Source organism: Lampetra fluviatilis, chromosome 50 (assembly GCF_964198595.1).
Source record: "Lampetra fluviatilis chromosome 50, kcLamFluv1.1, whole genome shotgun sequence".
Classification (NCBI taxonomy): Eukaryota; Metazoa; Chordata; class Hyperoartia; order Petromyzontiformes; family Petromyzontidae; genus Lampetra; species Lampetra fluviatilis.
Genome location: NC_136324.1, coordinates 7732177 through 7833969, shown reverse-complemented (window position 1 = coordinate 7833969; position 101793 = coordinate 7732177). Strand labels below are relative to the sequence as shown.

Here is a 101793-nt window from a genome sequence, read left to right as displayed (position 1 = left end):
TGCAGGGACATTGAGTTTTGAGGTCCATAGGGCGTACAGCCGTTTCAATACGGGCAGAAAAAATAATCATATTTTTGTCTATTTGTTTGTGTTTTTCACCTTGTGATGGGACTTTGTCGGATGAAGGTTGAGATTTATAAGGGCACGGGGTGACCAATAAGGTCTGCATTGGTCTGTAATAAGGTAGGGCGCTGATAGGGGTTGACAGGTTTGGTGAAGTGTCGACAGTTCGCTGACAGGTCACGGGACAGACCCAGCAGGTGCCGTGGGCTGGCTGAGATGGCCGGTAGATGCACCACCACCTGTACCCCCTACTGTGCCAGGCTAGGTGCAGGAGGTCTCGGGACAGAACCAGCAGGTGCCATGGATGACTGAGATGACCGGGAGATGCACCACCACCTGTGCCCCCCTACTGTGCCAACTCGCTATATTTTATCCGCCCGGCGCCCCGCTCGTTGTTGTGAGTGTCGCTTCTCTTACCCTCAGTTGTTGTTGGAATATACAAAGACAAAGATCTCCGTGTAGCCTTAACAGACTGTTGGGGCAAGTGCTGTTTAACGAGCACATATGAAGGCCGTCACGGCACACGAAGGGGTGGGTGGCCAACACCACGCCCGGCCGCCTTTGTCTCCCTAATGGCGATGGTTACACACCGTACCAGGTACTCACTTCAGGCTGAGTCAACCTAGGGGAGGCCCAGAACCGGCTTATATAATCGTCACTGGTGTTGGCCCACCCAATAACAACAATAACCGCCATTCGCCACTAAGTGGCGGCGATGTCACCACGGCGCTTGTGCCAGGCTATGTCCACGTTGAGGCCACGTGAAGTGTCGAACGCCCGCCGGCAGGAGGTCACGGGACAAACCCAGGTGCCATGGGTCGACTGACTGGCCGATGCACCACCTGTGCCCCTACTGTGCCAACTTGCTGTGCTTTAGCCACTCGGCGCTCCGCTCGTTGTTGTGAGCGTCACTCCTCTGCCCTCCGTTGTTGCTGGAGAGAGACTGCCTCCAACTGCCCAGTAGCGTCCTTCACGAGCCTCCTCCACAGAGGCCGATCTTGACACCGCTGGTACCAGTCATCAGCAAGTCCACTCTGCTCCACATCCTCCTGTACCACATCACTCCATCTCTACTCTATCCCGTGCAACGCCTGTTTAGCCCCCTCTATTCGGCCGAACAAAAGCTGCTTAGGCCTGCGGTGGCTGGGCATGCGGGCTACATGACCCAGCCAACGCAGCCTTGCTTGCCGGAGGAGTTCCCCAATGGGACTTTGCCCAGATATTTCAAGAATTTGTGAGCGCCTTACACAATCCAGCCGGTTAAATCCAGGAAAGATCGTAGGCAGGTCAGCCAAAATGTTTCTAACTGGCGAAGATGTTCCATTATGGGGGTCTATGATTCGCAAGCGCAGAGAAGGGAGGGCATGACCATGGCCGAGAAGACCTGAAGCTTCGTGTGGAGCGAGAGACCAGGTAGCTTCCACACAGCGTTATGCAACCAATGAAAAGATAATGCCGCTCGACTGATTCGGAGTAAGACCTCTGCTGTCACACTGAAGCCGGTCATGAGGACAATGCCCAGGTATGGGAAACTCTCCACTCTCTCCACAACTGCCCCATCGCCGATTGGTTGTTGTGAGGGTGGAGTGTCTGATGGTAGAACATACCAAGGCAGGTGCTTAGTTGTGGTGGGGCTGGTGGTAAGGCCCCACATCTTAGTGGCAAGCCCCAAGTTTCAGCAGCAGCGTCCCCAACTCCTCATCTGAGTGAGCAGCAATCATCAGATCATCAGCATACTTAATGATTGTGAGCAGAGGTTCAGGGACTCTGAAAGCAGGAAGAACAACCAAGAGCCCAGGCCTACTGATTGTATCATAGGCCTTAACCAGGTCAATACAGCTTCGATGTAGGTGTTGTTGGCATTCCCTACACCTCTGATATAGCAGACGGACAGAAAAGATGGCATCTGTGCAGGACTACCCTTTCCTGAAACCACATTGGGACTCTGCAAGCCTCTCCTCAGCTTTCATGGCAAGGCAGTGTTGAATAATCCTTGCCAGGACCCTTCCCGGTAGACTGAGGAGAGATGCCCCTGTAGTTGTTACAGTCTGTGCGGTCCCCCTCTCAAAGAGAGGGACCGCCATGGCATCCTTCCAATCCTGTGGAACCTGTACAGTGGTCCAGACTGTTATTATGATGTCATTACATTAAGCCAATGCTGATTAAAAAATTACTCCAGGAAAACTGTCTGGTTGATGGGATGTGTAAAAAACAATGTGTTGATGTGGAGGGACATTTTATGGGAAGGAGGCGAATTTGTCTGCTTGTATTTGCTTCATTCTGTTTGGTTTCTCTTCAGTTCGTTTTGTTTTAACCGCGTGATAACTCTTCTTAGAGATCACGAAAGTCTCAGCTTGCGACCTGAGGCCACGAAAATGAGAAAAGCAATGATGTTAAATAAAAAGTACAGACGTGAGGCAAATAGAAATCTAAGCAAAAACCCACTGCGTTGCATGAGAAGAATAAAAAAGAGCATGAACTTTATTCAATACTCAATTAAAACAAAATATTGTAACTTTTAATAAATATAGACAACACGTTCTACTTAATTAAATATACTTTTTAAAAAAATGTTTTCTCCTACAACATCAGCGTGCAGCGGCACATTAAATACGCACTACAATGACAATAGTTTAAAGCGATTTGATGGTTTTATTGGGGGGGGGGCAGTCATATTTGAGGGGGGGGGGGTCTGACTTTTTGTGACGCCGTGTGACGAGGGGGGGGGGTCAAAAATCGTCCAAAATCGCGTAACGTCATTTATGGACGGCCCCTTGCCTGATGGAGGCTCATTGTCCCCACACGTTACACACAGCACCGCTTGAACCAGTCGGGGGCGACGATTGCGATGCATATTCCCCGTGGCATAATTATGAAACTTGGCACAAATTGGAACCATGACCTATTTTTGCGAATTGCGTCACAGAAACGTTCCTGTGAAGCAGACAGCGTGCGGTTTGTTGTTGGTTAATACATCCACAGTACTAACCAGGGCAGCCGCTAGATTCCAACCGTCAACCTCTGCAACAAGCGGGGATTACGCTACCACTGGCTGAAAGCAAAATGCATCGTATTGCTAATTGGCAAGGGGAGGCGGGGACTGTTTTAGTTCTGACGCTGTTAGTCATATCAGGGAAGATGTTTACCGGTTTTTACTCAATGGCGTTTGTGTTGAAAACCATAATCGAGCAAATCTTCATGGTTGGGTCAGGTTTCTCTTTAAGGGCAGATACGTCTCCTGACAGCAGCAATGAGGTCTGGGTGGCATCAACGGCTTGTGGCCACGATGACGTCTAGAAGTTTGAGAGGTCCGTGGAAACGAGGAACGAGTTTGTTATGGATGCTATTCACAATTCTGGTTAATTGCTTGATGGAGTTGGTTGTAATCAGCAGTGAAATTTCGTACTCAAATTGTACATGTTGTGGGTTTACTCTCCGACACACCAGTGTGCTGAACTAGTCACTAATTGACACGTTTTGTTTATGCGACACACCTTACCAATTGGTTGTCGGGTGGTGGCGGGTTTAACGACACATTCATATTTATGCGATTTAACTCAAACACCTTTATTATGGACTTTAATGCATGTAGAACTTATTTTGTACCATGCGTGGCCAACCGTGCTAATCGGAGGTGCAGATGGGACTCGAAAATTGCGTGAAGTTAGGGCGCGGACATCAGGACAGATTGGAGGGAATGCCATTAAATGGCAGTGCCATGCTTTATTGTTCACTAAAGCCACAGATAAACAAAACACAAAAACAAATCTTTATTTACAAAAAAATAACACGCAATTTTGACCCTTAAAATATCAAGGCCCCGTTTCACAGTTTAAAGATTAAAAAAACGTTAATATTCATATCAACACTGCACACTTTAAGGCACACGTGTAAAAGTGATTTCAGCTCCGAGAACTTTGTAAAAGTATAAGCACAGCACCGTTTTTGTATTTCTCACGGCGATTGTTGATCCGCCGCTTTGCCAAGGCGTTCACGTTCTCCTCTATAAGAGATCTGGTCTGGAAAACTGTCAAAGGTCGCAGGTGACACGTTGCATGTTGGCAGGAGTAGGTTCCACAGGTCGTGTGAAGTCTTGCGATTTCTCTACGGCTCTGTGACGATTTCGTCTGGCCACTGCAGCTCCCTTCCAGATGTAAAAATAAAAAGGCACGCATCTGATATACCGACGACTGGACCAAACATCCCAAGAACAAACTTTCTGAAAGTATCGATCCTCAGTAAGGCCCTCCTGGGCAAAAGCACATCAACACTTTCACAAAACGTGTCTGTACAAAAGAGCAATACACGCACAAACATACCACAAAGGATTGACCCACCACATGATTTTAGTTAACAAGTATAACGTTTTTTCCCCATAAAAAAACACGAGGAATTCGTTTTTACTCGGATAAAAAACACACCATCACACGCCATGGTAAGAGGAGTAGAGTCAAGATATATAATGCACGGGAAGAATTAGTTTTGATTAGGATAAAAAAAACACTGTCGCACATCATGGTAAGAGGCGTAGAGTGAAGAGATGCAACGTATGGGAAGAGAGAAAGGAATGGAAAAGGATGCCAAGACAAAAAATCCCCAAGGCGAGAGAGCAAGGGCTAAATAAAGATTTAGCAACAGGAAGAAAGACGTGCTGGACAGGGAGAGAAGTAATGACCGGGCCAAGATGTGTGCGATAAAACTAAACTATTCTATTATTTACCAGGCAAGGCGGCCTGGCCACAAATGATATCGGAACTCGGTGGCTCATCACGTGGAAATGTATAGCAACCAAATACTCTAAATGCATGTTTCTAAATGTGGAGGGAAAAACCGGGAGGACCCAGAGAAAAATTAATGCGACCACGGAAAGAGCGTGCAAACTCCAAATATACCAGCGTCAGGGTCGCGATCGAACTCACGACCTCCCGCATACCAGGCGTAGGAGTTAACATCTCGCCACCGCAGATGAAAAGGCGATGAGAGGGGACACAGAAGGAAATGCGGGAGCAGAAGTGAGCACTGTCCGCTTTCATTCAGGGCGGGGGAGAGATTCAGAACGGGGGTGACCAAATACGTCAGCTGATTTACAGGAGGCCTGAGCTTATTTAGAGATATTTACGAGATTCTGGGGCAATGGTTTGATAATCACCAGAATGGAATGAACGTTTGGGGATGTGGAGTAAGGAGATGCTGGAGTGGAATTCGGGTTGCCCAGGGTGTTGGCGAGGTGGTCCTACACTCACGTATTGAGCGCGCGGGGTGCAAGTACGTGCACAGTGTGCGTGCACATCAGTAATTACACGGTGTCCGCAAGGATGTGTGCATGCGCTTATAATGTACATGCAAGAAGAATTTATATTTTTCGATTTAAAGCTTTCGTGACTGCAGGGATTCATCTTCTTGGTTCTTTCGGTAAAGTCACGTAGAAGGAAAATAATAAAATAATAAAAATAAAACATAATATTATTATTATTTTCCTTCTACGTTACTTTACCGAAAGAACCAAGAAGATGAATTATATTTTGTACGTGCAGGTGCTAGGGGTTGGTTATGACATTGTTAGATGGTGGTGGCTTTGGGAGGCGTTCATATAGCAATGGATTAATCATAGAGATGATGATAATGATGATTTACCATACTAATTATTTATAATCAGTCACGTGTATACGTTTGGGTTCGCCTTAATATGACATGGAGCAACCTTTTGGTGGAAACAAAGCCCATGGGTTTATATTAGGCAATCCATGGATACCCCTAATGTCCACGGAGTAATGTATTCCTGAAGCCTGAGCTCCACTTCACAGCAGCTAACTTTTCTCTAGTCTGGTCAACCAAGCGCTAGCCGATGTCATCCGAAATGACCAAGTACAGACCAGAAAAAAACCTCATTCATAAGGAATGTAACTGTAATTGAAATTCGATAATAATTCCATGCATATTCATTGTACACAGTTCTCAGAACTCACTGGCTCATACATCGCAAGCCCATAAGTATGTACCGGACATACATACTTAAAAAAAAATGTATAAAAAAACAGATCAGCCTTCATCACGAATGTTTGACTGTAGTGGCCGTGGAATCCTTGTAGGCACGATACATGTGCAGCCCTGCCGCTGCTTCCTCATGCCACTGCTGGCCAGACGGGCCTCCCCACTCGAAGGAGCTCTCGAGGGACAATTGGACAATTGGCCTAACTATTCCACACCGACCAGACATGTTGGAAGAGGTCGACGTACCCACAGTTTACCCCCCCACCACACGGGGGCCTGCCGATTGACGTCGCTTCGGCGAACCCATTTATGCCGCTGGTTGGTCAGAGGCTGTGGTCGGGTGGAGGGTGAGGTGGAGGGTGAGGTGGAGGGTGAGGTGGAGGGTGAGGTGGAGGGTGAGGTGGAGGGTGAGGTGGAGGGTGAGGTGGAGGGTGAGGTGGAGGGTGAGGTGAAGGGTGAGGTGGAGGGTGAGGTGGAGGGTGAGGTGTAGGGTGAGGTGGTGAGGGGGAGGGTGAGGTGGAGGGTGAGGTGAAGGGTGAGGTGGAGGGTGAGGTGGAGGGTGAGGTGGAGGGTGAGGTGGAGGGTAAGGTGGGGTGTTAGGTGGAGGGTGAGGTGGAGGGTAAGGTGGATGGAGAGGTGGAGGGTGAGGTGGAGGGTGAGGTGGAGGGTGAGGGTGAGGTGAAGGGTGAGGTGGAGGGTGAGGTGGAGGGTGAGGTGGAGGGTGAGGTGTAGGGTGAGGTGGAGGGTGAGGTGGAGGGTGAGGTGGAGGGTGAGGTGGAGGGTGAGGTGGAGGGTGAGGTGGAGGGTGAGGTGAAGGGTAAGGTGGAGGGTGAGGTGGAGGGTGAGGTGAAGGGTGAGGTGGAGGGTGAGGTGGAGGGTGAGGTGTAGGATGAGGTGGAGGGTGAGGTGGAGGGTGAGGTGGAGGGTGAGGTGGAGGGTGAGGTGAAGGGTGAGGTGGAGGGTGAGGTGGAGGGTGAGGTGGAGGGTAAGGTGGAGGGTAAGGTGCAGGGCGAGGTGGAGGGTGAGAGAGAAATCTGCCCCCCATTGTTTCCACTGCCTCGCTGGGAGGTTGAGTCAGACCCGGAGCGCTGTGAATTGCGAGTCCAGGGTGCAAACCATTCACACAGCTTGCAGGTGCCGTAGGTAACACCCCTTGCAACATGACCCGCATTTCGACCGAATAAGCCAGTGCTCTTCAACGCAAGGCCCGCGCGGCCCCTGACAATACACAAATGGTGAAAACACCCCCCCCCCCCCCCATCATCATCGTGCTGCTATCAAACCCCCAACGGTTTCAAATGTGTGGCGGCTCTCACACTGATGATGTCTTATCAGCGAAAGTGGCCCCCCCTCTGAAAATTAATGAAGAATGCTGGAATAAGCAACACAACTGTTTACAATCTTAAAATATCAGACATACGGATCATCATCTGATTTGCGGTCCGTTGGGACTGCCTACATCACGTCTTATTTCCACATAAGATAATGATCGTGTTATTTTTCCATTGGAATCAAGTGACAGTGATCCCGATGCAAGATTTTGATCGCGAAATGACCGTACCTCTAGAGCCTGTGTCGCCTGAAAACCCGGCCTTGTTAAGAGGTGGGCCTCTAAATGTCTCTGAAAAGTAGGTGCAGGTTATTGCTGCGAACATGCATCGGCTTGGCGTTCCCGAAGCCAGGGGCTGATAGGCACTGGCATGACTAAATCCTGACATGTACTCCGATTAGGTCAGGGGTTCGATCCCGACCCCGACGCCTGCTATATATTTGGAGTTTGCATGTCTCTCTCCTCGTGGTCGCGTGGATTTTTTTCACCGGTTTAGACTCTTTAGATTATTTTGCTGCTAAAAATGTCCAAATAATCAGCCACTTTGTTGAGCTATCATTTGTGGCCAGATCGTTTTTTAAAAAATTATTGAATACCTCAGTGGGCTTTGTCTGCTAGGATGGGGATGGATTAGTTTAATTTTGTATGTGTCTGGGTGATTTGTTTACCTTTCTTGAACTTTGCACTCCTATCGTGTTTCTGTACTGTTTGTTGGTGTAACGTTCTTACCCCGTACCCCAACCGGACATCTGTGGTAAAGAGCTTTATAGCTCATCGGATTCTTCCAGTATAAATATTCTGATTCTGAATTAATAGTACCACTGCTTATTATTCCACACCTGCACTGAATGCCGTGAGCAGCAATGTTTTTATATTTCTGCATGTTGTATGTGATGGGGTTACGGGACATCTGCAGCTACTTGAGGCCGCTACATTGACTTCAGACATCAGTTCTAACCTGGCACGCATGCTAACATGGGTTCGAATCCAGGCAGTGGACTGAAATTAAACCTGTTTCTCAAGTGTAGTTACATCATCTCAGCCTGATCCCCAATGACCACACAACAACAAAAAATCACATTTGATTTTCCCCTTGATTTTGCTAAAGTCCAGCTTTGAGAATTAAAAAGATCAGCTTTGCCGTCGCGCGTCAAACATTACTCTGCAGCTGGGTGGGCGGATGACTGATAGTGTACGTTGAACTTCTTTAGCACCGTACATAGCCAACCGTGATAATTGGATGTGCGGAAAATCTTTAATTCCGACTCCATCCACCGTGCGTTTGCCTTGCAATCGTGTCCAGAAACTGCACGTGGTCTTGCCTCTCCATTATTGGCCATTTGTGATGATCTGACGGAGCTAAGTGTATGTTGCCTGTCAGTGTGAACACCTGCCAATAGCCTCATCTCCCATCATTGCGTGGGAAAATCCCAAAGTTCTACAAAGATTGGACCAGCCGTGCGCATTGGTCCAAAACACATCAGCTTTGGCATTTTAACGATCGAGGAGGCATCTCTGCTTGACTGCTCAGCAGTGGCAAGCACTGAATATATGTAAGTATTAACATTACAATAAAATGTTTGGGGGATAAAAAAAAAACGACAGTTGTAGATTTGACTCGCCAACAAATATCGGCACAATCTTCTGGATCACATGCCCTGAAGATTGCAAACATGAGCAGAGGCAGATTTTTCCGTAGATAATAACAATGCAGCTGCCAGCTCAGGTGGCGCTGTGGCAGGGCGCTCCCGCTCACAATCGGGCAGAATGTGAGAGCTCTATTTGGGGGTCAGCTTTACCCAGGGGGTCGGCAACCTGCGTCTCCGGGGCCGCATGCGGTGGCTCTTTAAGGGCTGCAGTGCAGCTCTTGAAATTCGGGGAAAAAAAAATGGCTCGTCTTGTTATTTTGGTTGCTGACCCCCTGACCATGGAAGTCCAGTTCACCATGGAAGTCCAGTTCACCATGGAAGTCCAGCTCACCATGGAAGTCCAGTTCACCATGGAAGTCCAGTTCACCATGGAAGTCCAGTTCACCATGGAAGTCCAGTTCACCATGGGTAGGGGTCGCCAACCTACGGCTCCGGAGCCGCATGCGGCTACTCAAGGAACTGTTTCGTGAAGTTATTTATTAAGGAGCACCGTCTCGTGTTCACATTGCATTGCGGCTCCTCTTCAAATGTTTTTATTTTATTTACAGAATTCAAAACAAATGACTCTTCCCGTTGTTTTGGTTGCCGGCCCCCGGCTTAACCCATCGTCGCAGTGGCCATCCTCCAGAGGCAACATTGGCTCAAGACCAGCAGCAGACACGTGCTCTGCCTCATGCTCGTTTCAAACAGGGGGCACCACTGTGACCTAATTTCTACATTCGACTAATCTGTTAGCTTATAATGAACCCAAGTTCAGCTGTAATCATATCGTGAATGAAGAGTCACTGATAAAAGTAAATAAAATAATGCAAGTTGATAAGCAGCTTGTTCTGTAAAAAAATGCATCGATTTCCAGTGAAGGAATGCATACCTACATATCAAACTCTTGATAAAGCAATCCCACAGACTTGGACCTGAATGTTATGTGAAACTCATGAACCCTTACTGACCCATCTCAGGCACGGGGATCAGCCGACTCTGACCTCCTTCGTAGGCTTGTCACCCTCTCTGCCGGACATCGGCAGCGGAATCATCTGCCAAATTAGTGCCAAAATTCAGAAGCCATCTTTTATGACACATTCAGGATTTCCCTTCTTTGATCTTAAGGCACATGCAATTCCTTCAGTGAGCACGGCTTATATGAGATGAGGAAGCCGTGGCTCGCGGTTGAATATTGTATCATCGTTAGTTTTTGTCACGCTTTGTTGACCCGTGAAAGCCTCGTCGTCGAGTCTCAAGACTCTTTATCGGGAGGCTCCCGCCAAGTTTTGCAATCCCAATCGACGAGCTGAAGTGCAGTGTGACGTACGACTTGGCACATGATAAGGCACCGTGTGCTGGCTCTTTGACAAAAGGCACGACAAGAAATGTGCATATCTATTGCATCAATATTATTATAAAAACATTTTAAAATAACTTTGCCAGTGGAGTTTTTCTTCTTCTTCTTCTTACATCGGTGAGTGAACGCTGCCAGGTGGTGGTGGCCTTAAAAAAACAATGCCCTTCTGTGCCCTGCTGTAGGCAGGCTATGCGGGTGGGAAGTTCAGAACGACTGTTCCATTGATTTATACACGGATCCAATTTCAGATCTGTATGGAATATGACAAAGGCTGTGGGAATAAATGTGTCAAGGGTTTGGGACCTGTCTTGGATGAGATGAGAGATCTGATTCGTCACGTGTCTGAGTGGATGCATTGAGCATTTTGAAAGAGATCATTAGAAGGTTTCACTTTAATTGCATGAGATGTGTCAGATTGCGTTTTAACCGTGTCTATAACCACGACCAATTTTCAGTGTGCCACAGCTTGTTCGGTGTACCATGACGTACCAAAACATGCCAGAGCTTTCCACGGCATGCAACTGTGTCACAGAGCAGACTGCAGCACCAACCGGCACCGCCACAGCGCGCCACAAAACTTGGTTCATCGTGCCACGGCATGTCACCGGCTCAGCTCACGCGACGGGACTTGAGCCAGGGGACAGAGGGCGCCAGCGCTGATGTACGTACGCACGTTGAACTTCTCCTCGCGCCGTACGTAGCCGACCGCGCTAATCGGGCGGCGCTTAGTGGGCATCGGTGCCGTCAAAGACGATGTTGCCGGCGCTGTCCTTGAGCCGCAGGCGCCCCGAGGCGTAGCGCGTCTCCTGGCGTCCGTCGGGGAAGACCGTCTTGACGGTGCCGTCCGGGTACTCGCGCCGCTTGTAGCGCGCCGTGTGCACCTCGCGTTGTCCGTCCGCAAACTCGATCTCGCGGTCGCCGTTGCTGCGAGAACAACGAACGCAAAGTCAGCAAACGCAGCGTCGCCGCTGTTAACCTTGCACCACGGTGGCTAGGAGATGTTGACTATCCCGCCTGGTATACAAGAGGTGGTGTGGGTTCGATCCCGACCCTGACCGCCTGTATACTCGCGAGTTTGCTTGTTCTCAGTGTGGTCATGTGAATGTATCTTTCCAGGTGCTGCAGTTTTTCCCTCCACATCTAGAAACATGCACTTCAGAGTATTTGGCTGCTATACATTTCCACGTGATAAGTTACTTTGTTGAGCTATCATTTGCGATAACCAGGCCGCTTCTGAAAAAGAGCCGAATAGCTCAGTGGTGCCTTACCTGGTAAAATAAAAATAGTTTAATAGTTTTAGTTTATTTCAACTACAAGGCATCTCACATTGCAAAAAAATTCTACATTACTGGCATTGCCCGAATGCCATGCTGGGCTCCACATAGCCCAGCACCCACCAAAATTCTCCTTATTCCATGACGAGCTAGGAATCGTACTCGACGCTAAGTACGGAACCGCAATGGCAGGCCAGCAATCGCGGCGATCGCCCAGCCCTGGTTTGGTGTTGGCAGTGACGCTGGCGACCATAGGTGAATGTGGAGGTGAGGGGGTTTGGCTCACAGCTGAGTGTGAATGACGGTGCCATCTGGACAAATCGTCTCCTCGCGCCCGTCCACATGCAGGTGCTTCACGGTCTGGTCGGGAAACACGATCTCCTTGCTTCCGTCCGGGTAGTGTTTCTCTGCATGTACACAGGCAGCAGGCGAAGCAGCAACAGCAGCAGCAACAGCAACAGCAGCAGGAGAAGCAGCAAAGCAGCAGCACAGCAGCACCAAGCAGCAACAGCAGCAAGCAGCAGCAAAAAGCAACAGCAGAAAGCAGCAACAGCAAGCAGCAATAGCAGCAGCAAGCGAAAAAAGCAACAGCAGCAGCATCCACAGCAAGCAGAAGTAGCAGCAACAGTAGCAGCAGCAACAGCAGCAGGCGAAGCAGCAACAGCAGCAGCAGGCGAAGCAGCAACAGCAGCAGCATCCGCAGCAGCAGCAACAACAGCAGCAGCAGAATTAGGCGGGGACCTCAAGTGGGGGTTTGGTCACCATGGCACACGTGCCAGGCCATGTGGCGTGGTCAAGGCTCACCTGGGGGGAGGTAAAGCGGCCGGCCCAGGTGTTGAGTCATAATCGCACCTCCGATTAGTACGGTTGGCTACGCAGTGTGAAAGACGTTCAACATGCATACTGTACATACAACCCAGGTGCCATTGGTTGAGTAACAAAGGCTCCCTGACTGAAAAGCCACTCCCAAGTTAAACTTTAAAAAATATATTAACGCATTGTAAAAAAAGCCATCCTGGGTCAATTGTGTTATTTCTATCATATATGTAAGTAAACGCAGCAGATGGTTTATCTTCATTTACAATCGCAAAAAAGAAGAGAGTGTGTCCTGACTTTCCATCAAACACGACAGTTAATGTCAAGCTCCGACCACAAAAACATTAATATTCACGAGCATTCAAGTAATTGATATTCACGAGCATGCAAGGAATTGTGTCAGGAGCGAAACACGCCCCTGTTTGAATAAAGGACTTGTGATTTTACAGAGGTAACTTGAATGGGAGAAAGATTGAGCATCATACTTCGTCTGTTGGGCTGCCTTACTTTATTCAAACAAAACAACTATGGGGGAAAAAAAAAAGATTACAATAGGCAGTCAGAGGCTGGCGAGAAGGAGCCATGATCCACGATGTTAAGTTGTACAGATGGCAGGAGTTCAGGGGAGAAGTAACAAGGCCACAGCAAACCTACTGTTCAGTAGCTGCAGGATCTGAGAGTGTTGGCAATGAGGTGTGGTGGGATCAATGGCTTTGGCGATGGGCGCCACGGTGGCGAGATGTTAACAACCTCGCCTGCTATACAGGAGGTTGTGAGTTCGATCCCGACCCTGACGCCTGCTGTACAGTTGGAGTTTGCATGTTCTCCCCGTGTTCGTGTGGATTTTTCTCCGGGTCCTCCGGTTTTTCCCTCCACATTTAGAAACATGTGTTGAAGAGTATTTGGCTGTCAGAAATTTGCACTTGATAAGCCACTTTGTTAAGCTATCATTTGTGGCCAGGTCGCTTCTGAAAAAGAGCTACATAGCTCAGTGAGCCTTACCTAGAAAAATAAAAATAGTAATTTTTTAGTAGTTTAACGGAGGTGTGGGGGCATCAATGGCTTTGGCTGTGATTGAGTCTTGATCTTGATAACAAGCTGGTTTGTTTTGAGGATGGGGCAGCCGGAATCAGAGGAAAGAAACAGACTTGAGTCCGGGTGAAAAGAAGGCTGAAATGGAACTGGAATGAAGACAATGCACCAGGAGATCTCTGTAGCTGATGATGACAGCGGGAATCTAGAGACCTGGTGAAATGTAGTTCCCTGTTATAAGTTCAAGTGAGGAACCCCAAGCGACAACATTCTGTTTCACGGGAAATATCATCAGGATCATCATCAGCAACGTAAAACTCACCAATCTGATTGTCCGGGAACTGTAGAATCTCCAAACCGTCCGGAAAAGTGGTTTGTGTGGTCTGTGCATCTGCGTAGTAGTAAATCTAGAGAGGAAAGTGTAGAACATTATTAATATTTATATGGCATACGTCCACATGACTACAAGTGATATGGCCCGTGACAGTTCTGCGATTGTGCTCAAGAGTGAGGACATGTGGGGTCACGTGGGGTCACTGGGGGTCACGTGGGGTCACGTGGGATTTGACGGCAGCGTCAGAGCCAGCACCTCGGTCTCTGGTGAAAGCAGCAGCAGCCAATTTATGGGAAAGCGACAGAAATGACGGCAAAGTTATTATGCATGAATAGTTAGGAATCTAAATGGGTTGGTTTGGTCGTTACATAGTTATTAAGAGTGGTGTGGAGGTTTGGTTTCTACAGAGAGTTTGTCTAACCCCTATTTAAATGAGAACTGCAATCAGGAATGCATCACTCAATGAATTATGCTAATTATGGCTTCACAAACCTCGTTAAAACAAGCAGTTCCACCCATAATGCATTGTGCCAGCCAGTTAAAGTTTAATTTGAATACAAACGAGTTTATTTGGTAGAAATAGTTGTTTTATTATTGAAGGGTGAGTCTGCTGCTCATTAGCTACCAATACTGTATTCATGTGCCAATAAAAAAATAGTAAATCAGGATTTTTAAATTTTTATTAATTCCCACAGTGTTAAGTGCAGACTACAACTATTAACCTTAACAGGTTTTTTTGGGTTAGATCGCCTAAATAGAAATGTGTCGTGAAACCCGCCAACACCCAACAGCGCCAATTAGTAAGGTTTGTCAAGTAAACAAAAACATGCTACTCTGTTACTAGTTCAGCACACCAGTGTGTTTGCAGAGTAAACCCACGACATTTACAATTCGAGTACGACGTTTTGCCGGGCATTACAACTACCATCATCAGGCTGGTTGTAATCACATTTATATTTACGAAATCTTACCCAAAAACATCTCTATTATAGATAATATTGGTCGTGAAAGGCTACGTGTTAAACTATTATCCACTACCTCGCTGTCCTGCTATGAAGAAGGATCATTGCTTGAAAAATCACATTATATATTTTTTTTCTATTAAAGTCAAAGTGTGAATGAGACATGTTCTGAGTGTTTTGTTGTTTGCACTTGTGCACTGCTGCCAACGCAGCAGCAGCATCACCAAATTATTTGTTCTAAAGAGAGACAATCGTATGGCATCACATCAGGGACGGACCAGGGGAGACGATGCCACACGCAATGATACCGCCACCGACATCTCTGCAACACGGGGCCCCTTTAACAAACATCCGCAAAACACCGGCTTACGTTGCGTTTAACCGAATTACGTCTAGCGGCGTGGAAGGGCGGTGATGATCTCTTTGTGCAGTCATGGGTGACGACTGGGCTGACATCTCAAACTCCCCACAGATAAAACTTTGCTCCCGTTTCCTCCCACATGTGAACATGAATTGCCCATTAACACCTTCACACACGGAGGACGGCAGAACTCGGGCAATGGTTGGCACCGGCTCATCGCGCGGTTGCCTTCCCGCTCGTCCGTAGTTCCTCCTCTCTCGACAAGGAGCGTGGACCGCGCAGCGACGCGTTACAAGTTGAAATGAGACGTCTTGATGCGCAAACTCCCGCAGCAAATTGCGCACTTCAGTTGGCGGTCGACGTTCGAGGTGGACTGCGACCCTTCAAAGGAATGGCGTCACCTACATGGTCGCCCTCCCCGCCACCCCCCCCCCCCCCCGTGATCCATGGATTACACAAATCACTCGAGGCGCCGGTGTACGGCAGCCAAGAGCAGTTTTGTCGCAGGAGGTCTCGCGTTTGGGCGCAACGTTCCTCCGCTGACTACGCGTGATGAATGAATGAACTCCGCGCCTCTGCATGCAGTACTGTGACTTTAGCACCAGTGGCGACTGGCGACCAGGCGAGGGGGGCGAGGGGGGATGGGGGGGGGTTGGGTCGCTCACCACGCGCTGGTCGGGCAGCACGCGTTTCACGTCTCCGTTGAAGAAGGCCACGAGCACCGAGCGACCGCCGGGGCTCACCTCCCTGCGCGTGCCGTTGGGGAAGCGCAGCGTGCGGCGGCCTTCGCGCGACACCACCTCCACCTGCGGCGCAAGACAGCAACGCGTGCAACCACCGTCACCGCCGCCGTCACCACCGCTGCCTTCCTAAAACTAAACTATTTTATTTAACCAGGTAAGGCCCACTGAGCTATATATATAGGGACGCCTCTACTTATGAAACATTCGACTGATGAACTTTCAGAGATACGAACAAACCTGTCCGTATGTCCAGTTGCCTGTTCGGACCGAGATTCGTAAGTTCAACCGCCGCGTAATAGATGGCGGTTGTGGCATCTACATCTGCAGAACGTGAAGAACTAGTGGCATCTACATCTACAGAACGTGAAGAACCAGTGGCATCTACATCTGCAGAACGTGAAGAACCAGTAGCCTCAACATCTACAGGAGATTATACAACTTTTAAAGCCATTCTCCGTGTTTAGTGTATATTTGGAGTGTGCCAGCACACACTGTGGGTACATTCATCATCAGACACGGTCAATCCACTGCTGGATGAAGGCCTCCCCAAGTCGTTGCCATCCATTACGATCTTGTGATGTCACGATCCATCTCGCTCACGGAAACGAGCTCGCTCATATCATCGTTACATCTCCAAGGTGGTAATCCTCTCAGGCACGTAATCTCATTCGGGCGCTATTCCATAACCAATGTTATCCATCGACCGTCATTCCCTTCTTGCCACGATGGGTCAAAAATAGTACATTTAAAAAATCACCTACATTTTTCTTATATGCTGTTATACAACGGAATCATCGTCTGCTACCGGAAGACTAATGTCCCATGTGACTCTTGCATGAGACTATCCTGGCCTGTAGCGTTCTCACCTGGAAAAACTTAAATAAACTTGAAAGTGTCGTGCTTTGTCAACAAAAACCCACATTATTTTCCTTAACTCGGGAATTGACCTTGCGAAAGCGAATCGACGGTGCATAACTTTAAATGTCAATAATATTCAGTGAATATCACGGCACTGCGATGACACGCAAAACGGGAGATTACCAGCATCACCATTGGAACCTCATTAGCCAGAAGAAAAAATATGATAATTAGTTTTTTACCCTTTTATCTGGCAACAAAACTGACACCTTTTTTACAAGGAGTCATGTTTGCATAGACCACAACACCTGCAGTCATAATGTAAAAAAACAACTCTGATAATGTATGCACTGTCCTTGAAATTGATTGGTCCACACCCAAGACAGCTTTCCTTAAAGCCTTGTTTTCATTACGACTGCAGGTGCAGGTATTGTGGTCTATGCAAACATGACTCCTTGTAAAAAAGGTGTCAGTTTTGTTGCCAGAAAAAAGGGTAAAAAAACAATTATCATTACCAGCATCGTCGTCAGATATTCTCGTGTCGTCGCCGTATCGCAGCGACCCTCACGTCTAATGCCCTTGTACGGCGGCAGCCGCAACCTCTCCGTGTTTCTCAAATTTACTATCGCCAACACCGACCGCCCCCATCACAGCTGGTAAGAACCTATGGATACAAACTTAAAACTTAACTCAATCGTAGAAACCCCCCCCCCCCGCGTATTTCTGAAGGTCAACGGGTGCATATTTTTCTTGACCTAATGCAAATAATATCTGTGCAGCATGTGCATCGGGCGCCCTGTAATTCATCTACCGGTGCCGGTGAGAGGCTAAATGGGTGCCAGTGAGTGGCTGGAGAGTGCCGGTAAATATTGGGCAGGGAGCGACATGCGTCGAGTGTTATCAAGTGAAGTGGCAAATGTGCGTTAAGTGCAGATCGCAGGGTTCTAGGAAAGGGGGTGATGTTTTCTGACCTGTGTGACGTTTATGGGCACAGCCTCCTGTTGCGAAATCACTTCATGAGACTCCAAGGCAGTGACGGCTCCCACAGTTTCAAGTTAAATTAATCGAACACAAGGGTTATCAAGGTGGAACTTTTTTTGCTATCACACATTTTTCATTTCAATGGTGATAGGGTACAGGCCAGGGCAGCAAGGAGCATGTATGAGAGCACTCCACCAACTTTATTAAAGGTGGGGTGAACAATGAGCACCGACTGCCTGCGACACGTTTTAATTTTGCCGTGTTTGACCTCGCACCTCCAATTGGCTGAACCTTTCAAGTTTTTGACTCGCCATTTTTGCTGTTGTTGCGCATTTCAGTTTTTTGTCCACATACAGAGACAGCTTCTCAGATCTAATTGCAACAGACACCTCGGGCAGACACCTACACGGTTTAACGCAATGGGCCGCAAGTCTCTTACCTTGCCATCGGGATGTGTAACCTCTTCCAGCACCTCCTCGTCCATGGTCCTGCTTCCGTCCAGCGAGCCCGCACCCCAGTCGGGAGACTGCTCCACACCCGGGCCGCAGTCACCGCCGCCCTCCTTGCGCACACGGCCAGGAATCATTTCATGTATAAAATCTTTAAAAATACTTTTTTTTAAACACGCATTAATGAAATGTACTGTCCGAGCTGCCCCTCCCCCTGCACCCGTCCCCCATCGCCCCTCCCCTCCTTCCACATCCCCCGCCCCTGGGCGTGGCTCCCCGAGGCTTGCCGTGACGTAAGGGACCACGTGGTGATTTACAGGCAACGTCAGTTGAGTGTGGACAATTAGAGCCGTTAAAAAGATTGTTTAAAAAAAATATATATTTTTTTTTATGATAGAATATAGTATTGTCATCAGTATGACATAGCTATACGAAGTTTGCAGTCGATAGCACATTGGGAAGTGTGTAAAAATTGAGTTACAAGACTTCTTTTTTGAGGATACAACAGACGAAGTGAGTTAAATAAAAGCGTGTAATAATGGAGTGGAGCATGCATCCGGGCTCGGGGTGGTTGGGAAGCTCTCGAGGTTCTGCCAACAGCACCGAGCCGGCAAATTGCCGACAAGCCTACAACCAAGCATGAGTTACAAATCGAGATGCACCCACCATAACAGGTCCCTGCGGGGTAGGCTGGTAGGAACGAATAACCAAAGAATATAAAGATAATGTATTATTACACTTGTTTTGCCAGGAAAGCCTCACTGAGTGTAAAGGTTTTTGTAGGGTCCTGCCAAGTGTTTGCAGTAGGGGGCGATGTTGCTACACCTAATCGGACGATACGAAGGGAGAGTTTGAGGCCTAGTTCTAGGCTTTAGGCCGCTGTGAGTTAATTTTTTATTTAAATGTTTTAATTATTAATGTAAAAGCTTTAAATGTAAATTTTCTATTTAAAAACATCAGGGAATGTAACATTGTTAAACATTATCTCTCTTTCACACACGCGGGGGTACGATACGAAGGGAGAGTTTGAGGCCTAGTTCTAGGCTTTAGGCCTAGCTGTAGGCTTTAGGCCGCTGTGAGTTAATTTTTAATTTAAATGTTTTAATTAAAAGCTATCTCAGGGAATAAAAGCTATCTCAGGGAATTATAAGGGAATGTTACACTTGTTTAGCCAGGAAAGCATCACTGAGTCTAAAGGTTTTTGTAGGGTCCTGCCAAGTGTTTGCAGTAGGGGGCGATGTTGCTACACCTAATCGGACATCGGACGGACGGACGATATAATCTATTGTAGGCTGGTTCACTTCGTTCCTACCAGTATAAGATGTTATACCCGACCATTGTAAGAAATACAATTGACACGTGAATGGAATTCAGTGAAGCCTTGCGCTCGGATGCCTGGTCGTCCACGTGCTCTGCTCGAGCTCTCTTGTTTGTCACATTTGTTTGATTAAATAAACAAAATAAACCCTTGATAATTGTTTTTTTACCCTTTTATCTGGCAACAAAACTGACACCTTTTTTTACAAGGAGTCATGTTTGCATTGACCACAATACCTGCGGTCGGAATGCAAACAAAAAACACAACTCTGATAATGTATGCACTGTCCTTGAAATTGATTGGTCCACACCCGAGACAGCTTTTCTTAGAGCCTAGTCTCACATGGTGTTGGACCAGATGACACCAAAAGGCGCACTAAAAAAGGTGTCAGTTTTGTTGCCAGATAAAAGGGTAAAAAAACAATTATCATATTTTGCTACTAGCAAAGGAGGTTCCAATAAAATAAACCCTTGTTTACGTCAGAAAACCCCCTTCAGCCTTTCACATGCAGTGAACCTCAGCTTTCCACCTTTGCTTCATGGTGATGGTACCCGGATGAAACTTTCCGGGAGTAATTTTCAAGCGTAATTGCATAGTAAGTATTTGGTTAGGTGTCATTGAATGTGAAATAAACGTGTTAGGTATTAGATGTAAATGTAATTAAACTTAGTTAATTATGCATTTATTAATAATTTGCAGTACTCTGGACATCCCCAATACCAGAAAGCCAATTCGTCCGGTTTTAATAGGGTTTAACCGCCGATGTAATCAGAAAGAGGTGGTTGTGATGGGTGGAACACGCATGTAAGACGGAGGAGGGCAGGTTACCGAGACCGGCACGAGAGTGGTCAGGGACCGAAGAAAAGTCCACGACCTAAATGCCAAATTTGGTGCGGGACTGAACGAGCAAACCTTGAAGGTCACTCGACAGCTGAGGGATAAGCAGAGGGAAGTGACGGCGAGCTGTGTCACGTTGCCATCGTCGGCCGTGACGATTGACTTTTTGAAGGCGGCGCTGAGATTGAGTGTGTGGGGCTCGGTTTTACCGGTTTGTGGTGAGAGGTGCCGAAGGGATGCGACGAGTCTTGAGTGGCGGCTTTCAGGGTGGCCGTACGTGGGGTGTCCTCCGCTGCCGCCGCCGCTGCTGCTCCCGCTGAACTCAAGTCCGTCCTCGTGGTCCTGGAAGCTGAGACACAGCGACAACTGTAACATACGTCTTGAGCACTTGAGTCCAGTCCCATACGTGTCGTTGTCATGAACGCTCCCATTCTGAAACATGTAAATGTTAGACGCACGAGTCGTCACGGTATGTGAGATCTCAAAACTTAAGCAGTTGTGCTTTCGCTACGTTGTCCCCACCTGAAGAAGGACGCTGTGTTGCGCCCGAAACGTCATGATTTAATTTATTAAATGAAATTTTTTTTTACCTACGTGACTTCACCGAAAAAACCAAAGAGTATGAATCCTTGCAGTCACGAAAGCTTCAAATCTAGGACTGTAATGTCGTTAATGGTAGAGGAGCAGCTTGCAACTGGTAGGCAGCAAAGTTCAAAGCTTGGTTGGGGGTTGCCTCAGCCGATCGTTCCTTCCCCAAGCTCTGGGGTCGAAAGAATCAGCGCCACGTTGTGGGCAAGTCAACAGTGGCTGTCCTATGGCTGGACTTGCAGCTGCCATAGGAATGAGGAATTGAAACCACTGGCTCAGGACTACAAACAGGAGATGGATGAGCACCGCCTCAACGTTACTTTGGGCAGGAAATCGCTCTGACCCACTTGAGTCGTTAATTCACAACCGTATTTGTTTAACCAACATCACAGATAATTATACTAATAGGGTTTTCCCCCTTTTTTATGGCAACAAAACTGACACCTTTTGCAAGGAATCATGCTTACATTAACCACAATACTTGCAGTCAAATGCAAACAAAAAACAATACTCTGATCATTTATGCATTGTCAATGCATAAATTATCAGAATATTGTTGTCAATGCATAAATGATCAGAGTATTGTTTTTTGTTTGCATTTGACTGCAAGTATTGTGGTTAATGTAAGCATGATTCCTTGCAAAAGGTGTCAGTTTTGTTTCCAGAAAAAAGGGGAAAAACCCTATTAGTATATTTTGGTACTGGCAAAGGAGGTCCCATGATGTTTTATAAACAACATCCCATTGTTTTTCATCAAGGCAAAATGTATCCCATTTACAGCTTTCATTAATTTTGCTTTAATACTGAAACCAAAAAGAAAATATGACACGCTGAAATAATAAAATCTATGTTACCTCTCTCTCTCCTCCCTGTACCAGCGTGCACGGCACCCTCATGTTCACCTTCTGAAGCGCAACGCTCGTCACCGTGGCGTGCGTGATGACCACCACAGCCACGTGACTTTTCTTTCGTGTTGTGCGCGGTGCTTGTAGCGCCACAGCGCGTGGATTTGTAGCGTTTATTTTCATTTGTTTGCTGGTGACTGTGTATTTCGAATCGAAATCGCCTCCAGTGCTGTTGCTGCTGGCGGCAATAAAAGTTGTTTAAAAGTAAAAAAGTCTCCTCTGACTCTCACCAGCTGACGCAGCTTGGCTAGGCCTCCCCAGTTTGGTTTCCGCGCCCTTCTGGACTCCTAGGCTGGGAGCCTGGGACTTGAGAGACGAGGACTTTGGCTTCAGGGCACCAGCCTTGGCCGCATCACTTGCAGGAAGGTGACCCGCCGCCACCTTAGTCGGAGCGCCATTCGCAGGATGAGCGGCGAGCTGTGGACCCACGTCCAACTTCTGGGTTCCCAGAACCTGGCAAGATATACAAGCGGCAGCGTTGAACGAATATCACGAAACGTCGTTTGTCCGTGATGATATGTGACACGGTATAATAAGTAGCAATCTCAATTGATATACTTAGAAATTTGAGAGCTTGGCATTTTTTGTAACCAGGTTGAGACTGCCAGATTTTCTGAACTTAACAAGTTGATTCCATCACGATAATGAGGACCTTAGCGGTGTCAACTCGGTGTCTATAGCCAGACCACTGAATGTTCCCCGAGTCACTCAGCCTGTCCCTTCCGTTCTCCCCAAAACTTCGGAGAACACCGTGGAATACTTACAAATTTTAGACGTAAGATTTGCTCTTGGTTTTGTTAAAACGCCGACACCACCCAACCTTACACACTGGGAAAAATTGGTTCTATCCTGATCGCTTGCCCAAAACGTCCCGCGTCCTAGTCTTGCCTGCGGAGCGACCGCCTCCCTGTCCGTTGCATGTCCTCCCGCGGGGGCCCCGCCGTTGCGCCCAGACGCTCCCCGCCGCCGTACGGCCTGCAGACGCAGGCGCTCGGCGGTGCTGAGCTCGCGCCGCAGCTCGGCGTTGAGCCGCTCCGCCGCCTGCAGCTGCTCGCGCGAGCGCGCCTGCCCCGCCGCCCAGCGCGCCTCCCGTCGGCGCAGCTCGTCCTGCAGCTCGGCCAGCTGCTGGCGCAGGGTCTGGGCGGGCAGCAGGGAGGGGCGGCGGCGGCAGAGGGATAAATAGAGAGGATCAAGATAATCGTTTGCATTCACGTGGCGCTTAAGCGTCTCAGCAACTCAAAGCACCGTGTGTATGGGTGAGGGTGGTAGCGTGGTAATCCGATCTCCGACTCCCAGGAACAGGTCTGCAGGTTTGCAGAGCATTTTTTCGAGGACTTGGGGGAGGGGAATTCCCTCAGCCCAGACAACATCACCCCTTCTGAACGGTTGGCTGAGGTGCCATCTGTGGAGGAAGTAAGAGGGGCAATCCGAATTCTGAGACCATCTCCCAGGGAGGGTGGCATGTGTGCCGACTGCCCTACATGACATCATCACAACTGTCTGGACCAAAGGACGGGTTATGCAGGATTGGAAGGATGCCCTCAGTGTGCCGGGAAAGGTCCTGGAAAAGATTACTCAACATCGCCTTGCTCGGTACGCTGAGGAGAGGCTTGCGGAGCCCCAATGCGGTTTCAGGAAAGGGCGGTCTTGCACCGATGCCATATTTTCTGTCCGTCTGCTACAGCAGAGGTGTAGGGAATTCCAACAAGACCTACATCTCTGCTTTATTGACCTGGTCAAGGCCTATGATACCATCAGTAGGCCTGGGCTCTGGGTTGTTCTTGGTGCTTTCGGAGTCCCTGACCCTCTGCTCACGATCATTAAGGACCTTCATGATGGTGAGCGGGCCCGGGTAAAACTACGTGGCCGGGAGTCAGAGCCTTTCCCTGTACACCTTGGGGTGCGACAGGGATGTCCTCTGGCTCCCACATTATTTAACATCTATTTGACCACGTAGTTCGTGAAGCCTTCAATAGCTGTACCGGGGGAATTTCAATTTGGTACAGATATAATGGGAGGCTGATCTTGGGTTTAACCAGGCTGGATTGTGTGAGCTCACAAATCCTTGAAAGATCTGGGCAAAGTCCCATCGGTGAGCTCCTCCGGCAGGCAAGGCTGCATTGGCTGGGTCATGTAGCCCGCATGCCCAGCCTCTGCATGCCTAAACAGCTTTTGTTCGGCCGGATCGAGGGGGCTAAATGGGCGCAGCATGGGCTAGAGAAGAGATGGAGTGATGTGGTACAGGAGGACGTGGAGCTGAGTGGACTTGCCGATGACTCGTACCAGTGGAAAAGGCTCGTGAAGGACGCTACTGGGCAGTTGGAGGCAGTCGCCCTCCAACAACAACCGAGGGCGGAGGAGCGACGCTCACAACAACGAGCGGAGCGCCGGGTGGCTAAAGCACAGCAAGTTGGCACAGTAGGTGGCACAGGTGGTGCATCAGCCAGTCATCTCGGTCATCTCAGTCAGTCGACCAGTGGCACCTGGGTCTGCCCCGTGACCTCCTGCCAGCGGGCGTTCGACACTTCACGTGGCCTCAAGGTGCACTTGGCCTAGCACAAGCGTCGTGGTGACGTCAGCGCCGCTTAGTGGCGAATGGCAGTTGTTGTTGTTGTGGTTAACGTGTGTGTATGGGTGAGGGTGGTACATGGTTAGCGTGTGTGTATGGGTGAGAGTAGTAACGCGGTAGCGCGTGTGTGTATGTGGTAGTGTGGTAGTGCGTGTGTGTATGTGGTAGCGTGGTTAACGTGTGTGTATGTGGTAGCGTGTTAATGGGAAGCAGGAGGCACGACACCTGTGCCTCGTTGCGCTGCTGTTTGTCGGGGATGGCTCGGGCGGCCGCCGCGTGCTTCTGGAAGACGCGCCGCTCACGCTGCAGCCGCTGCTGCCCCTCCAGCCGCTCAGCCTCGAGCTGGGCCACCCCCTCCGCCCTGTGCCTCTCGAACGCCTCCCTCTCCTTGCTGTGGGATAAACGCGGCTTGTTTAGGTGGTGTCAAGGTGGCTTGGGCTTCACGGGTAGCGGTTGCCATAGAGCCATAAAAGTAAATCGGAAAGGATTTTTTCTAAATTGAGGAGCTAGTGTGAGAGAATGAATCGCGGGATCTATATATTATATTGAAAACTATATATTTGATTTTACCAGGTAAGGCCTACTAAGCTATATAGCTCTCTTTCAGAAGCAACTTGGCCACAAATAATAGCTCAACAAAGTAGCTTATCATGTGGAAATTTATAGCAGCCAAATACTCTAAACACGTTTCTAAAATGTGCAGGGAAAACCCGGAGGACCCGGAGAAAAAATCCCCGCTACCACGGGGAGAGAGACACGCAAACTCCAGGCGCCAAGGTCGGGATAAAACCCACGACCTCCTGCACACCAGGCGAGGTAGTTAACATCTCGCCACGGCGGCGCCCCCATCTAGCGCGAGAGAGAAGTTTATGGGCGAGCACCGCAGGGTTTCCAGCGAGGCCTCGTGCTCGGCGCGTAGGCGGGCGAGGGCGGCGTTCTCGGTGCGGAAGCGTGCGATCTCCGCCTCCAGCTCGGCCAGTCGCTCCTGTAGCAGCCGCGACTGCCCCACGTCCGCCGCAGGAGCAACAGCTGCACCCCACAGAGGCGGGTTAACGTACGACGCATTCGCGGGAACACGTATGCCAACGCGAGCGCTCCGTGTGCGGTAACACCCATATTTACATCTCCCCCTTTTAAATCGTTTTGCAAATACGTCGTCGCTTTATGGATACCGCCACCTGAATTGCGTCGCCTCAGTCAACACTTATGTCGCTGACACAGCATCGTCCGTCCTTTCTCGTTATCCGTCGCCTCTCAGCCTTCGCCTCCACCACCACTTACCCTGTAAATCTCTTTGATTGACTTTGTTTCGATGTTCGTCGTCGCACCTTTTAGGAACGCATCCCCGACATAAACCGGGGCATTACCCTATAAGCACTCACTAATCGGCCGAAAACATGTTAATATATAGAGAACTGCAGAGCAACTGTTGGAGCTGGCTCACCGTCTGGCAGCATTCTAGCTTGTCTGTGGTTTCTCAGAAATTGTGAAATGCAATTTGTATTAATAACACTACAAATTTTCACAAATGTCCAATGACGATAATCAGACGAACAGATGAGAAGTTTTATTGTACGTGGAAAAGGATGGTGGTTTTTCAACATCTCAAGTGAGAATCACTGCAACTCTTTGCCATATTGTGTGTGCACTTTGTGTGCTGACTCGGCTACTTTGAAGCATTATTCGGCTGTGATGCAACCAATGCTGCTGAAATTATGCACTGCTAGAAGGCCGTGTGACTGATAGGACGTAGAAAAAATACTTGCTTTTTTATGCAGAGAGATATGGGAAGTAGGTATATTGTCTACTTATTCATAGGGTAATACAAGGTTCTGGGAGCAATTATATTTGAAATGCTTGAACAGGAGCGGCCCATTTGTCACAGGCTCCAAATGGTAATGGGCTACATTATATGAAGGTTACATTTTCTCTCACACTGATCATCACTGAAGAATAACGTGTTCACATGAAGATGGTAAAATAATGCTTGCAGATTTGCCAAGTGAATACAGATTTTGTATGAACTGAAAACCAATCTGAAAAACCTGCACCGAAGCAAAATTCTCGAGACCGGTTTCAACCTTGCGCACAAATCACAACGCTACGTCATTTAAGTCGAGGAACCAGCACGATCGCCTTTCAGGGTTGTTAAAACGTCTGCACGTTCCAAAAGCCCTATCCCTATTTTTGGATTTTGCTGGCGATCCAGCAAAAATCTACAAATTTCGACATTTTGGAAATGTAACTGGCACTCAATCGTGATTTTCTAAGCTGCGGAGAACACGGTCTGCTCAGCGACTTTTGACAGCAGCCACCGTGGTGCCTGATTGGACTCCACAGATCCTGTTAATTCGAGTCACGTCTGAGCTGGCATGGGAAGCTATAACGGAGCTTGTGGTTGGTGGCTGGCAAGACATCACTTTCCCAGTGTTAGTGCTCGCCACGTGCACACAAGAGGACATGTCCACTCGTAATAATGACACAATGACCCATTATACCAATAGCTTGTGGTGGATGTTATAACCACTCATAATAATGACACAATGACCCATTATACCAATAGCTTGTGGTGGATGTTATAACCACTAATAATAATTATACAATGACCCATTATACCAATAGCTTGTGGTGGATGCTATGTCTACTCGTAATAATGACACAATGACCCATTATACGAATAGCTTGTGGTGGATGTTATAACCACTCATAATAATTACACAATTACCCATTATATCAATAGCTGTGGTGGATGTTATAACCACTCATAATAATTACACAACTACCCATTACACCAATAGCTTGTGGTGAATGCTATGTCTACTCATAATAATGACACAATTACCCATGATACCAATAGCTTGTGGTGTAAGCCATTGGCTTACCATAGGCCGATTATATTTGTGCGATACTAGGCGTGCAAAAACCAGAGACCATAGTGCCTTTAGCAACCACTTTCAGACAATGCCTACCTCTAGTGCATGTTCACCATGATGATGAGAGGAGTTTCTGTTCGGGCATGTAAACAAATAAACCCAAACGCTCGCACACCACCTCGCATGCTGCTTGTGCACAGCACCAGCGATGCCGCCCCTGTCAGCTTCGTGGCTATAAACATCTGAAGGTTGGGATCGAACCTGGAGGATCCTAAAAAATATGCCTTGGATCACTGTCCCATTCCTTCAATAAACTCTGTACCAAAGGTTGATGAAAACAATATCTCTTCTGGAGCAGTGAAATGAATTGCAAAACCAAACATTACCACATTTCATATTTTTGAAACCATTTTTTAAACACTTACCGACGTCTTTCTTGGGCGGTTTAAGTGCCGGGAAAAGTTTTGCCACGAGTCCAGATGTTGGCGGTTCATTAGGAGACACCTTCCCATTGTGAAAGTCGCCCAAGTCTGTCCTGTCTACTGTCCTGCACTGCGCCACCTTACGTGTGACTGCTCGTTGCTCCGAGCCCTCCAGGCGCGCGTGATTTCTATCCTCCGCCATGTGGTTCTCCTCCACCAGAGTCCTTTCGTCTTCATCAACAACATCATCGTCGTCGTTCCACGTGTGCTCATCTTCAAAACCATCAGGATCCTTGCAAGGGGTCGGTGGCTTTTCACAGTCGCCATCGTCATTGTCATCTAGATCGTCACGCTCCTCGACGCCGCTTAAAAAGCTAGAGACTTCAGAAGTATCGGAGCTTTCATCGCTCATCAGTTCCGCATCTTCAACCACTCCCGGGCGAGACGGCAAACAATTTGTGGCCCCCAGGGCCTCCGCCACACCTCCTCCACCACCACGTTCATCGTCGCGCTGTCCGTCGCCTCCATCGACTCCTCTGACCTCACCGCCCCTGTCACCGCCAATCTCCGTGGGCTGCTGCCAAACGGACTTTAAAGCCGTAGCGTGTTTTGGGGCCTGAGCACCGGGTACCTCGCTCGCTCCGTCACTCTCCGGCATGACGGCCCTCTCCGACTCCTTTATTGGCGTCGACGACAGCCGACGCCAGTTTCCCCAGTTGTCCAGGTTCATCGGAGGCGGCAGCATCTGCGGCGGCGGCGCCCTCGTCGTGGTCAACGAGGCGTTGCTTGCAAACGAGAGGTCCTGCGCCGCTTGCTCCAGCAGCTCAAACTCCTGCAGTTCGTGATCGTCCACGGCTCGCTCACAGTCCCAGCGTTCCATCTTGCGCTGAAAGGATATCTCAAAAGAAGACTCGGCCACGCACGACACGGGCAGCTGGGCCCCCATGCACAGAACCTCGTGCCGCTGGCTCGGCGTTTGTGCGGCGAGTTGCGCTCGAGCGCTTTCGACATCCTGCCTCGTTTCATTCTGTGTCTGTGGATACGACTCCTTGATCGCAGGTGGCATTCGCAGGTTTTCTTCTCTGAGCTGCGAGCCAGACAATTTGGCGGAGGGCGGGTCATCGGGCAGGTCAAATGTGACCATTTTACGGGGTTGTGCGCTACTCTGCACACTCCTCGCAGCCTGCGTCGCCACCTCACTAGCCCTGCTCGCCGACCGTGCGATGGAGATCTCGGCGGGTGGACGGGTACTTGCGTATGAGCGTTCTACTCCACCGGACACCGATTTGGACCCGACGGAAGGCTTTGGCTTCTCGTTTCCCCTGCTCGCGTGCATTTGGCGATCCGGTTTCTGGACCTGCGGATGACTCCCTCTCGCCTTCTGCACCGGCGCTGTGCTCTTTAACGACATCTCTTGCGCAGCACCTCGTTGTGTTTTTGCAGGGACGATCGAGGTGCCATCCTCACCAACGCCCTTGGACATTCTAGCCGGGACTTCTTTTCCTCTATCAAAGCGAGCGATGCCTTGACCACGTTTCAAAAATGGTTTCCGTGCACGGCCGCCACCATCGCCACCTCCAGCATCTCCTCCAGCACCTGCAAAAGGCTTCTAAGTGGAAATAAAGTAATGACAAATTGTCAGAATAATGTTTCTGTGCACTGATGCCACAGCTTCTGCACTTCTTGAGCTACGGTTACGTGTAGATGCTTTATAAATCAAAATTGTATTGCATTGCAAAACTACACCAACAGAAACAAGTGTTACGTTAGAGACACGGGAAGCATTACACACCTCACATCCTCTTAGTCTCTCCTCCTCAGCCTTCATCTGCTCCTCCAGGAGTTGCTCAAATCTCCGAGCACCTTGAATGCCAGGTGTGATGGGTCTATAGATGAAAATGCACAAGGACAAATTTGTTGCGAACAAACCTCACAAGCTCCACGAAAAACACCGCGAGACCATTAGCCTAATTCTCATGTTAATAATCTTAAGGGATCCACCATGTATTTTCGGGTTCCCACCACGCGGCTCTTCCACCGCTCTGCCACATCGGTTAGACGACAACAAACTCTGCGAGGATCAAGCCACCACCGCTGCGGACGACCAATGCAGGGAAGACTCTCAAACCACGCGAGCGAGGCTCTCGTACGGCAACGGGTGCTGCATTGCATGTCTACACTGAGAAATATCCGGCTATATCTCGTTGAGCGGATTCGCTCAGGAATACGCACGCAGCCACGGAGATGGAGACAAGCGAGCAAAAAAACGCGCGGAAACGCAAGAGGCCCGGTCGTACCTGTCCTCCGGGTGGACGGGAAGCGGCGAACGTTGTCGGTGGTCCTCCAATTCGCTCTGCTCGCTCGGCCATTGCTCGGGGCTCGACGCGCCGCGCGGGGAGTACCTGGAGCGCTCGAGAGAGATGCTTTCGTCGTCTGGTACGCTTTCATCTGAGCCACATGGAGCCAGGGAAATAAAAAAAGAATGAAAACGTCATCGGCGCCGTCACTTTCATTTTTTAGCGCACATTTTTGCGTTCGACGCAGAGTAAATAACGAGCAACAAAAAAAGGGCCAACTTATAATGCAAGCTATTGATCAGACGATATTATTTTTCTCACTTTAGAACTAAGTATTCTACCGTGTGCAGCTTAATTAGCGTGCGGCAGTGTTCTGATCAAAGGCTTTCGGTTTTGATTTAAAGCTTTCGTGACTGCAGGGATTAATATTCTTGGTTCTTTCGGTAAAGTCACGTAGAAGGGAAACAATAAAATAATAAAAATATAAAACAATAAAATTATCACGACGTTTCGACTGCAACACAAGCAGTCGAAACGTCGTGAGAATTTTATTGTTTATTATTTTTATTATTTTATTGTTTCCCTTCTACATGACTTTACCGAAAGAACCAAGACTATGCTTTTCGGTTTATTCATGGATTTTTTGGGGGGTAATATTTCCTGCTTACCCCGAATATCTGGCTAACTGGAGTCTGGCTGCCAAGTGTTTCACTGAAATCACCAAGAGTAACACCAATTGTGATAGGTAATGAGGAACATCTTTGCGATAATCTAGATTTGAAGTTTTCGTGACTGCAGGGATCCATACTCTTTGGTTCTTTCGGTAAAGTCACGTAGGTATAAAATAAAATCACGACGTTTCGGGCGCAATACAAGCATCCGCCATCAAGTGGAACAACCACAGCAACCACTTCAGCAGTTGTTTCTTGCTATAACATTTTTGACATGCGTTTTCCTGGATTTTGTTGTTGTTATTCTGTCTCTCACTGTTCAAATAAACCTACCATTAAAATTATAGACTGATCATTTCTTTGTCAGTGGGCAAACGTACAAAATCAGCAGGGGATCAAATACTTTTTTCCCTCACTGTATAATCAATCACTATTCCAGTTAGAATTCCTCAAGAGCTGGGCGAGGCTACAGTAAGTGAAACGTCATTTTCTTTGGAACAGTCGTCATGTTGATTAAACTGAGACCATGAACCCGCTACATTTGTAACCTGAGTTTCATCGTTGGTCGCTGATAAGATTCTAATCCTGGCTCTCAGCCGTGGAAGTTCGCTGCTCTGACTCGGCCGTTATGACCTCCTAGAGAGGTGGTTCTTAACCTGGGGTGCACGCTGTACCCTCTGGGGGATGCGAGATGCCCTTTCTGGGGGTGCGAGACACGGCCAAACTTTTTTTAGAACGTAAATAATCAAAACACAAATTAAGCACGGGCACGTAAGTAGAACTACTTTGTTTCATCAAACCTACGTATTTATTACCATATACAGGTAGTCCCCGACTTACGATCGTCCGACTTACAATATTTCGATCTTACGATGGCGATACGACAAAATTTCCATCAACAACCTAACATCGTTCAAGTGTGCAGACGACGGACATAATCTTGGTGAGTACAGTACAATATGATACGTTACGATACGTTCAATGCATATTAAAAGTTTTCATAGCAGATAGGATTGTTTCCAGAATAAACTTTCTATTAAATTGCAGTTCATATAGGTAGGCTAAGAATTTACCTTGTTTTTTTTTACTTTACATTTTACTGTGCAATACAGTATTGTAATTGATAAATACATACAGTACATAGTTTATACAGTACGGTACTGTAAATTGCTCTGTTTTGCTCAATTATCACCATTCTTTAAGACTCCTGGGTATGCTAGGCCCTCTTCGACTTACGATTTTATCGACTTACGATGGGGTCATCGTAACGCATCTCCATCGTAAGTAGAGGACTACCTGTAAATGCTTAAACGACTGAGAACCAAAGGTGTGCAAGGCTGCAGTATAGGTTAAGAACCACTGTCCTAGAGCCACTAGCACGGATGTCTCACGTAACCAACGAGAGAAACACTCCTCACTTGACAAAACTCACCCTGCGCCCTCCGAGATATCTTTGAGACGTGTTGTTAAAGGAACTCTAGAAAAGGACCCCGATGATAACCCAGTGACGGCGCTGACAAGTCGGCTGCGACAGGCGCGCAGCATCCTGCAACTCACCTTCACCAGGAGAGCTGGGTTTATGGGCCTTCGCATGAACATCAGGCTGCTCGCGCCTCCCCATGCTCCCAAAGTGTTCCATTGGTGAAGGCTGTGATAGCTTCTTGCCAGCTCCTGTGTTGTTATCGAAATACAGAAAGCTGAATCTCGAACGTACACTTTAAAGCGACACGCACGATACAACAGAAATTGCTGTACGGTTGTAGTGGGAAGTGAAACAGTGACTCCTTTGAAACTGCCCTGAAGAGGTGATGCCTGCTGATGTGAAGTCTATTGGTGCTTTTGCCAGCACAACAAATGTAAAAAAAGCAAGTCTGGACTGTGGCCGACGTCAAAAATAAACATCTCATACAGGACCCTAAAGTCGAACCTCCCGGTTTCAGCCTTCCACGGCGACAACGGTCGACCATCAACCGGATCAGGACCGGGCATGGCCGATGTGACCACTCGATGCACAAATGGCGCGTCAAAGATTCGGCGGCCTGCGAGTAGTGTGGCCACGAATCCCAAACCATCGACCGCATCGTAAACAGCTCACCACTGCTGCCGCCTTCACTCCTTTAAAGGAGGAACGGACGAGATCCACTCTGCGTCTGAACAGACGTTTGAGTAGATAACAAATCTAAAATTACATCTCTAAGCTGATATTAATCCATACAAAACAAGATTTGTGAGAGCAGCAAGGCTCGCAAATGTGATTCTCGAACCCGAAGGTCAACGAAGTGCTAAAGTTATCGCCGTCCTTTCTGATAAAATGAGCACAGCTGAGAGAGGCCGCACTATTTGGTCAAAGAACCATAACAGTGGTTGTCGTCTTTAAGGGCATTAGTCACACCACCTGACCACCCACCCAAAAAAAATAGAGAATTACTTCATCAGAATCTCTATTTATAGTGGAGGAATCTGATGAGCTATAAAGCTCTTTTTTTTACAAATGTCCAGTAGGGGCAGGTTAGAAAGTTATAACAATACAAAAACACAATAGGAGTTCTAGATTTGAAGCTTTCGTGACTGCAATGATTCATACTCTTAGGTTTTATCGGTAAAGTCACGTAGGTAAAAAAAAATAAAAAAAATTACAATAATAGAATTAATAATAGAAATAAAATAATAAATCACGACGTTTCGGAGGCAACACAAGTCTCCGTCATCAGGTGGGACCATCACAGCTAGATTTACTGTCTCAAGTGAGGAAAAATTCCAAGAGACAAGCTCTTAAATACAAGTTAAGGGGGGAGGAGGGGCTTATCTGAATGTGGTAGCCAATGAATGGAACGTGTTGCGGGGGTGGGCGGGGCTAAAAGAGAACAATAGGTGCACATGTTGTTGTTTTACCCGGTGTTGGTTGACAATCCAAATACAAAAAGGAGAGTTGCTGTTAAACGCTGGTGATGTCAACACTCGGTAAAGTAGAATAGTACCTGTCAAATAAGATGGTCCAAATATGTGTAGTTAAATATTTTTTTTTTGTATGGTTAATAACATCTTTCCAATGATTACTCAGTTTGTACCCATCATCACGGTTGAGTGCAAAGTATAGGGAAGGTAAGATCCCAGGATCTCCAACAGAGATGAGCACTTTGCTACATTCATTTGGCCATGGGGCCACCTGTTTACACAGGGACTGCACATGCAAAAAATGCTAGAGGTGTTAAGAGATGAAGATTTAAAAAAAAATGTATTATTCTTGAACCCAAAGAACAGGAGTCAGAGTGGATACATTCTGCGTGTGCACAACATCCTCGGTCCAGCCACGAACTCCGAATTAGAACCACAACCTCTAATTCTCCCCCGAATGGGGGCCGATTAAAGTTACCCGGGTTCAACTACCCTGTAATGGTAGGGATAGCCGTCGGGAGCAGTGGGGGGAAGATTGTATTTATGTTTACCTCTGTGGAGCCACGGTCCAGAAACCAAGTTGAGGACAGACATCTTCTCCTGCTGTAGCCGCTGCATCTGCTGCTGTTGGTGAGCCTGCCAAGCCTGCAGCTGTATGAGCACACGGTACAACAGTCAACATATGCAATTTCCCAATTGCTATGTTGAGTTGTTCACAAAAAATCCATGACTTAACATAAAATGTAAAATGTCATCCCGCTGATGCCGACTAGGTCAGATTAGGTGGAAGGGAAGTGATTTCTGCCATCATTGGTGCACCTAGGGTGTGACCGTTACGTCTGCATGTGAGTACAGCGATACTTTGACTTTCGTCGACTTGACTTTCGTCGCTTCGCTCTTTCGGCCGTTTTCAATTATCACCACATTTAAAATTTTGTCCACGCGTCTTTCCTCTCTCGTCCGATTTCATCCCCAAACCTTCCACGACGTTCGCGCCACGCGCCATTTTTTCGTTCAGACTTTGAATAGAAGTCGTTCAGTGAGCATCTCTTATATTTGTGTTTATTTATCTATTATTAATGCTGTACTTATTTCTGTGATTATACTGTTAACAATTCATAGTTATTGTCGTGATAACAGCATAATACTACAGTGTTCACAGTTATTTTGTGATTATAAAACACGTGTACAGTATTCATACTGTGCTTATTTTTGTGATTATATTCACTGTAGTTAATTGCATGCACGTTTTTCGTTGGCCAAAATAAATTTGCAAGCTAAATAAAGGCTCTGCTTTGACATTGGTGTATTTTTGATATTCGTCCATGCTCTGGTCCCTAACCAGATGAAAGTGCAAGGTATTCCAGTCACCTGGTTCAATCGCAAGTGGTTTTGTGGATTGGACCCTGGCTCAGTGCCGACACAAGCACTATACACGCACCACTGAGATAATTAGCCACGTGAGCAAATTTGCATTTTGACAGCTAAACAACAGCAAGTTGATGGTGCAATGTAAGTAAACGGTACGTGGGACAGGCGTAAAATGTCTCAGTGCACCTGCAGCAACTGCTGCTCCAGCACGGTCCCTCGACCGGTAGAGCTGAGAGCGACGGGGTCAAAGTGCGTAGTTCCCAGCATGCCCGGGGAGAACGGTGGCAGCAGCTGCATCTGTCGTGGGTCCTTTCCCGCCGCGATACGCTCGTCTGCCGCCAGGCGGGCGGGCCGCGGGTAACCTTCATCCTGCACGCAAAGGTACAACACACGTGTTGATTCTCCACCTCAGTATTGCGAGCTGCCTCTTAGCAGAACTACTAATTGCATGCAATGTAGCAAGAAACGGATTGCGCTGGGGTCCCACTGCCCTGCTGTTGGTGCAATTGGCCTGCATAGAGCTCATCTGTCTTGAGCTTTCTAGTTCGTACTTCACCCAGGGTCCCACACTCCGAACCCAGAGACCCCTTAATCGTCACTTTAAAAACGACAAAAGCATTGATGTGGTGCACCTAACAAGGACCAGAGGGATGGGGTTAGAATTTGGGAGATTAAATAACATTTAATATTATAGCAGTATTGGTCTCTGTATGTATATATCCATATACCCAGTGACTGCTTATGCTGAAGCCGCTAGCCTAGAAGTGGAGCCCAGGTTGGGTGCAACTCTGCAGTCTATGTCTTGATAAAATGCAGAGGAGGTAGTGGATTTGGTATAATGCCACACTCATGAGTAGAGGTGGTTTGTTTGATTACTGAGTTTTTGAGCCAGTTGGTCCAGCGTTGGGCAAAGGCAGAGCCCACTTTTCACCCCTTGTTCTGGTTGTCCTTCCCCGCACCTCCGATTAGCACGGCTGTCTACATACGGTGCAAAAGAAGTTCAACCAGGGCACAGACAAGATATTTTCTGACTTATTGCATTAACAATGAACCTACAACACAAGCAACCGTCATCAGGTAGAACTAAATTTGAGAGCGAGATAAAACACGGAGACACACAGACAGACACGCAAGAAGAGAGAGACAACACACACACAGAGACACACAACATAGATAGACACACAGAGTGTGTCTATATATATATACAGAGACCAATACATAGACATACAGAGACCAATACATAGACACACAGAAACCGGAGCAGAGTGTGTCTATGTTGTGTGTCTCTCTCTGTGTGTGTCTCTGTGTTGTCTCTCTCTGCTTGTGTGTCTGTCTGTGTGTCTCCGTGTCTGTGTTTTGTCTCGCTCTCAAATTGAGTTCTACCTGATGACAGTTGCTTGTGTTGCAATCGAAACATCGTACTCTATTATTTAAATGATTTTCTTTCTACGTGACTTTATCGAAAGAACCAAAGAGTAATTCCTGCAGTCCCGAAAGCTTCAAATCAAGAATGAACCTACACCTAGATTGAAACAGGGTTATACACGAAGCAGAATCTTACAAAACGCACCAATTAACCGCCCAGCAACAAGGTACACACACACACCACTCCCGGGGATCTCCTCCCTGTCCAAGCCACTATTAAAAATAATAATGCCATCTTGTGACGTGCCTCAAGAGTATTCACTCTCATAGACGGAGAACAACTCAGAAAGCTAAGATCCCAGGATCTCCAAAAGAGATGAGCACTTTCCTACAATCATTTGGCCATGGGGCCACCTGTTTACACAGGGAATGCACACGCGAAAAATGCTAGAGGTGTTAAGAGATGAAGACTTTTTTTGTATTATTATTTTTGAACCCAAAGAACAGGAATTAGAGTGGATACATGGAGGAATCACAAACAAGCAGGAAGTCAGCCACAAAATGGGCCTGTGCCAACAACTGCCCAAGCTCTGTGCTCCTCTACATATTAAGGTGTTATAGGGCAATTAATAAGTGTTTACATGTGGGAGAAAACCGGAGCAGCCAGAGAAAAGGCACGCATGCAAATGGGAAACACTCCATCCCATACAGAGGGAACAGTTGGAGTCAACATTTTTGCTGCACCGCATTCTCCTGGCGTGCCAGGGTATGGCACCTCCTCAAGGCCCATGGGAAGGGAGTTTTACGACATTTGTGCGAACCACCAAACCCACGCTGCCTCAACAGTGCTCGATTACAGACCAATACCAATACCCGCCATTCGCCACTAAGTGACGGTGACGTCACCTCGGCACCTCTGCCAGGCCAGGTGCACTTTGATTACAGACCACGTGAGTAGCTACCATCGCCCGGCTAACCCAACCTTACAGTCACAGTGATCAACAGGTGTGCGCCACCACAGGAACACTCACCTGTTGCGACATATCCCCGTACACCTGCGCTGTCGAGTCGAGGCTGCCCACGAGCATCGGTCGCAGGGGTTGAAAAAACTCGGGGCCATCGGGATGAGCGGGACTGGAGCTCATCCGCCTCTCTTGCCGAGACCCAGCGAAGCGCGGCGGTGGAAGTGGCTCGTCGAGCAGCACGCCGGCCCGCGCCGTGTCCACCACCTCCCAGCGCAGGAACGCCGCGCGCTCCACTTCGCCCGACATGGCCGCTGTTCTCGGGGCAGTCGGCACCAAACGCGGTTTTGTGGCGCTGTGGGCGACGGAGCATTCACTCGGTTATTGGTGCTTTTTAAACGTTATTGTCAAGTGCAGAACACGTACTCACACTTTCTCCTATGTGTCTTGCAAGTGTGTAAGAGTTGGCCAAAAACCACTCCAGTTTCCTCTCGTTGAGGCCCTTCCGCCAGCAGTGGTTTGAGCAAGAGATTTCCCGGCTGCACCTTTACCCTTGTTTTTTCCACGTGGGTAGATTATCAAGCGATGAAGAAGAACACCAATTTTGGTCCAAGTGTTGCTGTTCAAACCGATCATTAATTCCTGATGTTCATCAGAAGCATTCCCAAAAAGCCGAGTCAAGTGTCGTGCGGCAACAGAGCGATGTCCCTTGGTGTTGCGCGACTTCCGAGCACATGTTGGAAGGCAGGGGTTATCGAACCAAATGACTACAGCGTTGTCAATGATTGGGGTCGTTGGCCAGGTCACATCAGCCACACCTTGTGTGCACTTGATGCTATCACACGGACAGATGACAACACAACGTATAAGATGATGTTGGCAAGCCACGGGGATGGCGGAATGATGACACTTCCAGCAAACTTGGAGTGTCAGTCTTCACAACAGAGTTAAGCAGGGAGCCAAACTTAATCTCAAGATCGTTTTCTTCCGGTAATTTAAACACTACGGATAAAATAAAAGTATCTTTACACACAAGACGATGGGCAACATTCAAAACACTTTAGTTCAGAGGAATGTGCACACGAAAAAGACACATAATAAACGTATAAACATAACGCAGCTTTAAATAGGTTCAAATAACTAAGAGAAAAATATAGAAAAGCACACAATTGCATTTTACAATGTGGGAAATCAAGAGATGTATCGCATCAGCAATCCATCACTGTTATTACTCGAATAATTATCTGACGATACCCTCCAGCGTCCAGTGGTGCAAAAGCACAAATAACAAAAAGTTATTCAAGAACACTGCCTTCAGCCCATGTACCATGCTCGAAACGTTGCCGATTATATATTTGCTTTACCTTTAAAGCCACAGTGTTATTTGACGAACGTGTTGAGATTTGCCCTCATAACGGAAGTACCTTCACAATCATTACCACCACCATCGTAAACAATCATTACCACCAATACCATCATAAATTTAACGCTTGCCGCCTGCTGCCACCTTTTCGATCACTCTTTGCTAACTACACACACAAGTTCGATGAGAGCGGGAGGAAAGGTCACACGGATAATACTGGTAGGAACCTCCAGGTTACATCAGCCCACAGGGGTTATTGTGTCCGTCCGTCGTGCAGGGAGGGGCTTGGTGGGGAGTGGGAGGGGTGGGGCTGGGTGGGGAGGGTGGGGAGGGTGGGGAGGGTGGGGCTGGGTGGGAGGGGTGGGGCTGGGTGGGGAGGGGCTGGTCACCCCGTGGTGCCCTTATAAAACTCAACGTTTAACCTACTCACGCCGGCTTGTGCCCGCCCTCACAGTCGGGCATATTGTTTGCGGAATGCACCACGCCGCCGTTGACCCTGACCATTGACCGAGCAACCCAACGTTCCTACCAGCTCCCTCCGCAGGAATGTGTTAGGAGTTTCCATTTGCATTGAATCGATGGTCTGCGAATAATGATTTGGTTCAACACGTATGCTTTCGCAACCAATATTACGCATAAAGATTTTGTGGGCTACGCGCTCTAACCCCCCAAAAAACCCTTTATTATGAATATATTTATTTACTAACCACATTTGCCGAGCACCGGCACCATCAACTTTCTGACCCGCCCCTACTCGACATCTGTGAAAAGAGCTTCATAGCTCATCGGATTCCTCCAGGATAAAAAACGATTCTGATTCCGTGAAGGACCAAGGGGGAATTCCGAAGTCGATCTTCACATTGAAGAGAGCGGTGAGACTCAGTGTGGCGAGTGGGGAGCGGTGGTGCAGCGGTTAGCGCGCTCCACTACGAACCCGGCGACCCGGGTTCAATTCACGCTCACGGCCAACACCAGTGACGATTATCTGAACCGGTCCTAGGCCTCCTCAAGGTTGACTAAGCCTCAAATGAGAACATGTTGCTGTGTGTAAACATCGCTACGAGAGACAAAGGCGGTCGGGCGTGGTGCTGGCCCACTCACCCCCTCGTGTGCCGTGCCGGCCTTCATAGGTGCTGCTCGCTAGCAGCACTTGCCCCTACAGTCTGTTACAGGCTACACGGGGGATCTTTGTCTTTGTTGAGTGGGTGGGCGAGTTTGGTGTCGTGAACCTACAGTCAGCCCCCCTTGGTGACACCGCAGGCATCGACGAGAAGAATCAAGGGGGTCAAGTTCACGGCAAATCGTAACCAAGAGAGCAGCGACGGTGACCGACTGGGACTGAGCACGTGAATGCTGGATCATCAATCAACCCGTTGGATATAAACGACGTTCCAGGCAACCGACCAAATTCCTTCCAACGACACAAGAAATGCGTGTGAATTTGGTCATTGCCCGAAACACACGCGTGTTTGACACACTGCACACGTGTGTTGTTGAGTTGTTGTTGTTGTTTGTGTACCGTAGCCAACGCAGAATCACAACAACAAAAACAACAACAATTGCTAGAAATCAGCTGGGATTGTGTCTGGTGATAGGTGCCGGCCCGCTTGTGTGTAAGCGTGAAGTGTGTTAGTAGCATGTTCTTGGTTTTTTTCGGTAAAGTCACGTAGAAGGGAAGTAATAAAATAATAAAAATAAAACATAATAAAATGAGAATTGTTTCATTTTATTATGTTTTATTTTTATTATTGTATTACTTCCCTTCTACGTGACTTCACCGAAAAAAACAAGAAGATGAATCCCTGCAGTCACGAAAGCTTTAAATCGAAATTTAGTAGCATGTGTTAGTCATGCCTTCGTGTGTCCCTGTACTAATGTGTTAGTGTGATTGTGTGTAATGTGTCAGTAACGTGTTGGTGTTTTAGTAGTGTGTTCGTGTGCAGTGTGTCAATAACGTGCGTGTGTGTAGTTTGTAAGTAACTGTGTGTAAATGCGTCAGTGTAAATGCGTCAATTGTATAGTGTAACAATGTGTGTCAGTCATGTGTGTGTGTAGTACAGTAATGTGTTAGTAGTGTTAGTAATGTGTTAGTGTGTACTGTAGTGTGTTAACGTGTGCAGTGTGTCCGTCTGTAATGTGTCGTGTTCATAGTAGTGTGTTAGTAGTGTAGTGTGTTGTTAGTGTGTTAGTGGTGTAGTGTGTTAGTGTTGTTAGTAGTAGTGTGTTGTTAGTGTGTTATGAGTAGTGTGTTAGTAGTGGTGTGTTGTTATGAGTGGTGTGTTGTTAGTAGTGGTGTGTTGTTAGTAGTGTGGTGTGTTGTTGTTAGTGTGTTATGAGTGGTGTGTTGTTAGTAGTGTGTTGTAAGTAGTGTATTAGTAGTGTAGTGAGTGGTATGTTGGTAGTGTTATGAGTGGTGTGTTGTTAGTGTATTAGTAGTGTGTTAGTGTGTTATGAGTGGTGTGTTAGTAGTGGTGTTAGTGGTGTGTTATTAGTAGTGTGTTAATGAGTGGTGTATTAGTAGTATAGTGTGTTATGAGTGTAGTGTTAGTAGTGTGTTGTTAGTGTATTAGTAGTGTGTTAGTAGTTGTGTATTAGTAGTAGTGTGTTAGTAGTGGTGTATGAGTGGTGTATGACTAGTGTAGTGTGTTAGTATGTTGTTAGTGGTGTATTAGTAGTGGTGTATTAGTAGTGTGTTAGTAGTGGTGTGTTAGTAGTGGTGTGTTAGTAGTGGTGTGTTTGTGGTGTATTAGTGGTGTAGTGTGTTAGTAGTAGTGTGTTAGTGGTGTACTGTGTTAGTAGTGTAGTGTGTTAATGGTGTATGAGTGGTGGTGTTGTTGTGAGTAGTGTGTTAGTAGTAGTGTATTATTAGTAGTAGTGCATTAGTGGTGTGTTATGAGTGGTGTGTTAGTGTGTTAGTAGTAGTGTGTTAGTAGTGTATGAGTGGTGTAGTGTTAGTAGTGTAGTGTATTAGTGGTGTATGAGTGGTGTGTTAGTGTATTAGTGGTGTAGTGTTAGTAGTAGTGTATGAGTGGTGTGTTGGTGTGTTAGTAGTAGTGTGTTAGTGGTGTATGAGTGGTGTAGTGTTAGTAGTAGTGTATTAGTGGTGTGTTAGTAGTAGTAGTGTGTTAGTAGTGTATGAGTGGTGTGTTGTTAGTGTGTTAGTAGTAGTGTATTAGTAGTGTAGTGTGTTAGTAGTAGTGTGTTAGTAGTGTATGAGTGGTGTGTTGTTAGTGTGTTAGTAGTAGTGTATTAGTAGTGTAGTGTGTTAGTAGTAGTGTGTTAGTAGTGTTAGTAGTAGTGTATGAGTGGTGTATGAGTAGTGTATGAGTGAGTAGTGTATGAGTAGCGTATTAGTAGTAGTGTTATGAGTGGTGTGTTAGTGTTGAGTGGTGTGTTGTTTGTGTGTTAGTGGTGTATGAGTAGTGTGTTAGTAGTAGTGTATTAGTGTATTAGTGGTGTATTAGTGGTGTATTAGTGGTGTATTAGTAGTGTAGTATATTAGTAGTAGTAGTGTATTAGTGGTGTGTTGTTAGTGTATTAGTGGTGTATTAGGGTGTATGAGTAGTGTGTTGTTAGTGTATGAGTGGTGTATGAGTAGTGTATTGTTAGTGTACTAGTGGTGTGGTAGTGTTAGTAGTGGTGTATTGTTAGTGTATTAGTGGTCTGTTAGTGTATTAGTAGTAGTAGTGTATGAGTGGTGTATGAGTAGTGTATTGTTAGTGTACTAGTGGTGTGGTAGTGTTAGTAGTAGTGTATTAGTGGTGTATTGTTAGTGTATTAGTGGTGTGTTAGTGTATTAGTAGTAGTAGTGTATTAGTGGTGTATGAGTGGTGTATGAGTAGTGTGTTAGTAGTAGTGTATTGTTAGTGTACTAGTGTAGTAGTGTGGTAGTAGTAGTGGTGTATGAGTGGTGTATTGTTAGTGTATTAGTGGTGTATGAGTAGTGTGTTAGTAGTAGTGTATTAGTGGTGTGTTAGTGTATTAGTAGTAGTAGTGTGTTAGTAGTAGTGTATTGTTAGTGTACTAGTGTAGTAGTGTGTTAGTAGTAGTGGTGTATTGTTAGTGTATTAGTGGTGTATGAGTAGTGTGTTAGTAGTAGTGTATTAGTGGTGTGTTAGTGTATTAGTAGTAGTAGTGTGTTAGTAGTAGTGTATTGTTAGTGTACTAGTGTAGTAGTGTGTTAGTAGTAGTGGTGTATTGTTAGTGTATTAGTGGTGTATGAGTAGTGTGTTAGTAGTAGTGTATTAGTGGTGTGTTAGTGGTGTATGAGTGGTGGTGTTGTTGTGTTCGTACCTCGCGTCCGCCACCCAGCTACGAAGATGCCGCCTTTCGCTCCCGCCGCGTGACGTCACCGCGGACCGCCTCCCGCTGCGTGACGTCACCGCGAACCGCCTTCCGCCGCGTGACGTCACCGCGGACCGCCACCCGCCGCATGACGTCACCGCGCACCGCCTCCCGCCGCATGACGTCATTGCGCACCGCCTCCCGCCGCGTGACGTCACCACGCATCGTCTCCCCGCCGCGTGACGTCACCGCGCACCGCCTCCCGCCGCGTGACGTCACCGCGCACCACCGGGCGCCGAGCGGCGTCGCCCCGCCCCTGTACCGCGTGACGTCACCACGCACCGGCGCTTTAGACAAAGGTCCCCCGTGTAGCCTGTGACAGACTGTTGGGGCAAGTGCACCTGGCCTGGCACACGAGGGGAGTGGGTGGCCAGCAACCACGCCCGGCCGCCTTTGTCTCCCGCACCGGGTACCAGTTTGAGGCTGAGTCGACCTAGGCCCTAGGGGTTGAACAGTCACGGGTGTTGGTGGCCGTGATCTTGGGCCGCGAGGTTCGCAGCGCTTCCCGTGAGCTTCAACAAAGGGGCCGTCCATAAATGACGTCACGCACCTAGGGGGAGGGGGCGGTCAGACATTTGTGACGAGGGGGAGGGGAGAAATGTGACGTCACATCAAAATGCTCAACTTTAAATAAATATAGACAACACGTTCTACTTAATAAAATAGACTTTTTAATAAATGTTTTCTCCTACAACATCAGAGTGCAGCGCCACATTATGTACGCACTACAATGCCAATAGTTTAAAGCGATTTGAAGCATGTTTTATATTTTTTTGGGGGGGGGGGGAGCAGAGCTTTGTGACGTCAAATTTGAGGGGGATCTTCGAACTTTTTGTGACGCCGTGCAACGAAGGGAGGGAGGGGGGGTCAAAAAACGTCAAAAATCGCGTGACGTCATTTATGGACGGCCCCTGAGGCTGCGTTGACTGGGTCACGTAGCCCGCACCGCTCAAGACCACCGCGTGGCCAAGCAACGGCGGTCGGCAAACCAAGATAACAACAAGAGGATAACAAAACAAATATCGATTTCGGTAAAAAAAAAAAATCCGCAGCAGCAGCAAACTCAATAATACTCTTAGGTTTTTTTCTGTAAAGGCACGTAGGGAAAAAAAAGTAAATAATAAAATAATAGAAATAATAGAAATAAAATAATTATTAGTAAATACTAAAATAATATACATAATAATGGCAATAACATAAAAAAATATATTCTATTATTTATATTATTTTTTTATAATAAAATAATATTATTTTATTATAAGAAAATAATATAAATAATAATAGAAATAAAATACTTATTATCTATTATTATTTTATTATTTTATTATGTACTTATTATTTTTACCTACGTGACTTTACCGAAAAAACCAAAGCGTATGAATGCTTGCAGTCACGAAAGCTTCAACTCTAGAAGCAAACTCAATGTTTCGAAGAGCCGCGATGGACTGCGGTGAATACGAGACGGGCGGGTCCTTTTGATCGATAAACGTCACGAAGCAGTCCTTTAAAGAGCCTCAGGTTGCTGACCATTTGGGGGCCGTCCATAAATGACGTCACGCGATTTTGGATGATTTTTGACTCCCCCCCCCTCGTCACACGGCGTCACAAAAAGTCAGACCCCCCCCTGAAATATGACGTCACAAAGCTCTGCCCCCCCCCCCAAAAAAATAAAACATGCTTCAAATCGCTTTAAACTATTGTCATTGTAGTGCGTATTTAATGTGGCGCTGCACTCTGATGTTATAGGATACATTTTTATATTAAAAGTCAATTTAATTAAGTAGAACGTGTTGTCTATATTTATTTAAAGTTGCGCATTTTGATGTGACGTCACATTTCTCCCCCCCCCCTCGTCACACATCGTTACAAATGTCTGACCCGCCCCCTCCCAGGTGCGTGACGTCATTTATGGACGGCCCCCAAGTCAACCCATGGCACCTAGGTCAGTCATGTGACCTGCCAACGAGCCTTCCACTGATAACTTTAATCTAAATTGTCTCATGGTTGTTGTTGTTGTTTGACTTGCATCCTACTGGGATTTTTTCACACAACGTTGATGTACGGTGCTTTCTCTGGAAGACTTTGCTGTTTTTTCCTGGATTTTTCTGTTGCGCGTAAGTCACTTTAAGATGTACAGTACTTGATACAGCTATCGTGGCTGTGACGGTTCCACCTGAAGACGGAAGCTTGTGTTGCCTCCGAAACGTCGTGATTTTTATTTTTTTATTTTACTTTTATTAATTTTAATTTTAATTTTTTTACCTACGTGACTTTACCGAAAAAACCTAAGAATATGAATACTTGCAGTCACGAAAGCTTCAAATCTAGAATTAATTCAAAAAATTCTTAAGACTTGTTTCAAGAGAGAACCTGTCAAGGGTTCATATTAAGTGATCACCCTCCCTGTCTAGTTCCCGCTCCTCCCTCAAGACCCCCACCTCTCCTCCCTGGCCCATCCTTCCCCTCCATCCCGAGGTACCCACCGTAATTCCCGAACCCACTCACCTCCTTCCCCATACCCCATCCCTACTCACCGCATCACTTTTAGTAGCAACCCTCATTGTGCCACTCGTAAAACATTGTTAAGCGCCTTGGATAAAAGCGCTATATGAATATAAGATTACTATGTTTTCCAGTTAAGTAATTAGCGGGTAAATGTTTTAACATTTGGACCATGACGCCACGGCACCTTAAACGTCCAATGCGAAGCAGACGCCACGTATGATATATGAATTTCGATAGGTAAATTCCCGCAGTATTAACCAGGGCGGTCACTGGATTCGAACCTGTGACCCTCTGCAACAATCGGCAAACACCATACTGCTCGCCTCGTGGCATTGCTGCACTGGCAGGGTGCGGTTTCCATTTGCACGACTGGCTACGTACGGTGCGAAAGAAGTTCCACATACGGGACGTATGTGGTGAGTCAGGCGTCATACGCCGTCACCACGACTGGTTATAGGCAGCTCCAGCCATGGGCCAACAGGGGGCAATAGCGGCTCCCTCCTCGTGGGTCAGGCAACTCGGAGGTGGACACCCCAGGCTCCCAGTGGGGGCTGGGGGATTAGGGGCCGTCCATAAATGACGTCACGCGACTTTAGACGATTTTTGACCCCCCCCCCCCCATTGTCACACGGCATCACAAAAAGTCAGACCCCCCCCCCCTCAAATATGACGTCACAAATCTCTGCCCCCCCCCCAAAAAAAATAAAACATGCTTAAAATCGCTTTAAACTATTGTCATTGTAGTGCGTATTTAATGTGGCGCTGCACTCTGATGTTGTAGGAGAACACATTTATTAAATAGTCTATTTAATTAAGTAGAACGTGTTGTCTATATTTATTTAAAGTTGCGCATTTTGATGTGACGTCACATTTCTCACCCCCCCCCCTCGTCACACATCGTCACAAATGTCTGACCACCCCCACCCCAAGTGCATGGTGCGGCCGGGTACGCGTAGACCGTGAGTCACTGGTGAGTAACTGTCACTCATTTCCCAACGTCTCGTCTCTTCTCACAATTCAAGTTCCTAGAATCAACCCACCCGCGCCTGCAACATGGCTTCATCCCAGAGGTCGCAATCAGGTACCCGATACCCGTACCCTACCCGTACCCGGCCGGGTACGGGTACCCGTTTGCGACCCTAGTGCGGCCGGGTACGGGTAAGGAATCAAAACCCGTTTGCGACCTCTGATGCACGCCGATAGTCCAGCACGGCGGAGGTGAGGGTTGATGGGTCCCACAAATGTTGTGGGCATCCAGGAGACATAGCTTCATTTTGGTGATTTCGAAAAGTTTTTTTGGTTTGGCCATGTTTGTTGGAGTACGGAGTTCGACTGATGGCCTTAATCTAAGTTGTTGTTTGACTTGCATCCCACTGGGATTTTTGCGCACAGCGTTGGTGTACGGTGCTTTTTCTGCAATATTTTGCCGTCTTTTCTTGGATTTTGTTTGCACAGTCACATTCACTTTAAGATGTTTTCTTGTTCATGTTTTTTGTTTGTTGCGGTTGCACCCGATTCAAGAGCCGAATGGCTCACTGGTCTATACCAAATAAATGAAACTGAAAACTGAAATGCCCTGGCTTGCCATGAGAAGGCGGTACAGAGAAACGTGGACTAATCCCCCATCCGTGTTTCTTCTGTACGATGGTGTTCCCCTCGTGCGCGCGTAGGGTTTCTCCCGGGTGCTGCAGCTTTCTACCCCGTGCATCAACACTCCGTAATGGCTGGAAACATCTTAATATATAGAGGACCGCAGAGTTTGGCCAATTGTTGGCACCAGCTCGCTTTGTCTGCGCTTCCTGGCGCCTCCCGAGTCTTCGAGGGGGGCATAAACTGTGCACAATGCTGTACAAGGTAGTTCATAATACACCACACATGCTGTGTCGGTGTAATTAGAGGCATGCATGCAGGCAGACATGCATAGACCAATGCCTTATTACGAACGATACATGCATAGGGTTCACAACAAATTCCTGCCGAGGGAGCTGGTCGGAACGTTGGGTTGCTAATCCCGTGGGCTGGTGTAACCAGGAGGTTCCTACCAGTATAACACTGTATTTGTAGGGGTGTTACGGGTGGGCAAACAAACACACAAGGGGTGGTTGCGCCCGCACACATAAGAGTGCCTACATCCACGTCCGCAACGGTTAGCCCTGGGGGGCTGTGGTGGCGCTGTGATCCCCCACAGCCCCACCCCTCGGGGGGGAGCTGCTATATAAGGCGGGGAGCCGGTGGGCTCGAGGTCGAGTGTCGCAGCTTAACCAGCGAAGATCGAAGGCCAGCAGAATAGGCCCTGGGACTCCCCTGGCTCGCTGTCCTTCTAAGGACCGACCAGGGCAAGCCAGTGGCGCGGCCTTGTAAGAGCCGGTCTGGTTGGCTAAGGGTGCCGAGATCCGAGCTTGACCAGGGCCAGATCAGCTAGCCTCCCCTAACTCTCTAGTCGGGCTTGCGCTAAGGGTGTCTATGTTAGATGGGTGAAGGGGCCGCTACCCTTTAAAGAGCTGTATTATTCCCCCGGTGTGTAAATAAATAAGTGTGCCTCCGACTACGTCGTCTACGTCTCCTTGAACTCACTACATATGTAGGCTTACAATAGCAAAATATCAATTTTCTTGCGACCCCAATAGATGAAAATTAATTAAAGGCGCAGTCCCTGAAATGTCTTGCTTATGCCACTGCCAGCAGAAGGGGCCTCCACTGGAGACAGCGCCTGAGAACCCCTCCGAGGAGGGGCGGGACTTTGGCCTACTCTTCCACACTGGGAGTCGTCTTACAAGAGATGGGAGTACCAACGCTCTACCCTCGCCACACGCGATCTGCCGATAGGCTGTGGTGTAAACATTTCTATCGCTGGGTTGCCAGACAGCGTTTGGCGGGGGGAAATAAAAAAAAAATCTTGCATCGTTGTTTCAACTGCCGAGCAGAGAGATCGAAGCAAATGCAGTGTGCCAGCATGCCCGCAAACCGAACCCAATGCAGTCACTTTATTTCACCTGCTCACATCCAATACACTGGACAGGGATTCACATTGACAACATTAGATTGTTCATTGCAACAATCAAGTAAAAAAATGTACAGGTCACGCAACGGACTTGGCCAAGTGCAGTATGCGACACGCATTTACGGTATTTTATTGTGTGCAAAGAAGTTGAACATTCAAAGTTCACGGATGCGAGATCCAGTGTTTATACGAAAGCATGGAGGAATTCAAAGCTAAACAGGATATTGGAATAATCTATATTACAAACGAATTTTAAGAAACTGATTCCATCGTCTTAACCGAACCCCCCCCCTCGCCCATTTCATCATGAATAAATAAGAGGGGTTCCCCCACTACTGTTTAATATTTCATTAGCATAGTGGTTAACGCATTTCAAACCAAGGCAGTAGTCTTCAGGTGGTCAAACACCCAAGTCAACAGAAGTCCACTTTATAATGTAACTGAGTGGTGAAGAGGTCAACCTTCTGACAAGTGACTTTTAAGATCATGTGACATCATTAGCGAGGGTTACGCAGTGATACGACATGAAGTACATATTACCTGCAATGTTAATTGGACCAGAAACACGGTCGAAAAAATGGGGCAAAAACTCCATAAGAGGTTTTTTGGGATAAACACTGTTAAGTGCACATATAAGCATGGGGAGGTGCATGGTTGCAATTACGCTGAGAGACAGAGGACCACACGGACAGAACACAAATCTACGTCTCATAAAGCCAGGCGGATCGCTATGTCCATGCATTTTCCAAAAAGAGTGATCAAACGGGCTGGATAGCAAGTTAAATTACACTCCACGTGTTAATGTTAAATGTGCGACACCGATTCTAAACGGTCACTCGTGTTCCCTCGGTTTTGCACTGTAGCACAAATCTCAAACCCACACGCTCCAATAAACCGCCAACAAGTTCTATCATTTCGCAAATTAACCGTAGCTCACGACTCCTCCCAACATCTGCGGGACACTTTGATCCAGAAATCGTCCGTGAATCGCGGATTTCTGGATCTCTTCCGATGAGGGCTTCATTGTTAAGCGCTTCGCATTGCCAAGGGGCCGCTGGCTTCCATCCAATCCATCCAAATTCGCACTGTGAAGTGTTTGAATAGCCTAGCTGCAGGTAAAATCGCGGAGCTGCAGATCGCAACGGAGGCGAACATTATTTGCCTTTGTTTGACAAGGTAGGGAAGATGGTGAATTAAGTTACAAAAACAATTTTAATAAATGGTTAAAACCGGAAGTATCTTACACGAAGTTCTTGAATAATAATTGCATGAACAGAGATAAATGTGAGGAAGCCCATAATCGCTGATATCTTTGAGAACGGACATGGCACAGAGAAAGACTTGGATACCGAGTCTCAAAAGTGCACTAACATCCTTTAGCATTGGCCGATGTGTCAGAATTGGCTCAATTTGGGTCTTGAAAAAAAAAGTATGACATCGAAATCCGCAAATTTATCGTGGATTCATGATTCATGGAGTAACTAATCAGGTGATGGATTAACAGAGTCACGTGGCTAATTACTCCTGTAATCCACTGCTCACCGCATTGGCGCCGATTTTTTTTTTAAGATTCCCAGAATAACTTCTGTGGTGGCGTGCCATGGATTACAGGATGCGCGGTGACACGGTCGCCACGCATCAAGGCGGATAATTGGAATTTTGCTGTATTCATTTCTTAGAACATGTAATCATTAAGTACTCTTTTGTCCAGTGTAAACACAAATACCGTACACGCATAATAAAAATTACACAAGTACTTTGAGACTCCGCGTGTGAACAACCAGGAAATTATGAAATATTAACAAAATATATGTACGTGTAATATATACATAATTTAAAAAGGTACTGCAAAATTGGTTGTTTCCAATGCTTAAAACATGTCTTGTTAACCTCAGCAGGCCAATATTATAATATGTACGACGTTTGGGCCAACAGGCCTTTCTTCATCGGTTTGATTAATTTTGAATGATCCGTAAGAGTTGAATTAACCAACATTTCTGCTGATCCAGTTTTAAAAACAGCAACGAGACGTGGAGTCATCATTGATAGATAAGGAGACAAAATCAGCATTGTGACGAAGGCTCATAATGCAGCATTTGTACAAGAGTGGGAGACATAACCCTAAACTTGTCTGTCAGTTCAAAAGTGTCTCTAAATGCATTACACGTCAGTGATGGCAAAAAATGTTTTTGAATTAAAAAAAATAACAGAAAGGAATTTAGAAGCTATGATTGTAGGCCTAACCCGTTGACAATGTAGTCGTCTTCCACGTCGTCACACATGACTTCAACAGTGCTGCAGATGTTCACTTCTTTAATCACATCTTCATCAGAGGTGAGTAGAAACGTTCCATTCTGCAAGCAACACACGACAGCTGATGTCAAGAGTAACGAGGCCAGACACTAATGGTGGTAACAGAAAAACCTTTTACCCGTGGCACACAACGGGGAAGGGGGTAGAGTCAATGGATATAACATTTGGAAAAAAAATAGAAAGTAATCGGCAAAGGAAGGGATTCCATGACAAGATAGACCCCAAAACAAAGAGGGCACAGCTCAAGATGAGCAGCAGGAAGAAAAAAGGAGCGCTGGGCAGACAAGTCCCCTCCAAGCTCTGCAGTCCTCTATATAACAAACATTTTTTCTATTTTACCAGCTAAGGCCCACGGAGCTGTATAGCTCTTTGTCAGAAGCGACCTGGCCACAAATGATAGCTCAACCAAGTAAGTGGCTAATCATGTGGACATTTATTGCAGGCAAAAATATTCTAAATATATTTTGGGGTTATCAGCACAATTAACAAATGTTCACGTGTGGGAAGAAACCGGAGCACCTGGAGAAAAGACACGCAAACAATGCCAAGGTTGAGGCGTTGACAGATGTTACTGCACTCCATCTTATTTTTGGTGATATGTGGCAAATGTTAACGGGTAGATGAAACCAAACAACACTCTTACCTATTCTTGGGTCTTTCGGTAAAGTCACGTAGATAGGTTCAAAGAAAATAACAAAAAATAACAAAAAACTACGACGTTTCGATCGCAACACAAGCGGTCGTCTTCTTTTTTTTTCCTGAAGACGACCGCTTGTGTTGCGATCGAAACGTCGTAGTTTTTTTTTTATTTTTTGTTATTTCCTTTGAACCTATCTACGTGACTTTACCGAAAGACCCAAGAAAATTAATTGCTGCAGTCACGAAAGCTTTTAAGTCAAGATTTAACACTCTTACCTGTTTGGAAGGTATGCCACAGAGAGTTTTAGGAAGCGGCATATCCACTACAAAGACGTAGCGAGCCATTTTGAAGATCTTGTGTCCCAGCAGCAACAGCGTGAACACGACGGCAAATGAAACGATCACCGACACCAGGAAGGTGGTGAAAACCATCCACTTGGACGCTGCCAAGAGAAAGTTTGTTCAGAGACAAATACAAATCACGTGGAACTACAGGAACAATAAGTAATATTTTTTAAAAAACTTTTTAAAAACACGCTTTCATGAAATGTACCGTACTCGTAATGGCAAAGCTCCACGACTCCAGGAAGCGGCCCCGAAGCTTGCCATAACGTAAGGGGCCGTGGTGATTTACAGCCAACGTTAGTTGAGCGTGGACAATTAGACCCAAGCCGAAACATAACATATAAAAAAGATCGTTTAATGTTTGTTATTTTTAATGTTAGAATATAGTATTGTCATCAGTATGACATAAGTATACCAAGTTTGCAGTCGATAGCACATTGGGAAGTGGGTTAAAATTGAGTTGAGGATACGACAACAACAACAGAGTGAGTTAAATAAAAGCGTGTAAAAAGCACTCAGCATTTGTGCATTATGCAAAACCCATCATCAGATCCTGATGAACTGCGCGGTTGTCCTCTGTTCTTCGGTCAACCTCAAAATAAATGTAAGCACGTGGCCTGACTTGACAGGCAGAAGTGAGATGGAGACTGGAAACAGGAGACCAGTTTCGTCCATATTAGGACTCATCGGTCTACTCTTGAGTGTTGCACAAAATCCTCAGACGAGGCTGGCTCCAAAGTGCCACATCACTGGCGACGACCACTGCGTATCACGTGCTTTTAGCTATAGGACTCCGGACATACGCTTACGTGCGTTAAGATTCGCCACAACATGACAATATAACGTGGCGAAAAATGTTATCCCTGTGTTCAATCCCGACCATGACGCCTGTATATCTGGAGTTCACGTGTTCTCTCTCCCAATGGGTCACGTTTATTTTTCTCCGGATTCCTCCGAGTTTTAGCCTCCACATTTAGAGTATGCATCAATATTATTTGGTTGATAACATAACTTCCCATATGATGATGTCAGTCATTTCAATGAGCTATCATGCGTTGATCAGGTCACCTCTTAAAAAAAATTGCTTATAGCTCAGCGGACTTGACCTGGTAAATAAAATAGGGGGAAAAAATCTCTAGTTTTAAGGTACCAAACCTTTTGAAAATATCGTCATATGTGATAATTGTTGCTCATTTAATACTTTCTAAATTACATTTGTAACATTACCTGATGAAAATGTTATGAAATAAGAAACTCTGTCATTAGAGTTGTTATCCATTACACTGCATTTTGCTAAATGTTTGTTGGAGTGCGATGGCAAATGATACGCCATCGTTTTGGCAGTCCAGTAAATTACGTAAACTATTTTGTGATGCTTCTGCGTTGCCAGTGGTGCACAAGCACAAATAACAACACTAACACTCATTTTATTTTGCCAGGTAAGGCCTAATGAGCTATCACAAATCATAGCTCAACGACGTGGCTTATCACGTGGAAAATTATGGCAGCCCAACACTCTAAATCCACGCGACCATGGGGAGAGAGACATTCAAACTCCAAATATACAGCAGGCGTCAAGGTTGGGATTGAACCCATGACCTCCTGTATACCAGGCGAGGGAGTTAACATCTTGCCATCGTGGCAAGAGCTAAAAAAATCACATTTGTCAACAATACCGTGGCCTTAAAAGGAAAAATATGTTAATAGGTGATGTTTTGGGCAACAGTCCTAACATGAAGAATGTGCCATGTAGAAGGGCCATGGCCCAAGGCATTGCCTATTACTGGTAGGAACCTCCTGGTTACACCAGCCCACAGGGGATTATTGTGTCCGTCTGTCCGTTGTGCAGGGAGGGGCTGGGTGGGGAGGGGAGGGTGGGGAGGGGCTGGGTGGGGAGGGTGGGGCTGGGTGGGGAGGGTGGAGAGGGGCTGGGTGGGGAGGGTGGGGCTGGATGGGGGGTGGGAGGGGTGGGGCTTGGTGGGGAGGGGCTGGTCACCCCGTGATGCCCTTATAAAACTCAATGTTTAACCTACTCACGCAGGCTTGTGCCCGCCCTCACAGTCGGGCATATTTGTGGAATACACCACGCCGCCGTTGACCCTGGCCATTGACCGAGTAACCCAACGTTCCTACCAGCTCCCTCTGCAGGAATGTGTTATATAGTCATACCTGTCAACCCATACGGTTTACCCATATTTTTGTGCAGGGAAATTTTATTCTCAGGTCCATACAGCATATAGCTGTTTCAATACGGGCAACATGTTTTTGTCTATTTGTTTGTGTTTCTCCCTTGTGATGGGACTTTCTAGGATGAACGTTGAGATTTATAAAGGGCTCGGGTGACCAATGAGGTCTGAATTGGTCTGTAATAAGGTAGGGCGCTGATAAGGGGTTGACAGATATGTATAGTTCGCTATTTAAGGCGACGCACAGTGGTCGTGACAAATGTGTTTAGCTTTTCGTTAAAACTATTGGATTATTTTGCGTGTAACTTGACAGCGTGTGCGTTATACGCATTGCGGACTGCAAATGTGGAGTGATTATAGGCGGACAATTTTCAGGGCTTTGCAGAGTGAACTGCCGTGGAAGAACCTTGACGCAATCTTTATTTGTACCAGACGTACAGCGAAGAGCAATTCATTAAAGTCTAAAGCTATGGGAATACAGATATTGCGATCGTCATATAGCGAGATCTAATATCGTATTGCGAAAGATGATATGGCAATGTGAGTGCACGCACACTGGGCATGCAACTACACACACAGGTGCACCCCTTTACACCAAAGCTCTTCACTAATTTTCAGACATCATCAGTGTGAGGGCCGCCACACATGTGAAACCATTGGGGGTTTGACAGCACGATGATGATGATGATGGGGGGGTGTTGTCACTCTCTGTGTATTGTCGGCGCCCCGCACGTCAGGAGCCGCACTAAAGGACACCAGGGGGCCACGGGCCTTGGAATGAAGACCACTACCTGACACACATCGGGTTAGACAATCCCCTACGTTACAGACGCATAGCCATTAATTAGCTTTAATTAACCAGGATGGTGGTTTCCTGTTGTGACTTAGTCCCCCTTTTCTTTACCCCTATACAGCCCCATCCCACCAAAGAAAATCCCATACCCGTTAAGTTCGTACCTGTCTAAACTATTTTTGGAGAATGAGTAAACACGTGGGTCCCCCCCCACACTACTGTACGAGTGTGATAGCGATATCATCATTCTTCACCCAGCCCCACCATTTACCCTCCCACCCACCCCCCGCCCCGACACCCAATTCCCCTCCTGAGTGGAAACTTGAAATTCCGGTTGGCGCTTTCAAACCTTTTTAAATCCTTTATATTAAGTTCGCTTGTTTGCTTAGGACCGTGCAAATCTTTCGGTCGTTTTTAAACCCACTTCCCGTAATCCAATCGAGCTGACATTTTCCACACAGACTCGTTGTGCGTGACAATTAATGTTCGTGAAATTTTTTTTCCAAAATTTGACCCTTTTTAGGACAAAAATATTATATTTAATTACCAATTTCTTAATGGTGCAATGCAATCATCTGACCCATAGGTGGCAGCCATCTCAAGCCAGAGGACGAGAGGACTCTAGCCGCCACGCATATAACGGATTTATAGTGAAAAACTTAGTTTTTACGGGTTATATTTATTACCTTTCTCCTTTTCGGTCGTGCGGCACACTTGCTGGGACACGGCACTGAGCTTGTCCTGATTATACACTTTCATTACAATTTGGCCCGTAAAGCAGTACTCAGTGTTGTATTTGAGATTGCTGAAGTCCATGCTGGCGGTCTCGGGCGTGTAGTACTCGCACTGCTGCTGATGCTCCTGACAGTGACACAAAAATAATCACAAGACACACAAAGACAAAGAGCTGTTAGCGAGGAGCACCTATGAAAGCTGGCACGTCACACGAGAGGGTGGGTGGTCAGCACCACTGAGGACCGCCTTTGTCTCCCCAGTGGCGATTTCTTCACACACCGCACCAGCTACTCATTTGAGGCTGAGTTGACCTAGAGGAGGCCCATGACCGGTTCAGATAATCGCAACTGGTGTTGGTTCGCTAGGTTAGTAGCGCAGCACGCTAACCGTTACACTATCACTCCCCACACACACACGCGCGCATGCTATTTAGAAACAACAGCCAAAACCGTTCTAGTTTGGTACGTTTCTTTGTGTAGTGAGTAGCTCTCGATGCTCAGTAGTTAAGTGAGGCTTTTAGGGCTTTCGCGACCAATATATTTCATGATAAAGGTTTTTTTTTTTTGGGGGTTATATCGCGTAAATATCAATGTGTCGTTAACTGACCTCCGCCCGCCACAGCCAATTCGTAAGGTTTTGTCAAGTAAACAAAACGTGCCAATTAGTTACTACTGCAGCACACCGCTGTGTTGGGAGAGTAATCCGACAACAACATTCACACTCTGAGTACGTTTCCCTGGTAATTACAACCAGCTTCATCGGGCAATTTCCCATGTTCGCATTGCATGGCTATCACTCACTCCCCATTCATTCAATCCATTAATCAGCATTGACTGTCATCAATTTCGCTTTCACCGATTTCGCATCATGACAGATTCGCCCCCAATTGCTTCATCTATTTTTATTCACCTCATCACCATTACGTTCACACCAGTGGCGGTTTCTGCAAAATCTCTCAGGGGGGGCAAATGTCTGGATGATTGATAAGGATAAGGTCCACCCATGCAATGGATAAATTAACAGCTTAAGCATGTAAAGGCAACTTCACTTCTTTAATATTAATGAAAAATAAAGTGATTCTTACAATACATCTTGTTTGTTTCTATACTCACTATTATTACAATCCACTCAGTTTCTTTTATTAAAGATTCCACTAGGTGGCGACAAATAATATTGTTGACTGAAACGTGCTTACGTATGATGACGTAAGCACGTTAGTGCGAGCCCTCCCGGAAGCCATAGAGAATGCATTGGAGCGCCCGCCGTTCGAAAAAAAAACATCTTTGAATGTAAGTCTATGGGAACACTCTGGGCGATTCTCAGCCAGAGTGAAATCGCCCAAAAAGAGGCGGTACTCCACAGAACGTGACATGACGCTGATTGGACTATATCCAGAGGCACGGTAACGGCTAGCGTAACTCTGTGGTTGAATGACATTGGTGGTGCGTAGCCCAATCGCCCTAATGAAGAAACCGCCCCTGGTTCACACGTTGTTCCATTCCTAATTCTCTGTAAAGTGCCTTGGTCAGGGCGCTATATAAATTCCGTTAAGATGTCTTCTGACCCCCCAATTAATCGACCCCTAACATTTTTGTCCTTTGCATATTCATTTCTGTTTTAAATCAACCTTCAAAAAAACATTAGGTTTTAGATAATTTAATTGGGGTCACATGACATGTGGATCACCCTGCAGAACACGCACCCTCCAAGATCTGTCCTGACAGCATCCCTATATCTGGCCCAAAGTCTCCTCTGGCTCATCAGACACGTGGCCACCATGCATCTTCACATCCTAATGCCGTTCATATACCCCCATAGCAAAGGGGGAGGGGACCATTTACTCACCTGAATGCCCACACACAACGTAACGTTGTAAATGAGAGGTTGGTACAATAATGTAATGTCCTCTCCATGTAACTTTGGGGGCGACATCGCCATGTTGATGTAGTTTCTGACGACGTAGAGGTCAATGTAAGGAGCTTCTATCTGCGCTGTTGGATAAAATTCAGCATGGTTATTCAAGCAGAATTTCACTTAAGTGTCACACACGGCAATAAGGCAAACATACTTCACCAGGATCTGTCATCAAACTAAAACTAAACCTATTTTTTATTTTACCAGGTAAGGCCCACTGAGTTGTAAAGCTCTTTTTCAGAAGCGACCTGGCCACAAATGGTAGCACAACGAAGTGGCTTATCGCGTGGACATTGAAAGCAGTGAAATACTCTGAGAGCTTGTTTCTAAACATGGAGGGGAAAAACCGGAAGATCCGGAAATAAATCTGCACGGCCTCGGAGAGAACACGCAAACTCCAATATACAGGCGTAAGGGTCGGGGTCGAACCCACGCCCTCCTGTATACCAGGCGAGGGAGGTAAACATCCCGACACCATGGCACCCCTATCTTTCGCGCCCAGGTAAGTGACTTACTGTCAGTTAGAACTGAGATCTCTTCCAAGTCGGCACACGCCAAGGCGCTCGGGGTCCAAGCGCAGACTTCGATGTCGTAGTGCGCATATATGGAGAGGGCATCTGTGAGGTTGCAACTCAACTTGCTGGTCCTGTTGCAGCCGTCCATGACGAGCATCGTCTCATTATGATCTTTCTCGTAACTTCTGCTCACACAAAGGCACACACATTTCGTCCATCGGTTGATGACAATAGCCGCACAACGATCTTGTCGTACGTATTTACACATTTCAGCCTCGGCAGCCGGGTATGAGGTCGTGTGTGTGCCGTGTCTGGACTTTGTCATCATCATCATCAGCACGGTCAAGCCACGGCTGAAGGCCTCCCCCACCAAGCCGTTCCTTTGCCAGCACTCCGTCATTATCTTCGACTATCGGCCATCGTGCCTTCTAGCCGTGACGTGTCCTGCCCATGCAGACTTCTCTCAATGGTTCAAACGACGTCATCAATCTCGATTCACAAGCTCATTACTTTAGAACTGCTTTTTGTGTTTAGTTTGTTGTAATTCCCCCGCACCTCCGATTAGCAAAGTTGGCTACGTACGGTGCGAAAGAAGTTAAACATGCACACATAAAACCAATGTGCATTTCTCAAATCCATGTCTGCTCTCTGTCAATGTAACTTCTGTCTGTCGATATAATTCTGAAGACGCATCTCTTCACGGTTCTTTGCATGGTTTAAAAAATATTTTAGAGCGTTTGTAATGACCCCTGGTTCTGAACCAACCGTACACATGTACGTATGACACTTTTCCAGGAGGGTCCTGCCACGTTTGTCGCAGTAAAGGGGGGCGACGTTGCTCGGTGTGCGATCCCACTTGAGTAATTTTCAGTGTAATTTTCTTCTCCGTTATACGGAATGCAGTGAACCCATGCCTTTGGTTGCCTCAATCGTTTCACACCACTGCCGTTGTTCTCTTTGGCACTCGTTTTCTTTTTACGTACGCACGTTGATCTACTTTCGCACGGATGTTGAACTTCTTTCGCATCGTACGAAGCCAACCGTGTTAATCGGGGGTGTCCGTGTCCTGACTTACCCTCTGTAATGCACCAAGTAGAGCTGATCAGCTGGCGCCCCATTGCCCGGTTTCCAGCTCACCGATGTGAATAAATTTACCGACCTCAGCACAACGTCACGCGGGCGGGCCAGAGGCCATTCTGAAACAGACCCCACCCCCCCAAAAAGGCAACATTTTTGTTAAGCTACGGAACATGAGGCTGGAAACTCAATTCCAGGAAGTTTAAAAGTTTAACAAATAACAAAAAATATCCCAGAGCCCTGTTGTGTAAAAACACAACAGAATTCGCGGAGCCATTAATCAATTCAAATGCATTATTCCGCGCACGACTACGCATGCACCCCCCCCCTCCCCCCCGATGAATGCGTGCGAGAAGCACGCTTCCAGAAAATTTCGTCATCACATTTGGGCTGGGCTGTAAGAACAGGACTCAGCGCGTGTGGGAAACAATATAAATGAGAGCGTAAAAAAGAGAGAGACGAAAATATGATCGCTTCTTGAATTAAATTGCGACCCTGAATTGTGACACAATGAACAACGTGGGAGGGTGGGGGCAGGGGGAGGGCGGCAGCACGCGTGAGGCAGTAAACAACACATCATTAATCCACTGCTAAATGAAGGCCTCTCCATGATGGTGTGTCGGCCATCGTGGGGGTTGTTCAACCGTACTTTACCACAATGGTCAATATTCTGGTTTGTAACGTGAAGCGGACTCAAGGGTGAGCTAAGGGGAGCCGAAGTGGTTCAGGTGTTGGCCGCTACTGGCGTTAGACGTGGCCAAGAATCGAATCCTGGTTGTTGTTTATTCGAGTGCAGTGCAGCCGTACTGTTTTGTTCACGTTACTGCAAAGAAAATGATCAACAGAAAGGACATCTCGCAGTCATCCTTTATAACCGGCTAAGAGTCTATTAATATAACAAACTTATATTTCAGAGGTGCAAAAAAAGTGCAAAAATTAGGTCCATAAAATAAGAGAGTAGACATACAAGACACATTACAAAAACAAGTTTGTGCTGTCCGAGTAGAGAATCTAAAAGGCTTGCTCAAGGTTGACACGGAGAGAGAATGGATTTGAAATATAGTCGCAAGAGAGCTTTGTGAGAGGCGATGTATCCACGAATGGGGATTTGCATAGAACATGCAAAACTTTGACAAAATACTGCTTCAGTATTGCACCCTTCACGGCAAGTGCACGGCTTCGTGTTTGAGTAGGAAACATTGTAGCAATGTCCGTGTACATTGAGTCCACTGCTGGATGAGAGCCTCCCCTGTGCCGTGCGGGTCAGAGCGCTACTGAATCCTACGCCGCGCTTTTCCTGCACGGGTTGGCAAAGGCTCGGGCAGCGCAGACGTGGGAGCATAGGATCACAGTACAACAGCCGATTGTGCAGCGATGCGCCGCTCACAACGTGGCGCCACCCTGCGGCGAACCACCTACGTTAACCTGGGATAACCTGGTGCGCGTGATGGTTGCCCAATTCGTGGGCTGTCCAGGGTAATGCCGCTCCAGCTGATGCAAAAGCAGCGCGGGTGGGTGCATTCTGGGGGATTCCGTCAAAGGCAGTACAAGAACAAGGTGTACACGTATTGTATGGGCTTTGCCTCTACTGTATTAAAATCTATATTTGAATGTTTGCCGCTGTGAACCCCTCTACAGTACATGAAAAGCAGCTGTTACCCTTACGTGGGAAAAAAAAATCTGCATTGCAGGAAGGTTCCCGTTGACTAGAGGGGTTTTTGTGTGATTCCTCATGACGCATTAAGCAAGCGGGCAACTCCATCACGGTGAAGAAACCAATCTTTGGATACATGGCGTTGTCTTCATATTATCTGCAGGAAAGAAAAAAAAACTACACACCTCTTCCTGTGACTGCTACCTACCATAAGCCGCCCAATACGTGTGTTCATCCGGCTAAAACGACTACAGTCGGCCGGCTCCGCCAATTTAAACGAGCGGGGCGTCGTTTCGAAAGCTCGCGAACGTTTAATTGGTACGGGGACGAGGCGGGGCAAGGGGTGCGAATGTGAGGAGGCAGAGGTCATGCAAAACTTAGCCAGCGTCCGGCTCATCTGCAATAGCCTTGAGTATTATCTACGGGACTTTTTTTGCCAGCATCCAAGTTTCGCCTTTTGGCGTTCTCTGGTCTAACACTGGTGAGACAAGGGCCACGAATAAGTAATATTTTAAAAAAAACTTTTAAAAAAACACGCTTTAATGAAATGTACCCGACTAGTAATGGAAGAACTCCACGACTCCAGGAAGTGGTCCTGAAGCTTGCCATAACGTAAGGGGCCATGGTGATTTACAGCCAACGTTAGTTGAGCGTGGACAATTAGACCCAAGCCGAAACATAACATCTAAAAAAGAAAAAAAATGATATTGTCATCAGTATGCCATAAGTATACCAAGTTTGCAGTCGATACCACATTGGGAAGTGGGTTAAAATCGAGTTACAAGATTTGAGGATACAACGACAACAACAACAGAGTGAGTTAAATAAAAGCGTGTAAAATAAAATATTTAAAAATACTTTAAAACACGCTTTAATGAAATGTACTATCCGAGCTGCCCCTCCCCCTGCCCCCTTCCCCCATCGCCCCTCCCCTCCTTCCACATCCCCCGCCCCTGGACGTGGCTCCCCGAGGCTTGCCGTGACGTAAGGGACCACGTGGTGATTTACAGACAACAACGTGAATTGAGCGTGGACAATTAGAGCCGTTAAAAAGATTGCTAAAAATATATATTTTTAATTTTTAATGATAGAATATAGCAGAGGTGTGGACTCGAGTCATGTGACTTGGACTCGAGTCAGACTCGAGTCATGAATTTGATGACTTGCGACTCGACTTGGACTTGCATAACAATGACTTTGTCCCACCTATGAGATGTGGACTCGAGTCATGTGACTTGGACTCGAGTCAGACTCGAGTCATGAATTTGATGACTTGCGACTCGACTTGGACTTGCATAACAATGACTTTGTCCCACCTCTGGAATATAGTATTGTCATCAGTATGACATAGCTATACGAAGTTTGCAGTCGATACATTGGGAATACGGTTGAAATTGAGTTACAAGATTTTTGGATACAACACATACAGGAAGTTAAATAAAAGCGTGTAAAAAGTTTTAAAAATATGTTTTGGATTTTGTATGATATAATATCGTGTTGTCATCAGTATGAGATACCTATACCAAGTTTGCAGTCGATAGCACATTGGGAAGTGTGTAAAAATTGAGTTACAAGATTTCTTTTTAGAGGATACAGCAGACGAAGTGAGTTAAATAAAAGCGTGTAAATAAAATTAACCCGTAAAAACAAAGTTTTTCACTATAACTCCTTTATATGCGTGGCATCGGTTTTATTTTATTATTCATTTCTGTTTTTCTTGAGTAAGAGTTTCATTTTTATCACATTGGTATTTTAAATTAAATATTTAAAAAAAAATTCCTAAAAAGTGGAAAATTTTGGAAAAAAATTTTCACGAAAATAAATTGTCACGCACAACGAGTGTGTGTGCAAAATGTCAGCTCGATTGGATCACGGGAAGTGGGTTAAAAAACGACCGAAAAATTTGCACGGTCGTAAGCGCGCAAGCAAGTGAACTTAATATAAAGGATTTAAAAAAGGCTGTCTCTGGTGTAGACCAGTTTCAAAGACGATGCATATATCAGAACGTGTGTGCATGTTTTGCCACAACTATGTGTGGCTCATGCAGACTTGATGCCTTGCAAAAGGTACCTATTTTGTATTCGAACATCTTAACACCGGCTTCATTGCACAGAAATAGTAAAACCTACTCCGATTTTTTCATCACCCTTCAGTATGCCGTGCATCGTCTTGGGGGCTCTCAACGGAGGAACACGTAACGAGAAAGAAAGGGGCACTTATTGTGGAATAACTTCCAAGCACTTGGTGAATGTGTTGAGGAGTAGTGAGTGACGTCATGTCACGCTCGCCTCCGGTACGGTGAAGGGATGTCCCCCTGGGGTATATAAGGGGGGACCCGTGACGCCAAGGGGGTCGTCGTGGGAGTCCGGGAAAGGTGAAGGCTAGGAGTGGAACCCAGGGTAGGGGAATCTAACAAAGGGACTAAGACTGGCTCTGTTCCCGACTGACCGAAGTTGGATCATCCCTCGGCCAGTCAAGGAGAAGAGCCTGGATAGTTAAGGGGGTATTAGGGATTCCCAGTACCTTTCCCTGGGGGGGGGGGGATAGAATAGCCAGGAGTGTCGGTCGGAGCAATAACGAGTTAGGCATAAAGCCTCAAAATAAACCTTGGTGTCAGCCCTTCTGAAGATCTGTCTCCGCGTCATACTTTGCACCACAACGAATGTATTAAAACCACCACGGATATCCCACGATCAGCTCAGCACTGTCTAAGGAACACATATCCACGGTGGAAAGATGATTTCTATAAACAAAAGGAAGGAGCAGCAATGGGCTATCCTTTGTACATAGCAGACTTTGAAGCAATAGCTTAAAGCACACGAAACCCCTCTGTTTGGTTGGATATGTGGATGACACATTATTGGGCTGGCCACAGGGTATAGAAAGACTTCATGTATTTCTAAATCTACTGAGCTCGCAAAACCCGTCCATCCAGTTCACGATTGGCAGTGGAGGTTCAATGTCTCGATATTCTGCTTGGGCGTGGCCGAAACGGTAAAATAACACCGAGTACTGTAAATGGAAAGAAAACGCACACTGACGCCTATCACCCCCCCCCCCCGCATAGAAATCCTCTCTCATCAAGACGCTCATACATCGGGATAAGAAAGTGTCAGATGGTGAAAGCCTGAGGAGTGAGATTAAACATGTTAAAGAAGCGTGAACGGTTACAATGATGCACAAATCAACAGGGCACTGAATGCTAAAACCAAATAAAATAGCAGAAGCATTGAAACTGATCAAGCAATTAAAACTATGAAAATAGCTTACATTGCGGAAGTAACTGATAAACTAGCCAGATTTTTGGAAAAACAACACATCCGAGTGAGATTTGGCACGGTACATTAAATGCAAAAGCTAATGTCTGTTACTAAAGATGTATTACCGAAGCTATCAACAGAAGGTGTGTACCGGATTAATTGCTCCTGTGGAAAATGTTATTTTGGTTCGACAGGATGAATGATCAGCACGAGACGAAAAGAACACGAAAGGAACATTAAATACTCCCAAATACAATTGTCGGCAGTGGCAGGACACACGTGCTAACAAGGACACTCAAATGATTTTTTTGATAATGTTGAAGTTCTGTGCAAAACTAGCTACTACTGACCAAGACTAATTAGATAATCTATAAACATTATTGTAACCATGTCTGATAGCTACAGGCTTCGTGCTGCTTGGAAGTGAATTGACTGCAAATACAAGTGGTGATTAACTGTGAACAGACAATAACAGGCATTGTGATTTCTTGCATCAAAGAAAAGGCAGGATGTACATGCATAGTGTTAATTTAATGCATGATATATGTTTATTACCCTATGAATAACCCAACCGGTGATGGATATCCATTGTACAGTAAACCCTTATTCATATTCTTTGTAATAATTCAACACATGATGTTCTGGCCTTGCAGAATTATCCAATATTCCGATTTATGTACATTGTTGATCCCCAGTGCATCCTGCCCCAATAAATGTAGTTTTTTTCAAAATTCGTTTTCCAAACATTATTTTCCAAAAACAAGTAACCAGCACTGCAGGCGAAGAAGGATGCGGTAGGTTCCATGTGGTAGGTGATGGAGGTGATGGAGGTTGTGGAGGTTGTGGAGGGGGGCTTCATGCACTTCGTATGCACTTACAGTACTGTATGTTCACTTTAGCACGACATTTTCACTTAAACATCAAATGACACTCCACTTAAACTTCACATTTTTCACTTAGCAATTCATGTTTACTTTGAGACATTATTTTACACCACATTACTCGCTGTCAGACGACACCAGCTGATGTGGCACTTCACTGTTGACAGAGGTGCCTGTGGAAGAATGTCCTTGATCCTCTTCTGTACCTTTTTGTAGCTGCTAGGGTCCTTCAACGTTCAGGCGCTGGAGGATCATCACAGGCACCACCACGAGACTGACTCATTGTTTTGGGTCATGCCGAAATTGGACCATCCGGTACGGCAATTCGGCTCATGGCGAATTACTAATACTGCATGTGCTGAAAGCGCAGTCGTGTTCAAGTATCCCCAATTACGAATTATCAAATACCGAAATAACGAGGTCTTATTGTAATTTATACACATACATTAAACCCCCCCCACCCTCTGGCCTTCCCATCTGATTTGCTCATGTGTGACGTCATCACATGTGTAATAAACGACTGGACCACGATGTCTGGCTCAGTGTCCTTTATTCGGTTCGTGCTGTACACCCACACGGCTGTCTTTACTCTGTAGCTTCTCCACGGTGCTGACTCCAATGTCGGCCCGATCCACAACAGCAGCTCCGCTGCTGTTTCTCACACACACAGCCCCCCTTGGCTGTACTCGCTGCAACTCCTCTCCCTCCGCAGCTCTGACAGCCTCTTGCTGTCTCTCTCTCTCTCCGCAGCTCCTCCTGGCAGCCACACCGCTGCCTCTAACACGCAGCCCTCTCTCTCTCTCTCCGCAGCTCCTCCTGGCAGCCACACCGCTGCCTCTAACACGCAGCCCTTTTGGCTGTCTCCTCTGCAGCTGCACACCACTCCGCAGCTTCCTCTTATCTTCGGGGTTGGCTCCCGATGGCCGTCGGCGCCCCCCCCCTCTCCACACTCGCCCGCGTGGCCTCACTCTTTTCCGCTCACACCCCGACTGCCTTCCCCTTCCGGTTTACCCGCTTAAGGACCCGAACCTTCCCCCCACGTCACATGACTCCACCCCCCGTGACGTCACATCCGGAAGGTCGCTTACGCCCGCATTACACATGTATCCCTCTATTTAAGACCGGGGCAGGAGGATTTCTCCACAACGCTGGCTGTCCGCATGATGATGTTGGTTGTAATTACTGGCGAAACGTCGTACTCGAATTGAAAATGTTGTAGTGGGTTTACTCTCCAACACACCGGTGTGCTGAACTCGTAACACATTTGCATGTTTTGTTTACGTGACAAAGCTTACTAATTGGCTGTGTCGGGTGGTGGTGGGTTTAACGACACATTTATATTCATGCGATTAACCCAAATACCTCTATTTTGGCTAATATTGGTCGCGAAAGCCTACGTGTTAAAACCTATCAAAACATATCAGCCCCATAGAGCGGTGATTGACTCCCGTCCATCCCCACGCCCGATGATTAATTGTTAAACACGACCCACGTGAACGCGTAGCGCCTACTACATGATGGGCAGCAGAAAGGTAGTGTAGCAAAAACTATCGTTGTGCTGTACTTCTATGCTCTCGCGTAGGTACTCCCCACCACAATGACCAGCGTCGTGAAGTGTAGATGTCAACGTGACCCCCATGAGCCGCACGGTTTGCAGAAGCCCTCATCCAGCAGTGGATCAACAAAAGGGGCTCTACATGTACATTTATGTACGTTACCAAGTGACCCACAAATAGACATGGATGGGTATGCGTTACGTACACGTACAAATCATGAATAACAGGATTAATTCGGCGCCTGCAATTCCTCTTATCTGAGCTGTGGAAAACGAGAGATAACTTGCGTATCTTTACGGATAAAAGATAACAGACCGCAGCGATAACAGGAGTCACAGTTTTCGGGAATACTAATAGGTGAAAGTGGACTGAACTCACCACTCGAAGTTGCTCGCTGGACAAACGGCAGCATACACAGCAGCAATGTGAAGCCACAAAAGGTCTTCTTCGCATTGAGATTTTGAGGGTTGTTTTTCGCAGAGAAATCCATCCCCTTGTCTCTGTCGTCTTCACAAGCTGTGCGAATAAACACAATCGCAGAAACATTGCCACAACAGCTGCTCACAACGTATGCCCTATTGTTGATTACAAGTGCTTCTGGTTTGCCAGACAGTGTCAGCGGAGCCGGGTCTAGGCCTGTCCCCTCTTCCCGCGACAGCACTGCCCATCACAATGACTGTGACGCCGCGGTGGCTAGGAGATTTTAACTACCTTGCCTGGTATACAGGAGGTCGTGGGTTTGATCGCGACCCTGACGCCTGCTGCTGTATATTTGGAGTTTGCGTGACGTCTCTCTCCCCGTGGTCGCGTGGTTTTTTATCCGGGTCCTCTGGCTTTTCCCTCCATATTTACAAACATGCGTTTAGAATATTTGGCTTATATACATTTCCACGTGATAACCCACTTCGTTGAGCTATCCTTTGTGGCTAGGTCGCTTCTGAAAAAGAGCTACACAGTTCAGTGGGCCTTACCTGGTAGAATAAAAATTGTTAATAGTTTTTATAGTGGCTTCAGAAATGCCTATTACCAAACCACTCAATGTCAACGATGGTTATGAGTGGATGAACATCCTCAAGCTAATGATGAATATCTTACTCTTTTATTACCTTCGGGGTTTTCTTATCACCAGGCTGCACTCTTTTCATAGGTTTTCCACTGCATTTTTTTGTCTGTTTAAAATTGTATTTCCATTTGTACCTCTGTACAGCAACTTTGGAAGGTGCTATACCAGTGTACATTATTATCAATACCACCACCCGCTAAGAACCGAAGCATTGCTACCTTTGGCAAAAATAAATTTCGATTCCAAATGGAGACGCAGGTCGAGATAAATTAGTCACGCTAATAGAGACTTCCAAAGTTGGTAATTGGCTATATATGTAAATAAAGACATGTATGAGATCACTGATTGGCTGACACTGGGTAGGTGGGTGGGGGGTACCGGTAATCGCTTACTCCTCACAACAACGTTTTCTAACTACGAGTGGGTTCAGTGTTCTGACCGCTTTTGGTCAACTGGACAAAAAGTAACGATTAAAGGAAATCCACGGACTCGGACTTACAGTACATAGGAAAAGCACCGAGTAGTTAACGGCTGCCCACAACGTGTCCTTACTCAGACGTCACAACAAACACCTCCACAAATTAAAGTGCCTGCAACTCAACAACATGTCTTGCGCTATTCTGGGCATCAGGCATGGCCCACGTGGCTTCCATGGCTATGTTAACAACCATGCACTGGCTCCCCCATCAAATCAAGGACATGGTACAAAACCACTATCCTGTGCCACCGAGGTGTCTCTCTCAAGGTCTCCCCGCCCCACACCTCTCTACCCTTCTCACTCCACTGGACCACGGCACACCGCCGCGACCCGCCGAGCAAGTCCAACAATCTGCTCATCGTACCCAGAGCCAGGACCGTCCGTGGCGGAGTGGCGGTTCTCCGTAGCTGCACCGGCAGTCATCCGAACTCTCTCCCACTTCTCTTTGGTTCTTTCGGTAAAGCCACGTAGGTATGATGACGGACGCTTGTGTTGCGCCCGAAACGTCGTGATTTATTTTATTTTTCTACCTACGTGACTTTACCGAAAGAACCAAAGAGTATGGATTCCTGCAGTCACGAAAGCTTCAAATCAAGATCTCTCCCACTGCTGCACACACGCAGCGGCATCCAAGCACCATGATCCACCTTCAAGCAGCAACTCAAGTATCTCACCTGGTTCAGACTCTCACCTGGTTCAGACTCTCTCACCTGGTTCAGACTCTCACCTGTCCAGACTCTCACCTGGTTCAGGCTCTCACCTGGTTCAGGCTCTCACCTGGTTCAGTCTCTCACCTGGTTCAGACTCTCACCTGGTCCAGGCTCTCATCTGGTTCAGGCTCTCACCTGGTTCAAGCTCTCACCTGCTTCAGTCTCTCACCTGGTTCAGACTCTCTCACTTGGTTCAGACTCTCACCTGTCCAGACTCTCACTTGGTTCAGACTCTCTCACCTGGTTCAGTCCCTCACCTGGTTCAGACTCTCACCTGGTTCAGGCTCTCACCTGGTTCAGACTCTCACCGGGTTCATGCTCTCACCTGGTTCAGGCTCGCGTATGAAGGACTCTAAACTCTGGCTCCGTGCCTCAGAGATCTCGAACGATGCGTTCTGATTCGTGAAATGTGCACACTATAAAGTGTGTTTATTGTTACTACCAAGGCAGAGCAGTGCTTTTCTACAGCTTTACTTTATTGTGCTGAAAAATCCCCTGCGTTGTTGACTATTGCCAGAAGTATTTATTACACAAGCCACACCCTGCTGAACAAGACCCAGATAAAATTCAACTGATGTTGATTTATCTGCTTAAAGAAATGCTACCGGGAAATTGTTCTTTACAGCCTGTAGGTTGGGCCTGCATTGTTCCAGACACCCCCATATGGTGGAACTGCATTGTTCCAGATAGCCCATAGGCTGGACCTACATTCAGTTCATTTCAGTTCATTTATTAGGATTTACCCTGTGAGCCATTCGGCTCTTGATTTGGGTTCAACCGCAACAAACAATACAATTACAAGATACACCTAAAATTCATTGTACACAAATCTAAACATCACAAACGTAAACAATAAAATCCTACAGAAAAAGCACAACCCGTCCATGCTGCGTACAAAAAAGTGCAAAAAATTCCATTTCGATGTTTGATCCCAATAACAATCATAATACAATACAGATCAACATTTTAAGTATAAATCTATACTAAATCAAACAATCGGGCAAACCAAGCCCCTCTAAAACTTACTAAAACAATGCTATATAAACAACATAACAGTTTTCCCAACAAATGTGATCAAAGTTTACAATAGCGACACACACAGACAGCCCGTAGATTGGAATTACATTGTTTCAGTAGGCTGGACGACATTTTATTAAATTCTTTGACGATGATGCATACACGTGTCTATTAAATCAGTAATGTATTAAAATGACAAGACAAGAGGTTTTTAAAATCTTTTTTTCATAAAAGACATCCTCTGAGTCACTTCTTCTCAATAAATCATGTTACCCATAAGAGCTTCTCCCGAAAATTCCATCCCCATTGCGTTGTCGGCGTCACGGGACGGAGAACGCGTTCGGATCTCTCACACGGAAGCGTAACCCTTCAGATGATGCAAGACCCGACCTGCATTGGCTTCCGGTTGCCGAACGAACACGTTATAATGTCGCAATAATTGCACACATACAACACACACAAAGTCTTCTTATCCCACACGTTTGTCCCACTCATGGCCACCTTCCACACTGCCCTGTCCTGTGCCATCTCTCTTTCCGCTTCTCGGGCCAACATGTCCGATCGCACCACATCGCCCCACACACACAAAGTGACTGCCACTAACGAATCACCAATAACCTTGCTGATCTCGTCAAGGAGTATATAGACACGTACGGGCCTAAACGAAGAGCCATTCCCCGCGACTAAAACAAACACATTTTTGCCAAATAAATAATCGGATAATGCGTCTCCTTCACGTTTCCATCGCTCCACGTGAAAAAAAAATTAAAGTATTTTCTGTTACACAACCCATCGGCCATACTACGTCCTTCTGGGAGTACATACTTTCAACAGCACTGTTCGAGACACGCAAACTCTTGACTCATGTCTTGTATCAGCAGTCAGGCTTGCCTGAATAAATGCTGGTTAACCGCTGATCGTACAGGCAAGGACCCCTTCGTTTCCTTATGCTATAGGAGCCCATCTGCCCCGGGTTTGACCCAGAGAGTCGGGGCAATGGCATCTGTGTTTGGGCGGCAGGAATTCATCTATACCGGTATTGCGCTGATCTTTTATTGCAGCAGAACTACCTAGGGCTGACTGAGAAATACGTCCGCGTGCACGCCAGTGACCCTGGCACCGTGTAGGCGAGGCTTTGTGGATCGCTCAAATGCTGTGAAACTCCCTTCCCGTGGGGCGTCGAGGTGCCTCAACGCTGGCTCGCAAGGAGAAGGCGGTTACAGCAAGTGGAATGATCGCCACCTGTTTCCATCTGTACAGGGATAGAGCGTTGCCCCCTTGTGGGTTTTCTCCGGGTGCTTCGGTTTCATCCCACAATTACAAACAACTCGTCAGTGATTGGCCACAAACATCTTGAAAGAAAAACCTAATGTAGCAGGACCCTCCTGAAAACGAGCCCTGTGACTCAGTGTGGCATTCCTGGATAAATACATTATAGCTAAATCAGCCTGACCTGCGTGCTTCCTTATCGCATTACCAAATTAACATTCGAACATGTGTACACTCCTGCATGGAGTCATGAGCATACCAGGAATTGAACCGGCCACCCTCTTCAAACTGCTTCTGCGGCCAGAGTGCGCTGACCAGTTGGTCGGAGATCCAGCTGCCCGATTAACGTAATCGCGCTGCAACCATCCGATGAAAAAAGCATTAAAAAAATACGAGGAAGGTTTTCGACGTTGTTTCTACACCTCTCTGTGTACAGTGTTTCGGAACATTTGTCAAGGTGCGGCATTGCAGTAGTTTGTGGACATCTGTGAAAAAAATTGCTTCATAGCTCATCGGTATTCTCGACGGTAAACAAAAGAAAGATTCTGTCGATGGACATGAAATGCGCGATAGAAGCAGAGCAGTGTCATCTTATGAAGGGGAAAAACGTGGCCGTATTTAGTTCGACGTCTTATCGAAGCAGCATCTGGATTCCAGTCACTTTCGCTTTTTGACGGACTAGCTTTACTACCAAGACTTGGATTCTTGTCTTGGATTAATACACGGCCTACGCGGAGGGTGGGGGGTGCGTGACGTCAGCAGGCACACTGCGTGACGCTGCCGCATGTGGGTGACATCACAGATGTGACGTCACCGCTCACTTGCCGTGCAAAATATTACATCCATTATTGAACCCCCCCCCAAAATGCAAAAGTCAAATTTTATACTTTTTGCATTGTGTACAGTCTGGAAGCTACCCACATGCCAAATTTCAAGTTTGTTGCATGTCGGGAAGTATGCTAAACATTTCGAACAGACACATTCACAAATTTCCCTTTAACATACATAGATGAGCGTTCAGCTTTTGTTGGCTTGCATTCTTGTATAATACCATTGGAACCTCATTTGCCAGTAAAAAATATGATAATTGTTTTTTTACCCTTCTATCTGGCAACAAAACTGACACCTTTTTTTTGTATAATGTTTGTATTTCTTTTGTACGGCTTCTCCAATGGAAGACAGTGCGATCCTTGGCTCACATCTGCGATTACGGTGCTTCGAAGTGAGGTTGTTGTTCGGGGAGGGAGGGTTCAAAGCGCAAGCCCTTCGACGGACAAGCAGAGAACTCGAACGCCAATCCACAAAGGTGGAAACAGAGCATAGGTTCCTGGAAAGTAGTGTACTAATTTACTATCTTGTACCAGAAGTGACTGAGCCTGAATCTACAACGTCATTTGGCCATACGCAGAAAAGGTGAAATAACAATTGGTACTTTTAAGACCGGGCTAAAAAACTGATATTTTTTCTTCTGTTCAGTTTAATTTTCTCAGTGCCGTCCGTGCTTGCATCTCAAGTTGTATTTGTGTGTGTGCTGAATACGGCGCATCATTCACCTTGGAAGGACCGAATGAACAAAATAAGAACGGTCATCTACAGCCCTTTGCCCATCCACCGCTGGACGAAGGCCCTCCCCAAGAAGCATGGTCGTGGGAGGCAACAACCCCGGATGGCACGATGCCATGTCAGCAATGGTGGTTGTTTGACCACACGTCACCACGCTTGTCAGTGCCGATTGGTGAAGGTGGGAGCCGTCCCGGATATGGCTTGCCGCTGTTACCCGTGGCCCAGGATTCAAACGTAGGTGGCTTATATCGATGGGACCTTTTTTGTCCCATTGATATAATCCATCCTGGCAATAAAACAGGAGGTGTTATGATGTTCAAACACCAAATAGAGATACCTTTTGCAAGGCATCAAGTCTGCATTAACCACACGGTATTTGTGGCAAAAACATGGCAACAAGCATGCTCTGATAATGTATGCATTGTCTTTGAAACTGATTGGCCTACACCAGTCAATCAGAGAGGTGGCTTGGTTCATTCTGCACTGTGCTAACCGCTACGCCGAATGGTGTTCAAATTAACTTACAAACAACTTGTGACAGACCCAACACAGAAGATCCCTGGGTTTGATCTTCTATGAAGTCCACCCTAAACCGCATCCGCACAAATAATGGTAGATGCGGATACCTGATGCACAAATGTAAAATTAAAAACTCTCCAGTAACGTGCGACTGTGGTCATCCAGGACAGACCGCACAGCGTGTAACGACGCAATGCCCCGATCCAGAAATACGAAGAAGACATCACAGCGATACATTCAGCTGCTCCTGACAGTCATCTGGCTTGACCACCTGAATGCGAAAATTGGAGTTGTTGCTCTGCATCTACATCAGTCGTACTCAAGAAGGAGCTCGCTATGCAACAACTCACCAAATAGGCGACTTCTTATTACCAATCGTAATTATTTTATGTAGTTGCAACCAACTTTTAAGTTTGTATTTGAGCACTAACTCCTGTATAAGATGGCCTACATGTGAGAATAATCAAGAGTGTTTGACACCCAATGTTCTCTTCTTTAAAGGGGTCAGTAGACCCGTGGAACGAAGTGGATTAGTCATCGGTCCCTGAACCTGTGACATGCAGTCGCCCCAGTTACACTGTAGTCAAATTCTTTCAAAACGTCCTACATATCAACCTGCAGGGCATTCATGAGCTTTACATATTTACTGTGTTTACTTATTAACCAGATGTTGGTGCACGCGATTGATCGTTCCGATTACACCACGAAATAATCATTGGTCTCATTGCGTTTCCGCTGCTGGCAAGGTCACGGGACAGACCCAGGTGATACTGGTTAACTGACCACACAAACTTAGACACGCCGAATACGAGGGGGTGGGTGGCCAGCACCATGCCCGTCCGCCTCTGTGTCGTTGGGCGTTGATTGACCGCATTTCACCGCGGCTGGGGTTGTGCCGCTGGGGTTGTACGTGCCGGTGAAGGTGGGGGGAGCATGAACGTGGGAGTGTAGAAGTGCAGTGCAATGTTGTGCCCCCTTCTACCCACCACGTAAGAAGCGCTGCCCGCAAGTGCTGCGTCTCGCTGTCTGGCACCAACACAATTATATAACAGTGCGGGCGACCTTCATTGTCTACATGTCCGACCCCTCACACGTCATCAGCATTCCAGAGTTTTGTCTTTGACACCGATTGGTCTACACCGGAGACAGCTTTCTTTATGGCCCAGTCACAACCAGTGTCAGACCAGACAAGACAATGCATGTATCACCGGAAGCATGTTTTTTGTTTGCACGTTCACCACAAGTACGTGTGGTTAATGCTGACATGATTCCTTGCAAAAGGTGTCTGTTTGGTGTTTGAATGTCTTATCACAACTGTTTTATTGCCAGAAAGGTAAAACCAATTCTAATACGCTTTGAGAACACAGCCAAGAGCTTTCGAGTTTGAGTGTTTGGCAAGTTTCATCATCATCATCAGCTAGGGTCAGCCGACTGCTTGATGCAAAGGCCTACCCAAACCGATGGCTGCTAACGATTCTGCAACGTGAATAATAAAAATTTCGATTTAAAGCTTTCGTGACTGCAGGGATTCATTTTCTTGGTTCTTTTGGTAAAGTCACGTAGAAGGGAAATAATAAAATAATAAAACATTATAAAATACAATTCTCACGACGTTTCGGCCACAACGCAAGCAGCCGTCCTCAGGTGAAGAACAGGTCTGTCCTGACCTTACCGAAAGAACCAAGAAGGGTAAATAATCCACCTAAACTCCCGCACACACGAATTGATTTCATCGCTCTGCCTCCTCGGTGGACGTGCTCTCCGATACGCTCCAATCCTTGGTTGCCACTCAATCATCATTCTCAGCCATCCGCCGTCGACCCCTTCCAGCGGCATGCCCTGCACTTACATTTGCAGAGAAGTTTGAAAGATGTCTTTAAAACTGCGTATGTTCTACAATCAATGTGTTCCTCTCAGGGTTATTGCAAGAGTGCATTTGGCAAGTTTTAAGTGTGTATTATGTTGTTTTGACACTTGATAAACTTTGCTTCAATGCAGCAGCATTATTTTGTTTTCAAATTCTAATGTCAATCGTGTAATTTTTCAATGTATTATTACCTTTTGGCATTTTTATTTGCTTTTTCAAGTGTGGATAAAAAAAAAATCTGCGTATTTTTTTTTCTTTCTATGAAATCAACTTTATTTTAAAACTTCATTTTTATTCCTATTCTGTTTTTTTTCTTTCCTTTATTCTTTTTCGTTTAATAAAAAAAAATCTGCTGTACCTCCATCCTCTGTCTCTTTCTGATGTGTTCACATCTATCTGCATGTCAGATTCTTCTCGTTGTTTCACTTCAATGCTCTTACACATTCACTTCCTTTTAGTTTATCATCCACTGCCCTCACACTGTGCCTCTAACCCTTCGCTTACTTTACACAATTTCAGTTCTTTTTTCAGATTCCTATTTAGTGCTCCCCCCACTGCTCCCCCCTCCACCACATGTCTTTAATTGGCAATTCACCCACGCAAAACGTGAATGGCCACGAGTTGCGTGAGAGGGTGGAGGCCTTCCCCACGCAACTATTACGATAAACTAAACTTTTTTTACCAGGTTAAAGCCCACTGAGCTACATAGCTCTTTTTTCAGAAGTGACATTTCCAAATAGTAGATAGATGGGTCTGTAGTCTGACAGTAACAATTAAGAGCCCATTTCATGCACAATTCAATTTCTGACAGTTTCAGAAATTCTTTCAATGGTCTGGATTAAAGTAATTCTGCCCAAATTCACGAACACGCTTTTGGCTTCTTACACCGATGTTTTAAAACATCGGTGTAAGATGGGTTGCTTTTGGCTTCAAAGGCGGCAGAAAGCTTATCGGCAAATGCAAATGTCTCAGATACTCATCACCTGACATTTACCTGCCTAGGCAAAGTCAAAGACGCCAAGTGCAACCAAGGACACCGTAGAGAGATTTACCCACATGGGGAGGGTCTTGTGGAGCGCCCAAATAAAAAAAATTGTAAATCTTTTTTTTTAGGCGTTAGGGTTGGAATCTAACCCACGACCTGTAGACCAGAGCGAGGCAGTTAACATCTCGTCACCGTGGCGCCCTAAATATGTAGCGTCTTCCCAACACCGGCGGAGCCAGTGGGGGGGTGGGGTGGTACGTGCCCCCCCCCCAATGATCCGATCTAAATCCCTAATTTCGATCGGATCATTGGGGTTTATTAGTAATAAATCGGCATTTTGCTACCCCCACTGCCACTGTGTAGCATATTATTACGTGCCAGGGACTCTATGAGATGATAGGACAATAGTCCGAGTCCATAATTGGCAATAAGTAACGGCAAAGCGGTTATAAGTGACTCACAGAATTGTGCGCAGTTGCGTATACAGTACACGACTTCCCTGAAGGCATTCAGCTTCAGCGAGCGCGATGCCGGTCACAACGCGGCTCGAATTCGACCCTCGATCGATGGCTGCGCCATCGCCGCACACGCGTCGAATAAAAATCAAGGGACAAGTCTTCACTTACAAACAACTCCTCTATCATTTTCCATTGCTGGAGGGGTTGCCCCCCCTACCTGAAAATCCTGGCTGCGCCATTGCTTCCCAATGTGGTGATGATGATCCAGTGAACCCCACTCAACAGAGAGAGGCCCATGGATGTCCCGCACTGGCACAAGGAAAAACGTTCGGGGCAGAAACAGATTGGCTCGCAGACACGGACACCGCGAACGCGCTCATAGCGAGAGCGGACCGAGAATGGAAATCCCCCCCCTCCCCCTCGCGTGTTTTGGTCAGCGAAAATAGGAAGAAGAGAGCCAATGGGAGGAGGATGATAATGGCTTCGTGCCCTAGCCGGCGTGGGTTTCATAATGCTTACAAGCACGTGACAACACCGCTGACGCTTTCCAGCCTGTCCCTGAAAGGGCGAAGGTGGCACTGCTTATAAAACGTATGCGCACACGACGAAAACTATTGTCTTCTGCGAATTTGCTTATGTGCAAACGAGCGGTATTTCAATGTACTAGACATGCTTATCCTCTTGTCAATTAAAGGTTGGCTGAGGCAACTGCCTGCGCCATGTCAGCCATGGGGGTTGCTTGACCATACTTCACCACGCCGGTCAGTGCGGATTTGGTGACGGGGGGAGGAGGCCCAAGGCTGGTGTTGAGCCGTGACCAGGAATCAATCTCGGTTCTCTGGGTTCAAAGTGCAGTGCGCTAACCACTATGCCACCGTTCCACCCCCATACTGTCAAAGACAAAGTGAAATCGATGCCGATGCATGCTTCTTCAAAATTTCGGTACCCCTACGGAACTTGGGATTCCTCACCAAATAAATCTGAACCGACTGTGACTGAAAGCACCGTCATGCGTCAAAAACGAGGCACAATTTGAGTAGGAATAAATTTTTGGGTTAAATCGTGTGACCCCAAAAATCGAATGTGAAATGTAACATTGGTCACGAAAGCCTGTGCGCATTTCAAGGCACAGTTAACTTTCTCATTAACCATGTCCCTTGAGTCACCATCGGCGAAGGAGTAAGCAGATTTGAAAGAAGGTAAAACTGCATTTTAGAAATAGTTCGATCTATTCTATTATTTTAGCGTGTGGCCTTGAATTCAGGAGCTAAATACCAAAGTCAAGGTCTGCTAGCCGCGAGAAGACGACAGTGATTTACGATATGACCCAAAGTTTGGGTTGCATGACCCCAATCATACTACTCTGGCTTGTCTTAAAATTATCAATTTATGAAGGAGATGTGCGCATCGGCCTGTTGATGTTCGGATGCGGTTGATGGTTACAACAGTCAGTTTAACACAGGAGGTCTTCACGACCAATATTATCCACAAGAGGTTTTTGTACGAGGGGAAACTTCGTACTACGAATGCCAAATGGTTTCGGTTTACTCTCCAACACACAGGTGTGCTGAACCAGTCACGAATTGGCATGTTGTGTTTACGTGACAAACCTTACTAATCGGCTGTGTCGGGTGGTGGCGGGTTGAACGACACATTTATATTTGTGCAATCTAACCCAAGAAGGCCTCTATTATGGTTACACCAGTGTCTACGATGAGGAGCGGATGCCATATCCAAGAGGTGTGCTTGTGTTGCAATCGAAACATCGTATGCTATTATTTAATTTCTTTTTTCTTTCTACGTGACTTTACCGAAATAACCAAAGAGTAAGAGGTGTGTGACGTTTGGGTCCCGATTGAGGCGTTTACTCCGAATGTCGTTCCACCGTGCACGCTAGCATTCTTCCAGATCTTTGTCGATCATATTTACGTGAAGTATACCGCTTTATTATGAACTACAGAACCGTGCTGAAGTACATACTCTATTAAAAGTGGGCGTCAACGATAACATCAACAGCTGTCACTTGCCACCAAGTGATGATGACCCAGAGGTCGCAACCGAGTACCCGATACCCGTACCCTACCCGATACCCGGCTACCCGTACCCGGCCAGATACGGGTACGGGTACCCGTTTGCGACCCTGGTGCGGCCGGGTACGGGTACGGGTAAGGAATCAAAACCCGTTTGCGACCTCTGTGATGACCCCCCCCCCAGCTCCTGCACAGTCAGGTGCACTTCTGAGTGTGTTTGAAGTGCCAAGTGTCATAAAGCTCTCCAGCGAAGGAAGTAAAAGGGACACACACACACACATCCCCCAGTTGGTAATGGGTTAAATCGAGACGGGCCGGCAGACACGCCACTGGATAATTTTGGGCCTGGGGAAACGTTGATATCAACCCGCTCTCCAAATAGCCTCCTCCGAACCTGTCAGGTCCATGGACGAAGTGGCAGGCATTTCACGACGCGAGCCACCAATGACTCACGCACCGGTATGGGCCAACGCACGGACCTTCGGTTTCTTGCGCAAAGAAGAAGAAACCGCATGCCACTGTTGTAACCGCCAGCATTTGTTGTTCACCTATAACAGCTGTGGGCTGATTACATTCAGCTCGCACGTACTCAACAAAAAGCCCACACACACCTCACGGGGCCCGCCGGCTTCGCTCACAGCAGCAACCGCCAATGCCCGATCTTATTCGAAGTCAGGGGTGGGCGGCTCGACACAGTCGGTGTCGAATGAACTTTGAACAAATATTAAATGCTAAACCACACAATCTGATTGTGGATACGGTGCATTCTGCTCCGGCTCTCACCCCGCTGTGTGTAACAAGGCTGCGACACCCATCGCGAATTTGCGCTGAGTTTTGTAAGTACTGTGTGTTGAACTTCTTTCGCACCGTACGTAGCGAACCCTGCTAATCGGAGGTGCGGAGGGGGTAGGGGAGAGACAACAAACTGCACACAAAAAGCAGTTCTTCAGAAATGAGTTTTCAGTCTCGATATAAAAGTGTATTCTGTCCAGTGCCCTCTGCCACTGCTGACAATATCCCAACATTCATAAGGTGAATGTATTCACTTTACAATAATAATTTACAAAGGTGGGGGGGGAGGGGGTCTCAGCTTTCAGCCGGGGGGGGGGGGCTAAGGCCCCTCCAGCCCACCCCTCCATTACTCCCCCCCCAGATGCTACAGGGCTGCACAGCAGTGAACGCGTTGTTCACGTGTTCCATTGTAGTTTGTGAAGCATCTACCAAGAACAAAGGGAGTGCAGAAAACAATACATTGCTGCACTCGACTATAATTAGTATTCCCAACGTCTAAGCTTCCCGCCGTCACCAACTCAGCAGTGCGCAGAAGTGTACGTGCACCGACAAAAAGTTTTTTTTTCTCAGAATTCCAAGCAGGACATTTCCTGCGAATGAAACACCGACGGTACAATTTTAAATAAATTTCGCAAGTCGCTCATGACTCACAACCGCCAATGTTGATAAAAGGTGTTCCTGCTAGAACTCCCAACAGTGGCCCCAACGGTGGCCATGAGCAAGTGGTTTGAAATTCCACATTCCCATGACGAATGGCAGTCCATCCTGAGTGAAATCGCGGTATGGAATATATACGCAACACTTCTGTGCGGAATTGTGTAGTGATGCCACATAACCATTGTGTGTACCTACCATATTGCAGTAAAGCATTCAAGTACATGCAATACATAATGGCATCATTCTATCTATGGAAAATAAGGGAAGGATAAGTTGGGTAATATGGCTGTTAGCAAAGGCGGAGCCAGGATTTTCAGGTGGGGGGGGGGCAACCCCTCCAGCAATGAAAAATGATAGAGGAGTTGTTAGTAAGTAAGGAGTTGTTAGTAAGTAAGGAGTTGTTAGTAAGTAAGGACTTGTCCCTTGCTTTTCATTCGACCCGTGTGCGGCGATGGCACAGCCATCGATCGAGGGTCGAATTCGAACCGCGTTGTGATCGGCATCGCGCTCGCTGAAGGTGAATGCCTTAAGGGAAGTCGTGTACTGTGTACGCAACTGTGCAGAATTCTGCGAGTCACTTATAACCGCTTTGCCGTTACTTACTGCCAATTGTGGACTCAGACTATTGTTCTATCATCTCATAGAGACCCTGGCACGTAATAATATGCTACAAAGTGGCAGTGGGAGTCGCAAAATGCCGATTTATTACTAATAAACCCCAATGATCCGATCGAAATTAGGGATTTCGATCGGATCATTGGGGGGGCACGTGCCATTCCACCCTTCCCCCCACTGGCTCCGCCAATGGCTGAGTAATCGGGTTTGCAAAAGGAATGAGATATGCCAGCAGGGCAACGAGGCAATGGTGCAGGGGGTTGAAGGAGGTATGGGTGGAGCGTGATAGTGTATGAGGCTGATAGAAGGGTGTAGCAATGCAATGCATTTGTAGTGACGTAAGAGGGGAGGGGCTGCTGGGGGCTCTGGGACCCTAGGCAGATAAGCCGTTGGCGCCAGGCGCTAGGATCCCAGGCACCCCAGACGCTTAAGCCACTTGGCGCCAGGATCCCAGGCACCCCAGCCAGTTAAGCCCCTTGGCGCCACCAACGGGGGGGGCTGTGTGTGCTCTGTGGGATATCTGGGGGCGCACACAACCCCACCCCTCGTTGGGGACGAGGCATAAAAGGGCAGCTCCCTGGCCGATCAGGGTCAGTTGTAGCTCAAGACCCAAGACCCAAGACCAGCCATCTCAGGACCCTGGGACGCTGTGAGGGCCAGTGGTGGGACTCTGGAACTCCCGGCTCTACGTCCTTGTGAGGGCGAGTTCCAGAGCGTACCCAGAGTGGTGTATCTAGGTTGTGTACCTAGGCTGTGTACCTAGGCTGTAACAGAGTATCATGACTGTTGGAGTGTTGGCCACATGGCTGGCCTGCTCTAGACCAATTTCTCGACCACATCAATTCCATACACCCAGCCATCAGATTCACCATGGAAGTCGAAAATGATGGCAAGCTACCCTTTTTGGATGTCCTAATCAAAAGGAGACCTGATGGTTCAATGAGCCACTCTGTCTACAGGAAAGCCACCCACACGGATGCTTATCTAAAACCGGATTCCCACCACCATCCATCCCAGAAGAATTCCCTCATCAAGACTCTATATCATAGAGCCCAATGCATCTCCGACCATGAACACATTTCCAGGGAACTCAAACACGTACGCCAAGCTCTTAAGGCTAATGGTTACTCCGACTACACAATCCGCAAAGCCATCACTCCAACCATCAAGAAAGATCCTGTTGAGGAGCCTTTCAAGACCATCACCTTACCCTACATTGCTGGGGTCACAAAAAAGATCTCCAAAATCCTGATTAAACACAAGATCCAGGTCCGATTCAACACAGTACATAAAATCCGTGATCTGGTACCATCTGTAAAAGATGTGATTCCAGACATAGAGTACCCTGGCGTCTACAAACTAAGTTGCCTCTGTGGTAGCAGTTACATTGGGGAAACCAAAAGACACGTCTCAGACCGCATTCGTGAACATAAAGCTGATCTAAAACACGGTAGGACAAACACCTCAGCCGTGGCAGACCACTGTTACAACTCAGTGGGCTCACATGACATTGACTTCTCCAAGACGGAGGTTCTCTGCAAGCCATCTGGCTATCATGAGAGATTCGTTCATGAGGCGATTCACATATACAAACACAGAGACAATTTTAACCGAGAAGATGGATTCAGGCTTAGCAATCATTGGAAGGACGTAATAAACCATTTCGATACACATTAGGGTGAGTTGAATAATACATAGTGTTATATTAAAATGTATAAAGTATAGGGTGGTTTACAGCAATACAGTATATAATTTAATGTTGGGTTTATCTATGGCAGTATATAGTACTGTATATGCTAAGAGAATAAAGTTTAGATGGAAGTATAGTATATACTTCTTACGACGTAGAATTGTAATTTATTATTTGTTGTTAGTAACTCAGCTTATTGTAGAGTATAGTAAGTTTCAGTTTATATTTTAGTTTTTTACGTAGTTTTTACTTTGGTTTTCTACGTGGTTGTTTGGTAAATGCAGCTACATATCACTAACATTCCTTTCCTTTATTAACGCTGTTCCTTGCGCCCCCCCGTGGTGCTGTTGATCCTGCATAATGCATGGGCATAATGGGACTTTGAAACCCCTCCGCCCACCTCCTACGCATTGTCCATTGGTATGCTAAATTCCTCTTCATATGCACATTCTTTTGTTAAGGCGCTCCTCCTCGCTACACCTATATAAGCTCCTAGCTTGATAATGTTCTCATTCTTCGCCTGAGGACGGCTGCTTGCGTTGTGGCCGAAACGTCGTGAGAATTGTTTTATTATGTTTTATTTTTATTATTTTATTACTTCCCTTCTACGTGACTTTACCGAAAGAACCAAGAAGATGAATCCCTGCAGTCACGAAAGCTTTAAATCGAAATGTTGGATTGTAATAAAGAAGTTACCTCTACAAGTGTCTCCGGAACCCATTACACATTAAATAATACATTGCACAGGAATGCCCTCATCACGTGAAGGCGTATGGGTATGTGGGGGCATGTGAGTGCGTGGGCACACCTCTTGGCAGGCCTCAACACATGCCACAATTACCAGATTCAATGAAGTTAAACTAAGTTATCTCGAACTGGAATGTTTATTCATTGCTGCTTTCATGATTGTTTTGCATGTGGGAAGAAAACGGAAGCACCTTCAAGGTCAAGTTAATTTGTTTAACCAAATGAGAACTCAAATCGGCCACGAAAAGCCTTATTTGCATGAGTAACCTGGGTCAACAAAATGACAAAGACGACACAGAATTCAAGCGAACAGAAATGAGACCCAACAAACCAATGAGAACATCGCACTTGTCAAAAAGCCTACGCTGATGAGGCAGTAGCACTTAAAGGTCATCACCGACACATTCACGTACACCCACCGAATTGCCATCGCTTTCGGTCCGGCACATTTTTTTGTTCCCCTTCCTTTCCGGCACTTTCTTCAGAAAAGTTACGTGGGTTGGGTTCGCGTATTGGGGTACCTTACGAGAAGCCAAAACGTGAATAACAGGAAGGAATTTGTCGCAAGCTCCGGGTCATTCGTCTTACCCGTGGGAAGGGGGGGGACAGCGAATAGGACGAGACTACTCCCATGTGAATATTATCCACAAGGCAATGCGGGTGATGGGATAACACCGACAACTTTCTGGTGACCTATCTGTAAAAAATACACGAATAGAAAAAGCCCATCCACTGACAACAGGATTTATTTTTACAAATAAATTACGCGTCTTTGTGGAGAATATAACAAAGTAGATAAGCAGACAATGTTTCTTTCATATGTCTCTCTCTCCGTGTATAACAGTGAAGTATTTCTGACACAACCCAGGTGCCCAATGGCCTTCTGGGAGTGCATAATTTCTGAGATCATATCAAAGTATTTCTTACATAACCCGATCTTGAGATCATGCACTCCCACAAGGCCACTGGGCCGACAGGTTGTGTAAGAAATACTCTTAGATATTTTATGTTGACAGATATATGAAGGAGACAATGTCTGATCAACTATAATAGGACTTTTCACAGATCGATGAGAATTTGATCGGGCAGGAGTGCTCAAACTGCTTGGAACGCAAAACCAAAACTCTCGTGTTACGCAGGTTGGCTGTGGGGTTTTGAAATTAGAAATCCGGTGTACTCACACGCCTGTGTCTCTTGCTTCCAGGGATGAGCACCCGGGACCCACTCCCACTACGACCGCGGAATTATTTATGTTAAACTTAAAAGCTGCGTCCAAAAGTTGAACAATTAGCTGCGTACAATTTCCCGGAGTCCACACGCAACTCACGAGCCGTGGTCGATTCTATTATACGTGCCCTATGAAAATAACCACACTTTGTCCACTAAATTGTGGCCGAACATTGGACTACAAACTACAGTGGTGCCTCGGTATACGTCGTTAATTCGTTCCAGAAGGTAAGACTTATACTGAAAATGACGTATACCAAACGAATTTTTCCCATAAGAAATAAAGGCAAAGGAAACAATCCGTTCCAGAGTATAAGAAATTATATTTTACATGCCATATTATACATTTATGGGGTTGTATAAAATCACTTAGACACTACTTGTTACTAAAATGCATACGTAAATTAAAATGACAAAAAACACGTGAAATTTCACGAAGAGTTCTAGCAAGGGTTGTGCGCTGAACGAGATCTACTGTACAGGCAGACTGAGGAGCGGCGCTTTGTTTCAGTCGTGAACGGGGTCTACGCGGGGTCTACGCGGGGACTCATCCCGACGCACACAAGTTCTAGCAAGCGCGTCGTATCCCAAGCAAGACGTCGTATCCCAAGACATTTTTTTCTCTCGTCAAAACTCGACGTATACCAAATTCGACGTATTCCAAAGCGGTTGTATACCGAGGTATGACTGTGGTGTACCGCTATACACCATGCGCTGCAGTGCCGCCTACCCTTGACGTTACCACAGGACTCTTCTTATCCGCGGTGATCATGGAGGATGAACATTCCGTACCCTTTTGATTTAAAGCTTTCGTGACTGCAGGGATTCATATTCTTGGTTTTTTCGGTAAAGTCACGTAGAAGGGAAATAATAAAATAATATGAATATAAAACAATACACTTTTTTAATACAATAATTTTTTTTATTTTTTATATTCATATTCTTTTATTATTTCCCTTCTAAGTGACTTTACCGAAAGAACCAAGAATATAATATTCCGTACCCTGCTGTCCATGATGTTATCCTCAAATATGCTCCAATTGCGGATTTGTAAAAAAAAAAAAGTGTGTCTCGCGAAAAATTTTAACATTTCGCAATGAACTCTTCTTATCCGTGACAAATTTGCGAGTTTGGAGTTAAAATACCGTTCGGGGGACCAGTGGCCAAGGTTGCTATTACTTTAAGTTGCCGTTGAGTTCGGCACAGCGCTTACCATAACACGGCGGATGATGGGATGAAACTTTCCGTGCGACTCCTCTAATATCTGAAAAAATTGCGGATAATAGGAAAGCCGCTAAGAAATTTAAATAACGTGAAAACCCTGCGGATAACCACAAATACTCTTGTGGTTTTTGCAGACCCTACAGCTCCAGCGGATAATAGGAGTCACAGATAATATAGCCATGGATAAGGGTTTCGACGAAGCATTGTACTGCAATACACCATTAACTCGAGTACTCATTTGTGCTGTACTACAATATACTGTAATGCACGAACACACGATTGCAACACAGTACACTTCACAGCACACTACGTAGAGTACTGTGCCGCAATAATGAAGACCACACAGTATTGTACACTACTCTACACAGTACAGTACAGAGTACTGTACACTACACAACACAATACTCTACACAGTACACTACTCTACACTGTACACTACACAGTACACTACACTACACACTACACTACTCTACACAGTACACTACTCTACACTGTACACTACACTCACTACTCTACACAGTACACTACTCTACACTACACAGTACAGTACACTACACTGTACATTACACTACACAGTACACTACACTGTACACTACACTGAGTTTGTACAAAAGGTTCCACACCAAAGTGAGTCCCTGTCACCTGTGTACCACGCGTAATTTCACTACGCACACACACACACACTGTATACACACACACACACTGTATACACACACACACAAACACACTGTATACACACACACTTTATATACACAAACACACTGTATATACACACAAACACACTGTATACACACACACACACACTGTATACACACACACACACTGTATACACACACACACAAACTGTATATACACACACAAACACACTATATACACACACACTTTATACACACAAACACACTGTATACACACACACAAACACACTGTATACACACACACACACTGTATATACACACACACTGTATACACACACACACAAACTGTATATACACACACAAACACACTATATACACACACACTTTATACACACAAACACACTGTACACACACACAAACACACTGTATACACTCACACACAAACACACTGGATACACACACAAACACACACACACTTTATACACAAACACACGCACTGTATACACACACACACACACGCACTTTATACACAAACACACGCACGGCTTTGCTCAACGTGTGTGCCAACAGCATGTAGTGCAATTTATTAACGGCGTTAATGAATAATATACGAGTGGAAGTATGTACACGACCTTGTGTGTGTGTATATAAAGTGTGTGTATATACAGTGTGTGTATGCAGTGTGTGTGTGTGTACAGTGTGTGTATACAGTGTGTGTATAAAGTGTGTGTGTATACAGTGTGTGTGTAAAGTGTGTGTGTATACAGTGTGTGTGTATACAGTGTGTATGCAGTGTGTGTATACAGTGTATACAGTGTGTGTGTGTAAAGTGTGTGTATACAGTGTGTAAAGTGTGTATAAGTGTGTGTAGTTTGTATACAGTGTGTGTAGAGTGTGTATACAGTATGTGTACAGTGTGTATACAGTGTGTGTAAAGTGTGTGTAGTTTGTATAGTGTATAGTGTGTATACAGTGTGCACACAGTGTGTAGTGTATACAGTGTGTATACAGTGTGTGTACAGTGTGTAGTGTGTATACAGTGTGTGTATAGTGTGGGGAGCGGTGGTGCAGCGGTTAGCGCGCTACGCTACGAACCCCGCGTCCCGAGTTCGATTCCCGCTCACGGCCACCACCAACCCCAGCAACGATTATCGGAACCGGTCCTCCGCCTAGGTCGACTCAGCCTCAAATGACGACCCGGTGCGGTGTGTAAACATCGCCATTGGGGAGACAAAGGCGGCCGGGCGTGGTGCTGCTCGCTGACAGCACTTGCCCCTACAGTCAGTCACAGGCTACACGGGAGATCTTTGTCTTTGTATTCTAACACACGGCGGCCGTGTCCAGTCCGTATCGAGGGTAACGTCGCGGTAAGATCGCGGATCGATACCGCGGCTCGGAGAGTATCGATTTGTGAACACGAACACGCGATCGATAACTCTAACGCGCTAGAGTCGTAGACTGCGTTTAAGGAAATAGATATTATACTCACACGCGCAGTTTGACACTGTACATCAACATCATCAACAACATCAACATCAACAACAACATCAACATCATCATCAACAACATCGATTGTCAATGGGACCCGTGGCGTTGTTCGCGATGCTTCGCAGGAAAGACGTCGGCGTCTTTTCAGATCACAAACGAAACGCAACGAGTCCTCACCGTGTCGAGCGAAGCTTTAATCCTCTTCTTCCTCCTCCTCCTCTTCTTCCCTTCAAACCCTCGAGACGAACTCCCCCCACACACCAACACCAACAACCCAGCGAATGTGGAGTTCTATCACGAACTTGTTAAGGCGGTCAACAATTCACCACCACCAACTACGAGATACATCAACTGCGATGTCTGTTCGTGTTAAGTCGTATTATCTCTCTCTATCTCTCATCTCTCTCATCATCTCTCTATCTCTCATCTCTCTCATCTCTCTCACTTCCTATCACACACAGAGCGAACGCCACGACAATTGACGACTTCGCGTTCAGAAACCCCCTCACGCTGCCACCGACTTCGAGACCCTCCCACTGGGCGGGACTTTTCAAGAAACAATTTCCCGTAAACCCGTCAAGAGTTGCTGGTTGTTGTTGTCTTGTTGTTGTTTGTTTGTGTTACCACACACGAGGGCGGCTCTTCACCACTGCCCTGTGGACCCACGTGGCATCTCTCTGGGGGTCGAGATGCCACGTGGGTGGAGATGGCCCCCCACGGAGACTTCCTCGAAAGTGTTTTGAGCTCTGAAAGTTGTAGATTTGAAGTTTTCGTGACTGTAAAGATCAATACTCTTTGGTTATTTCGGTAAAGTCACGTAGGTGAAAATAAAAAAGTAAAATAATAAAATGTAAAATAAAAAAAGAATATTTATTTATTAGTTATTTATTTTTATTTTCACCAAATGCGTGACTTTACCGAAAGCTCTGAAAGTGTTTTGAGTTCTGAAAGCTCTCAATTTGAAGTTTTCGTGCCTGCAAGGATCAATACTCTTTGGTTATTTCGGTAAAGTCACGTAGGTGAAAATAAAAAATAAAAATAATATAATTTGAAATAAAAAATTTATTATTTAAAATTTTTATTTTTTTCACCTACGTGACTTTACCGAAAGATCTGCAAGTGTTTGAGCTCTGAAGGTGTTTGAGCTCTCACGTAGCGCCGGGCCGGGCTGGTCACGAGAGACGCGACTCATTGCGGGAGTGGGTGGCGTGGGATGTGTTGCTGGTTTCTGGGAATTGGAAGGAGTGAAATGGTCAATGATACATGCACAGAATATGAAAATGACGTGTTTTGTATGACAGTACACTGAATATAATAAATGCTAGGGCTTCTGAAAGCAACGGGTGGATAACGTAGCAGGTGCATTGTACTCACCCACCCCCTGCTTGGCTAATTGGATATCAAAACATAATTACAGACCAGAGGTCAAATTCCAGAGTTTTGTCAGTTTTTGTGGGATAGCATAAACTCACCAAGATTTAACAAGATGCGTGTAGATTTCAGAACTGTAATGTTCCAATGAACAATATTAAGCTTTACATACCTCTACTGTCATAATCATCATCACGATTCATGAGCAGGCAGATAGCGCTGTAGGTGTTCACTGCATATTTAGTCATTTATTTCCACTTTCCTCTCTGTCTTGTGATGCCAATGTGCTCAGGTAGTGGCCACATCTGACACCGATCTCGTCAAAGCCATTCTCTGTTGGGTCTTCCTCTCTCTCCAATCAAACAACAATAACAACACACTTTAAATGTTCTTGTTGTCCATCCTACCTGCACTCGACATCCGCTCCTGGATGAGGGTCACCCCCACGAGGCTTGTTCGTCTGGACTTCATCACGCTGCTAAATGCGCTTTCGGTGACTGCTGGCGGACGTACACGAGTACAGTACAACAATTGATGTCACGAAAGCTTTAAATCGAAATACAATTGATGTAGTTTATATTTTAGTTTTTTACGTGGTGGTTTGGCTGCTGCAGCTCCTTACTATTAAAATTCCCTCCCTTTATTACTGCTAATCCTACTTCCTCCCTTTATTACTGCTAATCCTACATAATACACGAGCATAATATGACTTTGAGACTGCCTCCACCACCTACACATTCCACAAGTAGTGACTAATCACATATCTGCATTTCCCATAAAAATGCTAAATTCCTCTGTTGAAATGTAAACTCCTTTGTCAAGGCGCCCTTCCCCCTCTAACCCAGCTTAAATATACGCTGCCAAGCTTGGTGGTGTTCATTCGGACGCTGTCTTTCCGACAGCGCTGTTCTTCGCCTGAGGACGGCTGCTTGCGTTGTGGCCGAAACGTCGTGAGAATTTTATTTACTATGTTTTATTTTTATTATTTTATTATTTCCCTTCTACGTGACTTTACCGAAAGAACCAAGAACAACAATAGATGTTTATTGCAAATGCCAGACGGGTCTTTGAGTTTGACAGCGACAATTAAGGGCCCCGTTCATGCGCGCAATTCGTTTTTCTGACAGTTTCACGAATTATTTCGGTGGCATGAATTAAAGTAAATCTACCCTAATTCACGCAGACGCGCTGCCCCCTAAATTGCCCAGACGAATGTTGGGTGGCACAATTCCTCACCCACACCCACAGGCAGGACAAGGGGCGGGGGGGGCATTTTGCTGTGGGCATTCTAACACAACAAGGCCTGCCACAGAATGAGCCAACCAACTTGGCTCCTTGCCATCTAAATTAAACGTATTTTATTTTACCAGTTAAGGGGCCGTCCATAAATGACGTCATGCACCTGGGGGGGGGGGTCAGACATTTGTGACGATGTGTGACGATGGGGGGGGGGGGGTTTGAGAAATGTGACGTCACATCAAAATGCGCAACTTTAAATAAATATAGACAACACGTTCTACTTAATCAAAACGACTTTTTAATAAATGTTTTCTCCTACAACATCAGAGTGCAGCGCCACATTAAATACGCACGACAATGACAAGAGTTTAAAGCGATTTGAAGCATGTTTTTTTTTATGGGGGGGGGGGGCAGAGCTTTGTGACGTCATATTTGAGGGGGGGGGGGTTTGACTTTTTGTGTGACGAAGGGGGGGGGTCAAAAATCGTCCAAAATCGCGTGACGTCATTTATGGACGGCCCCTAAGGCCCACTGAGCTGTGTAGCTCTTTTTCAGAAGCGACCTGGATATCACAAATGAAAGCTCAAGCGAAGTGGCCTATCACGTGGACATTAATAGCAGCCAAATGCCCTAAATGCATGTTTCTAAATATGGAGGGGGAAACCGCGACCACTGAGAGACACGCAAACTCCAAATATACAGCAGCAGGCGTCAGGGTCGGGATCGAACCCACGCCCTCCTGTATACCAGGCGAGGTAGTTAACATCTCCTAGTTCCTATGGTCACTGTTACATTGCTTTTATGGCTTTATTTTGGTGATTTCGAAAAGTTTTTTGGTTTGTCCTTGTTTGTTTGTTGTAGTACGGAGTTAGACTGATGGCCTTAATCTAAGTTGTCTTGTGGCTGTTGTTGTTTGACTTGCATCCCACTGGGTTGTTTGCACACACCGTTAGTGTACGGTGCCTTTTTCTGGAATTTTTGCTGTTTTTTTTCTGGATTTTCAGTTTGCACTTAGTCACATAGTCACTTTAAGATGTTTTCTTGTTCATGTTTTTGTTTTTTGTTTGTAGCGGTTGCACCCGATTCAAGAGCCGAATGGCTCACAGGGCTATATACCTAATACATGAACTTGAACACGAACACGAACGACTGACTCTGCAATTCCCTTGCACAGAGGCATGCCACCACTGCCGCCACCACGACCAACACCATCATCGGCCACTGCTGGATGAAGCCCTCGGCAAATCGCCGCTAGCTCTCACACTTCTGTCACTGCAATTATCCACCTGCACATGAGCAGATGCCATCGCTGCATCTCACATTTGGACGTCCTCACGACTGCCCGCATTACATACAGCGGCTGCCACTCGGTCATCGTCCCTTCGAGTCACGTGTCCCGCCCAAGCCCACTTACTTTTATTAACTGCTGAAAATATTTTTCCACCATACCTCTCGATGACATGCTTCCGTTTTGCCAAGCCGACGTCTGGTGGACAGTCCCTTCTCTTTCACTTACCTGCTCGCACCGTGTTTTTATTATTACACGCTTTTTATTAACTCACTCTGCCTGTTGTTGTCGTTGTTGTAGTCGTTGTTGTTGTTGTTGTTGTCGTTGTATCCTCAAATCTTGTAACTCAAAATTTTCCCACTTCCCAATGTGGTGTCGACTGCAAACTTGGTATACTTATGTCATACTGATGACAATACTATATTCTATCATAAAAAAAATATATTTTAAAACGGCTTGGGTCTAATTGTCCACGTTCAACTAACGTTGGCTGTAAATCATCACAGCCCCTTACGGTATGGCAAGCTTCGGGGACACTTCCTGGAGTCGTGGAGTTCTGCCATTACCAGTACGGTACATTTCATTAAAGCGTGTTTAAAAAAAAGTATTTTTCAATGTTACTTATTTTTAAATCCTATATATTAAGTTCACTTGCTTGCGCGCTTACGACCGTGCAAATCTTTCGGTCGTTTTTTAACCCACTTACCGTGATCCAATCGAGCTGACATTTTGCACACAGACTCGTTGTGCGTGACAATTTATTTTCGTGAAAATTTTTTTCCAAAATCTCCCACTTTTTAGGGAAAATTTTTTTTCACTAACACAATCATATATTTTTCCTAAACACAGAAAATTATTCAAGAAAACAACAAAAATGTACAATATAAACAATCATACAAAAACTGAAAACCTTATAATCCTTATATACGACTTTTTAATATTTAATTTAAAATACCAATGTGATTAAACTGAAACTCTTACTCAAGAAAAACAGAAATGAATAATAAAATAAAACCGATGCCACGCATATAAAGTATTTATAGTGAAAAACTTTGTTTTTACGGGCTAATTTTTTACTCAGTTCAAATGACCGTGGCGGATTGCGAATTCCTGTGAGTGGTGCGTCCCCTGCTGGACTTAAAGTACTACTGCACTACCGCGTACTGCAAAGTCAGAATCAGAACATTGATTGATACTGGAGGAATCCGATGAAGCTATACAGCTCTTTTTCACAGATGTCCCGGTCAGTAGTGGAGAGAAACCTCTGCTATGGACGGTGATAATGTGAGTTGGCCGAGTCTGGTACGGTAAGTGTGACTCGTGGTGATGTCTACTGTGTCTGGTATCTGGTGAGCGGTGTGTCTGATGAGTCCATGATACAGGTTTTTTTGGGTTAGATCGCGTAAATATATAAATGTGTCGTTAAACCCGCCACCACCCAGCACAGCCAATTGGCAAGGCTTGTCACGTAAACAGAACGTGCCAATTCGTTACTAGTACAGCACACCGGTGTGTTGGAGAGCCAAGCCACAACATTTACAATCTGAGTTACTACGTTTCGCCAGTAACTATAGCTTGCTTTAGCAGGCGACAGTCAGATTTGTGGAGAAATCCTCGTGTTTCGTTCCTTAAACAGGGGTATATGTGATCACATCACTTGTGACCACTTCATGCGCGAAGTGGTGGGAGGGGATTAATGAATACAAATACATTACTATGGGTATCCATTCCCGGTTGGGTTATTTATATGGTAATCAACTTACATTTGTTATTATTTTTTATATAATTTTATTTTTTTATTATGCAAACGCATTTTGCAAACCCATTATTCTTGTACCTTTGTTTTTCAATGTGCATTTTATATTTATTCATACTGGAGGAATCCGATGAAGCTATACAGTTCTTTTTCACAGATGTCTCGTGTGTCTGGTATCTGGTGAGCGGTGTGTCTGGTGAGTAATTGAGTAGTGAGTGATGTGTGGTGAGTGAGTGGTGAGTGATGCATGGTCAGGTTAGTGGTGTCTGGTGAAGATCTGGTGAGCGGTATCTATACCCTGTCTATGGGGTAGGCTGCCCTCTGGTAGACATCCAATTACCTGGGGATAACTTGGAAACCAAATCTTCTTTCGTATGGCTGATGTAGATGCAGAACAACAACTATAATTGCACATCTTCTTGGTTCTTTCGGTAAAGTCACGTAGAAGGGAAGTAATAAAATAATAAAAATAAAACATATTTTAATTTTATTATGTTTTATTTTTATTATTTTATTACTTCCCTTCTACGTGACTTTACCGAAAGAACCAAGAAGATGAATCCCTGCAGTCACGAAAGCTTTAAATCGAAATATAATTGCACATTCAGGTGGGTCAAGCCAGATAATCGTGTTAGATGCAGTGGAGTGTATCGCTGTGACGTCTCCTTCGTGTTTGTGGGTTGGGCAGTGCGTCGTTATACATTGATTGGTCTGTTTTGGAAACTTTACTGAGCAAGACTTGAAAATCGTACTTTTTTTTAACGGCATCTTTCCCGGCGAGGGGGGTTATGTAAGTGAGGAAATATCAGCCGAGGGCAAGGTCTATGTACGTATGTTGAATTTGTACGTAGTCAACCGTGCTGGGGCAAGGTCTCTACTAGTAGGAGATGAAAATACCTTTGAACTTTCACACACATACACACGTATAATGATTATTTATAGTTTTATTTCAATGTCCATTTCATGTGCATTTTCAACAAACACCGCATGGGTTTGTGGCCATCGCCCGTGTCAGCCACTCGCTGCGTGAATGCTATAAATCGGAATGATTATTGCAATCATATTCACTGAATCATTCATTCAGTGGCAACTTGGTGAACGAGCCATGTGGAACACGACGACCGAGGTGGCATTCTCGCTCTGCCTGGGTACGGCCGTGCCAGGAGATGTCAGTAGAGGGCCTTGGTTGCTTATCCCTATGAATGTTCAGGCGTTTACCTTTAAGCGTTGCTCTAATTCGGTGTTCTTCACTTATTTTTAGAGGAGGGGGTGGGGGGGCATTTTCGCCGATAGGACATCATCAGTGTAATCGTTGTGTGACTCCAGTACGTATTATGTTGTTGAATTTCTTTCGCACCGTATGTAGCAAACCGTGCTATTTAGAGGTAAGGGGGAAGGACAACGATCTAAACACAAAAATCAGTCAAAAAAAAGTTTTCAAAAAGAAATGAGTACTATTATTATTTCAACTACTACTAGGCATGTCTACCAAGGAAAGCATCACCGGGTCTCGTGACTATTTCTCAGGAGGTTCCTGCCAAGTTTCCGCAGTTTGAAAAAACAACCCAGCAACCCAGCAGTTTGGGCCAATGTTGTTGGTTCAATGGCCCCAACGTTCCATGTTTCCTGGGGTAGCTGTGGACAAGATCTATCATTCTTCCACCATGCAGCCCTCCGAGAGAGAAGATCCAGGAGCCCTGAGAGACACGCGAGATGTAACCATTGATCTATTTCAGTGTTTCTTCACTAATTTTCAGAGCGGAGGCCACTTTCGCCGATAAGACATCATCAGTGTGTGAGAGCCACCACACATTTGAAAGCATTGGGGGTTTGACAGCACTATGATGATGATGGGGGGAGGGTGTTTTCACTTGTGTATTGTCGTAGGCCGCACGTCAGCGGCGGTACTAAAGGCCACTAGGGGGCACCAGCGGCCCGCATGTCTTGCGATGAAGAACACCGGTCTCGTTGCATGGGCTCTGAATCCACTCAAATGCCTTCATAGACGCGTAGGCCTCAACACACACTCACACTCTCATCTATCAGTCCCTTGGCCCCGAGCAGATATTGAGCGTGTCGGTATCACCTGGGGTACGTAACTATAGTGATTCCAATTTCTCTATGTTGTCAATTATAGTGCATGTATGCGATAACGAGTTGAAATGCGTGGGTCACCAAGTAGCTCACTCTTATTGGTCATATAAATAAACTTGTACGACTTATCTTTGCTATTTTAGGTGTTACTTAATTCTGCTGTGGCCCATTAAGTGACCGTTTCAAGGCCAAATCTCCCGTATTGTGGTGTCTAAACAGCATGAAGAGCTGTTCTGTGTTATGCCAGATATTTTCCCTCCGAAGGTAAACAGGCTACTGCCATTACCACATCCAGCCTGTGCAGCCAAGGATAGCTCCTTCGAATTGGAGGGCTTAAGGCAAAATGACAGCAGGACGATGTCCACATTCACTTGGAAGTCCGAACGCACTTTGGGAATAAGCATGGGTGAGGTCCAATCGGCCACTTTGTCCTTGTTGATTATAATTATGGTGGGCAATGCCATCAGCGCCTGGAGTTTCAACTCACACGTCTTCCCGAATTGATTGCCACCAGAAAACCCATTCTGAGCGTGCAGCGTTCTTAACGAACTGCCAACGGCCCCAGTGGTAGATTTGTACAACGCATTCTGCAAGAAGCAATTTCCATGATAAATAAGAGATTCACAGCTGTGAGAAAGAGCTTCATAGCTCATCGGATTTTTCCAGGATAAATAAAGTTTCTGATTCAGGATAGGGTTGCCACCTGTCTGGGTTTGACCCGGAGAGTCTGGACTTTTGGGCATCTGGGTATCGGTGGCAGGAGTTGATTTTTACGACGATCTGATACCGTTGTTGTTTTGAGTTTTATTACAGTAGACTGCACGACCTTCATAGAGCTCGTGCTGACTTAGAACAATGTCTGGGTTTGAAGTTTTCGTGACTGCAGGGATCCATACCCTTTGGTTCTTTCGGTATTTTATTTTCACCTACGTGACTTTACCGAAAGAACCAAAGAGTAACAATGTCTGGGTTGTGTCTCCAGTGGAAACAGCGGCAACCCCTATCACTGACCCAACTGAAGACCTTTCCTGCTACAGTGCCGCCAATTACCTTTATATAAACCTCGACCCCCCCCCCCCACTGAGCAGCCCCAACATCCTCGTGGGTGAATTATATCGACGCCAGTCTGGCTCTGATGCAAGGGACATATCCCCGTGAAACTCCTGAATGACAAATCACACCATGGATGATAGCATGCAGTTTGCAACCCGGGGCTTTTCCACATGGTCCAAGTTTGACCCCGGACAAACTGGGGATTAGCATTTGTGTTTGAGTGGCCGGAATTGATTTGTACCATGATCTGGTACCTGGATTGTGTTGAACTTCATTACAGTAGAATGTTGTGAGACATAGTGCCAACCAAAAAATGTGTCCCGTTGTACCCCTTGGTATCACACTGGCAAAGGAATATCTAGTGACATATCTATATCCTCCAGGTTACTGCCCTCTAGGGCAACTACTAAGAACCCTTGGGCACTTCCGAGAAACCTAGATCTCTCTAAATCTATCACGCTCACCTTCCACACTGCAAGACCCAAGTTAGGTTCTGAGATTGCACCTTCCCCGTGGGGATGATCCCAACACTCTGAACGAGGCGAGGCTGTCCTAGGATAATATCCAGTTTGTCGGAATCGGTTTAGAGCCACCACTGTCAGTCTATGTACGTATGCTGAACTTCTTTCACACCCTACGTAGCCAACTGCGCTAATCGGAGTGGACCCCTTCCTTGTCCGCTGTCTGGACCACAGGGGAAATGCAGAACTTGAATTCCCCCAGTCGCAATTCAGTGTGTCTGCAGCTCCCACCTTGGCACGATACCTGGAGAAAAATCCCCAGGCCAATTCTTATGGCTCGCTCCGAAAACCTGGCTTGAATCTGCTCGAAAAACTCAAAGGTTTCGTGAGAATTCCTCTCGGTCAGTCAATTTTAATTTCTGTTCAGGCAGATTGCAATCACATTGTGGCCAAGCCACATGCCTGGCTGCTGCAGACTGTCTTGCCCGCAATACGAGTCGATCAGCCTCCTTTACGAGCCTGCCTTGTCTTGGTGCTTCACCGCGGTCTTTTGGCATAAAGATGGAATATTGAGAGAGGACCTCCCTTCCTCTCTCTGCCTGCAAACGCAATGCACAAGCGTCCTGGCCCACAGCCTGTGCTGCCACTCGGCCGGGTTCGATCCCGACCCTGACGCCGGCTGTATATTTGGAGTTTGCGTGTTTTTCCAATGGTCGCGTGGATTTTTTTCTCCGTGCCCTTCAGTTTTTCCCTCCACATTTAGAAACATGCATTTAGAGTATTTGGCCGCTATAAATTTCCATGCAATAAGACACTTCGTTGAGCTATCATTTGTGGCCAGATGGCTTCTGAACAAGAGCTACATAGCTCAGTGGGGTTTACCTGGTGGAATTAAATATATATACAGAGGTTTTTGGAATTAGAGCGCGTAAATATGAATGTGTCGTTAAACCCGCCACCACCCGACACAGCAAGTTAGTAAGGTTTGTCATAACAAAACGTGCCAATTAGTTTCTAGTTCAGCACACCGGTTGTGCGTTGGAGAGTAAACTCACATTTACAATTCGAGTACGACGTTTCGCCAGTATTTCTAACTAGCATCAACAGGCGTTTAACGCCGCGTTTATATCTACGTGATCTAACCCACAACCTCTATTATGGACAATATTGGTCGCGAATGCCTACTACGTGTCAAACTAAAATAAAAAATAGTTTTAGTATAGTTTAGATTGCCACTGTTCTCGTGATTGTGAATGTCTGTCCCACCTTGTGGCTCCTCAAGTGCCACCTCCAATATAACTTTCTGTCCTCTTGGCTGGCGGTCCGGTGTAGCCATCGACCACAACCCGAGCCGAAACTTAAAGGGGCTTCAGGTTTTGGGGTGCAACCCTGCAACATCGTGCTCACGCCCCTGTTGGTGGCAGGGCCTCCTTCACCAGAGGGCGCTCTTGGGAGCCCCTCTTAAAGGCTGTTCATAGTTTAGTAGTGTATAGTGTTGTAGTGTATAGATGTATAGTAGTGTATAGTAGTGTATAGTGTAGTAGTGTATAGTAGTGTATAGTGTTGTAGTGTATAGAAGTGTATAGTGTAGTAGTGTATAGTGCTGTAGTGTATAGTAGTGTATAGTGTTGTAGTGTATAGAAGTGTATAGTGTAGTAGTGTATAGTGTAGTAGTGTATAGAAGTGTATAGTGTTGTAGTGTATAGTAGTGTATACTGTATAGTGTAGTGCATAGTGTATAGTAGTGTATAGTGTAGTGTATAGTGTAGTGTATAGTAGTGTATAGTGTAGTGTATAGTGTAGTGTATAGTGGTGTATAGTGTAGTGTATAGTAGTGTATAGTGTAGTGTATAGTGTATAGTAGTGTATAGTAGTGTATAGTAGTGTATAGTGTAGTAGTGTATAATAGTGTAGTAGTGTATTGTAGTGGATAGTGTTGTAGTGTATATAAGTGTAGTAGTGTATAGTAGTGTATAGTGTAGTAGTGTATAGTAGTGTATAGTGTTGTAGTGTATAGAAGTGTATAGTGTAGTAGTGTATAGTGCTGTAGTGTATAGTAGTGTATAGTGTTGTAGTGTATAGAAGTGTATAGTGTAGTAGTGTATAGTGTAGTAGTGTATAGAAGTGTATAGTGTTGTAGTGTATAGTAGTGTATAGTGTAGTGTATAGTGTATAGTAGTGTATAGTGTAGTGTATAGTGTAGTGTATAGTAGTGTATAGTGTAGTGTATAGTGTAGTGTATAGTGGTGTATAGTGTAGTGTATAGTGTATAGTAGTGTATAGTAGTGTATAGTAGTGTATAGTGTAGTAGTGTATAATAGTGTAGTAGTGTATTGTAGTGTATAGTGTTGTAGTGTATATAAGTGTAGTAGTGTATAGTAGTGTATAGTGTAGTAGTGTATAGCGTAGTGTATAGTGTTGTAGTGTATAGAAGTGTATAGTAGTGTATAGTGTAGTATATAGTGTAGTATATAGTGTAGTGTATATTGTAGTAGTGTATAGAAGTGTATAGTGTTGTAGTGTATAGTAGTGTATAGTGTTGTAGTGTATAGAAGTGTAGTAGTGTATAGTAGTGTATAGTAGTGTATAGTGTTGTAGTGTATAGAAGTGTATAGTGTAGTAGGGTATAGTAGTGTATAGTGTAGTAGTGTATAGTAGTGTATAGCGTAGTAGTGCATAGTAGTGTATAGCAGAGGTGTGGACTCGAGTCATGTGACTTGGACTCGAGTCAGACTCGAGTCCTGAATTTGATGACTTGCGACTCGACTTGGACTTGCATAACAATGACTTTGTCCCACCTATGAGATGTGGACTCGAGTCATGTGACTTGGACTCGAGTCAGACTCGAGTCATGAATTTGATGACTTGCGACTCGACTTGGACTTGCATAACAATGACTTTGTCCCACCTCTGGTGTATAGTGTAGTAGTGTATAGAAGTGTATAGTGTAGTAGTGTATAGTATTGTATAGTATAGTAGTGTAGTAGTGTATATTGTAGTGTATAGTAGTGTATAGTGTATAATTGTGTAGTAGTGTATAGTAGTGTATAGTGTTGTAGTGTATAGAAGTGTATAGTGTTGTAGTGTATAGAAGTGTACAGTAGTGTATAGTGTAGTGTATAGTGTAGTGTATAGCGTAGTGTATAGTGTAGTGTATAGTGTAGTATATAGTGTAGTGTATATTGTAGTAGTGTATAGAAGTGTATAGTGTAGTAGCGTATAGTAGTATATAGTGTAGTAGTGTATAATAGTGTAGTAGCGTATAGTAGTGTATAGTGTCGTAGTGTATAGAAGTGTATAGTGTAGTAGTGTATAGTGTTGTGTATTGTAGTGTATAGTGTAGTGTATAGTAGTGTAGTGTATAGTAGTGTATAGTATAGTAGTGTATAGTAGTGTAGTAGTGTAGTGTATAGTGTAGTGTAAAGTGTAATAGTGTATAGTGTAGTGTATAGTAGTGTATAGTGTAGTGTATAGTGTAGTGTATAGTAGTGTATAGTGTAGTGTAGTAGTGTAGTGTATAGTGTAGTGTAAAGTGTAATAGTGCTGGAGTCCGTCGCCAGGGAAAGGAAGATCTGCACCATCCCACTCAACACGCTGCCGCCGCGACCCTCACCGGGACAAGCGGATTGAGAAATGAACGGGCGAGCGAATTCAAATAAAAACGGCGCATTCCAGCGTATTTTCTATTCTGAAAACGACTTGCCCATTTGACACGCAAACACACGCGGAAGCGACGGCTTCCATGAACCACGTACAAAAGCTCGATTTGCGCTTTAATTAAAATAAAAAAAATCAAACTCGGAGAGCAAACTGAGATACATTCCTTTGTGCACGAAAATGCTTAATAGTGGGGTTCATACAGGACCTATACAAAGACAAAGATCCCCCCCCCGTATACCTTGAACAGACTGTTGGGGCAAGTGCTGTTAGCGAGCACCTATGAAGGCCGGAACGACACACAAGGGGGTTGGGTGGCCAGCACCAAGCCCGACCGCCTTTGTCTCCCAAGTAGCGATGCTTACACATCGCACCAGGTACTCATTAGAGGCTAAGTAGACCTAGGGGAGGCCCAAGACCGGTTCAGATAATCGTCACTGGTGTTGGCCGTGAGCGGTAATCGAACTCGGGTCGCCGGATTCCTAGCGCAGTGCGCTAATCGCTACACCACCGCTCCCCACAATGTTACCCCCCCCGCCACACACACGCACACATATTCCCACGAGCGAATAGGGGATTCCAACTAAAATACTCAATGGTGGGTTCTATACAGGATCTAAGCGTACGCATTAGGTAATGCGCTCATTAAACTTTCAGCATAAATACAGACGTGACGTTGCCGACATAACAAACTTGTGATATTGTACTGGTGCTACAAGAGCAGAAAGGGCCCGACTAATGGTGAACTGCGTCTCGTTTACCATGCAGAGAAACCAAAAGGAAAAAAAAACATAATTCATAAATAGTCCTAAACAAATGCCAAAGTTACATGCGTGTGTGTAGAGAAGAGACAGAGAACACGTGCGCAGATTGTTACCAGGGTGGGGTGCTCATCAACATTCGCCGATGATCACCCCAGCGCTACCGTTTGTGGATATTGTAACAAGCCAGTGACGAAGTGATGAACTGAGAGCGCAAAGCCAGCACATGGGAGCCGTGCATGCGACCCCCGACTCTCAGGCCCGCTCTGAGAAACAGGGCGTTTGCGTTCGCTGGTGCATATGTACAATTGCCAATGAGAAACACTTTTTTTTTAATGTATTTAAAACGTAATAATACTTTCGCAATATGAACAAAAAAAACTGTCGTGATAAATTGCAAGCCATTTTTTTACATTCCACGGCCGATGTCAATTTATTTGCAATTATTTTTTTTACTTTCAATAGTGTAATGTTGCCGATTGAACAACCGCACATGAACAAGATTAAGGAAATATTATTTATTTAAACTCTGCTGCTGCTGCTAAGAAGAAGAAATATATATGTCCTTTGCTTGCACGCTCATCTTCAGGAAAGTTAAAGAATAATTATTTTTAAAAATAAATATCGGTGTTGAATTTCCGTATCGCCTGCTCTCGGGGTTCCAGCGTGCCTCTCTCTCTCTGAGCCCAACGCAGAGGCCTTCGGGCAAAGCTTTGGAAGCCCGCACGGCAGAGATGCACACA

General features: G+C 46.1%; 3 protein-coding genes across 4 annotated transcripts in view; all 3 read right to left on the bottom strand.

Moving 5' to 3' along the window:
- Positions 1-8973: 8973 nt before the first annotated feature.
- LOC144948556 (centrosomal P4.1-associated protein-like) lies at positions 8974-43013 on the bottom strand. The gene is made up of 18 exons (XM_078878125.1): positions 42912-43013; positions 37325-37610; positions 35115-35297; positions 34109-34208; positions 32220-32333; positions 29992-30142; positions 29487-29580; positions 27698-29303; positions 25281-25428; positions 24625-24790; positions 22719-22967; positions 22061-22283; positions 20547-20686; positions 18173-18295; positions 15817-15957; positions 13817-13901; positions 11933-12053; positions 8974-11296 (listed from the first exon to the last, which is right to left on the bottom strand). Exons 2-18 carry the CDS (start codon positions 37562-37564, stop codon positions 11098-11100), a joined length of 4083 nt encoding a protein of 1360 aa, XP_078734251.1. The 5' UTR covers positions 37565-37610; positions 42912-43013; the 3' UTR covers positions 8974-11097.
- A 5423-nt stretch (positions 43014-48436) lies between these two features.
- On the bottom strand, positions 48437-76614 carry LOC144948682 (interferon lambda receptor 1-like). Its single transcript, XM_078878335.1, has 9 exons — positions 76483-76614; positions 71133-71229; positions 66715-66852; positions 58984-59104; positions 57909-58093; positions 57325-57470; positions 55431-55605; positions 51697-51863; positions 48437-50822 (listed from the first exon to the last, which is right to left on the bottom strand). Exons 3-9 carry the CDS (start codon positions 66824-66826, stop codon positions 50694-50696), a joined length of 1035 nt encoding a protein of 344 aa, XP_078734461.1. The 5' UTR covers positions 66827-66852; positions 71133-71229; positions 76483-76614; the 3' UTR covers positions 48437-50693.
- Positions 76615-100393: 23779 nt separating this feature from the next.
- Positions 100394-101793, bottom strand: part of LOC144948681 (chloride intracellular channel protein 5-like) — a 75826-nt gene continuing 74426 nt past the window's right edge. For both annotated transcript variants that reach the window (XM_078878331.1, XM_078878334.1), the window contains exon 6: positions 100394-101793. This exon is cut by the window's right edge and continues 1684 nt beyond it. The gene's annotated coding sequence lies outside the window, so the exon portion shown is untranslated.

Coding starts and splice junctions, on each gene's coding strand:
- LOC144948556 (XM_078878125.1), bottom strand. CDS start 37,564: ATGTCGGGCGAAGTGGAGCGCGCGGCGTTCCTGCGCTGGGAGGTGGTG. Junction 30,143..32,219: donor ACCCAGCTCTCCTGGTGAAG/GTGAGTTGCAGG, acceptor CATGTGGCTCAG/ATGAAAGCGTACCAGACGAC. Junction 22,284..22,718: donor GGGAGGCGGTCGCTCCGCAG/GCAAGACTAGGA, acceptor ATATCTTGCCAG/GTTCTGGGAACCCAGAAGTT.
- LOC144948682 (XM_078878335.1), bottom strand. CDS start 66,826: ATGGATTTCTCTGCGAAAAACAACCCTCAAAATCTCAATGCGAAGAAG. Junction 59,105..66,714: donor CCAGCGAGCAACTTCGAGTG/GTGAGTTCAGTC, acceptor GGTCTGTTTCAG/AATGGCCTCTGGCCCGCCCG. Junction 51,864..55,430: donor CACGACCGAAAAGGAGAAAG/GTAATAAATATA, acceptor TTCTCTTGGCAG/CGTCCAAGTGGATGGTTTTC.